Below are 143,087 nucleotides of genomic sequence, written 5' to 3'. Positions count from 1 at the left end.
TATATAGAATGCTTTCTCCTCCCTCCCACCCCTCTGGATCTTTTAATACAACTGAGGATAAGGCTGTTGCTATAGGAAGCACAAAGTCTGAAAGTGGGCCACTAGGAGTAATGATGGGAAGACTCAATCCTACTTCTAACTCTTGGTCCCTGGCCCATGTCAAACAGCGACTGAAGAAACAACACTATCTATTGCGCACTGGCCAGTGCCTATACCTCGTCTTAGAGGATGCACTTCAACCCCACAGGGGTTGTCCTCAAGCTCATGCCTTGGATGAGACTTTAACAGGCCATTCCTATGTTCTCTTAGACTATTTGTTTCTGGGGTGCTGAAGAACACAGTAAGATCAGTAGATCCTATGATCATATGTCCATTTCACACTTCCTTCGCCATAAGAAGGGTTCCTTGCTCTGAAGTTATGATGTTCTGAAGTGTGATACATCATGCTAGTAGGTAAGGAATTTTGTAAGCCTGAAAATGGTGGTGCTGGTGGAAGAACGATGGGCAGGGAGGGAAATCAGAGAAGGTGTTCTGCTGCCCTTTATGTGGCAAAGGACAGTAAGATAGAAATCAGTATGATTGTCCTGTTGCTGCTGGAGGCTTGGCCCAAGTTCTGTGTGTCATACATTTGCTTGGAGGTCCTTCTCTTGAGGACCTTGGAGAAGATGACCCACAGGGGATGTACAGCAAGGGCTTCAGGATCACTCAACTGGGCAGGGCTACTGCCTATGGCTTCACAGGCTGAACACTGCACAACACCAGGGAGTGCCATTTGCAAAACTATGACGTGCATGGCACCACCTAGAGCTGCACTGTGCAGAGATCCTGTGTGAGGGCATCACATTTCACCAGTCGTCACATGTGTGCTGGGAACAGTCCCACAATGTGATGTTAAGGAATTCCTGACTATTAGCTTAATCTGAGGGTGTAGACAGAGTGTGATATTAAAATCTGGCCTTGCCTTGAACCTCCCAGAGATCCAGCTACCCTTGCTCACCTCTAAAAGCCTCTAGGCCTCCTTGTATTCCTCCACCCATGTCCTCCCTCCCTGCAGTGGGAGGCATGGTGATTCATGCAGAGGTCTTGGTTTACAGGACAGTCAGTTTTATGAGCCAGTGATACTGGGCTTTTGAGCGTTTAAACTAAAGCTGTCATTATGGTTCTAGTGACAACAAAGAGCTGCAGGAATGTTAGCAGCACCTTTCTTCTGAGGAACTCACAGTGCTTTCACTTTCTCCTCAGTATCTCTGTGAAGTTAGAAGAGAATACGGGGACACAGTCCTCATTTTGCCCCAGGAGAAACTGAGGCCAGAGAGAAAAAGGGACTTTCCCAATGTGTGGGTTGAAAGCTTGTTTCCCTTCTAAAACTCACCTGTTGACATCCTAATCCCCAATGTCATGGTACTTGGGGTAGGGCCTGGGAGAGGTGACTAGGTCATGAGGGTGGCACTCTCAGGATGGGATTAGTGCCCTTATAAAAGAGATCCCAGAGAGCTCTCCTGCTCGCTTTCTGCCAAATGAGGACACAATGAGAAGACATTTGTCCGAAAACCAGGAAGAGGGCTTTCCCAAGAACCTGACCATGCTGGCATCCTGATCTCAGACCTCCAGCCTCCAGAACTGGGAGAAAGAAATGTTTGCTGTTAAGTCACCCAGTCTATGGTATTTTGTTATAGCAGCCCAGACAGACTAAGACACCCGGGGTCACAGCAACTTGGTAGCAGAGACTCTACCTCAGTGCATCACTCCTCAGACAGTTGCCACTTCTATTTGCAAACCTCAGACACCTAAACCCTATGAAGGGGATGCATCAGTCAGGGTCCAATCAGGAGACAGAAACCACACAGTGACTTGAACAGGGAAAGTTTAATATAAAGAACTAGAGCCCCAGTGCATGAAATTCCTGCACAGGTTGGGAGGGGGGGTGGTCCTCAGCCTGGCCTGCACCCTCTCCAATCTGGGATCCCTTGGGGAATGTCTGACTGCTTCTCGCAATCTGGGACCGCTGGCTCCTAACTGCTTGCCTGCCTGCCTGATCACCCCTAACCCCTCTGCCTGCCTGCCTGATCGCCCCTAACCACCTCTGCCTGCCTGATCATTCCTAACTGCTCCCCTGCTGGCCTGATTGCCCCTAAACACCTCTGCCTTGCCCCGCACCTGGGACCCAGGATTCTGGTCGCAGGCACCCAGGACCCGGGCTTCCCTCCCTCTGGCTGGCTGCAGGCACCCAGGACCCGGGCTAGCTTCACCTGGGCTGGCCACAGCCACAGGGGACCTTGGGCGGGCGGCTTTGCCTGGGCTGCAGCCGCTGGCACCTGGGACTTTGGGGTGGGCGGCTTATCCCTCTCCCAGGCCATAGCCTGGCTAGACCCCATTCCTCTCTCGTGAGCTCATTTGTGCCTGGCTGGTTCCCATACCTCTCTCCCCAGTGTTGAGTGTCTGAGCTGTTCAGGTGTGACGGCATGAGAGCGTGATGACCATTTACATATTAGCTCTTTATTATGTAAGATTATGAACTACAACAGGGGATTGGGATATAGCAAAGTTGGTTAGTAATTGGTGGAGAAAACTTGAATAAATATTGGAGCAATCACTCCCCCAGAGCTGGGGTAGAACACCCGAAGAAGGTCTTCCTCTGCAGGCCTGAGATCCAGACCTCATTGAAGAGGATGCAGACAGGGCCCACTGGATGCTGAGGTCTGCCCAGGTGCTGTGCCAGCAGGACTCACTGAGAAACAGTTCTCTGGGGTGCAGGGGTGGGGTGGGGAGCTGCCCATGGAGAGGCCCTGGTGCTGCTGGCTGCTGGGTCTATCAAATCCCTGTATGCTCTGGGTCAGGTGCTGCAGAAGTCTCACGCTGCAGGAGGCTGCCCAAGGGAACACACTGGGACTTGGAAGGCTAGCCCCTTCCTCCTCCAGCTTTCTTTCAGTTGCCACTCCTGAGAGGCTTAATGTTCGGCCAGCCAGCAAAGGGGAAATATTTTAGGGTCCAGCTCCATTCTCACAGAGCAATAGCCTTGGAGCTGAGAGGCAATAACTTGATCACTGGCACATGGAGCACAGAACCCAGAGTTCTTCAACTAAGAGTTTTGAATTCCATTTGGTAGCTTTCAGCTCCAAACCAAGCTTCCAGAATGGAAAGTGTCTAGGCACAGGAAGGAGGAAAAGGGACCCAGGAATTCAGGGAAACAGATCAGCAAGGTGAAAAAATCCCTACCCACCCCCAGTACTCTTGGGGAAGAGAAAAATCCATAATGAATTTTTTGGTTCTTTTTAATTGAGGTATAACTTACAAGCAATTAAGTATAGTAATCTTAACGGTACTACTTGAGAAATTTTTGCATATGTATAAACCTATGTGATCACCCCCCAGATCAAGAGAGAACATTTCCAGCACCCCACAAAACTCCCTCATTCCCCTCCCAGTGAACACAGAAATTCCCTTGGGCAGCCTCCTGCAGCGGAACACTATTCTGACTCCTATCATCATAGATACAACCCAAAGGAAAATCAGCCATGATGCTTATTGCACTGTTTCCTATGAAGATGTCTGGCTACAAGCCTAGATCAGCAGGCTACCGTCCCTTTACTGGCTGGGTGATGCTCCATTGTGTGGGCCCAGCTAAGGTAAATAGTAGATAAATCTCTGAACTGAGAGGTACCACCCAGTGGGTGGGGCAGGACAGGCTTTGAATCATTTGAGTCACTGCTGAGTCTTCAGAGTCTGGAATTGGCAAAGTGAAGGTAGAAAAGACCTCAGGGAGCCACTCAGACAGGGCTGAGCTATAGCACAGTGGGCCAGAGGCCATAGGAGGGCTAGACTTGGGGCATACTGGAGGGGCTGTGAGCCAGTGCCCCAGGTAAGGTCCTGGGGTAAGTGGTTGTGATTCAGAATGAACAGGTGACAGGCCCTCACTTTAGTGCCATGACTTGCCAGATCAGGGGTGGGGATGGGGCTGGATTAATGAGCTGAGTGGTCCTTTTGGCTCTGTCCAGGGGCTCAGCACCTAGAGCTGCAGTGGGGCTCAGAAGGTGATGGAGGAAACGTTGGTTTCAAGAAAGGAATTTATTGGAAGAAGACTGGCAGCTTTCACAGAGCCTAAGGATAGGAAGGGTAGGAGACCTCAGGAGGATTTGGGGACTGCGAAGGCAGGGATCAAGTTTCTTTTTTTGTTTGTTTTGTGCTCATGCATGCCCCCTTTCTCTGGCTCTGCAAGGTCTCCCTTGTTTTCTTCTCTGTGCCTGTGTCTTCACTCTCTTCCCTCAGCTTCCTCTATCACAAGCCCAATCAAATTAGGCTGTTTCAGCCTCATTCTCTGAGACCTCCAGGTGAAGGGCCCGTTTAGTCTGTCTCAGTGTCAAGAGAGAGTGACCAGTTGAAAACGTCTGCCTCCCCATCCCACCCCATGCTTTGGGTCCTCCTGGGTCCAGGCAACAAGGATAATGGGCAACCAGGTGCAGTCATGGCCTCCAGGGTGGTGCGGGAGGGGTCTCTATGAAGAGAGCATGGTCAGTAGAAGTGATGGTGACTTTACTGCCCAGGCGAAGCAGAACAGGAAGGTCTGGCACTGAGAAAGTCGTCCTCTGGAGTTCCCCATCCAGAACAGCCTCTGCTGTTGGCTGTGTTATGGTGAGAGTCTGAGGGCTTCATCCCGCTCGGGAATGGGATGATGGTGGCTGTAGGGAAAGAACCAGTAGCTGCGATCTCTTGCTGATGGGAACTGGGTGGTAGTACAGTTGGAAACCTGCCAAAGTTCTGGGAAGGAACGTTAGGAAAGAGACAGGAAAGTCCCAAGGTGCCCAAACTGAATCCATGTAGGCAGGGGAGGGGCAGAGGCTCTGAAGACAAAAGGATTGAATTAGCTGTCATAGGCTATGTGTAACATTGGGTAAGTCACTTAATCACCCTGACACCAGTTTCCTCATCTGTAAATTGAGATAATAACACATCCTACAGGATGGATGCTATTAGAGATGATGATTGCATGGGTCACAGTTCTCTAGAAGCTAATTATTGCCATTGTTTACACACACACACACACACACGCACGCACACACACACGCACACATGCATGCACACATGCACGCACACACTGGCAAACAGAAGGAGAAAGAAGGTGAGTGCCTGCGTGGGTCTCCCTGATTGCATGTAGGCTTCAACAGTGCAGGCTTGGTGCCAGGGACCTGGAGCCTTTTGAGTACCTCACAATAATGTTTGAGACCTCAAGTTAAACAATTGGCTCAAAATATAAAACAGAAACTCACAACGGAAATGGACAAAGGTTAAGTCCCCTGCAATTCAACTAACTCATAAATGATATCTTAAATTATTCCTCAATAGAAACTCTACACGAGTTATACAGGCCATAGTATGTCAGCATAAGAGGGCCTACCTTTGTATTTTGGCTTCAGCAGGTACCAGCTGTGTGGTTTGGGGCAAGTCACTGAGCCTCTCTGTGCCTGTTCCTCATCTGTAAAATAGGAATAATAATAGCGCCTACTTTAGAGGCTGTTGTGAAATACTTAGAACGGGCCTGACACATAGCTGGTTTGACAATTAGTATATTTACTATAGGGTGAAGGTGCATTCTCACATGCTTGATATAATTAGGGTAGGGCCTCCAAGTAAGGGCCTGAGCCTCAGAAAGGTTTTTAAATGGCCCTGATTATGTTTGTGTGACTATATTCTTATTTAATCAGGTGTAACTTAGATTGTTATCCACAGATGTGTGATGTTAGCTTCATAAAAATTAATGGTTCTCTGCAGGGTTATACTGCTGCCAGGGGAATTTTGGGAATTTTTTGTTGGTGGTGGTTTTTCCCCCCATAATAAGCAGGCATTACTGCTGTCATTTAGTGGGGCGAGACTAGCAGAATAAAGGATTTCTCTTCTGTCCCTCAGGACTTATAATGATCCAATTCTAGAATATAACTGAACCTAGAATTATGCAGGTGAAAAATCTGCTTATAATTATTTGAGCCCAGAACTACAGTAGTTGCTTTATCTGCAGGGGATATGTTCCAAGACCCCCAGTGGATGCCTGAAACCACAGATAGCACTGAACCCTATATATACTCTGTTTTTTCCTATATGTACATGCCTATGATAAAGTTTAATTTATAAATTAGGCACAGTAAGAGATTAGCAACAATAACTAATAATAAAATAGAGCAATTACAACAATAGACTGTAATGTGGAGGTGGTCTCTCTCTCTCTCTCTCTCTCTCTCTCTCTCGCTCTCTCTCTGATAATCAAGACGAATGGGAAGGTCTGGGGCCTTTCAAGGGCCTTCCAATAATGTGGGAGACTTCAAATATAACTTCAGGTCAACGATTTTCAACTTTTTCATCTCATGGTACATATAAACTAATTATTAAAAATATGTGACCCACCAAAAATATATATTTTTTGCTGATCAAAAATAAATTTTTGAATGAATCAAAATAAGTATAATTTTGATTCATCCACACCAGATGGCTATTTTGTTGTGTTGGCTCTTGTCATTATTTTATTTGACAATCTAAGGGAAAAGGGGACAGTGCCCCTGACTAAATAGGTATTTCACGTTTTAAAAATTCTTGTGGCACAGAGTGTGCCTGCCAAGACACACTGGTTGAAGATCGCTGCTCCAGATAACTAAGTGATTAGCGGGCAGGGAGCATGCATAACATGGATGGGCTGGACAAAGGGATGATTCATATCCAGGGTGGGTCAGAGCGGGATGGCTCAAGATTTCATCTTGCTACTCAGAACGACATGCAATTGAAAACTTATAAATTGTATATTTCTGGAATTTTCCATTTAATATTTTTGGACAAAGGTTGACTGTAGGTAACTGTAATTCCATTTACAAATGAACACATAGTTATGTGTTTTTTTGGGGGGAAAGGTTTAGTAAGTACCAAATTTCCTAGGAACATATGTCAAGGAAAGATTGTACTGTTTTATTTAAAACTTTACCATTTTGAGAGTTCTCCATTTTGAAAAGTCACTGATAAGAATTGTCTTGTATGGTAGGATGAACAAAATTTCTCTGCATTTTAACTGTCATTTTCATGGTGATTCTACATTTACATAGAAATACTCTGATTCAGCCTGTATGACAGTGTCAAATGCAAAGGAAAAGAGTCAACAATATTCTGTTGAACATTGAAAATTTGGCTTTATAACTGCCCATATGTGAACAGTTGCCAGCACACCAACTCCACAGTTCTTTTTTTAAATAAAGTCACCCCATCAAATAAAGTAAAGATTTTTACAAAAAAAAAAAAAACCACACACACACACTTACAAAGTTGACAGCATATCATATTTCTGAGATTTAAAGAAAAAGTTTAAAAGTTAAAATTCACACTGAATGTTAAAAAACATCCTTGAGTAGAAGGTAAAGTTGTTGCTGTTTTCTTCTGTTATAGTATAAATGCTTGCAAAATAGAGTAAGCAACATATTGTAGAAAAATTCCAACTACCAGTGAATGATGGATTATTAGAATGATGACAGGAAAAAAATCCACTGAATTCTGATGATACTGTTCTAAGAAAAATTGATGAGACTGTGAAAGCTGTTGAGTATCAGCTGTGTAATGAGATCAGACAAGCGCATTGTCACTATTAAAGTCCCCTGTGGGATAAGAATGCTCTCTGCTCACATGGATAAGGTTACGGAATGAAAAAAGCCACAGTGGACGTTTATTTTCAAAATCACTGACAATGGATACAAAGGTGTTGACAGTATTTGAAGCCCTTAAAAATGATTTCAGAGAAAATACAATTCCCTTTTCCAGTGTCATTGTATGCACCACAGATTGAGAGCCTAAGCTACAATTTGTTGGCCATTTAAAAGGTTTGTAGGCCATTAAAAAAATTAGTACCAGATGTTTAGCACAATGCAAACAAAACATTTTGTGATAATTGTGTTATTATTTTTTTAAAATTCCTTGCTGTTTTTCAGGATTTTCACTGTTACTGTGCTATAGTCCCATGTGGTCCACCTTGAAGGCCTACCTTCTCTAAGATTTCTTGTATTCTCTTTCAATCCAGTCTCTATTCTGCATTACCTGATGAAACAAAATAACTCCAGGTCACAGTAAAATAAACTCAATCATGTAAAATGTAGGGTTGCATTTTTGTGATGTTATTTAAAAACTTTTCTAGAGTCAGTCCAGTGGGGCAGAGGCAGGAGGGTAGACTGAGCAGTCTGTGCCATGGGCAATGGAGCGGTGGTGCTGGGGTTGGGGGACACTGCACACTAGGAGGGGGAGGTAGTCATCAATTACTATCCATCTTCTATCAGTTACTATCCAAGGTGCAGGCCTGCTGAGCAGCAGGAAGGTGGGCTCCTTCGTGGGTTTCAAAGTCCAAATAGTTATGCACTGCCTGCTGCATACCAGGTCCTGCTCTAGGTGCTATATTCATGAAATCTCATCTAGTCCTCACAACAATCTTGGAGGATATTATTCCCCCTACTTTATAGAGAGGAAGCTGAGGTTCACGAAGGATTTATCCCAGTGAGTAGAATCAGGAGAACACAGTGAATTGTAAATATTTTTAAGTAAATAAATGAATGAAAACAAACTCCCCCCACCCCAAAAAAAGGCACAAAGGTAAATTTTTTGAAGCATGTTGTACACACTATTCATATATCCAACTGAGCAAGTTCCAGTTCAGTTACATCCAACCTGTCCTCTCCATCCCTGACTATCCCCCCAATACTGGCCCGCACTGGGGTCTCTACACACACATTCAATCAAGCACCCTCCACACAATTGCAATTACAGAGATCCAAGCAACATACATCCTCTCTCTCCATCTGTTGAGTGTGTGTGTGTGTGTGTAGACCAAAATGATGACAATGGCTGTCTTTAAAAGCACCATGAACTATGCACATACCAAACATTATCTCTAATTACAGCACCCACTCTGTAGGGTAAGTGTTATAATCCTTTTAGTCTGCCTCAATGACTCAGCTTTGGGAACCAGGGCTCGTCAGGGACCTGAAGTGAATCTCATGGAATTAAAATATGCCTTTTCTTCTGGTTTATCATATATGGTCCTCAGGGTCTTTGTAAATATTAGAAAGCCTGCCTTGAATGATTATTGAAATGTCAAGTCAGGAGATGTGAGCTCTGAGATACTTCATCACTACCTTGTTCTATGTCATACAGAAAGAATTCATTCATCACTACTCTTAGAAACAAGGCCAATGCTGTTCTGATAATATTGTTCTTTCTTATATTTTCTTTTTTGACAGCCTATAATTTGCTTAACATGTTATTTCTGTTTCTTTTAGGGTTATCCCTTCTTTTTTTAACATATACAAATGAGCATGGTGTATTATTTACGTATATATTCACACAAATTTTTAACTGTTTTTTTTTTTTATTTTAAATTGTTTTTTAGAGAGAGAGGAGGGGAGAGGGAGAGAGAAAAACACCAATTGGCTGCCTCCTGCATACCCCCTACCAGGGATGGAGCCCAAAACCTGGGTATGTGCCCTGACCAGTGCTTAACACAAATTTTAATTCTATTTCATTCTTCTGTATTTATTGTAAGGAAACACTTTCAATATTCTTATTTTTAAATCCAAATGACTCACATAAGGCGGTGGAACCATCTGATCCTATTATGTATTCTAGTTTAGTTATGCTGGAACATTTACTCATGGAAATGTCTGTCATTTTATTATCAACCATTTTTATCTCTCCTTTTTATTTCAGCTAGGATATAAAAAAGAGAAACGCAGTTCCTGACACCCGAGAGCCGGCCTGGCACTCAACGCTTGGCACAGTGTTCTCCTGTTGCACATAAACAATTTCCCTGAATGCCACTAAGAGGCAAGGCTACTCTGTGATCCTGATGAATCTAGATAAAGACAAGAACACTCTGTGATCATGTCTGAACACAGACAAAATGGACTAAAGCACAGAAATGACTAAACATTGCCCCTTCTTGGCCAATACAAGTGACTGCTGCTCCTTTAAAACACTAGCTTTGGCCTTGCTCTAGTCTGCCCTTCTGGGTGACATTTATTAAATACCCATTTATAGAACAACTAGAGGCCCAGTGCATGAAATTCGTGCACTGAGGGGGGGTCCCCCTCAGCCTAGCCTGCACCCTCTCCAATCTGGGACCCCTCGGGGGATGTCTGACTGCCCGTTTAGGCCCAATTCTACAGGGATCGGGCCTAAACTGGCAGTCGGACATCCCTCTCACAATCCAGGACTGCTGGCTCCCAGCCGCTCGCCTGCCTGCCTGCCTGAATGCCCCTAACTGCTTCTGCCTGCCAGCCTGATCACCCCCTAACCACTCCCCTGCCAGCCTAATCAATGCCTAATTGCTTTCCTGCTGGCCCAATTGCTCCCAACTGCCCTCCCCTGCCAGCCCGGTTGCCCCCAACTGCCCTCTCCTACAGGCCTGGTCCCCCCCAACTGCCCTCCCCTGCTGGTCTGGTCTCCCCCCACTGCCCTGCCCTGCTGGCCTGGTCACCCCCAACTGCCCTCCCCTGCTGGCCTGATTGCCCACAACTGCCCTCCCCTGCTGGCCATCTTGTGACCACATGGGGGCGGCCATCTTGTGACCATATTGGGGCAGCCATCTTGTGCAAGGGTGTGACGGTCAATTTGCATATTATCTCTTTATTGTATAGGATTCCCACCTCTTGACAGCATCTATTCGAAAGCTAAGCACTGCTTCCATAAACCCTCCCAAAAGTCACCTAACACAAACTTAAATCCCAAAGTCCTTCCTACCACCTTCCCCTCCCCCCTCCCCAGTGCATGTTCTCCCTCCTTGCAATGAATAATGCATTTAACTTGTTCAACCACAAGTGTTCCTGAGGGTCTTTGGCTGGGAGGCATCAACAACTGTTATAGTGATATCTATTTCTGTATCTATATATGGTTTGTGCAATTGTGTATATGAGTAGATTATGTTATCTATAAATTTTATTTCAAGATAGTAAAGGGGCTTTGCAAAGTATTTGTTATAGAAAGTGGGTATTGAATTTGGTAGGACTTGGTAGTTTTAGTTTTGATAGAAATTTTCTGAACTTGACCCTGTGCACAGATAAATCATGGTGTGTTGTTTTGCCTGCATGTAACCCTGTGTGTGAATGCAGGCCTTGCATGGGGTACCACATAAATGAGCAGGTAATGTCAAATGACACACAAAAAAATTGTCCTCAAACTAAGCACAGAGAAAATTATTCTGCTTTGCAAATAATGACTAGCCTGGGCGTGCTAGGCGTCAGTCTTGTCCTTCGGTGCTCTGGGTTTGATCCCTTTTGTCGTTGTTTTACATGTCCCCGTTAATTGGGCATTTTGGACATATTGTCTGGGCATTAAACCTTGCTATTCCCATGTAGGACCTTCATGTATCCCTACCTTTTGCTGTTCAGATGTGAGCTTTTCCTTCTGACTGCTGGTCGCCACATCAGGCATCTCACCGTCCTGCCAGGCACTGAGTGTTAAACAAAGGGCAAAAGCGTTGTTATGACCTCGTGAAATGAAACTGCCCTTCTTTCTAACTTTTCAAAAATTAGCTGCTAAAAAAGGAGAGGGGCACTTAGAAAATTCTGAGAAGCTCCAGTGATTAAGATGAATGATGTTTTATGAATGAAAAAAAAAATACTGCTTAGTAAGTGAGCACCTGCTGGCTCCTTCCGTGCATGCTGGAGAGCAATTCGTCAAAGAAATCTTGCTTTTAATAGTGTGTGGGAGGAGGTGGTTTAGATTACTTATTGCTAAACATCAATATATGATCTTACAAGTTCATTATTTTGTCTCCAACTACCTCCCCACCCCAGGTCTGTGAGGGCCAGGATCAATGCCTTGTTCACGGATTTCTCCCAAGTGCTTAGAAGGCGCTAGAGACAGAGTTATTGCATGAATGACTGATTCATCCATCTCCTCCTCATCTCAGTTGTGTGAACTTCTGAATACCCAGGGTGCCGCCCTCACCCCAGCGGTGGTGGGACAAGGACACACAGAGGCTCAGGGGCCTCACCCTGAGCACCCACGCGGGACACTTATTTTCAGGCTCAAGTTCAGCCTCCCGAATCTGCTGTTGTGCATGCGAGACGCTGAGGACAGAGGCGACTTACGAAGGGAAGGGCGGGTCCACCACTTCCTCTGGGCCCTCTTCCAGGCCGCCAGGGAGGGCCTCCCAGGGCGTGGGTGCAAACAGAAGGTGCTGTGAAATCAAAGGCCTGGGAAGTCGAGCCCTGGCCGCGCCCCTGCAGCCCCTTGAGCTGTGCAGAGGTGGGCTCTCCGCTGATTTCACGACCTCCGCCCCAGCCCCTGCAAAAGGAGAGAAAAGCCTGCAGGGGTTTGGGGCCCCGGCATCCCTGCCATTCTCAGGCCAGAGACCCTGAAACAAGAGGATGGCGTGGAGTGAGGCGGCCACAGCCAGGCACAGCCTGATAGTGCTGGACTCCGCATATTCTCACGGCTTTGTAGCTAGTTTTGTACCCTGGGCACACTTTCTATTTAGATTTGTTGTTGTTAATCCTCACCTGAGGATATTTTTCCATTGGTTTTTAGGGAAAGTGGAAGAGAGGGGGAGAGACACGGAGAGAAACACGATGTGAGAGAATTGGTTGCCTCCCGCACGTGTCCCAACCAGGGCCGGGGATTGAGCCTGCAACCGAGGTCCGAGCCCTTGACTGGAATCCAACTCGAGATCCTTCAGTCCGTGGGCCACGCCCTACCCACTGAGCCAAACCGACTAGGGCTAAATTTCACTTTAAAAATATCAAGCATATTACCCACATTCTTTCTTTACATGGTAACACAATCAGAAGTACACACACACAAAAAAGTCGGGTTTCTGCCCACCCTACGCTCCTAGAGTCTGTCCTGGGTCACAGGATGGATGGGTTAATTCGCAGGACAGGAGGATGCTACCGAAGGAGAGCGTGTGGCGCACTCAGCCTCTCACCGACTGGTTCATGGGAACTGCGTCCCTGGAGACGGTAGGCTGCCGAGGTGTGTGAGTGGAGGGTGGAGTGGGGGTGGGAGTCGGGGGGTGTGCACAGGTCAGGGAGAAGGACGTTCTCCAGGTTGAACCTGGCTCTGCTCAGTATCTTCCAAGAATTGCGAAGTGGAGAAGAAAGCAGCCTCATTACCAAAGACACCATAGGCAAGGAGATGGGTGATCTCTGGATTCAGCGGGATGACAGAAAGCGGCCCAGAGCTGTAGGTGGTTGCGGGGGAGAGGTGAGAAAGAGAGAGGAGGAAGAGGAGCAGGAGGAGGGAGAGGGAGGAGGTGTCCTAAGAGGGAAGGAGGGAGGAGGGCGGATGGGGGAGGGGAGGGGAGAGAGAGAGATTGTGAGAGGGAAACTTGTGTGTGGGGACTTGGAGGGATACTTGGGGGAGGCTTTAAGAGTGGGAGGACCTTGAAATATGGATCACTGTCCTTTCTGTAGTCCCTTTTGTACTCACAGGCCAGTGAAGGTAGAGGAAGTTTGATTTGTTTCCACCTGCAGTATGGTAGGCACCCAATAACCGGGACTGTTGAACTGGACAGCTACCTATCTAATGTACACACATCAAACTAGAACAATGCTCATGGTAGTCCTCAAATTAACTTCCCTGTTCCACTCTACTGAGATAGTGGAAAACCCTTAGCTGATTCAGGGGGGAGCCTTAGTCCTGAGCACGTTCATTTCTTCCTATTCTTTCACCATCCAGTTTTACATCATGACTGGTACCAACACAGGAACTTCCTTCATGCAGCAACATGATGGAGCAATGCAGGACCAGTTCCACTCGTCTTGGGAAAATAAGTTCCCTCCCAGTGTCCTGGGGGCCATCCTTCACTGGGAGGGGAAGGAAAAGAAGGAGGAATCGTGAATTAGAAACAAGGCTTTGTTTCTTGACTACTCCCTTTCTTGGTACATCAGCAATATTTGGCTTCTGTGTTACTATGACTTCCTGGTTTTCCACCTACCTCCCTGGCTGCTCTTTCATGGTCTGCTTGACACATGCCTCTCTCCCTTTTCTCAGTTAAATGTGGTACCTCCCAGAGTTCCCTCTTCCCTATACCCTCTCCCTGGGTGAGCTTATCCATCCCTGAGGGACCAGAAATGGATTTGATGACCATTTGTGACTCCTAGATTTCCCTCTCTACCCATCCCTTTCTCTTGAGCCCCAGTCTTGTACAGCCACCTACTTCCAGAACAACACCTCAAACTTTCTATCTCCACCCAGAATTCATCTCTTCTTCTCCAGCTTGTGTCCTGGTTTTCATTTTCTCAGTGATTGCATTTACTTTTCTCCTCAGCTGCCCAAGCTCCTTGGCCCCTTTCTCAGTCTACCAACCTTCAGCTCTGCCATTTTGGTTAGGAACCACTAAATCAGCTCTCTAATCCATGCACTTTTCTTCTCATCCAGCCACCATCACCTGCTAGTTTCCTAACTTGTCTCCCTGCTTCCAGGTTTGTCCTCCTCCAGGCCTGAGTGATGTTTCCAAAATGGGCATTCGATCATTATGGTTGGCTTCGGTATAAACACAAAATTCCTTCCTGTGGCTTAGAAGGAATCTGACCTTTGTCTGCTTTTCCACCTTCATGTGTCAGCATTCCAGGCTCAAACACTGAGGTCTAACTATCCTATTTTGTTCACTTCCTTCAGTGGTTATGCTGTGACTGAGGGATGTTCCTTTGGTCCTTTCTTCTCTCCCCAATATTTCTTCCACCCTTCTTTCTATGGCTATACTGATCCTTTAGATCCCCATGGAGAGGATAAATAAGATAAGGGTTTCAAGGTCTGGGTGGTTCTTCTTAAATAATATTCTTGCTAAATATTAGAATGTAGCCCAATATTTTGCACACATAGCTATAACTTGATGAGCTTGAAAGGAATCCAACAGGATAAGATTAGCCAACTGCAAAGAGGAAATCAACATGTAATTAACCAAATAGTGTATATAAGTAATGGCTAAGCCTCCCTTGGAGAGACAGAGCTTTTGGATGTGAATCTCCTGTTTCCTTTACTTGCTGCAAGTAAATAAATCTACCTAATGACAACCATCTCTGGCCCTTGAATAGAACAACCCAAGCAGGGAATCCCTTGAATTTGGTAACAGAAACATCTCTATTCTAGGAAGTGTTTCCAGATTCCAAGTCTAGCTTAGCTGCCCCTTCTTATAGCTCTTTTCAGACTGTAGTTCGCTTGCTGTTTATTTATCTTTCTTCTCCCCTTGAACCATAATCAGCTTGAAGACAGGGACCCTGGCATCTGGGTCACTTCATTGCTCTCAGGGACTAGCATGGAGTCTGGCGCATAGTAGATAATAAATATTGAGTAACAGCCTGCTTAAAAAAAATTGAACATGTGGAAATAAAGACCAATCAAAGGACACAAGCAAGGGCTATCTATTCAGAGTATAACAAGGGAGTCAACCACCATCATTTGCTTTTTGGCAAAGATTCAAGGCAGGCAGAGGAGTGGAAAAGCTGCATAGTGGAAAGAAGAGAAGGCATCAAGTATGCCCTGATTGAAGCCATTAACATGGGGAAGCTGTAGGCTGGCTAACTAGAAGTCAAGTAGCCCATGGGATTGATTGGTTAGGGGTGCATAATTAGCTTTCTTTGATTGGTCCTAAGTTGGAAGCATGGACAAAAATTAGGGAAGCTGTTAATTATTAACTGAGTCCTGCACATTTGGAGCCAACTGTTACAGGGGCTACTGTTTGGCTTCCTAGACTGGTTGCCTGAAACAGCTATCTAACTTTCTATAAGTCTGACTTTTAGATAGTAGGCTGGCTTCCTGGGCTGGTTGCTACAGATTTTGGGTCAGAGTTTTATTTTTATATATGGTCTGGTCATTGCCCATTTGTATATTCAGTCTCTTAAACTAATATTTTTAGCATCTACTGTACACCGTACTTTGTATTGTGTTGTATATGTAGTGCCTCATTTACTTTTAACCATATCTCTGTAGGGTAGGTATTACTGTTTCTGCTTAACCCTTGACCATTTCCTCCTTCAAAAATCATGCTATTTACATTTTCTGTCTTCTAGCTCTCCTTGATGCCTTAGGTTGTCTCCTGACCTCACTCCTCACCCAAATTCACTAAGGATAGGGTTTCTGAAGTTCTCTTCCAGCCCAAGGTTGCCATCTTCTCAGATATGCCATTATCCTTACTCAGTTCCTCCCACAATGCTAGATTCCTAGTTCTGGATTTCTTCATCTTCAGTGACCTTCACTCCAAACCTCTTTAGTCATCCACACCTTAACCATCAAGCATATCAGTCATCATTACCAGGAAATGTCTCATCTCTGATAGATAAATACTATCATCTATTCTGTGATTAAATAAATATCCTATGCTTTTAGTTCTTCTGGGAAGTAATTAATTTTGGGTAAGGGCATTATGGTAGATTTCAAAATATTTTTTAGAATTTTCTAAGATATTTAAAATGTATAACATGAATAATACCCCCAAATCCTCTAAATATTATTTTTTAATCTTTAAAAATTAGTGTCATCTACCTGCCTACCCATCACTCTATCTCTCTCCTAGAAGGAACAGGAAAGAAAAGAAGTCCATGTAACATTATATAGTCACTGTTACAATGCAATCAGAATCTATAATGATGAAGCTTCTTTAAAATGAAATTACTATAATTATTTTGAAAGATCTCCAAAAATCATGACAAACACAATTGACATAAATCATGTTTGAATGGCTATGTTCCAATATGCTGAGTATGATGGTTAATTTTATGTCTTAACTTGGCTAGGCCATGGTACCCAGTTGCTTGGTCAAACATCAGGTTAGATGTTGCCGTGAAGGTATTTTTAATGATGTGATTAACATTTAAATCAGTAGACGTTGATTAAGTAGATTACCCTTCATAATGGAGGTAGGCCTCATTCAATCAGTTGAAGGCCTTAAAAGAAAAGACTGAGGTGCCTTGAAGAAGGAATTCTGCTTCCAGGCTGCCTTTAGACTCAAGGTGGCAGCCTCAACTCTTCCCTGGGTCTCTGGCCTATTGGCCTGCCCTACAGATTCATATTTTGAACTTGTTATCCCTCACAATCTCATGAACCAATTCCTTAACATTTCTACCTATTCACATCCTATTGGTTCTGTTTCTCTGGAGAACCTTGACTAATACACTAGGTAAGGACCATCTGTGCAGGACGAAATTCCCACACACAGCACAAATGATCAACAGGATCCACCTCTGTAAATTACTTCCTCTGGCCTCCAGCTATTAGTCTTCTACACTTCTAACTCCTCCTCATTAAATCTGTCCTAACATCTGATAACACTCATTTACAGTTGTTGACTAAGAGATTATACTTAATTTAGCAGGTGGTTTCAGCCAGTACATGGTGTCATTATTAGCACTTTAAGTTTCTTGTTTCCAAGTTGAAGAAGGAAGAGTCTTAACATTATCCTTGAATAAAGAATGTTCCACTAATAGGCTAAGACTGCAGCTCTGTTGACTAATGAGTTTGCCGACCACTGGGCTAAGAGATTTATTTGTCCTAAGACATTCTTTTTTTGTAATATAATTTTATTGGTTTCAAAGAGGAGGGGAGACAGAGATAGAAATAGAAATATCAAAATGATGAGAGAGAATCATTGATTGGCTGCCTCCTGCATGCCCCCAACTGGGGATGGAGCCCGAAATCCCAGCATGTGCCCTGACCTGAATCCAACTGTGACTTCCTGGTTCATAGGTCGATGCTCAATGATTGAGCCACACTAGCTGGGCATCCTGAAAGTAAATCTGCTTTAATCCTTCAGGGTGGGGCATGGCAGGTTTTACGGAATCTTAAATTTATACAATTTGAGGTCCCTAATTAGAAAAAGGAATAAAGAAATATCTCACTTTTGCAATTTTCAGTAATATGTGATCATATGAATGCCTGTGATGGCTCCTCCCAGGGCTTTGAACAGAAGATGTAAAGTGAGGGGCTCTGAAGCTCAAGTTTTATTAGCTTCAGGGTAAATCTGGCTTTGCTTCTGGGCTTTTAAGGGCAGGGACCAGGAGGGTGCTGGCCTCTCCTTGGCGTGGTTTCTGCTTTGCTGGGGAGGGAAGCTGAGGCTGGCTGGGTTCCAACTGCTGGAGGAAGATACATTTATCTTCCTTTAGATCCAGAGTGTCCCTCTCCTCTAATCCCTGCCACTGGGAGTTGCCAGATCGTTGCCCCATTTCCATCCCTTCTCTTTCTCTGCCCCAACCCCTTGTCCCAGAGTTTCCAGGCTCTTGCACACTGTTTCTTTAGGGAGTGTCCAGTGATATTGTAGATGACAGCATGCAGCCCTGCAAACGCCTCTCTATATTGCCTGAAGCTGCTCAGTCTCTGAGGACAGCATTTCAGACTGCAGGGGAGGTGGTGGATGCAGCTGCTTCCTGAGTGGGCACTTTTCTCTAGGTCTTTTCTCCGCAGCTATGGACAGCATCTCCTCCCTTCCTCCTGCCCCTTCAGACTTCCAAGTGCTGGTTTATCCGTCTAACAGAAGCACACTCATGCTATTTGAAGCACTGGCTTTCTAATTGTAGCCAGAGATAAGTATTTTTATATAGTTTGCTTTCCTGTATTTCACTGAGTGTATGATTTACCAGCACCCCCTGTCCTCATTCTGGGAGAAGTTCCACTGAATGAAAATTTCTGCAAATTCCAGGGCGCTGACATTCTCAGAGTCTCTCTCAGCTCAGAGTTCCTGCATCTTCAGAACCACTGCGCTTATCGGCACCCACATTTCATGGCAATTCCTTCCCTTCTGCTCCCACCAACTGAAATCTGGGCGTTTTCTTTGATCTTACCCTAGAATCACTCACGCAAGACACATATGTATCATAGACTTTACTGAACAAGTTGGAACAATGGAGTTTTTTATATTAGAGCAAAAACCAAACAAGTTAAAATTATGTAAATATCATTCTCATTTCTCACAACCACTTTTGGGAATTTCTCTCTTGCCTCCTTTCTCCCCAGACATGAGCCTCTGCTAAATTGGTTACTCCCCTTTCTCCCTCATCCCTTAGTCCCTTAGAAGGTAGAAGTAGCCTCATTTAGTTTAGATTAAACAAAACAACAACACAAGTTATTCATCCTGCTATACATAGTGTGAATAAAAAACAGAGAAAAATGAAGAACACAGAAGCCCTCACCATTATGCAAAAATGGACCCCTCTCTTTCACACATTGCAGCCCTTCAGCTACACACACACACACACACACACACACACACACACACACACACAGCCAGTCAGCCTTGCCTCAGATATCTGGAGAGAACTCTCTCTGAGCCCCCAGCAACACCCCACCTCCTTCTATTTCCTCATTTCATTTTCTCTTCTTGGATCCCAAAAGCTGTCAGAGAAAAGCACTGCTCCTTGTTCTCACTTCATGTAAGTCCACAGCCAGGAACCATCCTGAATAGTGAGACAGGGAGGAGGCAGGCCTGGAGAGGACAGTGAAGCACTCCTAGGAGCTGGAAGGTTCATTTAGGAACAAGGAGGATGATTCCTGTGATGGAAAGCCACATTGTAGACCCCGGGGCATTTCCATGCTATGCACACAATGGGCATCTCCAACACTTTCATTACAAAAGGCCAGCACAAAGATGGGCTCTAATCCTAGACACTGCCATCTTGCTGCTCGGCCCCTGCCCTGAGTTTCTCCAGCTCGTCACTGCTGTAGCCTGTGGGGCATGGCTGGTATTTGGCACCTGAGGCCTCTGTCCAGGAGGAGTAGTGATGATGCCAGAGGGTGCAGATGCCATACACAGTGGCCAGTATGGCTACCCCTAAGCCCAGGTGCCAGCAGAAGAAGATGGTGAGAAAAGCGAGGTCCTCGTGGTTTTCTGATCGCCAGGACTGCCCCGAGGGAGGGACGTACATCACCAGGCAGAGCTGCAGCATCCAGGTGCTCAACACCAGCCCCAACCAGGTCTTGAGTACCCAGAGTTGGGGCTGGTCCGGGACCCAGACCTCGATGGCGAGCACCAGGCTGACCAGGAAGGTGGGCACAATGAACAGGATGTGCACACGGATCTCCAGGGCGCTCTTGTTCTCAATGTGTGCCATCATCAGCAGTGCCAGGACGCAGAAGGCCAGGGCTTCGGCCGCTCGCTCCAGCTTCATACTCTGCCGTGCCTGGCATGACTGGCTCACAATATCTACCACACCGCTGAGCATGAAGAACCCATACATGGTGATATGATGCCAGTTGTTCGAGAACAGGAACGGCCGCCGAGGGTCCTCCCAGTTCACTATCTTCATCCGGTTGACTCCTGGAGGGTAGAAGAACTCGGCCAAGATGCCAGTCAGGCTGATGACGACCTTCACCACTCCTTCCACAGGGACTGGCTTCCACCTGTGTCCTCGCTTCTCCTTCGGGGGCAGAGGGAGCTTGAGAAACCTCTGTCCCCGTAGCAGGGCCAAGGACACCAGCACTGAGTAGTAGAGTGAGAAGAAGAGGAAGCATATCCCTGGCAACAGGTGTCCCGCGAGGGTACCCATGGTTTCTGTGTCGGGACCAACAGGGTGAGAGCTGGCAGATGAGCAGCGACCTCAAGGGCTCTCCTCACAAGCAAGAGTGGCTGCTTCTGAGCAGTGGAGAGATCTCTCTGATCAGCCCCACCCCAGCCGCCCACAACTGGAAAAGCATGCCTCACCTCCTGTGTTGGAAACACCTGAGTTCCTCCCAGGGTGGGTCTCTTTTAGAGACGTGGCACTTCACCTCACTCTGTTCCTCACTTAGATGGGCAAGGCCTAGAATCGCCAGCTCTGCACCTCACTGCAGGCACTGGTTTACCCTTTCTCTTCCACCCTCCACCTCACCCCTCAACAGAGAGCTGGGAGGGAAAGGGTTAAGTTACTCCAGCAAAGAAGAAAGGTGGCCAACTCTCTTCTATGACTGTCTCTAGGTGCTGGGCACATTGGATTTTTTTTTTTTTTTTTCATTTAAATCCCTCAACAACTCTGTGAGGGAGTTATTGTTAAGCAAAACTTACAGATGACATCAAGGCTCAGAGGGGTGAAGAGTACCACAAGGTAAGACACCTAGCAGCTAGCACAGCAGAGCCAGGAAGAGGTCCCAAGTCTATTTATCTGTTTACAAAGTTCAGAGTTTGTGCACAGCAAAATGACTGAATCTCAGCTCCGACACTGCAAGTCTCATGATTATGGGCACGTTACTTTGTCTTCCTGAGCCTCAGTTTCCTGATCTGTAGAATGAGAACAATAATTACTTCAAAGGTTTGTTGTGAAGATTAAATAGAATAATGTATGCAGAGATACATATTAAATACTCAATAAATGGTAGTGATTATTAGTAATTATATTGTTGCTATTATTAACATTCCTTGCTAAATTCCTATAATGCTGAAGTTGTGCAAGTATTTATATGAATGATACTGAGGCAGAATTATTAAGGGAAAAAAAGTCAAAAGTTAATTATATTTAAAAATGAAAAAAGTTTTTTAAAAATATATTTTTATTGATTTTAGAGAGGAAGGGAGAGGGAGAGAGAGATAGAAACATCAATGATGAGAGAGAATCATTGATCAGCTGCCTCCTGCACGCCTCCCACTGGAGATGGAGCCTACAACCCGGGCATGTGCCCTTGACTGGAATGGAACCTGGGACCCTTGAGTCCGCAGGTCGACGCTCCATCCACTGAGCCAAACCAGCTAGGGCTAAAAATGATAAAATTAAATTTTTCTTTTTTTTTTAAATTTCAGAGAGGAAGGGAGAGGAAGGGAGAGATAGAAACATCAATGACGAGAATCATTGATTGGCTGCCTCCTGCACGCCCCCTGCTGGGGATCAAGCCCACAACCCAGGCACATGCTCTAACCAGAAATTGAACCATCACTTCCCGGTTCATAGGTTGATGTTCAACCATTGAGCCAGGCAAATTATAAAGTTTTTTAATGAATAGAAATTAAACATCCCAATTAATAATGTATTTATTTGTATATTAAATTATTGTCAACAAATTTCAAAAGAAAAATAAACTGTAAAATTTTACCCCAGTGGGTTGTGAAGGCAGGATCACCACCCCAATGGGCCAGAGAGCAGAGCATTAAACCAAAGAGAATTATTCTCTATCCTTAAGATCTAATGACATTTGTCTTGCTAAGTTTTGAACTTGCTTTGGGACCATCACTCCTTTCTTCCAATTTCTCCCTTCAGAATAGGAATATTTACCTATGCCTGTCCCATGACTGTATTTTGAAGTGCATAACTTTTCTGGTTCCACAGGTTCACAACTGGAGAGTTTTGACTCAGGATGAATCATACTTTGTGTCTCACCCATACCTGATTTAGATATTTATTTTATTTAAAAAATTATCTTTATTGTTGAAAGTATTACAGATGTCCCCTTTTTGTGTGTATGTGTGGTTATGTGTGTGTGTGTGTTGTTGTTGTTGTTTTCCCAATGACCCCCTCCACCCTACACCCACCCCTCCCAAGCCTACACCACACTATTGTCTGTGTCAATGGGCTATGTATACATGCATATAAGTTCCCCAGTTAATCTCTCCCCCAACACTGCCCTCTACCCCTGTGATTTAGATTTTTAGATGAAACTAGATTTTAGAGTTGATGCTGCAATTGGTTGAGATTTTGGGATGGAATAGATATATTTTGCATATATTTATGATTTTCAGGGGATCCAGGAGCAGAATGTTATGGATTGAATATGTCACCCCCATATTCATATGTTGAAGCCATACCGCCCCATTGTGGTAGTAGATGGAGATGGGGCCTTTGGGAGGCAATTAAGTTTAGATGAGGTCATGAGGGTGGGGCTCCATGATGGGATTAATGCTATAAAAAGAGAAAGAGGAACCTGAACTCTCTCTGCCATGTGAGGAATAAGCAAGAAGGTGGTTGGTTGCCTGCAAGTCAGGAAGTAGGTCTTCACCAGGAACTAAATTGACTAGCCTCTGGATTGTGGACTTCCAGGACTCCAGAACTAGAGAAATAAATATCTGCTGCTTAAACCAGTCTGTGGTATTTTGTTATGGTAGCCTAAGCTGACTGATACATCGACCTATTGGTGGTGTGGTATTATTTCCACACATTTGTGAATTTCCAGCTTTCTTTCTGTTATTGATTACTAACTTCACTCCATTTAGTTGAAGATACTTTGTATGATATATTTCTTTTAAAATTATTGAGAATTGACTTGTGGCCTAACAGGGTCTATCCTGGAGAATGTCCCATGTGCATTTAAAAAATGTGTATTCTATTGTTGTTGGGTAGAGTGTCCATTTATGTGTGTTAGATTTAGTTGGTTTATTGTGTTGTTCAGTACTTTATTTCCTTATCTTCTGTCTGGTTGTTCTATCCATTGCCGAGAATGGGGTATTGAAGTCTCCACCTATTATTGTAGAACTTTCTTTCTTCAATTCTGTTCATTTTTGCTTCATATATTTTGAGGGTTTGTTATTAGGTGCATAAATGTTTATAATTGTTATATTTTATTGCTGTATTGAACCTTTTATTAATATACTAGAGGCCCGGTGCACGAAATTCATGCATGGGGAGTGGGGGGTGGAGGAGGAAGGGTGTTCCTCAGCCCAGCCTGCACCCTCTCCAATCTGGGACATCCCTCTCACAATCCAGGACTGCTGGCTCCCAACTGCTTGCCTGTCTGCCTGCCTGATTGCCCCTAACCACTTCTGCCTGCCAGCCTGATCACCCCCTAACCACTCCCCTGCCAGACCGATTGCCCCTATCTGCCCTCCCCTGTTGGCCTGGTCACTAACTGCCCTCTGCTGCTGGCCTGGTTGCCCCTAACCGTCCTTTCCTGCCAGCCTGGTCACCGCTAACTGCCCTCCTCTGCCGGCCTGGTCGCCCCCAACTGCTCTCCCCTGCAGGCCTGGTCTCCTCTAACTGCCCTCCCCTGCAGGCCTGGTCTCCCCACCCAACTTCCCTCCCCTACAGGCCTGTGTCCCCCCCCCCAACTGCCCTCCCCTGCTTGCCTGGTCACCCCTAACTGCCCTCCCCTGCAGGCCTGATCGCCCCCAACTGCCCTCCCTTGAAGGCCTGGTCCCTCCCAACTGCCCTCCCCTGCTGGCCATCTTGTGGTGGCCATCTTGTGTCCACATGGGGGCAGGATCTTTGACCACATGGGGGCGGCCATCTTGTGTGTTGGAGTGGTGGTCAATTTGCATATTACCTCTTTATTATATAGGATAATGTTCTTCTTTGCAGCTTGTAAACTTTTTGATTTAGTCTATTTTGTTTGATATTACTAGAGTCACTCGTGTTCTCCTTCAGTTAGAATTTGCATGGAATATTTTTTCATCTTTTACTTTTAATCAATTTGTATCTTTGGATATAAAGTTAGTCTCTTGTAGGTAGTGTCTGGTTGGGTTATGTTTTTTTATCTATTCTGTCAATCTCTCTATTTTGACTGGAGAGTTTAAACCTTTGACATTTAAAGTAATTACTGATAAAAAGGGACTGGCATTTTTCTATTTGCTATGTGCCTTACAGGTTTTTTGGTCCATTATCTCTAGAATTACTATTTTTTTTTTTTTTTGCATTGAGTTGATTTGCTGTAGTGAAATGTTTAAATTCTTTCTCATATTCCTTTTGCATATATTCTATAGCTATTTTCTTTGTGGTTACTATGGAGATTACACTTAAAATCCTAAAGTTATATCAATATAATTGAATTTATACCAGTTTAACCTCAACAACATAAAACAATTCTGCTGCTATACAATTCTGTCCCTGTCCTCTTTCAATTATTGATGTCACAAAAATTAAATCTTTATGCATTATACATCCCAAACTATACACTATTAATTGGCTTTAATGAACTTGTCTCTTAAAGTATGTAGAAAACAAAATGTGGAATTACCAACCAATCCAATTTTTTTTAATATAATAAAAGCCCAGCAACTGAATGGTGGAAGGACCAAAACGACCGCTCAACCAGTTGCTATGATGTGCACTGACCACCAGGGGGCAGACGTTCAATGCAGGAGCTGCCCCCTGGTGGTCAGTGCGCTCCCACAGCCAACCTCCCGCTGTCCCTCCCCATAGGCCCCCATTGCGGGGCGGGGGGGGGGGGACCAGCCGGCCAACCTCCCTTGGTCCCTCCTCTGTGCTGGCTGGCCCCCCTGATATGCCCCAATTGGGGCCAGGCCAAAGGACCCCACCCCTGCACGAATTCATGCACCAGGCCTCTAGTGTTACAATAATACTATCTTTTAGATTAATAATTGTTTTTAGAAATGTATCAGTGTCTTAAATCATGTAGAAAACAAAAAGTGAAGTTATAAACCAGAGTTACAATAGTACTAGCTTTAATAAATGCCCAGGTGTTTACTTTTACTGAGATCTTTATTTCTTCAAATAGTTCAAGTTACTGCCTAGTGTCCTTTCATTTCAACATGCAACTCCTGTAGCATTTCTGGAGGGCCGGGTCTAATAATAATGAACATCTTCAGCTTTTGTTTATCTGGGAATGTCTTAGATTCTCCCTATGTTTGAATGACAGTTTTGCCAAATATAGGATTATTGATTGACAGCTTTTTTAAAATCTTTATTGTTCAGATTATTACAGTTGCTCCTCTTCCCCCCCCCCATAGCTCCCCTCCACCCAGTTCCCACCCCACCCTATGCCCTTACCACCCCTCTCCCCGACTGTCCTCATCCATAGGTATATGATATTTGTCCAGTCTCTTTCTGCACCCCCCCCACCCCTTTCCCCTCAAGGATTGTCAGTCCACTCCATTTCTATACCTCTGATTCTATTATATTCACCAGATTATTCTGTTCATCAGATTTTTTTTATTCACTTGATTTTTAGATTCACTTGTTGATAGATATGTATTTGTTGTTCATAATTTTTATCTTTACCTTTTTCTTCTGCTTCCTCTTCTTAAAGAATACCTTTCAGCATTTCATATAATACTGGTTTGGTGGTGATGAACTCCTTTAGCTTTTTCTTATCTGTGAAGCTCTTTATCTGACCTTCAATTCTGAATGATAGCTTTGCTGAGTAGAGTAATCTTGGTTATAGGTTCTTGCTATTCATCACTTTGAATATTTCTTGCCACTCCCGTCTGGCCTGCATAGTTTCTGTTGAGAAATCAGCTGACAATCATATGGGTGCTCCCTTGTAGGTAATTAACTGTTTTTCTCTTGCTGCTTTTAATATTCTCTCTTTGTCTTTTGCTCTTGGCATTTTAATTATGATGTGTCTTGGTGTGGTCCTCTTTGGATTCCTTTTGTTTGGGGTTCTGTGGGCTTCCTGGACTTGTAAGTCTATTTCTTTCACCAGGTGGGGGAAGTTTTCTGTCATTATTTCTTCCAATAGGTTTTCAGTATCTTGCTCTCTCTCTTCTTCTGGCACCCCCATAATTCTGATGTTGGTACATTTGAAGTTGTCCCAGAGGCTCCTTACACTATCTGCATATTTTTGGATTCTTTTTTCTTTTTGCTTTTCCAGTTGGGTGTTTTTTGCTTCTTTTTATTTCAAATCTTTGACTTGATTCTTGTGATCCTCTAGTCTGCTGTTGGATCTCTGTATATTATTTTTTATTTCAGTCAGTGTATGCTTAATTTCTAGTTGGTCCTTTTTCATATCCTCAAGGGTCTCGCTAAATTTATCAGCCTTTTCTAGAAAATTCTTGAAAAACCTTATAACCGTGGTTTTGAACTCTATATCCAATCGTTTGCTTTCCTCCATTTCTTTCATTTGTGACATGTTTCTTTGTCTCTGCATTTTGGCTGCTTCCCTGAGTTGATAGAGTGGCTTTGTGTGCTAGGTTTCCAATATGGCCCAGTGGCTCAGCCTCCCCAGTTACCTGAGGTGGACACTCTTGGTGCACCCCTTTGTGGGCTGTGTGTACAGTCTTGTTGTAGTTAAGCCTTGATTGTTGTTGGTATCACTGGGAGGAATTGACCTCCAGGCCAATTGGTTGTGAGGATCAACTGTGTCCACGATGGGAGAACTTCTGTGCTGGAGACACCCTTATGGGGCAAGACTTGATTGGTGCTCACTGAGTCTGCCCCCTGAGTGCGTCCCTTATGGATCTGAGGAGTTGTAATCTGGATGGTCCTACTCTGACCCCTGTGTACACTGGCTCTTGGATCTCCAAGGAGGTACTAATTTAGCCTCTGCCTGAGGCCACCCAGTAGGAGCTACGGAGAGGTCTGCAGATTCCTCTTCTTTGTTTGGGTTTTGGATACCCAGATGAGGCCCAGCTGTGAAGCAATGCAAGCTGCTGTGGGGCCTTGGGCCTTCTTTTGGATGTTCTCGGTCTTTCTGACTCAGCTGCAGTTTGTTAGGTAAATTTAGATTTCAAAGGACCAGGCCATTCATATGCAAAAGCCTCTGCACACAGCTTGGATGGGGCAGGGTCTCAGGGCAGAGCAAACAGCAATGGCTTCCCATCAGCCCTGCCCTAAGAGGCCCCTGGGTCTCAGTGTCCCTTGGTAATCACTGCAAGCACCTCTGAGAGAAAGCCGCCCTTGAGTTCCGCCCACTTCCAGACAGTCCAGTTTCTCCCCGAATGAGTCTGGGTCCCCAGAGTCTCACTGGAACTGGAGTTCAGAGCAGTCAGGAGCTTGTATCTCCCTGCGGATTGAAAAAGCCAGCCTCGTACTCAGTCGCCAGTCCCTTTCCGCGTGTGCGTGCGTGCTTTTGTACCTCTGGACTTTACTTCCGCAGCTCCTCTGAGTCTCAGTGTGCTTTTCTCTTCCCTTCTAGTTGTAGAATTTCCACTTAGCCAGCCTTCCTGTGGTTCTGGATGATGTCTGTTTTGTCTTTTAGTTGTAGTTTTGAAGTGGTTGTGTGCGGCAGCAAGTTCAGGTGTTTACCAATGCCGCCATCTTGGTTTCTCCCCAGAGGTCTCATTGATTGACAGGTGTGTGTTTTTTTTTTCATCACTTTGAATATATATTATCCTGTTGTCTTTTGACTTCTAAAGTTTCTAATGAGAAATCTGCTCATAATCTTATTGTGAATTCTTGTATGTGATAACTTGCTTCTTTCTTGGTCTATCATTAGGTTGATTATAATGAGTCTTGATGTGGGTCTCTTTGAGTTCATCCTACTTAGACTTCATTGGACTGCTTGGATATTTGTATTCATGTCTTTCATGAAATTTGGAAAGTTTTCAGTCCTTATTTCCTCAAATATTCTCTCTGGCCCTTTCTCTCTCTCTTCTCCTGGGACCCTCACAATGCATATGTTTGTCTGTTTGATTGTTTCCCACATGCCCTGTTCACTTTTCTGTTCCTCAGATTTGATAATTTTGATGATCTTATCTTCAAGTTCATGAATTCTTTCTCCTACCTGATGTAGTCTTTCTTTGAATCCCATTAGTAAATTTTTCTGTTATTGATTACTATTATACTTTCCAGTTCCAAAAAATTTTTTTATGTTAAAAAAATCTCTTTGTTGATATTTTCATTTTGTTTTTACATAATGTTCTTGACATTCTTCATATCTTTCTTCAATTCTTTGAGCATCTTCAGGACAGTTATTTTAAAATCTTTTTCTGGTAGATCTGCCATCTAGTCTTCCTAAGGAATGTGGTTTTTTTTTTAATTTACTTTTTTCTTTGAATAGACCATACTTTTCTGTTTCTTTGTATGCCGTGTGTGTGTGTGTGTGTGTGTGTGTGTGTGTTTGAAAAAGGAAAATTTGAGTCTAGTAATGTGATATCTCTGAAATTTAGATTGTTCCTTTCATAGAGTTGCTGTTTTGTTTTTCATTTTTATAGGCAATTTCTGTGATGGGGATCAACCTGAGGTATAAAGGTATAAACTTAATGTCTTTTCAGAGCTCTCCTGTTTGATCCTTTTCCTGGGCATGTGCAGTGACTTTCTAAATCCCCTTGCACATGCAATTGCTTTTGAGTGTCCTAGTCCTTAAATGTCTGGTTCCCAAAAAGTGAAAAAGAGAAAAATGAAAGGGAAAAAGAAGGTAGCTCTTTAAATGTCCTGAAAGTTGCTTCACCTGGGGTGGGGTGGGGATTCGCAACAATGGAGAGACAAGAATGACGGCCCACCCCTGTGTCTGTACCTCTGCAAACTGAAGCAGCAATTAGTGGTTAGAGCACAGATCCCTGATATTTGGAGAACAGGGTCCTTTTCTTCACCCTTGCTTCTGCCACCTGTGTGCCAGCTGCTCCTAGAATGTGTGTATGTATGTATGCCTGCCATGGGGTTGGGAGAAGGGGGATAGGTATCTATTGCTGAGTGAAGGGCTGAAATGAACTGGAATCAATAATTTATCATCAAAGCTTTCCTCTGAAAATTGCATGCCTTCCATAGACCCCACAGTTCTAAAATAGTTACATCAGACAAAACTGCCAGTACAATTGTTGTCTAGGTGGAGAGATGAATTCCGGATGCTTCCTACTCTACCTCCTTCCCACAATCTTTTTTGGTTCCTTTTTATATCTTCTATCTATTTATTAACATTTCCATTTTGTTTATACATTGTTTTCTTGACTTTATCCACATATGCTCATTAGGTCTTTGAGCATCTTTAAGAGAGTTGATCTTAAGTCTCTGTTCACCATCTGGTCATTCTCATGGCCAGTTTCTGTTGATTAATTTTTTTCCTTTGTAGGACCATACTTTCTTGGTTCTTTGTATGCCTTGTGGTTTTTGTTTATGCTGTGACAACTCTGGAAATCAGATGTCCCCCTTCCCCCAGAGTTTGCTTTTTTTGTTTTTTGTTTTGTTTTTTACTGTTGTAGGGCAAGCATGTCAAACTCGCAGCCTGTAGGCCGCATGCCTCGTTCATTTGGCCTGTGTTAACCTTTGAGTTTGACATGCATGTTATAGGGTGTCTCTGTGCCAGGGATCAGCCTGAGGTGTCAAGGCTTGCCTTGCGTATGTGCTCCAACCGGGAATCCCACCCACAACCCAGGTATGTGCCCTGACTGGGAAAAGAACCAGCAACCTTTCGGTGCAAAGGACAACACTCAACCAACTGAGCCACTCTGGTCAGGCAGGTTCTGCTTTTTAAAATCTCCTTGAAGCTGCTTCAGCTAGTGGGTGTTGCAACAATGTTGGCCCACCTCATTGTTGGCACCTTTGTTATCAGAAGCAGCAGTCAGTGATTAGAGCACAGATCTCCAATATTTGGAGGAGGAAAAAGTATTTCTTGTTTACTCTGGCTCCTTCAAGCCTCTCCAGGAATGCTGGTACATCAGACTGCCACGAAGTTGGGGTGGTGGGGAGAGTCACTACTGTGCTAAGCTGAAGTTGGTACAAAGTAATTGGGACATATTGTCCAAGCTTTCCTCTAGAAGCTGAAAGCCTTCAGATAGATTCCAAAGTTCCAAGAGAGTCACACCAGACAGATTCTGCCAATATAATTGTTGTCTAGATGGGGCGACAGAGTTCGGACACTTCCTGCTCTGCCATATTTCCTGATGTCCCTCATCATTTTTCACATGCACTCATTTGTGTGTGTTTCTCTGTAATTCTATCTCATGTATAGATTCACGTAACCACCATCACATTCACTATCATTTCTTAAAGTTCTTTCAATTCTCTGCCTTTGGGTCACAACTTAGTTGTCAAAGACATGCATGGCTTATCTATTCCATTTTGATCCATGACATTGGTGAAATCATGCTGGTAAGACCTAGAGAGTAAGAAGTAGTAGATAACCAGATGACTTGGTAAATCCCATGTCTTGTGGAGGGTAGGAGGTAAAATAAAAGTTCAGGAGTATGCCACTACAGTGAAAGCTTTAGTGGTCCAGTAGCATGTCAGGATATTCGCTCAAAGGAAAGACAAGTTGCTGAGCCTTATACCCCCACCATAAGAAGAAGAACACATCTGGGGGCTCTTGGGTTTGTGGAGGCAACTTGCACAACATCTGAGTGTGCTGTGCTGATCCTGTTACAGTGTTTCCCGGAGAGCTTTTAGGTGGAGGTCAGTGTAAGGAAAGAATTTCCAACGGGCACAGGTCGCAGTGCAAGCAGCTTTATCATACCTCGTGGGTCCAGTAGTGGCACATTTCATGGAGGCTGTGCCAAGTCCAGATAGAATCACAGTTAGGGCTCCAACATTTTGGAACAAAGCCATGACATGTTGGCAAGTGACTATCCATCCAAGTTTTGAGAAATTGCTCTTAGCTTGCTATTGGGCCCTTCTGGAGACTGAGCACTTATCACCAGGTAACCATGTGATCTGTTTTCTGTTTCTAAAGTCAGGTATGCATAACAGAGCTCCATCATTAAATAGATAGGATACAATGAGGTGAGGCTTGAGCATATCCTGGAAGCATAAATAAGTGGCATGAATGTGTTGCTCACATCTTCAGCATGATTCTTCTTTCCTCTTCTCCCTCAGCCAACCCTTCAGCAAGGGGTCACGGAGAACTGTACACTGTGACCATGTGGACAGTTCTCTGTGACCCCCTTGATGGGCGGAAAACATTCAAGCTTGGTTCCAGATGGCTCTATCAGGAATGCACTGAGCAGCACTATAGCCCCACTCCAGGATGGTCCTGTGGAGCAGTAGAGAGAAAACAACAACACCACTTCCAGGGGGCAGAACTTTGAACAGAGTATTTTAGTTTGTTCCCCCCCACACACACTTTTTCTAAAAGGCTCAAGGACCACTAAATCATGGGTTGTGTTTAAAATCTGGTCATATGCCCTAACCGGTTTGGCTCGGTGGATAGAGCGTCGGCCTGTGGACTGAAGGGTCCCAGGTTCAATTCTGGTCAAGGGCATGTACCTTGGTTGTGGGCACATCCCCAGTAAGGAGTGTGCAAGAGGCAGCTGAATCAATGTTTCGCTCTCATCGATGTTTCTAACTCTCTATCCCTCTCCCTTCCTCTCTGTAAAAAAATCAATAAAATATATTTAAAAAAAATAAAATAAAATCTGGTCACATGATCAGTGACTTAAAAGAACTAAGATTAGAGAATTTATGACCGAGGTTTTGCGAAGACCTAATGGCTAGAACTTTCAGAATGGGCCCAGGATATTTGTGTTTCATGTGAATGCTCAGCAAAATATTCCCACAGAGGTTTTCAGTAACTAGGGTCCAGAACAGCCCACTCTGTGGACGCCATCCTGCTCTCCCCCCACTCCAGTGCATGCTCAATGGGCTCATGAACAGTGTAGCCAGGGTGGCTGGAGTGGAGCGTACGTGTAGCCTTACAACACAGGTTTCCCTTCAGAGGATGACATAGTCCCTCCACTCCTCAAGGTCAAACAAGAATAGTGGTAAAGAATGATAAACATTTCGCCAAAAAAAGAAAGAAAGAAAGAAAGTCTAGTGGCTACTACTATTTGTGTTTCATGTGAGTGCTATATAAAATATTTTTTCCATCCTAACAACACTGGACCCCGAGAGTGCAGAGTTTTAGTGCCAAAGGGAATAATGTCCCCACCAAAGTACACTATAATTTCATTAAACTGGAAGCTGAGGCAGTCACTCGGATATTTCAGGCTTCCTAAGGCACAAGGTAAACAGGCAAAAAGAGGCATATAGTATTGGTTGTGGCAAGTGGTTCTAAGTAGCACAGGGACATAGGACTGCTGCTACACAAAGAGGTGGGGAAGAGGTGTGGATGAAACACAGGTGCTTCACCAGGTTGCTTTCTTAGGCTACGCGTCCAGTGGCAGTTAAAGAAAGATGCTTCCACAATCTTAGGTAGGCAAGACCACCAAAGACTCTGTGATTCATTTATTCATTTGCAATAAATAGTGCTAATGCCAGACACTGAGGATACAACAATGAAGAAGAGAGACAAGAAACAAGTAAATATACAAGTAAAGAAAATAATGGTAGGGAATGATAAATGATAAGTTCCCTGTCCAAATAAGGCTATTTCAATAGTGAGTGAAGCCATCAAAGAAGACTTCCAAAAAAAGTAACATTTAAACCAAGATCAAATTGGCATCAGGTTCCTATGTGATTGAGTTTATCTCTATCACATAAAGAACGGAGGAGGAGATTTAGAAAAGCAGAGACCGTGGTAAACCCCTCTTCCAGTGATGATGTATGCTATTTTCAATCTTTCCACTAATGTCCTTCTCTTCCTAACCAGAACCAGATTTTGTTTTTCACCATAAGCACCTAGGTAGTAAGGCCATGAGTAATTTGTCTTTCCTTTTCTATTTTTCCCTGCATTTTACAATGAGCAAGCATTATTCTTGTATAATTAGAAAATATCTGAAAACTTGAAATCAACAATGCCATTTTTAATGAATAGATAAAAAGCTTGGGCATGAAAAAACAAAAATGTAGCAATTTCTGGATATTCATTTTATGGAAAATATTAATTTATGTCTCCATTTTATATTTTTCAAATGTTCAAAAAGGCTTTATTAATTTAATTTTATGGTAAAAATGTTAACATGAAAAACTTTGTAAGCACTCTTCTCAGGCATTAAAATATTTCTTTATACATGTATATTTATGTGTATAATCCTATCTAATAAAGAGGGAATATGCTAATTGACCATCACTCCGTCACAAAGATGACTGCACCCACAGCTGAAGCCAAGTTCCCATAAGGAGCCTTAACGAGCAATCAGCAGGGACCTGAGGCTAAGCCCTCCCCTGCCTCCATAGGGCTTCACAGGGGACCTCAGGCCGCATCCCCCACCCAGCAGTGCTTGACAGGGGATCTCAGGCCTCGCCGCCTGCCCTGGTGTCAGGCCAGGGGACCTGAGGCCATGCCCCCCGTCTGGCAGAGCTTGACAGGGGACCTCAAAGTGTGCTTCCTGTCCTGGTGCTGGGCTAGGGGACCTCAGGCTGTTCCCTCAAGGTTGGGGGAACTCAGGCTGCGCCCCCCACCCCAGCACCAGGCCGGGGGACCTCAGACTGCACCCCCTGCCCCAGCACCGGGCCAGGGGACCTGAGGCTGTGCCCCCCTGCCTGGCTGGGCTTGACAGGGGACCTCAGACCACACCCTCCACCCGGCGGGGCTTGACAGGGGACCTCAGGCCGTGCCTCCCACCTTGGCACCAGGCCAGGGGACCTCAGGCTGCGCCCCCCACCAAGTGGGGCTTGACAAGGGACTTCAGGCCATGCCCCCCACCTCAGCACCAGGCTGGGGGACCTGAGGCTGCACCCCCCTGCCTGGTGGGGCATGACAGGGGACCTCAGGCCATGCTCCCCACCCAGCTGGGCTTGATGGGGCACCTCAAGGTGCACCCCCAGTGCTGGGTCAGGGGAACTCAGGCTGCGCGCCCCCCCCCCCCCACCTGGCGGGGCTTGATGGGGGACCTCAGGCCATGGCCTCAACCCAGCAGGGCTTGATGGGGGACCTCAAAGCACGCCCCCCACCCTGGTCTGGGCGGGGGACCTCAGGCCATGCCCCCCGTCCTGGTACCGGGCCAGGGGACCTGAGGCTACATCCCCTGCCCAGCAGGGCTTGACAAGGGTGGGACTGGCCAGGTCTGAATCTAGCCCAGCCGTGGGCAAACTATGGCCCACGGGCCGGATCCGGCCCCTTCGGCTGTTCTATCCGGCCCGCGGAGCCGAAAGAGTGGAGGGTTCTCTTGCTCTCCCCATCCGCTCCTTTACTTTGAATTTATATTAGTTCACACAAACACTCCATCCATGCTTTTGTTCCGGCCCTCCGGTCCAGTTTAAGAACCCATTGTGGCCCTCGAGTCAAAAAGTTTGCCCACCCCTGATCTAGCCCAATGGGGGTGGGGGCCGGCTGGGTCTCACATGATTTTGAGACGCATGTGGGTGGGCAGGGACTTGACTCTGAGTCCCGTGGTTCGCCCCAGACTCTGACAGGAGGAAGGTTTTCATATACATTTTACTAATTTTCTTTCATCTCTGACACTTCTATTCTAGAGAAAGGGCAAATAGTAATATTAAATTATTTCCTCTAATTAATCCCCTTTTAATGTGCACGAATTTCCTGCACCAGGCCACTAGTTATTTATAAAGATATAAATATAATGCTGAAATGTTTAAAGATACCAAAAAGCACAAAGAAAAATAAAGAGTAATATAAAATACAAAATCCCAACACAGAATGAACAAGTGTTAAGATTTGTCATGTTTGCTTTCAGGATTTAAGCGAGCAAACAAACAAACAAACAAACATTCAAAGCCTTCCAATCCCCTTTCCATGCCTCCCTCCCTTCAATATTATAACTTTGGCCTGGATTTTCCCTGTCATTCTGTCATTTTATATATGTTTGCTTCTCTTTCTTTCTTTCTTTCTTTCTTTCTTTCTTTCTTTCTTCCTTCCTTCCTTCCTTCCTTCCTTCCTTTCTTTCTTTCTTTCTTTCTTTCTTTCTTTCTTTCTTTCTTTCTTTCTTTCTTTCTTTCTTTCTTCTCTCTCCACCCCCTTCTATCTTTCTAATCTATCTGATAGTTTTCTATGTATTTCTAGTCCTGTAGAAACAAGCAAGGAGCTCTTCCTTGAACAAGGCCCTGGTCATGCCTAAATTAGGACCCATGTAAGTGAAGTTCCTTTGTAGTGAAGTCAGTGCAGTTAAATAAGAAAGGGGGGATTCAAGAATCATACAAAAATACAGTTGATGGGAACCATATGTCTGAGTGGCCACCTTCCAATAAACTGAATGAGTGCACAGATGTGTTGGTCCTAAATTCCTCTACTCCCAACTCCTATTTTATCCACCAGGTAACTAGGTAAACAGGGCTAACCTTAATCTCCCCTGCCCCTAACACACACACACACAACACACACACACACACACCAAAGTGACCATGAGTCCCTGCTGTGTCTGTCTCTCTGATCTCCCAAGCCAGCAGTTACTCATCATCTGCTACTCTCCGAGTCTTCCAGGTTGTCAAAGAGACAATGTTTGATAATAATCACTTGCTGACTGGTAGACTATCTTTGGCAGGTGGGTTTCCATCACTGTGATGTCTCAATCAGTCATTTTAAGCCCCTCATCACCAGTGGAAGAAGGAAAATCTTTAGCTTTACCCATGCCTAAAGGGATTTTAAGCATCAGCCAGCAGGTGCTGAGATGTGTTGCTATGGAGAGGGGGTCCTGAAAGCTAATTTGACCTAGGCCTTGTAACCCAGTAGTTTTCAAGGCTGCCTATTAGAATCACTGAGGAACTTTATAAATGTTTGCCTCTTGCCACATCTGATGTTCTGATGTAATTGGTCAGGGGTTGGGTTTGAGCATTCATATTTTGAAAATCTCCCATGCAGACACAGAAGGACAAATACTATATGATTCCATTTATATAAGACATCTAGAATAGTCATAGAGAAAGAAAATAGAGTGGTGGTTGCCAGGGGCTGGGGGGAAGGAGGGAAGGGGACTTGTTTAATGGGCATAGAGTCTCCTTAAGGAAGATGAAAGTTCTGGAGAGGGATAGTGGTGATGGTTACATAACAGTGTAAATGTACTTAATGCCACTGAACTATAAACTAAAAACTGATTAAAATGGTAAATTTTATGTTTTGTGTATTTTGCCAAAAAAAGTGAAAAATAAACTCTTCCCCTGGTGACTGAGAACCACCTTTTGTTGTCTGATGTTACTGTTGTAAGGGTGGGTCCTGCCCTCTCCTTACTCCCCTGGGAGGTTCACTTAGGACCTCAGTGGTTCTCAACCTTTCTGATGCCGCGACCCTTTAATACAGTTCCTCATGTTGTGGTGACCCCCAACCATAAAATTCTTTTCTTTTCTTTTCTTTTTTTAAAATATATTTTATTGATTTTTTACAGAGAGGAAGGAAGAGGGATAGAGAGCTAGAAACATCGATGAGAGAGAAACATCGATCAGCTGCCTCTTGCACACCTCCCACCGGGGATGTGCCCGCAACCAAGTTACGTGCCCTTGACCGGAATCGAACCTGGGACCTTTCAGTCCGCAGGCTGACGCTCTATCCACTGAGCCAAACCGGTTAGGGCCATAAAATTATTTTCGTTGCTACTTCATAACTGTAATTTTGCTACTGTTATGAATCGTAATGTAAATATCTGTGTTTTCCGATGGTCTTAGGCTCTACAGCAGCGGTTGAGAACCGCTAGCAGGGTCGCCTAAGACCATCGGAAAACACAGATATTTACATTACGATTCATAACAGTAGCAAAATTACAGTTATGAAGTAGCAACGAAAATAATTTTATGGTTGGGGGTCACCACAACATGAGGAACTGTATTAAAGGGTCACGGCATTAGAAAGGTTGAGAACCACTGACTTAGGTGTTGTTCTGGTTTCAACTACTGCTGCTCCTGGGGGCAAAGAAGTTTCACTTGTCACGTTTCCTTTAAGATTTGGTCCGTCCCTTGCCAAAGACGTCTCAGAAATCCTCTCCGTGGCTCCTGTAGCACTTCTGCATCTAGTAGCAGCATTTTTGGTAGGGGCTGAATGGCAACCTCTCTACCAGCAGGGGTTTTGTTTTCTGGTCCCTTCCAATATCTGAGGCTGGAGCCTCCTCCCTTCCCTCTCTTTTTCCAGACTTAGATGTTCTTGGTTTGATTCAACCCCATAATCTGACTCACGCTGTATAAATCACACCATGGGGATGGTGAGTTCTTTGTACGTTCTCTAATGAAATGTCATGCTGACCTAGTGTGTAACCAAGATGTTAGCTGAGGTCATCTTATCTTTTGAAATGTATATGAAGTTGACTCAGCACCTGCCCCACACCCTGGAGGAATCTAATGCTCTGTCCAAGGTTTCTGAACTCTCTGGGGCTGGGATTTTCCTCCCACCCGACTGTGAGTGCCTAAATCTGCTCTAAAAATGTTCTACAGCAGCATCTTTTGCTCTGTTATTTTTGCCATCTGACCCAGAGGGATGACTTGGCCCTTTTTCATGGATTCCCACCTCTTCCCTTTGGAAAACAAAACGAAAACACTCACACAGGCATCTATTTGTGCATTGGGCTTTATTATATGTGTGAGGATGATGATCAGGTATTATATCATCCGAAAGCAGAACTCCCAATGTTGGCTGTTAGATATTTCTGTTCTTAAAAATCCTTCAGTAATATCATAGGATTCCATCCCTATAAAATTCCCAAACTAGTAAAATGAACCTAGGTGGCCCTAGCTGGTTTGGATCAGTGGATAGAGCATCAGCCTTGGGACTGAAGGGTACTGGGTTTGATTCCAGTTATAAGGTACATGCCCGACTTGTGGGCTCGATCCCCAGCAGGGGGCGTGCAGGAGGCAGCCGATCAATGATTCTCTCTCATCATTGATGTTTCTATCTCTTCCTCCTTCTCCCTTCCTGTCTGAAATCAATAAAAATATATTTAAAAAACAAAAAACGAACCTAAGTGTTAGAAGCCAGGTTGGCATGAGCGGGTGACTGGGATGAATCATGAGGGGGCTTTTGGGATTCAGTTACAACTGTGTTTCTTGATCACATGCTGACTACACAGGTGATTTGGAGGAAAGCTATGGAGCTGTACATTTGTGATTCACACACTTTTCTGGATTTATGCCATGCTTCAATAAAAATTTTACATTAAAATTAAAGAACACAGAAGAAGCTTGCCAGCAACCTTGTGTCCAGGCATGTAGCTTGGCTCTCTGTCCCCATCCAGAGTCTCTCCCCAAATCAGCAGAGAGAATTCTCCCATCTGCCCAGCATTTGCATCCAGAAGTCAGTTTTGAGTTTTGACCTGTTGATGTTTTCAGAAAGGACTGTTGTCAATGAGGAGTCTGGGCAGAGATGGCCCCTCACACACCCTTCTTCCTAAACATCCTGGTCACAATCGCACCAGTGAGAAGTGGGCAGACTCATCCAGATGCCCACTTCCCACTCCTTCCATTCTTCTTTATCAGCCCGTCCTCTGGAACATCCAAACCTGTCAGAAGAGAGACTTTGTCTCTGCTTCTTACCTTCCAGAGAGGCCAGGAAACCAGCTCTGCATAGTGAGACAGCCAGACTGACAGATCCTGAAGCCATCCCTAGAGCTAAACAGCTCCCAGAAAGCAGGAGCATTGCTCATGGGATAGGAAGTCAAACCGTGGCTCTCAGAACACTTTGTTCTGTCTACCTGTGGGCATCCTCAAAGGACAGCACTGAGTCTGGACACCTCCATCCTGCAGCATGTCCTCTGCCCTAAGCTTCTCCAGCTCCACCATGGGGCCCAGCAGGCATGGTGGGACCTGGCACCCATTCTCCAATAGTAGGAGCAACCATGGTGCCAGAGGCTGCAGATGGTGGCAGCACAGTAGTGCTTAAGGCCAGGCTCCAGCAGAAGGTGCTAAGGAAGCTCCGATTCCAGTGGGTAAGGGGCATATCATCACATATAGCTGCAGCGGCCCGGTCAACAGGCCATCTGTGCCTTGAACACCTACATCAAAAGCCAAGGTGTTGGTTGCCCACCCCAGCTTCATGTGCTGCTGTGCTAGCCACGTCTGGTTCATTACAGCCCTACACACTCACAGGGAAGAACACCAAACCCAGTGACCTGCTGCCCTGGTGTGTGGAGTAGGACCAGCTGATCAGGCTCTTCCCAGTCCATTATCACCATCTGCAATATCCTCAAAGGACAAAAGGCCTTAGCAAGGGTGATACTAAGGAGGCAGCTGCTTTCCCTAGCTCTTCTTGCTGCTGCCACCTCTGCTCTCACATTCCTTGGTAGGGCATGGTTCCAACAGGACAGGGACACCAGCCCTAGGGAGGGGAACCCAGGACTCTTCACAGGTAACAGCTGCCCTTTCTCCACTCCCTCACCCCTTGCCCAGGGAAGGTGCAGCCAGTCAGACCTCACCTTCCTGCCCTGTCTTGGCCTGTGGTGCTGACACCACCGTGGGGTTCATACTTATTGTTGGCTGAGCTGGGTCTCTGGGGCTGGGGCTCCACAGGCAGGGGTCTCAACACTTGGAGGAGCCCTGATCTTGCTATTTAAATCTCTGGCAGTCTCCATCCGGCCCCCCTCCCTGAAATGATGCTTGTGTTAAGTGAGATGAAAACAGGTTGTTTTTTTTTCCCACTGGAGAGGGGGTCTGCAGGAAAATTCTTTGAGCTTTGTGGGTTCTACTGTTCTGTGAAACTATACTTGCAGGCCCTCCACCTAAACTGTCATCTTCTCAAAGTATATATCTGGGGATGTGATGAGTTGGGGTCACGTTAAGAACCAGTCTCCCAGCTTTTACCATCCAAGAGTCTGGTAATGTGCCAGGATTCTTGTCCCAGCATTAAGAAGGGTTTAGCATTTGGAGAAAGGCTGTGCATAGATTAAGAAGGAGTCCAAAGATGAAAGATAGTTTTGAAAGGCATTGGGGGTCAGAGGAGCTTCAGCTAAAGCAGCTAAAGATTCTTCTTGTCTCAGGACCCCTTGCTTTTTATTAACACAATTTGTCCTAAGGCAAGGTGGAGATAATACACTTCAAAGGGTAGGATACAGAAACATTGTCAGATTGGGGAATAGCCTACAGTTGTTCAAGTGTTTGGCCAACAGGAGGTAATAACATGTAGATTGAGATGCCTTGAGCTGTCTGGCAGCAGACAATCATCCTATTCAGGTTTGGGGGAAGTGCCCTCTAGCCACTCCAACAGGTAATTACATATGTGACTCAGCCCTTGTTGAGCCCCCAAGTTTCATCAACCTTTTGATAAAACTCTTGTAATTATGACATGCTGGAATTGGCTCCCGGCAGTAATGCTAAGTTGAAGGGGATTTGGTGACATAGAAGTCAATTATGTATTCCTGATGGAAGTATAGACAGGTGATCCAGGAAAGGAGTCTGGTTCTACTTGGTCAAATTGAGTCCTACATATGCATGCCCTATGACCTAGCAATCTTGCTCCTGCATGTATATCACAGGAAAGTCCTTATACAGATCCATTAGGGATTACTTATAAAGATGTTCATCACTACATGTTTCTATAGGGAGTTGAAGGCAACCTGAGTGTCCATTACTGGGATAGTGGGGTACATACACATAATAGGGTTAGACAGCTTGAGTTACATGTCACACAGCAACATGTTCACGTGTTAAAAGCAGAGAGGAGAAAACAGAATGAGATATAACACATGATGCCATTCACATAAACTTTAAAAATATATGTGTACAAATCAACAATGCACATTTTGCAAGAAAACCTTCAAATAAAGATGCCCATTAACACAGTAAAATAATGACCTGTGGGGAGAGGGGAATGAAAGTAGGGAATAGGGATAAAAGAGAATACGTTAATCTCTAAAATAAGTAACGGGCTCTATATAGAACAAGGACAGTAATATGGCATGGACTGAGCAAAATACAAGTAATCCAAACCTCTTCAACCAAGGCAAACGAAAACAACCATGGGCACAAAAGGGAAGACACGATGTGTATATAAAATCTTGATTATACACGGTAGAGTGTGATGTGGGCCATGGGAGACAAGGCAGGGAGAGACCCTGTCCATGTTAGGGAAGTCAGAGGAGGCTTCATGGAGAAGGTGTCAAGTCTGAATGAATGTTACCCACTTAAGAACAGGCCTCTTTCCCAAGAAACCCATTCCAGTCTAGCCACCTTCCCACACCTGCTTCCACTGCCTGAAAGCCAGACACCAAATCTTTAAATGTAGGCTCATGTAAGAGAGGTCGGCTCACATCAAAGAAAACCTGTCCATCCACTTATACAGAGTTTGGAATCAAACCTTATCAGATTATCACACCAGAAGCCCAGCATTCACACCAATGACACTGGTATATCTTGATGGATGGTTGGGGGGACCAGAAGATGGCCTCTTGGCTGGACCCAGAGCCCTCTCATGGACCCAGGGACATGGGTGAGGCCATCTCCAGTGGCTAGTTGTAATTTGCTCTCTGTGTTGTAATGCCCTCCTGTTATCCCCATGTAAAGCTCAATTGTGGTTGAATAAAAGTTGAGCCAGAAAAAAAGTGGTAACAGGGGCATTAGAGATGTCATGGCATCTGCTTCCAGTAATGGCAGATGAAGGGATAATCCACCCTTGCTCTAAAGAAATTACAGAAGTTAGAGGAGACATCAAACCATCATCGAAAGCCAGAGAGAGAGAGAGAGAGAGAGAGAGAGAGAGAGAGAGAGAGAGAATTAATTGAGTGGAATAGGGAGGAGAAAAGAGCCTAAATGAGTGAGCCTTTGCTCCTTAAATGAAATGTGTTCAGCCATTGGGAGAAGGCAGCTAACAGGCCAAGCTTCTTAGGTGAGTGGGTGGAGTGATATTACATTCCATACTGTCCTGAACACACACAGGAGTCACTTGGTACCTCACCTCACTGACATTTTTACCCTGGTGCTATCTGCCAATCCTCAGAATCTAGAACATGGAGCTGGAGGAACAGTGTTGATGTTCACTGTCCTCCAAAGAGCTATAACTGGAAGGGGCTGACTCTGTGGTCATCTACAATGTTCTCAAGCCCTGTTCCCAGACTGAGTACCCTCAGGTATTGGCAGAAGGAAAGGAGGATCCTCTCTGGAAGAAGATCCTGGGTCTCAAATTAATGTACAAAACAGTCATTTCCAATAAAATGTCCAAAAAGTGCATAGGCCACATGAGGCATGTGAGACAAAGCAACATGTGTCAGAATCAACAGAAGCCACAAGCAATAGAAACAGACCCACTGGATCTGTTTATTACAGATACAACCTGTAGTAAAGCAATGATTACCATGTCTATGGAAGTGATAGCAGAATTTGAAGTTTTATGCAAAGGCTATGGAAATCTTGAAAGCAACATTGCAGATTAAAAAAAAAACCAATTAGATATTCTATAACTGAAAAGTATAATAATCCAATTAAGAACTCAAAGGAAGGGTTGATAACAGTCAGTAGAAAGAAAGATAAGTCAGAAGAAACTATCCAGACTAAAGCCCAGAGAAATTATAAAGATGGAAAATATAGAAGAGAAGATAAATGAGATAGAAGACACAGTGAGAAAATCCAATATATGTTTAGTTGAAGTTTCAGAAGGAAGGGGAGAGAGAATGGAGCAGAAGCAACATTTGAAGAGATAATGGTTGAGAATTTTCCAGAATTGATGAAACAAACCAATCCTCTGATTCAAAAGCCAAACAGAGAGATTCCCACAGGAAATAAGATTCTCAAAGAACCAGGCACTGGGTAAGCCAAGGATTCTCGTATGGAAGTTCTCCTTCCAGGACAAGGTGTGAAAGTACCCCGAAGGAGCTGGTGAATTCCTTTTGAGAAGAGTTTTTATTGTTTGTTTAAGGAGATGGAAGAAACTTGAGCTTATTTATAAGCTGAGGCAAGAAACCAGTTGAGAGTGAGAGGTTGAAAACAAAGGAGGAGAAGTAATGCATGAAGAGGGAGCAGGGACCCAGGCTATGAATAATTATAATAGCTACCATTTATTCAGCATTACAGGTTGGCGTCTGTTTCAGGAACTTGCCAGACATTGATATTAATTCTTAAGGTCCTTAACAATTAGTATTTCTGTTCGAATACCACGGAGATGTTAACAGATGCTCAGAGAGTTTAAAGAAAAAACAAACGAACGAAACAAACCTTGATAGTACAGCTAGTAAGTGGCGGCACTAAGATCCAAATCAGGTCGGACTTACTCCAGAGCCCGCGTTCTCCCTACTCTACCAGGCTGCTTTCAGAGCTGCCGCTGGCCTCAAAAAGGCCTTTCCTCTGTCTGAGATTAGAGGGGAGGAGAAGATGATGGTGGATGGAGATTTCTGCAGAATATAGCATGTAAGAAACGTCCAAACCTACGGAGAATTTTTATGAGTTTATTTGAGCCCAACTAATGACAGCTGCCGAGAAGCAAAATCTCAACGGATTGAGAATGCTCCTGAAATTGGCGGTTTTGCAGTTTATTTAATACATTAGAATCAAGGGAGGAAGTGTAAGGAGTGTTACATAAAATCCATTGATGGTAATTGTGGGGGTGGAGAAAGCAAAGTGGAGAAATCTCTAGGATTGGATAAAGTAAAACAGAGCAACACGCACTTCTTTTACATAGTGCACACAGGACAGTTAATAATGAACACTTACAGCATACAGAGATGTTATACAGGGAGCAAGGTAACAAAGGGAGGTTCTGTGGTCTCACCATTACTCTATTTCCAAGGTACTATGTTATCTGAAATGCAAAAAGACAATAGACAGACTCACATAGGTGAAGACTAACTTTTGTCAGTAAAGCTACCGCCATGCCTCACTCAGGTCCCCAGGCGTGAGTGCTGGGGGCTGTGCCCAGGCTCCACGTCCTCCCCCACACTGACGGGGCTGTGAGCTCCTTACCCCTGCATCTGCCGCACTTGGCACACTCCTGAGACACTGGAGCGCTGATAGAAGGTCCAAACGCTGGAGGGACCGTGCGTTCTGAGAAGCGCGCCAGTGCCCTCTAGTGTGTGATCTTGGAATTTCCTGAGGACATAGGAATCCCCTAGAGCCCCACTTGGGTGTTCCACCACTGGGCCCAGCAGACAGCGTTGAGCAGTGTAGCCCCGCGACGGTGCGGACAAGGGCTGGGGCAGCGGGAGTGAGGATGGTGTGGTCCTCCAAGGAGCCTGGCCTGAGTCAGCTCCAATCCAGGCCTGCGGGGAGACCTCCTCGTCCCTTTCACTGGCCTCCACTCCTTTCAGGTCTTCCTTCTCCTTGGGAGAAAAGAGGGGGGAAATGAGTATATTTGTGCCAGACAGCTTCGTGTCACGTGGAAACTCACTGCTAAAAAGAATTTGAAGTGATCCCAAGGATTTTTGAGTATATCAAAGAAAGGGAAAAGGCAGGACAGGGGGAATCAACAGACGGGTAAGGTTAATACTTAAAATGAGTCTTGAGATCTTGATCTGCTTGTTCCTAGACCAGAAGACTAGAAATAGGATGTTAAACTTTAAATCATTAGAACTTTATAAAAGAAGAAACCAAAAAATTTAAGTTCCTCAAGAACCAGGAATAAAATACCAAGGGAAAGGGAAATCCTGGAACTAAAAAATAGGAAAGAAACAAATAGAAAACATATCAGAGATGATAATTATTGCAGATGGATTGAATTCCTCTATTTAAAAAAATCTCCTACTAAAAAGCCTAGGACAATCTACTGTTTTCTGTTCATAAGACGGATGCTAAAACAAAATGACAGCCCTATCCGGTTTGGCTCAGTGCATAGAGTGTCGGCCTGCAGACTCAAGGGTCCCAGGTTCTATTCCGGTCAAGGCCATGTACCTTGGTTGTGGGCACATCCCCAGTAGGGGGTGTGCAGGAGGCAGCTGATTGATGTTTCTCTCTCATCAATGTTTCTAACCTTCTATCCCTCTCCCTTTGTCTCTGTGAAAAATCAATAAAATATATTAAAAAAAAACACCAAAACAAAACAACAACAAAAAAACAAAATGACAGAGTTTGAAAACAAAGAGGCCAGTAAAGATGTACCAGGTGTGGACAAAAGGGGCCACATGCTGACCTGACAAGCTCAGGGGAGGCCTGCATGGCAGTCTTGCAAACTCAGAGACCTAAAGTAACCACAAAGGATGGTCTGAAATTAAACTTTAACTAAAAGCCGTTATGGTGGGCAGTAACATCCTAGGCCGGTATCTACACTGACAAGGTCAGCCTTTACCTTAACTGAGCCTGTCTGTCTTTTTGCATCTATAATAACATACCCTTGAAATGTCTGGGTAACTTGTAACTTCCCTTGAGCCAGGACAGCTAACACAAATTCCTTCATTATTATCATGTTAATTTTTCCTGCACCCACCTAAGTGTGTGTCTATCATTTTGCTTTTTATCCAATCCCAGGGGTTTCCCCTGCTTTCTCCCGCCTCTCTAGTCCATCACCAATGGATTTCGTGTAACCCACCTACGTCCCTTCCTTTGATTGCAATGCATAAATATAGATGTAACCGCCATTCTCCAGAGCCTTAGCTCAACTTGTTGAGGTCCTGCTTCCTGGCAATTGTCGACAGATTGGCTCAAATAAACTCACAACATTTTTTTTACAGGTTTGAAAGTTTTTATGTTAACACAGAAAAAGCTAACACCCCAACATCTATCCATTTTGAGTTCTAGCTCCAAAATACATCTCACATCTACCTATTTTTCTTCACCGACTATTCCCTAAGCCAGGGGTGGGCAAACTTTTTGACTCGAGGGCCACAATGGGTTCTTAAACTGGACCAGAGGGCTGGAACAAAAGCATGGATGGAGTGTTTGTGTGAACTAATATAAATTCAAAGTAAAGGAGCGGAGGGGAGAGCAAGAGTAGTTTGCCCACGGCTGCAAACCGTGGACAGTAGCAATAGCTTTCAAACTAGTCTTTCTATGCTCCTCTTGCCTCCTTTCCTACAAAGCAGACAAAATGTTCTTTTAAAAACATAAATCTGATTCTCAAAATTTAACTCTCCTCCCTGCCTGAAGTCCTTCAATGTCTTCTTCTGGCACCAAGAATAAAATTCAAACTCCTGCCCTGGCCGGGGTGGCTCAGTTATCCCATGCACCCAGAGGTCGCTGGTTCAATTCCTGATCAGGGTTGCAGGCACGATCCCTAGTAGGGAGAGTGCAGGAGGCAGCCAATCAATGCTTCTGTCTCCTTGACATTTCTCTCTCTCTCCCTCTCCCTTCTTCTCTCAGAAAAAATCAATAAAAATACCTTTTAAAAAAATCAAACGCCTTACTCTGACCTATAATCCTCACTCTCACCCCAACCTAGCTCACACCACCTCTCTCTCAGAGCTGCTGCCACAATGTCCTTCTTGCTGTTCATCAAATGTGCCCAGGCACACGCTGCCCCGCTGGCTGGAATGCCACCTCTTAGCCCAGTGGTCGGCAAATTGTGGCTCTGTTGACTAATGAGTTTGCTGACCACTGACCTAGGCTCTCGATTCCAATAATTACAGGCTGTTGTTGTTCCTTGTGATTAAGCCGCCCCCGCCCTTCCTTTTCATTGCTCAGGTCCAGCTTCTGGATCTCCCCTGCAGAAAGGCCTTCCCTGGCCAGCCTAACTAGAGTTGGGCTCCTTGCCTATTGACTCCTCATCAGTATGCCGTATATTTCCTGCAGAGTACTTATTACAATCTGTAAACATCTTGGTTTTTTATTTACTTATTCATTACTTTTCCAATATAATTTTTACTAGAGTCTTTTCGGTTCTTCTCAGTATATAATAACATCTGCAGGAAAAGATTAATTTTTTCTGCTGTAAGAATTTGTTCTTGTAATTTCATTTTAACAATACAATAGAGCCTTTAACATAATATTGAATACTAGTGATCATGTTAAGCATCCTTTCCTTGTGCTTAATTTTAATGGAATAGCTTGAGGGTTTTACTGTTTAATAAGTTATTTGCTATTGCTTTTTGGTAAATATTCTTCATCATATTCCCATATTACTTTTACAGTTTCTTCTGTGATAACCTATCTATTTAAAATGTCTCTTTCTTTTGGTGTCAATTGGTATTTTCCTAGGAATTAAAAAAAATCTTCTCTAGATATTTTAGTTGGTTGCCATAGAGTTGTATGTAATATTGTCTTATAATCATTTTTCTCTCTTTTGTATCTGGCATTATATGGCCTTTCAATAGGAAGACTCAATATCATAAAGATACCAACTTCCCAAAATTAATTTATGAATTTATTGTTTTAATAAAAATCCCAACTAAGATTTTTGTAGAATTGACAAGCTAATTTAATATAGATATATTTTACTATAAAATGCATGTAAAGTACTAGAATAAAAGATGACAGAATTAAAAATAATAACTTTGGAGCAGGGAAAGTCTAAGTAAGGGACAAAACTCAGAAGCTAAAAATTGGACATATGTGAACACATTAAAACAAAATTCTGCATGAAGAAATACCAAATAAAAAACAAGTGAACTTAGAAAAATCATTGCAACTCATTCAGATAAATGGCTAATTTCCTTAATATATACTGAACTCTTACAAATAAAAAATTTTTAAAAGCCCGGCCCAACAGAAATATGGATACAGGGCAGAAAAAGATATACAAATGGTCGAAAGACCAAAAACATTACGGAAATACACTTGGGAGAGCAAGTTGGCAGTAACAAGCAACCTTGAAGCTAGGCATTTTTGTGACACTGCAACCCCAATCTTGGGCGTGTACCCTACAGAAACTCTCACACTCATGCTGAAGGAGACATGGACTAGTACACTGTCCTCAGCGTTGTTGGTAATCAGGACACAATGCAAACAGTCTAAATTTTCATCATTAGGAAAAATATATTTAAGATAATATTAGCACAATAGTATACTATACTGCAGTGAAAATAAAATTTTGTTTATCAAAAGCACACACCTGCCCTAGCTGGTTTGGCTCAGTGGATAGAGCGTCAGCCTGCGGACTGAAGGATCCCAGGTTGGATTCCGGTCAAGGGCACATGCCTGGGGTTGCCAGCTCGATCCCCAGTAGGGGGCGTGCAGAGGCAGCCATCAATGATTCTCTTTCATCATTGATGTTTCTAACTCTCCCCTCTTCCTTCCTCTCTGAAATCAATAAAAATATATTTTTTAAAAAAGCACACACCCCAGAGCTTATGTAGCGACATATGCCTGGTCCTGTTCTAAGTTTTAAATAAATATGAACTCATTTACTGAATGAACCAGAGTAGATTTATCAACATGAGTCAACTAGGATAAATCCCAAGAGGATCGACTGAAAAAGCAAGTCACAGAAGTATAGATGTAGTATTTTAAGATGTATGTAAAGTTTGTAATATTTTAAATAGTACATATTACTCAGAAATTCACGCATAAATAATAAAAATATAGAGAGATGTTACGTCAGGGGTGAGGGTGAGGGTGAGGGTGAGGAGTAAGGACGGTCCCTGCGGGACTTTATCAGGAAGGATGCTGCATTTCAAATGCTTAGTCCTGGTTAAATTGTTATCTATACCTCGATGTATCTTTGCGATAGCTCATAAAACAGGAAAAAGTAAAGAGAAAAATCACCTACTTCCATTTAATTGATTTTCTTCCAGTCTTTTTTCTATGCTTATTTTATATCCTTATGATGATCCCATATACACTTGTATCGGTTTCTTTCACTTAATAAGATCATTTATCATGTTATTAAAAACTGTTGATAGAACAAATTGATGGTCACCAGATAGGAGGGAAGTTAGATGGGTGGGTGGAAAAGGTGAAAGGGATTAAGAAGTACAAGTTGCCAGCTTTAAAAATAGTTACAGGGAAGTACAGTACAGCATAGGAAGTACAGTCATTAACGCAATAACTATGTATGGTGTCAGATGGGTACTAGACGTATGGGTGCGAGTGTACCCCCCACGTCCTGCGTGGTTCAGGGTTCAGGTTCAGGGTTCGGATTCTGGAGGAGGCCGCACACAAATGAAAGAGATAAGAGAAGAAAATACTAATTTGGGAATTGGGGGCCAGGCGGAAGCCCAAGAGAGGACTCCGCTTTGCTCTGGCCTTGCGATCCCTTTTTTTTTTCTTCACTTTTATTCAGGTTTGGGATCCACCTATAGCCCTTAGGCAGGCAATTCCAGTAATAGCTCAGTGATAGCGTATCAGCAAGGATTTACATAAGACTAGAAGGTGGAAGTTGCTTCAGCTACCTTTGTCTCAACTGGACAGTGGGTGTATGACTCTGACCCTTGCCAGACCCTCAAGGTTGACCAGCCTTCCGGGTTCCTTGTCCACCCCTTTCTGCTAGTGAAGGCAATGGGCAGCTTCCAACATGTGGGAGGATCACTTCATAAGTCATTTAAATGTCTAATCACTATTTTGTACACTTAAAACTTATATGATATTGTGTGTCAACTGTAATTGGGAAAGTTAATTAATTTTTAAAAGAAACCTCTCTTGATACATCAGAGTTCATGGTAATGAGGTCATTAGCAGCCTCCATATGGGGCTGTTCTCAGAAAGACCATGCGATCCGAGAGTTGGAACAGCCCCATCCACTGACCGCTGAGAGGTGGGGATGGCCGTGTGAAAACTCCTTACCAGTGAGATTTGATGAACTTCCGAATTGGCAAGCACAGGCATATGCTGGGAGGTGGCTCACCCCAGCTCCAGGCGACAGGGGCTCCTGTGCTTGGGACTCTTGCAGACGTCACCCTTTGTACTTCCTTATCGGATGTTCATTGGTGTCCTTTATGATAAACCAGAAAACATTTAAAAAACTCTTCATAAATGTTATTAATGACAGAATGAATTCCAACCTGTGGATGTACCATAACATACTTAGCCAATTCCCAACCTGTTGATTCCAGTTTTAATAAACTCTTTCTCATTTTTCAGTCCAAACAATATCTGTGCTTTGGGGAGTGTTTGGGATTATACCTTCGGATGCTTTCCCAGAAGTAGAATTTTGGGAGCAAATAGTATAAGCCTTCACAGACTCGCTCTGTTACTACTTTCTGCCAAGAGTGGGACCAATTCACTCTCCCACCCCCAGCAGTCCTTGGGTGACTCCATTTCTTGTGCAGCTTTGTCAGCACTAAATATTCTTGTTTTTTAAAATCCTAACTATTTTGATATGTAAAAATAGAAGTGTATTTGTATTATTTTGAGAATATATTCCCCCAACTGAATACCACACGTTGATACAGGGAGAAAAGCTTCACTGTCGAGGGCACCGTCAGACCCAGGTGTCGTCCCTGCGGAGCTGGGCGGGGTGTCCTGGGCGCCTGGGCAGGTGCAGCTCCGAGTGTCGCCCCTGGTTCTCCGGGACTGAGCGACCCCCAGCCCTTCCCACACTCAGCCTTCCCAGCTCAGCGCTGTGAGGACGGCGGCTCTGCTGGAGGAGCCCAGCCCCCGCGGGCGCACAGCGAGGTGCTGGGGTCCTAGTTTACTTTTCACCATCATTCTTTCGTCCCCGACGAGTTGTATTGGGCTCACCTCCGCCCATTTGCTCCCCCCCGGCCCCCGCCCGTGGGCTGGGGCTGATTTTTAGCGCTGCCTCACAGCCGTCCTTGGGCCTCTTTCACCCAGTGACACACTGGCCATTGACATCCCGCCCACAGAGTGCGGGCACACAGGGCTCCATTCAGCCTCCCTAGGCCGGGTGAGCGGGGTGGGCGGGCCGGGCATCCTCCCCCGGGAGCGCACCCCCACCTCCATCTCGGGCCACACACAGGCGGGGTGGGACCGTCAGAGATTTTCCTTTCCCATGGACAGGACTGGAATTTGGGTGGGAGGTGGGAATTGAGGAAGTTGGGGAGGGAGGAGTGAAGGGGTGGGTGAGAAGTGGGAGGCTGTTGCTAGGGACGGGGGAGTGGAGGAACGCGGGGGTGGGGAGGGAGGGGTTGAGAGGAGTTTCACGTCCGGGGAGTTAGGGATGAAATGAGGGGACCGGAGGAAGGGAGAGGCTGGGGGGTGGGATAGGGAGATGGGGTGGTGGTGCAAAGAGGAGACCAGGGAGCAATTAGGAGGGACATTCAGATCAGCTGGGGGTTACAGAAGAGGGAAGGGGATGTGGGAGTAGCAGGATGAAAGGAATTTCAGGAGGCACTGCCAAGCCTCTGCTGCCCCCTGGAGGGATCTGGGCATGGCTTTCCTCAAGGGCTCTGCTTGGAGCGGGGACAGGCCCTGGGGAAGACTGCAGCTCCAGGCCACGGTCCAGGTGGGGAAGGTGAGGACACAGGTAGGCAGTGTTTAGCGTGGAGAACAGGCAAGGACAGTGCTTCCCCAGCTGTCAGGAGCCTCCTGGGAGTGGACCAAGAGGTCATCTGGGAAGTGGAGCCCACGTGGAGGGAGGAGCACCTGCTGGAGGTAGGATCTGAAGCACAAGGACCACGGTGGGAAGCCCAAGATCCTCCAGGGACCAGCTTCTCCTCACAGGGTAAAATCCCCACTGGGGAGAGATAAATGATGGTGTCGACATTACGGGAGGCTATAGAAATGGTGCTGTAAGGTGATGCTCCTCACACAAGTGGGACACACAAATCCCCTGGGAGAGCTTCTGAAAATGCAGATTCTGATCCAGTAGGTCTGAGGTGGCCCGAGACTGCGTTTCTCACGAGCTCCCAGGTGAGGCCTGTGCTGCTGCTTCAGGACCACACTGTGAGCAGCAGGACTGTAAGCAGTTGTGTATTGATGCGGAGAAATGTCTATGTCGTGAGGTAAAGTGAAAGGATCGTCTACGTGGGATGAACCCCATTTTTTAAACATTGTGTCTTATACAAACACACAAATGCATACACATACATAGAAAAAAAGATGCAAAATTTACACTAGCTCCATTTTTCTATAGGAAATGGGATTACAAGTGATTTTTAATTTTCTACTTTCAGCTTGTCTCGATTTTCTGAGTTTTCTTCAATAAACATGCACTGTTAATGTATGAAAAAAGGTGATTGTGTAACCTCAGAAATTATATATTTGAAAAGGAGGGCTCAGGCAGAAGTTCACAGATTTCCCTCCACTGGATTGGTTGCTCCTCTTCCCACACTCTCCAGAGCATCTATTTACACATTGCATGGAAAGGGGACCCTCAGACCCCGAGGCGTGGTGCCTGGGCTCACCTTTGTTCTGCTAAAGGTTAGCTCAGATGCTCAACAACTGTGTGCTCACCGGAATGAGGTAAATTTGGTTATGCAAACTCTAGGAGTATGCTTAAACTGCTGCATGCTGTAAAATTTTCTTAGTGGCTATTACTTATTTACATCGTGTGTATTGATTATGTGCTCTCTCCAAGCTTGAAGATCTTAGTATTATGTTTTCTAAATTATTGTTGTTTTTTTAATCCTCACCCGAGGATATTTTTTCCATTGATTTTTAGAGAGGGTGGAAGGGAGAGGGAGATAGAGAGAAACACTGATGTGAGAGAGACACATTGATTGGTTGCCTCGGGCATGCCCCTAACTACCGTAGGTCCAGAGCCTGCAACTGAGGTATGTGCCCTTGACCAGAATTAAACCTGGGACCCTTCAGTATGCAGGCTGATGCTCTATCCACTGAGCTAAACCAGCTAGGGCAATATTATGAGTGGATAACTCTTTTCACTTATATGTGATCTGGTAACTTATACTCTCTTATTGATCATCTCATTTTATTTTCTGAGGTAAGTGCTCTCATTTCCCTTTTATATAAAGAGGGAGAAACTGAACCTCAGAGAGTTAAATAAACTTGCCCAAGGCCAACAGCTAGTAGGAGGCAGAGTACTGAACTTGGTAACTGAGAATGTCTGACTCTAGAATCTAATTTCTTACTGACATGTATCTCACAAGACACTGGCCTCAGGTTCAGAAATCTACCCTGGCAGTTCCTGTGCATCCACATCTCTGGAGCATTGTCTTCTCGTGTATGAGTATGGGGTGATGAAGCCTCTATAGCACAGCTCAGGCTGCAGTGAGGGGAGGGGCATGGGCTCACTTAGAGCCACGCTGGGCACGTGGAAGGGGCAATGTGATGATGATGATGGGAGGGATGGTGATAATGAGTTTATTCATTTCAAAGAAGGATAACATGAAAATGAAATCTGGGAACTGATTACGAGGAGCTATCTAGATATCTTTGAGAAGATCGTTTTTCTTCTTTATAAAATAAGACACTTTTATTATGTCCCCCCCTCTCTTTGAAAAGATTCAGTCAATCAAACAAATTGCGTTTGTTAACTAATAATTGGTTCTCTCTCTTTTTTAAATTAATCAGTCATTTGTAACTACCATAGTTTCTAATCAACATGAAATATAAATACATATAACCACATGGAACAGCTGCAGTTCTATACAAAAGAAAAGAAATTTTAATAAGCTTGTGTAGCTTTATAAGAAATCAATGTTTAATTATTGTTAAGACTTTTAAAATAGTGAAAAAGACCCATGAACTTCCTAAGAATCTATTCTAAAGAAACGATTTAAGTTGCAGAAGAAAAAAAATGTATTGCATTATTTATGATAACCTAAACAGTGAAAAAACACTAACTATTCATCTGTAAATGAATTAGGGCACATTTGCATGTTTGCACAATGGCATATTTTGCAGCCATTAAAAGTTCTGTTCAGCCTGGAGAGTGGAGAAAGATTTCCAATGCAGGGCACCAAACCCAGAAGCTATTAAGGAAAAGCTGACAGATTTGACACCATAAATATTAAAAAGGCTTGTCCTTGAAAGACATCATAAACAGAGTGAAAATACAAGTGACAAATTGAGATAAAATATGCAGAAACAATCTTAAAACCATGTGTTTTTGTTTTCCTCATAAATCCTGCTCCTTCGAACTTCTCTCCTCCAAGGATGAGCCTTGAAGCTCAGCGCCCAGAGAAAAAGGGGCAGAAACTGCCTGGGACAGAGAGGCCCTGGAAAGACTATGAGTCTCAGCCCTGACTTCCTTCACCTCCTTAGAAAGACAAGGGTCTCCAATGCCAGCCTTTGTAGAGAAAAGAAATGATTTTTTCCTGAAGTTTGCCCTTTAATAAATCAAAGACGAACCTTGGTTGACTTGATCATAAATGTCTACACAGGGAGAACTACTATCAAGAGGAAGTGGGAAAAATAGCCATCCCTTCCTCGGGAAGCATCGTGGGAGGAAGAGAAAGACAGGGATAGGAGTGTGGATGGTGAGAGATGTGTGACCTGACTGTTGCAAACTTCTAGACAGGGAGATTGCAGGAAGCATCCAAAGTAGGAGACAGGCTTCAGACCCCACTTTTGTTTGGAGTTCTGGGATGAGAAGCCTCACAAGACACCTGCCCTGGACAACCTTTTTGTCTATTTAGGCAAAAAGAAAGCCAGCAGTTAGCTACCCAGAATCTTTCCTGGCATTCACTGGCAAGAAAGATATCCAGGATTTCCTGAATACCCTTGTGCAGGAAGAGCTGACCCTGTAGGTGAGGACGGGGTGGTCACTCAGGATGGAGCCAAATAGGAGTTGCAGCCAGGCCTCAAGGGGGTTCAGAGCACCAGTGGGACTGCAGTGGAGAAGAGTTCATTGAAAGGACCCCTGACTCCAAAGAAGCTAAGAAAGACCTCAAGTTTCTTAACCCTCAATGTCAACAACAAAAGACAGCAAGATGCATGTCCAGTGTCCAGGCCAATAAGAAACATGGTTACAAGTCAGAGATAAGTATCACATGATCTCATTCACATGTGTAATCTAATGAACAAAATAAACTGATGAACAAAATAGATCCAGAGACATAGAACCATGAACAGACTGAAGAATTTTAGAGGGAAAGTGAGGGTAGGGGATGGGGTGGGGGAGGAGAGATTAACCAGGGAATTTATATGCATACTAGAGGCCTGAGTAGCACTTCTGCTTGCCTCAGCTGGCTGCCCCACCCATCGCCGCTAGTAGCTCTCCGAGCCCCCCGCCCCACCACCACCTTGAGAGCCTCTGCTCGTTTGGTCGTGATGCCCTTATGGTGTCACGACCACAAGCCTTTTATGATATAGATATGCATAGTGCCTGGACACAGACAATAGGGTGGTGAAGGCTTGGGAGGGGCAGTGTGGGGAGGAGGGGGTCAATGGTAAAAAAACAAAACAAAAAAAAACACAATAAACAAAGTGGATATCTGTAATACTTTAAACAATAAAGACAAATTTAAAAAAAAAAAGAAAGAAACATGGCTACAGACATCCGGGGAGCCATGGAGCAGTACAAGGACCTGGGCTCAGGACCTTAGACCCCTTCTTCTCTTCACCATTAGACCATAACAGCCTCATCTCCCATACACCCAAATGCCATCTCAGAGAATTAGCAAAAGGAGAAGCATAAGAGTTAAAATACCCAGGCCTATCATAGTCTAACTGCTGAAAACCAAGTGTGAAGAGAAAATATTGAAAGTAGCCAGATAAAAGACACCATATATACAGGAGAGTAATGAAATGAATGATGAAAAATAAGGAAGGCCAGAAGATAACGGAACAACATCTTTAAAAGGTTAGAAGTAAAAGCTGACAATCCATAATTTTATATTCTGCGAATACACCCTCAGAAATGAGGGTAAGCAAAAATCATTTAAAAATAAATGATAGTTGAGAGAATTCATTGCCTGCAAAACTGCAGTATAAAAAAAGTTAAACTAGATAGAAACCCATTTAGAGGACATTACACCCAACAACTGCACATTCTTTTCAAGTGCACACAGAATGTTCAACAAGATAGACCAGATGCTGGGCCATAATGTAAGTGTCTCAATGCATTTCAGAAGACCAAAATCTTAGAGTATGTTCTCTGACTCCAATAAAAGTAAATTGGAGAACAATAACAATAAGATAGGTAGAAAAAAATCCCTAAATATTTGGAAATTAAATAAGGTAATTTTAAATCTATTATGGGTCAAAGAAGAAATCACAAGAGAAATTATAAAATATTTAAATTAAATTATAAATGAAATAGCAAAATTTGTGAGCTGTACCTAAGCAGCTCAGATGGAAGTTTATCGGTTTAAATGCTTACAGCGGAAAAGCAACAAGGGTTTAAAATCAATGATTTGAGTTTCTAGCTTCAGAAACAAGAAATCTATGACTAAATTGAACTCAAAGTAAGTAGGGGAAGGAAACAATAAAGATAAGGGCAAAGATCAATAAAAGGGACAATGGTCCAACTATAAAGAAAATGAACAAAGCTGAAAGTTGGTTTTGTGTAAAGATGAATAAATTTGATAAACCTTTTATAAGATTAGCTAAGAAAAAGAGAGAGATAACACCATCAGAAACAAAAGATGGAATTCAATAGGGATTCTCAGACCTTGAAAAAATTAAAAAGTTACGAACAATCTTATGCTAATAAATTTAACAATTTAAGTAAAATGAACAAAGTCCTTGAAAAACACTACTCACCTACACACTACTTGCCTAATCTAAATATCCCTGTACTCATTAAATAAATTGAATTTCTAATAATAATTTTTTAAAAACTTCCCTCAAAGGAAACTTTAGGCCAAAATAGTCTCATCAGTGAATTCCATCAAACATTTATGGAAAATGGAAGGAGTGGCAAAATCATATTGTAGAAGAGCACATAGGTAAGAAATAATGTTGCAGTTATATTTGAAAATTAAAAGCTGCCACAGTGATGTTGAGATAGGCAAATATTTCTTACATGGCACACAAAAAGCACAAACTATAAAGATATTGGACTTACCAAAATAAAATTTCTATTCATCAAAACACTTAATAAAAAAAATGAAAATATCCAGACTGGAGAAAATATGTGCAATACACATATATGACAAAGAACTTGTGTCAAAAATAGATAAAGAACTCTTGTTAATCTTAATATATAAAAAGCCAGGGGCCGTCACAACCGAAACAACCGGATGGACAACTGAACAGCAGGCTGCGTGGGGCAACCAGGCCGGCAGGGGGGTTAGTGAGGGACGACCAAAAGACTGAACAGCAGGCTGCGTGGGGCAACCAGGTTGGCAGAGGGGGGCAGTTGGGGGCAACCAGGCCAGTGGCAGGGGCAGTTGAGGGCAACCAGACTGGCAGAGGGGACAGTAAGGGGCAACCAGGCTGGTGGGGGGGCAGTTAGGGGTGACCAGGCCTGCACAGGGGGTAAGTTGGGGACAATCAGGCTGGCAGGCAGGTGAACAGTTAGGAGTCAGTGGTCCCGGATTGTGAGAGGGATGTCCGACTGCTGGGACCTAAACCGACAGTCGGACATCCCCCAAGGGGTCCTGGATTGGAGAGGGTGCAGGCTGGGCTGAGGGGACCCCCCCCTCTTGTGCATGAATTTTGTGCACTGGGTCTCTAGTCAATAATAAAAAGATGACTCAATGAAAACAGACAAAAGACCTGAAGAGAAACTTGAGAAAACAGGATTCTTTGGTCAATAAGCACAGGAGAAGATGGCCAACATTTTTAGTCATCAAGGAAATGCTAATTAAAACCACAATAAGATATTGCTTCATACCCATTAGAATGGCTAAAATTAAAAAGATGAAAAATTCTAAATATTGGTAGGGATGTGGAGTAACTGGACTTTCATATATTGTTGATGACTATGTAAAATAGTACCTCCATTTTGAAAAATTGTTTTGCAGTTTCTTATCTATATATATAAAAGGCTAATATGCAAAGTGTCCCCTTGGGAGTTCGACTGGGAGAACAGGAGTTCAATCACTCGCTATGACATTCACTGACCACCAAGGGGTGGTGTGGAACATGGTGGGCAACCAGTGGTGCTGAGGTAATGAGGGAAGGAGGAGGCCAGGAGGCAGGGAGGTGAGGAACCTCGTTGGCCCTGATTGCTGGCTAGGCCTAGGGACCCTACCCATGCATGAATTTTGTGCACCGGGCCTCTAGTATAAAGATAAACATATATCTATCTTATGACCCAGAGTAATGTAGGCAGAACAATATCCCCCCTAAAGATGTCCACACCCTAATCCCTGGAATTTGTGACTATATTACATTATGTGGCGAAAAGGACTTTGCAGATAGATGTAACTCAATTAAGGATTTTTCAATTAAGAAATTTTTCCAGATTACTTAGGTGAGCCCATATAATTGTAAAGGTCCTTAAAAGTGGGAGGGGAGGCAGAGGAGGTCAGAGTGACACAATGTGACAAGGATTGATCCACTGTTGTAGGCTTTGAAGATGGAGGGAGGGGACCATGAGCTGAGAAACATGGGCAGATTCTAGAAGCTATAAAAAGTATGGAAATGAATGCATCCTGCTACGGGTTGAACTGTGTCTCCCACAATATGAAGTTCTAACCCCCAGTGTGACGGTATTTGGAGACGGGGCCTTTGGGAGGTAGTTAGGGTTAGATGAGGCTGTAAGAGTAGGGCCCTCATGATGGGATTAATGTTTTTGAAAAAAGATACACAAGAGTGCTCTCCCCCACCCCCACATACTCCCATTATGAGCACACAGCCAGAAGGCAGCTATCTGCAAGACTGGAAAAAAACCTTCACCAGAGCCAGACTGTGCTGACATGCCGACCTCAGACTTCCAGTCTCCAAAACTGTGAGAAAATAATTTTTGTTGTTTAAGCCACCCAGTCTCTGGTATTTTGTTATGGGACCCAAGCTGACTAAGACACCCTAGAGCCTCCAGAAAGGAAGGCAGTTCCGAGATTTTAGCCCCTGTGAGACCTGTCAAACTTCTGACCTACAGATCTATAAAATAATATTACATTTGCCACTAAGCCCTTAGTAACTTGTTACAGCAGCAACAGAAAACTAACACACCCAGTAATTCCTTTTCTAGATATTTACCCAAGAAAAATAAAAACAAATCTACAAGAATCATTGTATATATTTTTAAAAAATATTTTTATTGAGTTCAGAGAGGAAGAAGAGGGAGACAAAGATAGAAACATCAACGATAAGAGAGAATCATGGGTTAGGATCAACCCGGGTATGTGCCCTGGCCAGGAATCCAACCACTACCTCCTGGTTCATAGGTCAACACTCAACCACTGAGCCATGCCCGCTGGGCTTGTTGTGTGTTTGTAGCAGCTTTATTCACAATAGTAAAAACCAGAAAGAACTCAAATGTCCATCACTGGGAATGAATAAATAAATTGTGGTATGTTTGTACAATAGAACACTATTAAACATTTAAGAAAGAATATCAAAACGACAATGAGGTACCATCTCACACCTGTCAGAATGGCTATCATCAACAAATGACAAGTGCTGGTGAGGATGAGGAGAAAAAGGAACACTTGTGCACTGCTGGTGGGAATGCAGACTGGTGCAGCCACTGTGGAGAACAGTATGATGTTTCCTAAAAAAACTAAAAGTGGAACTCCCATTTGACCCAGTAATCCCACTTCTAGAAATATATCCCAAGAAACTAGAAACACCAATCAGAAAGGATATATGCACCCCTATGTTCATAGCAGCACAATTTACAATAGCTAAGATTTAGAAACAGCCTATGTGCCCATCAGCAGATGAGTGGATTAAAAAAGTGTGATACATCTACACAATGGAATACTATGCTGCTGTAAAAAAGAAGGAACAGCATGGAAGGACCTGGAGAGCATTATGCTAAGTGAAATAAGCCAGTCAGAGAAAGACAAATATCACATGATCTCACTCATTTGTAGAATATAATGAACAACATAAACTGATGAACTAAAATAGATCCACAGACTTAGAAGCATCAAACAGACCGTGGGGGGAAGGTGGGGTAGGGGGGAGGGGGGAGGGGAGGGACGGGTAAGAGATCAACCAAAGGACTTGTATGCATGCATATAAGCATAGACAGTATGGGGGTGAGGGCCTGTGCTGGGTGGTGGGAGCAGGTGGGGAGAAGTCAATGGGGGAAAAAGGAGACATATGTAATACTTTAAACAATAAAGAATTTAAATAAATAAAAAAAGAAAGAATGAACTATTGATATATGCAGCAACATGCATGAATCTCAAAAACATTATGTTGAGTGAAAGAAACCAGACACAAATGAATACATAATGTATGATTCCATTGGTGTTCAGGAAGGGGCAGAGTAATTTATGTTGATAGAAATCAAAATGGTCATTGCCCATAGGGGTTGGGCACAGGGGAATTTTCTGGGATGATGGATATAGTCTACATTTAAATTAGTGTGTTGGTTACATAGGAGTAAAAATTCATCAAAACCTTTTGTTATATACTTGAGATCTTTGCATTTCACTGTACATAAGTTTTCCTCAATTAAAAAAAAAAAAGGAAAAACAAATAGTGTGTGTGGGGAATATCTCAGTCTCTGGCATACCTTTTATGTATCCCTTTTTTTTTTTTTCGCATAACATAAAAAACTCCTTTGTTCAATAATGTTTGCTGCTGTGATTGATGAATCTAAAAATCCCCCTGTCTTAATACAAAAATATTTCTTATTCACCTGAAGTCCAAAATGGATGCTCATGATCTTAGGCAGTCATCCAAGTGGTGATATAAGAATCTGTCTTGGCCTCCACATCTCCATAGCATGCTTCCAAAGATGCGTGCATCTGTCTGCATCAAGCCAGCCGGCAAGCAGGGTGAAAGCTTGGAGACTGCATGAGAGGTTTCAATGGGCCACGCCTGGCAGGGGCATGACTTCTGCTCTCACTCTGCTAGCTTGAATTTAGTCACATAGACACACATGACTGAAAGGCAGGCTGGTAATTGTAGTCTAGACAAGAGCCATCGGAGAAGATGAAAAAGATTTGTAAGTTAGCAGTTTCTGTCACACCGTATTAAAATCTCATACTAGCTAACATGTGTTAAATATATAATATTCATGAGCAACTGTTTAAGAGCTTTACAATCTTCAAAAATGCTTTGAGATACATACTAGTTTAATCCCTATTTTACAAGTGAGGAAACAGAGGCATAAAGAAATTGAGTTATCCAAGTCATTCAGCTCATAAGAGGAGGAGCTTGGATTTGAACTCAGGCAGCCTAAGGCCAGAGCAGGTGACCATAACCATTACTTTATGATGCATCCATTTAAAGATTGCATAAAAATTTAGATGAGTCAAATTTTACTTAACCATCTTTATATTGTTAGAGATTTAGGTTATATATTGACTAGGGCTACGAATAATGCATTGCTTGAACATCTTCAAGTTCCCTTCTCCCCATATTATGGACTGACTCTTTAGAATTCTTTTTTATTTTTTAAAGTTTGCTAAATTAGGCAGACAAGACTCTGCTTCCTCTCTGAATTATGTACTGCATACAAATGACCTCATTATTGACAAGACATTCATCATGGGATGTTAAATGTTTTGGTTCAGCTCTCTCAATTTGCAAATTGTTCTCTACAGAATATTAATCTGCTTTTGGTTGATATTTGGCCCTGAAGACAGTTGAGTAGACAGATAGTTTCCCACTTTACACAACAGAGTTATGAATTTTTCATTGGGAAAGATCTCATAGCCTAGCTGGTCCAATTCTTTAGCTGATGAAGAAAGATAGTTCTAAAAATGTCAGGACAAAAATAGAAATTTTAGAAATTGAATCACATTATTTTACTTGCTAGAGGAGCTTGCTTTCAAAGAGAGTCCATGAAAAATGCTGCAGCAAGTGAAAATTTAGCTTGTGAACAATTAACAGCTGTTACAGTCAAGATGCAGAAAGGGACCAAACTTTGAACTGACAAACTGGACCTCAGCTGTGGAAGTGACTTGGCTATTACAAGATAGTTAACATATTCCCAGTCCTAGTGTGCACAAACACCTTGCTCAGCACTTTACATTCTTTGTCTCGTGTAGTCCTTGCAGTAAACCTATGGGGCATATATTGTTAATATCCGTGTTGTACAAATGAGGAAATGGGAGCCTGCAGAGGTTAGAGACTGATGCATTACTTTTAAAAGCAGAAAACCACCCCCACCAAAATAGCTCATGGAACCTCATTAAAACAATATCTTTTATTATTATTATTTTTAAAATATATTTTTATTAATTTCAGAGAGGAAGGGAGAGGGGGAGAGAGATAGAAACATCAATGATGAGAGAGAATCATTGATCAGTTGCCTCCTGCATGCCCCTACTGGGGATCGAGCCCACAACCCAGGCATGTGCCCTTGAATGGAATCAAACCCAGGACCATTCAGTCCACAGGCCGATGCTCTATCCACTGAGCCAAACCAGCTAGGGCAAAACTATATCTTTTTAAATTCTTTGTTTGTCAGTCAGGGTGGGCTAGGAAATTCCACTCAGAAGATTATTCCCAAACCCTAAAATTCTCTTAGTTTCTCAGGAAAAAAAAAGAAAAAAGGAATAGGATAAAAAGTTAACTAGAATGGTAAAAATCTAAGCTTTCTTGAACTCAGAGCGGGAGGAACAGGCTACTAGTACTGATTGATTGGTTGATGACCTTTCAGGAAAGGCTGACCCACCAGGAAGTCTATTGTAGTTTCCATTCTCTGTCACTTGCTCTTTCTGTGTCAAAGCCCTCCTACCAGGTGTCTGGGGGGTCCCTCCCTCCTTTCTTTTCTCCTTCACCTTCTCCCACAGCCTCTTCCCAGCTTCTTTCAGGCCCAGCCTCCCCTGCCAGTCTCAATCCTTCCCTGTCGTTCAAGCCACAACCCTGGGGAATCTTCTTGAACTTTTCAGAAGGTAGAGGCTGGCTTCCATTAGACTCCATCTGTTAAAATGCGAAATTCCTTCCCAGACGCCAACCCTTATCCCAAAGCTCCTTTTCCTTGGAACACAGGTGTGTCACAGGGGTTGTCTATTCCCCTGATGACTGTCCTACAGTCTGAGGTACTACTGGAGACTGAGCTGTCCTCACAGGGGGCCGATGGAGTAGGCAGGTTGCAGGGATAAGGAGCAATGGGTGCCTTCTGGTGCCCCTGTGGGCACTGTGTGGAGCTGAGGACAGCCAGGCACTGGATGAGAGCTTGGCTTGGCTTGAGGATAACCTCCTGTATCCCAGGCCCCATGGCCTCTGGTGTCCTCACCTGGAGTGTGGCAGCCTCCTCTGGGACAGAGGAGATTCCAGGGAGAACAGGCTCAGGGGGATTGTACAGTGGGGTGGGGACTGTGTGGAAGGAGCCTCGGTGCCAGCCACCTGAGTCCAAGCCCGTGCAGCCCAGACAAGGCCGTTGGGACATGAGGTCTTGGACTGGCACTAGCTGGGCCCTGCGAGGCCCCCAGGAGGAGTCACACAGGCTGACTTCCTCGGGAAGCTCACGGTCTCCTTAGGAAGGAAAGGCATACACCTGCAGGCTTGCTCACGCACACGGTGCTCACACACACGAAACGCAAATGATGTGAAGACACTCGAGCACAGTGAAGAGCGGACCAGCTCAAATGCGGCAGTGACTTGACTCCGCTACAGTGGACGTCTGCCGGCCCTAACAGCCTTGTAGTCTCACCAGACCCAGCTCACAAGGGGCAGTGTGGCGGCATGGGCACTTGGCCCCTGTGGGAGTCTGTGTTGTTTGGTTGGTGTGGCATAGATCTCTGATGCGTGTGGCATGGCCTTGGTGGAGAATCCCAGGGGTCTCCTTGTGAGTCTCCCATGGGAACGTGTCACCAATCCCACAAGACAACTTTCCCATCACTGACATCTTCAGCACCATGGCAGCGGGTTATGAGGCTCAGGTGACAGAGCTGCTTGCATCTCAGGGAACACGGAGCCACTTGGAGACATTGGGGTGGGGCAGCCTGAGTGGGGGTTTCCCCTACCTTCTCAGCTGAAGCTCTGCAGACTAAACATGTTCTTAGAAAGAAAAGAAGTTACTCTTTGCTGTATTATCTTGTTGGATCCCCACCTATCTCCCAACTAACTGTGAGTTCCTTTAAGGCAAGATTAGTTCCCAGCCACTATATGTGATCCTGGGCAAGTCACCTCACTTCTCTGAGCCTCAGCATCCCCTCTAAAAACGGGGGTAATGTCGGAGCCCAGGGCCCAGAGGTGCTGTGAGCATTGAGAGAGAGAAAGCTCACAGGACCTGGCACCGTGTCTGCACAAAGTCTGTTCTCCTTAAAGGCTGGCTATCATTCTCCTTCCCCGTGGCCCTCTGAGAAAGATTCCCCATGCCAGGCCCAGTACTCAGTAAATCTGTGCTAATGTGTTAGTGGGTGTTGATGAGTTCATGTAACCCTTGGGTCACATGTGGTTAGCATGTGTGCATTTTAATAGGCTCTTTTACAGTGATTCTAATGATGTGTGGATTGTCTGGGGGCTCTGGGGTTGTTCTCTCAAGTTGTAAACTCACCACCACTCTATTCCACTCTCCTGGGAGTCTAGCCACCTCATCTGCAGCCCAGCATCTCGGCAACCCCCTCCTCACATGCATTCGACGCCAAGGACTGCAGGGTGTATGTGGTTTGTGTACATGGGTATGTGTGCTGTTTGTATACATGTGTGTCGCCTGTGTGTTGTATGAATGTGTGTTAAGTTCCCAGAAGCGGTAAAAAGCCATGGACTGACTCTGCCTGGGTACAACTTCCTCACTTACCTCGAAGGGCTCTGCGCCCGTCCCAGCTCCCCTGGAACTGGAGTGTGTGCAGCATCTGTGATCCTTGGTCTTTGTATCTCAGAATTTCAACCAGGACTTTAGCTAAACGGTGCTCAAAACAATGGTACTTCTTAGCTAACTGAATGGAAAAAAGCAGTGCTGAGATAGTGTTTTCTGGGGCCGGGCAATACTGCAGTGCCCTCTAGTGGATATTTCCAGAACTTTTCAATGTTTGCAGTTATGTTTGTCTTTGCGCCCAAGAGCTCAGAAGTTTTTTTCCTGGGAATCCAGCCAGGCTTGGCCTCTGTTGCTGTTGGTCATTCCTCTGCCTCGCAGAGAGCACAGCTCAGTAGGAAGTGGGGGTGAGGCTAGGGTCAGGAAGGAGTTGATTTGAGGAGACCAGATCTGAGCCTGCACAGCCCAGGAGACAAGGTAGCAGGGGACAGTCAGACCTCTCATTTTCTCTGCATCCCTCTCTTCTTTTTTTCTCAGGAAATGATTTGACACGGCTTGATTCTCTTAATGAAAACAAGGATACCTAAAACAAGATGACACATAAAAGTCAAGATTCTCAGACCAGGCACATGCACGCACACCCACACCTAATCCATCAGCAAGTTTGTACCCAAAACATATCTCAAATCCATCCTCACTGCCACATCATTGCCTAAGCCACCATCATCTCCTGGATGAATTATCCCAATAGCCTCCCAGTCCACCTTCTGGATTCTACTCTCACTTTCCTATAATCCAGACTACACACACAGTAGTAAAATGTTCTTTCAAAATAATAAAGAGATCTCATTGCCCCCCATTTAATAATGCTTTATTTGTCCCCCATTTCACTTGAAATAAAGTCCAAACTCCTTCCTGCATCCTACAAGGCCCTGTGTGTGGAATGAAGGAAGGCCACCACTCCAAAGGGTGGAACCAGGACCAAATGATAGAGTTGTAGAGCATGAGAAAGATTCCCCTCTCGAGGAAGAGAAAATTTTCTAGTCATCAAAGCTGCCCAGGTGGCCTGCTCAGTGCGAGGTACGGTCCTGCCATGGAGAGTGCAGAGCTGCCGCTGAGAGGTTGGCTGGAGACTGGAGGAGGTGACCCCCCTCTTGCCTTCCTGCACCAGAATTCTGTATCTGTCGGAATGAGAAATGTGGGAGGAAGTCCCCACTTTATTCGTGGTGGAGCGACACACAGATAGAATCTGAGTGGATGCAGTAGCTCTTTCGGAAGTGCCCGCCGCTGCTTCTTCGGGAGCTCTTCTTCCAGGGAGGAGCACAGTACCTGGGGGGCAGCCCTTTCTGTCGACACCTCCACTGTGGGGAATGCCAAGTCTGCCTCCTCCCTGAAACATTCTCCTCTCTGGCTCAGTTCTTCCGTCTTGCAGGGTACCCGCTTCTGAAAGCATGCCAGAGACTGTGCTGCAGATTGGAGTCATTGAGAAGGAAGGTGCAAACTCTGCTGTTAGGAAGGTCTTGGGTGAGGGGGAGCTGGGCTGGCTGGCAGTTCTAGCACCACAAGGACACTTGGACCGGGAGTGGGGGGGTGGTGAGTGTGAGGGGCAGAGCTCACAGGAACTGGACCCAGGGAGCCCTGTGGTCATGGTGTCCCGAGAGTCCCAGGGCGGGCCAAGGCTTTGCTGGTTTTGAAAGATCCCCAGGTGGTTCTAAGGTGACTACGGTTGTGGAACCCTGACTTAGTTGGGAAAAGCGTTGCCTTTGAGACACCTGGATTTGAATCCCAGCTTTGTCATTTGACACTGGTGTGACTGTGGCATCTACCTTTCTAGTCCTGTGAATGAGCAGGAGAAGGAACAGGGAGGAGGGAGGGAGACAAGGAGAGATTTGTTCAGCAGTGTACCTGGCCAGGGTGTCTTTGCAAATGGCCACATTACACAGGCCCAACTGTACCCTAGGCCGTGGGTACAGGCAAGGGTACCCACTCAGTCCAGTTCCCATTTCTGAAGCACTTGCTGCCAGGAAGAACCAAGATGGCGTCTTTATGTAGGGAACACAGAAATCCTTAAAAAAATATTATGAAAGGATTTTCCCAGCCGCCCTATGTGGTGGGTACTTCAGGATCCCATCACAGAAAAGGAAATGCGTACATTGAGAGGTTGGGAGTTGTGTCTAAGGAAACTGAAGTTAGGTACTGGACTGGCACTGGAATGCAGCCCTGTCTCAGTCAAAAGCCTAGAATGAGTCTTGCTTACCCACCATCCAGCTTAAGAAATGAAATATTACACAGATGAAGTCTCTGAATTCCCCTCCTGATCCTCTCGATCCCCTCACCTCTCTCCCCGCCAGCCACTGTCCTGAATTTGGTGCTTATCATGTTCATGCATGTTTATATACCTTTACCACATATGCAAAGATTTATAAACAGTGCATAGTATCTGACTCCACATTTAGAGCCTCTTATAGACAGTGTCAGGGAAAAGAAATCCTTCTGCAACTTTGCCTCTCAAAATTGTTTTTGACATTTATCCATGTTGACACAGATCTCCAATTTATGCATGATCACTTTTTATTTTTTATTTATTTTTATTGGGATATAATTGACATGCAACACGGTATTAGTTTTATGAGTACAACATAATGCTTTGATACATATACACATTGTGAAATGATTACAGTTTACTTAACACACATTACCACACATAGTTACAAATCTTGTGATGAGAACTTTTAAGATATACTCTCTTAGCAACTTTAAAATATACTATATAGTATTGCTAGCTGTAGTCATCATACTGTACATTATACCTCCAGGATTATTTATCTTATAATTAGAAGTTTGTATCTTTTGATTGCTTCACCCATTTCACTCACCCTTCTCCCCCCTCCCCCACCCACCCACCCGCCGTCTTCTGATACCAACCAATTTGTTCTCTGAATCTATGAATTCAGGTGTGTTTTTTCCCCCTTAGAGTCCACATGCGAGTTAGATTATATGGTATTTGTCTTTGTCTGTCTGACTTATTTCGCTTAGCATCAGGCCTTTAAGATCCATCCATGTTGTTGCAAATGGCTGAAATCTGTGGTGGGAGAAGAAGGCCTCCCGCTCAGCAGCATGCTCCTGTAACAACAAATGTACCCAGTTAACAGCTTGTGGATAGCCTTAGCAGTAAGTCCACAAAGAATTTCCATCTCAGCCGCCTAGCCTTTTACTTTAAAGAGTAGACCCACTGAGGATCACTCCTACCAGTGGCGTTTCAAGACCCTCTGGGGGTCACCACCTCCACGCAGCCTTTTTTATGGCTGAATAATATTCAGTTGTATATATGTGCCATATTTTCTTTATTCGTTCATTTGTTGATGGACATTTAGGTTATTCCCATGTCTTGGCTATTGTAAAAAAAATGCTGCCATGAACATGAGGGTGTAGACACCATTTTGAGATAGTGATTAAGTTTCCTTCAGAGACATACCCAGCAGTGGAATTGCTGGGTCATATGGCAGTTCTATTTTTTATTTTTATTTTTAAGTATATTTTTATTGATTTCAGAGAGGAAGGGAGAGGAAGAGAGAGATAGAAACATCAGTGATGAGAGAGAATCATTGATCGGCTGCCTCCTGCATGCCCCACACTGGGGATTAAGCCTGCAATCTGGGCATGTGCCTTGACAGGGAATTGAACCATGACCTCCTGGTTTAGAGGTCAATGCTCAACCACTGAGCCACGATGACCAGGCTGGCAGGTCTATTTTTAATTATTTCAGGAACCTCCACGCTGTTTTCCATATGGCTGCACCAATTTACATTCCCACCAACAGTGCACAAGGGTTCCCTTTCTCCACATCCTCGCCAACACCTGCTATCGCTTGTCTTTTTGACGATGGCCATTCTAACAGGTGTGAAGTGATAACTCATTGCGGTTTGATTTGCATTTCCCTGATGATTTGTGATGTTAAGTGTTTTTTCCATGTACCTGTTGGCCATCTGTGTGTCTTCTTTGGAAAAATGTCTATTCTGATTCTCTGCCTATTTTTTAATGGGATTGTTTGATTTTATCATCACTTTTTAAAACCCATGACTCTGTTAATGAACCTGTAGGTTGTTATCATGTACTTTTTTAGACAACGTTGCTACACACACTTTTGTTCAGGTAACTTTTTGCACACACATAAGCGTTTCACAAGGGTGTACACCCAGGAGTGGAATTCCTGGGCTGAGGGCATTGGGCTCTTTACATTTATTTTGCATTTCTCCTTGTGTCAGCAGCATGCCAGAGTTTCTGTTGCTTTATGTCCTCACCCACACTAGGATTGCCAGATCTCACACGTACAAGCCTACCTTCTTATTCTGTGCTTAATAGCCTTTTGAGGTAAAAAAAAAAAAAAATCAATGGAAGAATAGTTACACAAGGAATGCATCCAGATTGCGTTCTTAGCTATGTAATCCTCAGAGAAGTCTGGATGGAGGTCGCTAGGGCAAGCTGTGCCATTGTTAATTCAGAACACTCTGCTATGAAACATGGAGTGAGAGACGTGAAGCTCACTAGGAACTGGACCAGCTTGTTGGTGATCTCCTCCAACAATCTGTTTCAAGGCATCGTCCTTTTGTGGTGACCTTTTGTTTGGGGGAGTACATAGGGAGCCCAAACTACTATGTTTTCCTGCGGTGGTCGCAGTCCATGCCAGTTGTCCCAGAAAAACTTCTAATCGTACCTCCTTGGACTCTTCAAAGTGTTCAGGTTTGAAAGATACATTCTAGGGTCATGCGAAAGATAAAAGTGGCAATTCAGGTCCATTTCCTATCCAGAGTATTTAGACTTCTAATATTCTGCTGTGGTCAGTGTGGATATGATTTAAGGCCAGAGATCAAATCATAGGGGAAGAGCTACAACTATTGCTACAACAAGGAGATATAGGATGGAAGCAGGAGAGCCTCAGATCTTTTCAGAGAGGGAGCTGACCACAGCTCAGAAGCTCTGTTCCCTGTGCTCTCACTGTGGAGTTCTGGCCATGCTCCTTGCTCACTGCCCCTGGGAGAGCCAGCTCCAGGGGCAGGTGGTGCCGGGAAGCCTGGCAGGTGTTCCCCCTCCCAGTCTCCTCAAGATCAGAGGCCACCAGACAGTGCTCCCTGCCAGCCCTTTCACGAAAACAGTTCCTGGATGTGCTTGTGAGTTGTGGCCAAGCTCTTGTGACAACACCTCCTGGAACAACAAAGGGATCCTTTGTGGGCAGCCGGCTCCAGTTAACAGCTTGTGGATGGCTGGACTCTCTGGCACTTTCTCCTTTAGACAGCACCCCATCCCCCGACTCCCATCTATTCAGTTCAAGACAATCTGGGATCCCACATAGATAATTGGGCCATTTGATCAACCTGAAGAGGTAGGTCAGGGCGGCCTTCCAACATGAAAACTTCCGGAGGAAATGGCAGGACACAATGGGAGACCTGTGGTGGGAGGCCCCTCAGCGATTCCCTTCCAGCATTGTGCCACCTCCTGAGTGAAGGCCTCCAGCTCAGCAGCGTGCTCATGTAACAAAGGCGTAGCCTTAGAAGTAAGTCCACAAAGGATTTCCAACTCACAGCCTAGCCTTTTACTTTAAAGAGTAGACCCATTGAGGATCACTCCCACCAGTGGCGTTTCAAGACCCCTCTGGGGGTCACCACCTCCGTGCAGTCTTTGTTGAGCTGCAACACACCCCGCCCAAATATCAGTGACCTCTTGCTTTTGTGCTTCCTTCATTATCCACTGTGTGTGTGTATACACACACGTACATATGCCTGTCACAGCACAATGACTCCCTCAAAGACAATGACAGAATTTTACCTTATTTCATGCACTAGGAGCTCAACAAAAGTGTGTTAAATTAAGAAATGAATCTGCTCATCACCTAGAGGGAGTTAGTCCCAGAAGCAAACTGGATAGAGGAACCCAAATGAGATCTCAAGTCTCTTGTTGCCTTCTGCCTTTCTTCTCGGTCTCATTTTCTGTCATGCAGATGGACTGTCCTGATATTCGAGGAGGCTGGCCACCAGGAAGCCCCAAGTCACAGCATTACAACTTTGGGAAATGAAGGAGGCTGCATGGTCTCCCCCTAGGCCAGGGGTGGGCAAACTTTTTGACTCGAGGGCCACAATGGGTTCTTAAACTGGACCGGAGGGCCGGAACAAAAGCATGGATGGAGTGTTTGTGTGAACTAATATAAATTCAAAGTAAAGGAGCGGAGGGGAGAGCGAGAGGACCGGATAGAACAGCCGGATCCGGCCCGCGGGCCGTAGTTTACCCAAGGCTGCCCTAGGCTCATGGTCATCCCAGGGGCCATAGTGTGGGGTCCACTGACTGAAGGATTCACTGGAATCATATGACTGGACTGGGAAAATGGGGGGATTGAGGCGATCCTGAAGAGACAAGACTAAAAGACATTTAGAGCAATAGCTTGGAGCTTGGGGAATTCCTGGGACGACAGATTCAGAACTGGAGCCCAGGACTGATCCTGTCGGAGGGATGACTCTGGCACCTGTAATAACCATAGGCCAAGGGGGTGGGGTTTTAGTGCCAAACCTCTGTAAGAACAGCAAGTGGTTATATCTGCAGACTCTGAACATCATCAACAGTAAGCAGACGTTTAAGAACCTACTAAGTGCCAGACACTGTGCAGGCCTACGGGGAGAGGTGATCACCAGTCAGCAATCCTTGCCTTCATGTGATTTGCCGTCCACTGGATGCCCATGCTCCACCGAATGACCCCCACTGAGCCTCACTTCCCGGCAGACTTGGCTTCCAGGATGACTGGGGTGGGCAGTCATCATTCTGAGAGCTAACATTCTTGGAACTGAAGGCCCCAGTTCATCATGGCAACAGGGCTATGATGTGGATTTTTAGGATTTAGAATCAAAAACAGGCCCTAACTTGAGAGTGAGAGAGAGAGAAAGGATGAAAGAGAGAGAGAGGATGAAAGAGAGATAAAAGGAAGAAGAAGAGGAAGAAGAAGAAGAAGAAGAACAAGAAGAAGAAGAAGAACAAGAACAAGAAGAAGAACAAGAACAAGAAGAACAAGAAGAAGAACAAGAAGAAGAAAAAGAAGAACAAGAAGAAGAAAAAGAAGAAGTTGTTGTTGAAGAAAAAGATGGACAGCCAGGCATTGGGGTGGGTTGGGACAGGACCAGGACTTGCTGTGGTCTGGACCCTGTCTAGAGGGTGCTGCTCCTCTGGCTCAGCACGAGCTGCCTTCAGTCCTTGGGCTGTCTCTTTAGACCAGCTCCCAGGGGAAGGCTCTGACTGGCCTGACTTGGGCCAATGCCCACCCCTGTGATCGGGAGCAGGTTCTGTGATTGGCAACCCCACCATGTGGAGCTGAGGAGAGGCGGGTCACCCATAGGAAAGATGAAAGGGAAGGAAGTATGTTGAGTGTGACAGAAACAGCAGCGTGTTGTTTTATCTCCATTTTCTATTACCCAGGTGTTGTTTATCTCGGTTCTTCAGGCGAGGAAATTGAAGCTTAGAGAGGTTATATGGCTTGCTCAAGGTCACACTGATGTTGTATGACAGGACTTGAACCCAACCTGCTTGATGCAGAGTCCACACTCTTCATCTCTATACCAAGGGCAGGTGGCTGGCAGGGGCACCTCACTCAATCACAAATGGTAATTTAACAGAATAACATAGTGATTAAGAGTTCAGGGACCAGTTAAAAGGTAATTGCAATCCATCAGGCAGGACAGGGAGGATTAACTTATACTGAGGCAGCAGCTAAGATGTACAGGAGGATGTGAATGACTAGAGAGCATGAAAAGAAAGGTTCGGTAACTGAAATCTGTCATGAGTAATAGCCAATAGGATGCATGAAGGAGGGACAGGATGCAGACACTCAGGTTTCTGGTGTGGTCACCTGGTGGATGGAAGTCCTTCAATGAGATACAGAATTAGAAGGAGGAAGTGGTGGGGTTGGGGGTGGTAGGGAGATGGCTATAATTTTGGACATCTTGGATTTGGAGATGCCTGAAGGACACCCAAACAGAAACATCCAGGAGCCAGTGGATAGATGGGGTCAGGAGCATGGGAAAGAGTCATGGGTGTAGCTGATCCCCCCGCCCCCAGGGGGCACTGACAAAAGCCTGAGAGTTCAGCCTGGGGAGTACAACATTTCAGGGCAGTTCAGAGTACTTTCTGGGTTCTGCAATTTTGTGAGAAAATATCAGGAAGGGTATCTCATTCATTACTGTGCCTCTTCCTGCTCTGCCCCTTCCCTGCCTGCCTTACCTGGGTAGGTCAGTCTCCCAGGCTGCCTTACCTGGGTAGGTCAGTCTCCCAGGCTGCCTTACCTGGGTAGGTCAGTCTCCCAGGCTGCCTTACCTGGGTAGGTAAGTCTTAACATTTCAGCGTACATGGCATATCCTGAGTAGAGCCTTGCCAGGTCTCCTGAACCTGCTTTATAACATTGCACACTTTTGCACAGCACCCATGCCGTTTGAATAATTTAATCTCATCAGTAATGCTTTCCCCTACTAGACCAAAAGCTCCATGAAGGCACAGACCATACCTATCTTGCTCTTGTATCCCAGTGGGATGTGGAGAACATCCCTCTCCAGGCCTTTTCCTTGATCCCCCAAACCCCCCAACTTCCAAGGATGCTGATTTACTTGGCCATTTTCCAAGGCACGATAGGGACAGGATCACAGCATGTTACAACCCACCTACATTCCTGTGGCCCTTCACCTGTGCCTCTGGGTCAGTGACACAACCTTGGTTTTCTTGGGGGCCAGCATCTTCTCCTCTCCTGTTTTCTCCCAGTACCAGAGCACTTGGAAGGGCTCCTCCTTTGGTCCAGTAGCTCTTGGGAAGGCGCTGTCTGGGGTTGAGGCTGTAGGAGGTACTGCTCACAGAGAGGCCTGCCTTGCGAAAGCGTGTCCTCTCCCAGCTAATAATAAGCTGGCCCTTCGGTTTCTCACTTGTTTTTATCCTTACAGCCTTGGAAACTTTATGGAAAGAGGGATGACTGAAGGGTAAGATTTGGCCATTTCTGGGTACTCTGGTCAAATTCCATCTACTACGTATATACTACCCTTTACCTCTTTGCACACAATATGCCACAATTGCCTAATCCTCACAGCTTCCAACTACATGGTAACATTTAGTCTAGTCCAGTGGTCGGCAAACTCATTAGTCAACAGAGTGGCAAACCGCTGCTCGCGAGCCGCATATGGCTCGCGAGCTGTGGTTTGCTGACCACTGTACTGGACCTTTCACCTCATTTAATTTCTGCTCAGCGAAGGAAGGAAGGAAGGAAGGAAGGAAGGAAGGAAGGAAGGAAGGGAGGGAGGGAGGGAGGGAGGGAGGGAGGGAGGGAGGGAGGGAGGGAGGGAGGAAGGAAGGAAGGAAGGAAGGAAGGAAGGAAGGAAGGAAGGAGAAAATGCATAAACCAGAGCTGGCTTCTACCCTATAGTCACAATCATTGATGATTTGTCTCTGGGAGGATCAGTCTTAGAACTTTTGAATATGATGCAAACCCTGGGCTTTTGCTCTTGTGTATGTAAACTGTGTGCCAGACGATGGTGATGCTACTGCAACTTTGGGCTTCATCCTGATGCAATTTGAAAGGCCCCTGTCAATCTACCAGCCAGTAGTGGTGGGAAACGTCCATAATGAGCCAAAGTCAGAAGGTCTGAAGGGCCTGTTAGGTATTCAGCATTTTCTCAGCCCATGAGTAGCCTTCAGATCTAATAAAAAGCTGCCTGCACGCGGAATTCACAGCATCTCTACAAGCTGGGCATCACATCTTCTCCTTATTCTACAGAAGAGGACACTAAAGCTCAAAGAAATTCTGTAATTTAGCAGTGCACCCAGCACTAGTAATAATAATTAACATTAAGTTATAATAGTAAATGGTAGTACTATTTATTGAAGACTTACTATGTGCTGGGTACTCTGTTCAGACTTTTACATATTTCCCTCATTTTATCCTAACAACTGTTTACTGAGACTGGTGTAGTTATTTTACAAATGAGGGAATGGAGACTCAGATGAAATGACTTGCTGATGGTCACAAAACTAATGAGAGGTGGGGTCAGGTTTCTAACCCAGGTCAGCCTGGCTCTGAAGCCCTTATTTCTTTCACTCCTTCCAGCTGGGAGCAGGGGGTGCAGCGAGGACTCTGAGTAGCAGTAGGGACCCAAACGGGTCTGCCAAAATGCATTCTAAAAAGGAAAAAGCAGTTAGGCCTGCCCCCAGAGGTAGCTTCAGAAATCAGGGAGAAGAAAATGCCTCTCTTGTACTATGCCTGCTGGAACACTGGGGCAGATCAGGTGCTGTGTCTGGCTGGGCTGGGAAAGAAGCCCAGGAAGAAATTGGCCAGAGCCAGTACCTGGGCAGATGCTGGGAACAGGGACAGCGAGGAGGAGGGGTGGGGCATCCCAATGAACCTTTCCCACCTGAGACCTGCAGCAAGGCCTGGCAAAGGCCTCTAGGTCTGCGGAGGAAAGAAGAGCAGGTCCCATTGACCCTGGTGGTCCGGAGTAGGGAAACTTCCACATCAGGTGGGGTTGGGGAAGGGAGGAGGGGAAGTGTGAGACTAAAAGGCATTTTAAGTATATATATATTTCAGAGAGGAAGGGAGAGGGAGAGAGAGACAGAAACATCAATGATGAAAGAGAATCACCAATGGGCCATCTCCCACACACCCCCTATTGCAGATAAAGCCTGCAACCTGACCAGGAATCGACCCTGACCTCCTGGTTCATATGTTGATGCTCAACCACTGACCCACACCAGCCCAGCTAAAAGGCATTGTTTTAAAAAGCAAATGTGACTGACTTTTCCTCTGCTTGAAACCTTAAAACCCAAAAGAGGCTTCCTATCTCTGTAGGGCTGGATTCCAAACTCCTTAACTGAGCTGGTGGAGCCCTCTGCAATATGGCCCTGTTAATCTTGCCAACGACCCCTAAATTGTCCCCCCAGTGCAGACTTTATGATCTGGTGGTTCTCCCTACTGACCCCCAACTTTAGACCCACTTGGGGAGCTTTTAAAATACATCAGTGCGCCCTAACCGGTTTGGCTCAGTGGATAGAGCGTCGGCCTGCAGACTGAAGGGTCCCAGGTTCGATTCCGGTCAAGGGCATGTACCTGGGTTGTGGGCACATCCCCAGTGGGGGGCGTGCAGGAGGCAGCTGATCGATGTCTCTCTCTCATCGATGTTTCTAACTTTCTATCCCTCTCTCTTCCTTTCTGTAAAAAATCAATAAAATATATTTAAAAAAAAATACATCAGTGCCCAGATTCCTAAAACTGGACAACCAATGGGGTCCTGGCTGCCTGTCACTATTTGATCCAAATAAGCAGAGACAGGGTTGAATCATATATGAGTGCTTATTCCAATAATGCTGGCAGTACAGGAGAGCAGCAGGTCATCCACAAAAATCTGCTCTGCCCCTCCCCACTGGCCAGCTGTTTATGTTGGGTAGAGGGGCAAAGAGTACAATGAAAAGTAAGAATTATAGGCATGGGAAAGTAGGCAACGTATAATGGTTATAGGTTATAGGCAATGTGGGTTGGGGGTGGGGGTGGGGGTGCAGGGGGCGGGTGCCTTGAGGCACCTCCAGGACTAGATTGTTTAATCTTGCCATAATGAAAAGGAGGATGGACTGCATTCTGATATTGGCTCCTATGTCCTGAGGCGTACAACTCTCAGCCAGGTTAGAAAGTGCTTTCTCTAATCAGAATAGAACCATCACAGTTAACAGAGCATGGTTCATATTTCTTAATAATAATAGCTAGTTCCTCCTATTCCATTTCTGCCCCTAACACTCCATCTCAGACCAGGATCTCTGGGGTGGGGGGCGGTAGGGGGGTGTGGGGAGGTGGGCACCCTTCATTTTAAAAAACTCTTCAGGTGATTCTATTGTGTGTCTAGGGCTGAGGACCCCGTGGCTCGGCCTTTGCCTTCTGCCATCAATCCTGGCCAATTCCTCTTCATCTCCAGCCCTCAGCCTGGTTGCAGCTCCGAGTCTGCCTTTCATGACCTCTGTCCTGGAGTCCTCCTCAGCGGGTCTGTGCCTGTCTATGCCTGTGGCCCACAGCACAGAGTAACTGTTCAATAAATGGGCTGAAATGTTGAGTATCGAGTTAAAAATGTGTCTCCCTAAAAATTTCCTAGTCCTTGATATTTCCTCCTTTCTAATTAAACATGAAAGCCCCAGTCTTTTCCATTTTTTAACTTTCCCCAAATGTCTACGGACATTGGTCTTTAATTAGCACTTCTGCACCCCTCTGGGTCCTCGCTGTCCTCCTGAGCAGGGAGCTGGCTCTCTGTTCCTGCAAACATTAGTGTTTCCCCAAATAGCTCCTAGAAAAGGAAGTGCGGCTTCTCCACCAGAAAAGACAGTTTGCAAACAAGAGCTTTGCACAGGCAGGCTCCTCTCTGGGAGGTGTTTAAAGCACCTCCACTTAAGATCACAGAGAGGTTTAGTCAATACTCATCCATTTCCTCCTCCACCCTTCCCTAGGGGAAGCCAGAACTGAGCCCTTGTCAGAGAGGGAACTGGCTGCAGAACAGCATCAAGAGAATGAAGGGGATGAACCAAGAAGGTTCAGAAGATGATGAGGGGAGCAGTGGCCAACAGGGCACTCATTGTCTTTGGAAAAGCTAAGAGCGGCAAGCTGGCCCAAACAACCCGAGGCAATTTCCAAAAGCAACTGTGGAAAAAGAAGCCTGCACCTTTCTCACCTGCTTTCAATGGGTGGCTCGGAAGTGGGGGAAGAAGCCAGGAATCCACAGGGCATCCTTCTCCTGCCAACTGCCCAGGGCCTGGAGGGAAGCCAGGCTGCCATCCCCCTGGAGCTCGGGAATGTGTCTGAGTAGAGGAAGCTGTAGCAACCCCCACCCCCTCCCCATCCTGGAGAGGAGGTGCTGATGCGAGTGCCCAGGCCCCAGGGAGAGAAATGGCTGCTGCCAAAGCACTAGGTGTGGACAACTAATCATTGTTGGATTTCTGGCTCCATTGACTTTCCTTCTCCAAGCTCAGTTTCCTCACCTGAAAATGAGGATTTTGTTGGACCAGGTGCCAAAGGTGCTTCCAGCCTTGCCTTCTGGGGCTGGTGAGAAAGCAGGGGAAGGAGAGAGAGAGAGAAGTGCAGAAGAGGTTGTGATTCAAGAGAAAGAAAGGATCTGAGCCCCTGTCTTAGGCGACCCTGCTAGTGGTTCTCAACCTGTGGGTTGCGACCCACAGGTTGAGAACCGCTACTGTAGAGCCTAAGACCATCGGAAAACACAGATATTTACATTACGATTCATAACAGTAGCAAAATTACAGTTATGAAGTAGCAATGAAAATAATTTTATAGTTGGGGGTCACTGCAACATGAGGAACTGTATTAAAGGGTCGCAGCATTAGAAAGACTGAGAACCACTGATTTAGAGAACTGTTGTTGAGATGCTACTTCATACAGGGCACTGGCATTACACTGGGGATTCAGTGGTACATGAGACAAGCCCTGCCCTCAGGAAGCTTACATTCTAGAAAGAGAGAGACATGACACATGTAACCAAATGACTAAATAGCATAATCTCATCCAGTGCTGAAGCGTATAAGGAAAATAAAATAGTGCAATGGGCTAGAGTGACAGCGATGGTGTGGGGAAGAGGGAGAAGACCAAAACGGTCAGGGAGGTAGCCTTTAAGCAGAGACCTACATTCTCAAAGGAGGCAACTCTCTAAGAGCTGGAAGAAGAGCATCCAGACAGATGGAACAACAAGTGTAAAGGCCCTGAGGAGAGACCAGCCACTGAGGCTGCTTAGATGGCAAGGAGGGGTTCAGTGGAGGAGATGGGAGTGGTGAAGCCAGCTGTCTGCTCAAGGAACTCATTCAGATGTATGGCAGGGCTCCCAAACAGCCGGTCCAAAGTAAAAGCCTCAGTCCCCAGCACCCTCCCCCCACCAACCAAATTGTTCCTCCCTAAGTCTTTCCTTCTCTTCTTGTAAATGACCACCCATGCCATTGCTCAAACCACTGTGCTACATACACCCCAAACCCTGTTACCATCAACTCTGGCTGTGGCCTCTTCACTGGTCTCCTTGCCTTTACCCTGGTCCTCAACCAAAGCCCCTAAAACTCTCACCAAACCATTTCCACTATCACTTTATTGCTCCAAAGCTCTCTTCTCTCACTTTTGTATTTCTTGCAACAATCCCAACCCACAAACTCAGGGACACATATTTATTATCTTTTTAAAGGAGAATCTGAAGTTGATCACAGCCATAGGGGCATTGAGCCCCAATTCAATTCACACACATTCCTTTAGTGGTCCCCAAACTGACAGTGTTTCCAGCATGGTTCTGGGGACTGGGCATTAATTATCATAGGACCATTTATCAGGCACCTGCAGTACTCCTGGCCGTGTGGCCAGAGCTTTACAATAACCCTGCAAGGGAGGTATGTTTATCATCCCACTTGGACTCAGAAAGGTTTGGCTTCTTATCATAAGTCCCCCAGCTGGCCCTAGCCAGATTGGCATAGTGGATAGAGCGTCAGCCTGTGGACTGAAGTTCCCCGGTTGGATTCTGGTTAAGGGCACATGCCTGGATTGCAGGCTCAATCTCTCTCATAATTGATGTTTCTATCTCTCTTTCCCTCTCCCTTCCTCTCTGAAAGGCCCTGCCCACTACAGGCGCCATCCCCCAGCAAGGATTTGGAGTTAGGTCTCTCTGATGCCAAAGCCCAAACTCTTGCTTCTACATAAACTTCCTCCAAGACTCAAATGGGCTCAGAGAGAGGTGCCTTGACCTCAGTCTGGATGATTTCCTTTCATTCCAAATCCAAGCCTGCTCCCTGGGTTCCTTGGCACCTCCTCAGCCTGGAAAGATAAGAAGTTTAACACCTTTTGTCTACCTAGCTCTGAACAGATGAAGGTGTTCCAGTCCTTATCTGGTCTGGCTTTCAGTCCCCATCCCTCCACCTGCCCCCTCTCATGTCCCCTATGTTGCCAGGTGGTCACCTTCCTGACATAGGCTGTTGTCGCCAATACCCAGATGCCCTTCAGCCTGTCGGCCTCTTGATCAGGAAGCATTCCCGTGGGAACCATGGTGCCAACATCCGGTCAGAAGGGGCCTTCTGATACCTGCTGGCCCTGCTGCCTCTGTTTTCAGGCCCAAGAACAAAGGAGCTTGGTGCCTGCCGCCCGGCAGGCTGTGTTTGTCCAGGGCGAGGCCTAGCCTGGCACAGATGCTGCGCAAACAGGAGTGTCGGCTTCACAGATCCGCCTCACGACCAGCGGGGCTTCAGCTTAGAGGTGTTGCTGCTAGGCCACCTGCTGAAATGTTACCCTGTTCCAACCAGCACCCCAGGGCAGAGGGGACTGTAGGGTAAGCAGTCCACTCTCTAGGCCTCAGGCTTTCCAGCTCTGCAATGGGAGAGTTGTACAAATGATCTGTAAGACTCCTTCTGTGGCCTAGGACTTGAGAACAAATCTGGGAGGCAGAAGTACTGGGGTTGGGTATGGAATCTGGGCTTCTGTCTCAATGGCATCTCATCTCCACCCTTGATTGAGCCCCCATTCACCCCACATGCCTCTGTCTGGCCAGGAGGACTGACCTCCCTCAGAGCAATGTCCTTGAGTACTGGATACATGACCCCATTTACCCCAATGGAGCTTTTAGGACGAGAACTAGGTTACTTCACAGTAAAATGATTAAGTGTTACTATCTTGCTTCTGAAGTCTAGATCTGATCTCTCACTCTGCCTCCAGAAATCTTAGGGTCACTGGGAAAGGCTCAGAGGGACCATGGAAGGATGTTTCTCCAGTTAGGACAGTGAGAAGCTGCATGGTGAGAGTGATTCCCAGATTTTAGTGAGCATCAGAGTCACCTAGAACCCTTGTTTAAAATACAGAATGCTGGGTTCATGTCTCAGAGACTCTGAGTTCCAAGATCCGAGGTGGGGTGGGTGGCTCAGGATTCTGAGTTTTTAACAAGCACCTAGGTGATACTTAGATCTCTGATGAAGTAGAATGAGCATGTCTAAAAGCTATGCAGCCCTGGGTTCAAATCCCATCCCTGACCCTTATTAGCACTATGACTTGGGACAAGTCACTAAGTCTTTCTAGATGTCTGTTTTGTTTGTGAAATGAAGCTAAAATAACATCTATATCCCAATAAATGAAACCTATTGTTTCAGAGTGTTTATTGCACTTCGTAAATGTTTGTTGAGCAAACGGGGTAGAAGTCCATTTGTTTAAACCAGAAACTTGCGGTTCTCCTTGATGTCTCCATCCACCACCTATCTCTCAACTACTCAATCACAAATCCCATTAACTCTACCTCTGAAAACATATTAGACCTGCCCACTTCTCTCTAACCCTAGCCACCACTCTAGCCCAAGCCACCACCTTCTGCCTAACCACTGTACAGCATCCTTTCTGATCGGATTTCCCCCAGGGCCTTCTCCTACTCATCCTTTCCAGAGCAGCCATGCTAATCTGATTGGGTAATGTCTCTGCCTCAAGCCCTGGCCCTCAGAAAAGCCTTATGATTCTGGAAAAAATTCCTCTGGTTCCTCCACACCTACTGCTAAGCCTTTTTCAGCCCTTCTCAGACTCTGCACTCAAGATCTGAACTTCTTTCAGGTTCCTTCCATGAACAGCAGTTTCTCTTACCTTGGGACTTCACACAAAGTATGTTTGCTCTGCCTGAAACAGCCACCGCCCCCACTCCCAGAATACACACACTTCACCTATTCATCATTCATATTTCAGCTTGAATGTAATTTCCTCAGGGCCAGACATAGCCATCCCACTCACATGTGCTCTAGTAACTCTGTCCTTCCTTCATAATACCTGTTACTCTCGGCTGTGATGACTTCATGCCTGCCTCCACCACTAAACTAGCTCCAAGAAAAAGAACACAAACCTCTGTCTTATCCATTGCTGTAGCGCCAGTTACTGGAGTGTTTGGTTCAAAGAATGATGAAATATACGGCTGAATAAATGAATGAATGAATGAATGAATGAATGAATGAGCGAGAAGGCTTTGGTCGCAGGATTTTTCGAGGTGAGCGCCTCCTGATAGTACCTAAGCTGAATTTAGGGTCTGGATGTGCCTGGAGAAAAGACAGCCACGTGGGGACGTCTCTAGACATGTACCAGCCACAGGAGGGCGCCCCCGGTTCATCGTACCTGGATAGCAGCTCCACGATTACTAACCACCAACAGGCGACAGGAGGCGGGTTTTCCCTCTGATGGACTGTGTTGCTCCGCCCAATCTAATTCATCTTTTCCTTGGCCCCGCCCACTCCAGGTCTTGTAGACCCTGAGGATGGGCTTGTTGGAGGTGCCGCCAACTGAGCTCCAGCAGAGCGCTGTCGGGGCAGAGCCAGCCCTCCTGGCGGCCTGTGAGTGGGCGGCCGGTGGCTAGAGGCGGGCCTCGGGGTTGACGGGCAGGCGGCCGTTTCCGCCCCCCTCGCCCAGAGCGGCAGCGCCAGCGCCGGGCACAGCAGAAGTGAGTACGTGAGCGGCGCAGCAAAGACCCGTCCTCGGACCCCTGACGGCCCGCGCACCCCGAGCCCCGGATCCGAGTCGAGCCCGCGGCGTACCCCGGATTACCGTGCACCCCGAACTACGACCACCTGCGCCCTCTCGCTCTGGCTGGCCTCCCCGAGCCCTCTGGCTCCGAGCTCTCCAGCGCCCAATCCTCCTGGACCGGTCTGTCCGGATTCCCGCGGGACCGACCTGCCAGCATCGCCGGCTCCAGGCGCTGCCTTGGTCCCGGAGCCGCTCGCCTGAATTGCACCCCCTCCTGGCCCGATCTCCTGGGACTGTGCGCGAGCCTGCCGCGGAGCCCGAAGAGCGGACCCTCCCCCGGGCGTCCGCAGCCCCGCCGGCGCGGCTAGGCGCGGCCCGGCTCGGCTCTCGGAGAGCCCCCGGCCATGGCCCGAGCCCGCCCGCCGCCGCCGCCGCCGCCGCTCCTGCCGCTGCTCCCTCCGCTGCTGCTGCTGCCGCTGCTGCTGCCCGCCGGCTGCCACGCGCTCGAAGGTGAGCGGCGTCGGGGGGGCGCGTCCGAGGGTTAAGGTGCTCCGATCGCCCGGGCTTGGGCCGGAGAGAGCCCGCAGTATGGTTCCGATATGGACTGAGCGCACGCCCGAGGAGGGTCCCCCACCTGAGCCCGCTCCCGTGGCAGGAGGAGAGGTGGCGAGACGCCCACCGAGACGCCTAGGAGGCTCCGGCTGGTTCCGAGGCCAGCGGTTGCAAAGGCTGTACGATCGCGGGCCATTGGACTCGGGTCGAACGTCTCCGCGAGTCCTGGCCGCGCTGTGCACTTTTGTACGAATACCCCGCGAGAAGCGGGGCCCTCGATACCTCGGGGAGGCGAGGAAGTGTGGGCGACCCCAGCAAGGCGGAGGCTCCGAGGCTGCGGCAGAGTTGTGGGAAGCGGGACTCCGCAGGTTGGGGGACGGCGTTGGTTAGGAACCCGTTGGAGTTAATTGTGAGAGTGTGAATGAGTGCACCCCGCTTTGTCAGGGGATGGCTGCGGGGGTGAAGAGGCGGGGGCCTGTTATTGTTTATGGTTTACGGAGTGCCAGTTGCACACAAGGTGCACCGGCGTTGCACACTGCTCTGCGGATCCCCCTCCACCTTCCAGCAGGACATCCCCCAGTGCTCCGGTCTCCATTGAACCCCTGAGGTGGTGGGGTTTGCCCCAGGTAGCTCTGGAGCCCTGTGCCTTACCCATTAGCCAGTGGGGAAGGCCGGGCTTCTCAACAGCTTCTGTGAACCCTGCCAAGACTGCTGCTGAGAGGGTAGCTCCAACTCCCCAATGATTGTACTTGGATGAACAGCCCAAGTGTTGTCGGCCCTGGTGAGAGAGCTCACACACATGCCACTTGACACCAGCCTGCCAGGGACAGGGACACTGACATTGGCCACAAACGACACATACACACACAATTTCAAAAATGTCCAAGCCATTAAAGGAGGGAAGAAAACCTTCTGTAAGGTGGAGGGAAGGGCACCCCTGAAATTTGGGGGAAATTAGAATATAGGCAGTACTTATTTTTGATATCTTTAACAGACCTAGTCACTTCCTTAGTTGAAGAACAAAAACGGCTTCTGTGTAACTTGATTTGTTCATATGCTCACAATGGGTAAAGTTAAAGGTTGGAAGGAAAAAAAACAGTTCCGAGAGAAAGGTATCTTCTGGGGCTTCCTGATTTTCTCCAGGGAACAACGTTCCTATGGACCCCCACCCCTTTTATCTCTGAGCCCACTGGTGCTGACAGACGAGTCCCACCGATGGACACATGCAAATTCAGACAGACACACCAAGGTCACGCCCACACTTGTGCACACTCATCCACATGTGTGTGATAGGATCGCTGGCGTGAGAAACCAGAGTGGGGCTTTGTTGTTGATTGCCTCAAGGGTGTGAGCCAGGGAGCCTGATGGAGTTCCCAGGTCTGTGTCTTAGCCCAGGAGAGGCGACACAGGCACACACGCTTATGGGGCTATGTGTGCCAGGCCCCAGGGCCCTTGTTGTGGGTGTGGTGGGTGCTGGTGCTCAGATTAGGGTGGGGGTGTGGTTAGGGTCAGGTGAGGTACTACTACTACTACCTGAGGAGACTCCCCCCCCCCCCCCGCTCTGTCTTTTCTTCTCTGTCCCCATCCTTTTCACCCCTCACAATTTGCAGTAGGCCCTAGCAGGAGCTGGCATCTGGAGACCAAGGACCTGAGGGGCTGGCTAGGAGGCAGAGACCTGATGAGCTGTAGCCTCTCCCCCATCCCTCTCCTGCCCCCTCAGCTGTGAGCGGCCAGGCCAGTGTGCCCCTAGGAAGCAGCAGTGCCTCCCGAGGGTGGCTTTCAACAGTTCCTTTTGCCAATCTCAGACCCTAGTGTCTTCGGTTTGTGTGTGTGAAAATGAAAGGAAAAGGAGAGATGCCTCAAGGCATTGATCCTAGCCCTGCTGGTACCCTTATTCACCCTCCAAGTTCTCCCTCACAGGGAGATGGAATAGGATAGTACCCACCTCCGATGGCTATTGAATCCTTAATGTGTGTAAAGTTCTTAGCACATAGCTATGGCTATTCAAGGATTTGCTGTTATTGTTATTATTACCCTAGGGTTTGCTCCTTGGGGAACCTCAGAAGTGAAAATTTATGTTGTGCCCTTACCGTGTTGGAGGGCAATCACAGGAAAGAATAATGGGGGAGGGAAGGTTGGTCTGAGAAGGGAGAAGTTGTCACCTCACCTCCCTCTCCCTTCAGCTCCCGGCAGGCAGGCGGGAAGGGGAAGGATGGGAAGAGAGCTGTCTCTGACTCCAGCCTGTCCCCCACCCCTATTCTGGAGCTGGAAGGTGGGATGGGTAGACTTGGAGGTCCTGGGCTGTGACCAGAGAGCAAGCACTGAAGATTTCTTCAGCGCCCCAAGCTTTACGGGCGGGGTGATCCAGTCTCCTTGCTCCAGCCTTCCATTTGGCTTTGCCAGTATCTAGTTTGCTCTGGGCCTACGGGAGACTTTGGCTCTCTGCATGGGGGGCTGAGGGAGGAGGGCATTATATTTAGGCTCAGGGTCCTTGAGCTAAGGGTGCTGCCCCTCATGGACCCACTCATTACTGTCTAGTACCGGTTGCTCTTCCCTCCCTGCACACTTGGGGTTCAGTGAAACTCTGTATCGAAGGATTGCATTAGTTTTCTATGAGGATGGAGCCAACTAGCTTGTCCTCCGTGGTTGAAGAAATACCCCTCCTCTTGCCCTTTGATTGATTACCCCACCCCCCAACACGCTCGAGGTCACACACACACACACACACACACACACACACACACACGCACACACACAATTGTCCTCGGATTTACCCACTGACACAGGGAAACAAGGCCACCTCGTTGCTCACTTTCCTTTCGAGTAATGCTCTCTAGTCTCCTAAGCCAAGATCATTCTCTGTTTCAGAACCAAGAACGGGTATGGGAGTGGGATCCTGTAGGCGAGCAGAACAGGAACGGGGTGTGGGATGAGGAAGGCTGTTTGAACCATAGGTCCCTTATACCTGTGATAGGATGGGAAATGTCAGACCCTTTGGAGAAAAGAGAAACAGTGGTGAGATGGAAAGCCAGCGCAGCCCCCTCCCGGCCGAGCCACGGTGGCTGAGCTGCGGCTGCAGGGGAATCAGTCCCTGAGGGAAAGAGGCAGGGTGTGAGTCCCCCTCTTTCTCAGGGGGCAGCAGTGGCCACTGTGGAGGTGCTGGCTGAGGGGGGACAACGGCCTGGGATTTTTGTGGCTGGCTCACTTGTTTGAGTTGCCTCTGGTGGCCCCCACTCTCCGTCCCTGTTTGTTATGAGCTGGCACTAAAGCGCTGCTGCTGAGGGACAGTGGCAGGCATTTGGGGGAACCAGTTTGTTTGTCACTGCCTCCCCTTTAGCCAGAACTGCTGCTGCCACCGCTGCTGTGGCTTCAGTGGCAGTGAGCTAAAGCTGAAGCTGCCGTGGGCAAGGCCTCTGCCACCCTCCGCCACCGGCCTTATACTAATTAAACAGCATGAAGAGGCTGAATCACCAGGCCTGCATAGTTTTAAAATTGTAGCCCTGCCTGTTGTGCTGAGTCAAACTGGTTTGTCGGGATTGGGCAGCTGGGGGAGGGGATAGTGAGGGGAGGGAGCCTGGGTACAGCTGGGCACCTGATGGGGTGGGAGAGGCCCCTTGCCCTGGGGGCTGGCCCTGGCGCCAGGTCTCCTATTGCCTTCTGTCCCCAGACTCCTGGCCAGACCCACTGTGACCTGGATCCCTGGGAAGGCTCAAAGGCCTCACCTAAGGGCTAGCTCTCCATCTATCCTCCTGACTGGGTGGCAGGGTCAGGACTGGGGTGGGGGGCATGGATGAGCACTGAGGCATCTGGGCTCCCTGCCCTGTGCCTCTTCCTCTCTTCTCCCTCTCAGGTTTATTTAATTATAAATCCCCATGATCTGAGGGGAAGAATGAAAAACAAAATGTGTTCTCTGTTCTGAGATGCTCCCCACTCCTCCTTCCCAAACTTGAGGGCTGCAGCAGGGGCATGTGGATGGGGGGGTGGCCTTGGGTGAGGCAGGCTCCTCCAGGTCCCATGGCAGGGTTCCCCCAAGACCCCTTGCTCCTCAGCCTAACCGCCCTGAGTGTGCAGGTTGGTGCGTGCATATGTACCAGGGGAGAAGGCTGGGGACAGATTTCTGGAGTTGGTTGGCTGAGATATGGACCCTGTGTTGTGTGGGGAGGAGGGTGCGCGGGGTGCAACTCAGGGATGGCATGAAGTTCATTCTCTCTTTGCAGGCAGGATTCTGGGATGCACCTCCTCTCCCAGACCACAGCCCCTCTGTCCACCTGCCCCTGCACACTCAGCTGCTCCAGCCCTGGAGAAAGACCTTTTCCCCACCTCAAAGTCCCTGGGCTGGAATTTGGCTTGGAGGCATCTTGCTTGTCTCTAGAATTTTTTGGTTCTTTGAGTTTCACTGACACCCCTATTCCCCGGGTAGGGTGCTGTGGGGCCTGGCAGGTGCGACCAGGGCAGGTGGCAGGCTCCTAGTTGGTGCCCTCGTACCAGGGCGGCCCAGTGAGGCTCTCAGACACAGGCCGGCTGCCCCGTTTTCCTCATGCTGGGCCCCCAACTTATGTGTGGAAGTGTTGCCTGAAGTTCCCGGGGCTAGATCTCTTCATGATGCCATCCCCTCCCCAACGGCTCAGGGGCCCTGCAGACAGTGCCATTGTGCTGGCAGGGAAGTGGCCTACTGCTTGGCCAGGGGCTCTACCTGGGGAGGCTGCACCCAGCCACACCCAGAACCATCTTCATGCCCCTGCGCCACCCCAGCCTTGTGACCTGTGACAGCTCCAGCATGTGCCAGGGTGACAGGAAGCAGGTCTGGTCCAGGCTGCCCAGTACCACTGCTTTCTTAGCATACACTTTCCCGCCCAACTCTTCCCATAGAAAGACTGTACTTGCAGTGTGTGTGTGTGCGTGTGCGTGCGCGCGTGTTGCATGTGCATGAAGGATGCACCTCTGAGGCTTTTCACAAACTCACAGTGTGTCTGTATGCTCCTGTGGCATGTTTCAGTGCAAATGGGCCTCTGTGTGTGTGCAGCTGATGCTAGTGTGTGTGACTATGTAAGAGCATGTAAGAGTCTGTACAGGAAAACTGGTGTTTTTGTTTGCACTTGACTACACTCAAAACTGCCTTGTGGCTGGCAGTGTGTGCGGCTGGGTGTGTAAGGAGAATGTACAGTTGGGTGTGTGTCCCTCGGTGTATGCATATGTCTCAGGAAATCTGCACATATGAAGACTGTAAGAGTGACTCTTGGTGTAAGGCAAGCCAAATCTGTGTGTAGGAAAGTTTCACTCTATGTGAACATCTAGAGAAGACTAATCTGTTTGTGCCATGTGCACCCGAGTGTCTGAGAGAGACAGACCATGGCTATGTGTGAAGCTGTGTGTGTCTTCTGGCAGCTGTGGCTTTGTGTGTTTTTGGCCCCCATATGTGTTGACTTGTCACTCTTTGGCCCCAGTGGTGGGGAATGAACCTAGCCACCGAGAACTGGATGAAACGTGTGGTATCTGTATGTTTGTGCACAGGCGCGGGCCACACAGCTGCTGCCACGTGGCTTTTCTCTGTCGCTCTGAAAGTGCAATTGCTTCATTTCTGAGCATTGAAGGCCCAGTTCCAGAAAGTCCCCAGGCCTGGGGTCCACTTCCCTGCTTGCTTTTGGGGGGCCGTTGGGGTTCCCTGCTTGACCAAATCCTCTATCTGGGAGTGGCCAGCTACTCTCTGGTCTTCCTGCAGCAGCCACATGGTGGAACAGAGGAGGGCAGGGGTGCAGGCAACAGCTGGAGAGTTTAGAAACTGCTCACTCACTTTTCTTTTGTCCTCATCCCCACACCTCATATCCTTTACCCCAACCCAGCACACACGTGCGCATGCGCACACACAAGCACACACACACACACACACACACACACACACACACACACACACCTCCTGAGGCTGGGACACAGGCACCTCAGGTCTCTGTCTTGCTGAAGGAAGCCGACCCCTCCCCTCCCCCAAAGAGTAAGCCCCCTCCTCATCAGTGTGACCGGAGCCCTTCCTCAGGCACACATGACTCGAAATCCAAGTCCTCTCCTCATTAATGGGAAAAATGTGCGGAGATTGAGCGATGGCCAAGGCTGAGCGATGGCCAAGGGCCGATCCCCTCCCTCCCTCCCTTGCTCTCTCCCCAGAAATTAAACAGAAATGAAGAGCCTCCCCTTTCTCCTACCCACCCCCCTCTTCCCACCTCCCCACGTCTCCTCCCTCCACTCCCTCCCTCGGAGCCAGCGCAGGGCTTGTTTTAAACTGTGGAGGAATCTGGCTGAAGGGGGGAGGGGGCTGAATATTTGGGTTTAAACAGTTCCAGATGGGTTTGGCACAGGCTGAGCAGAAGGAAGTGCGAGAGAGGGAGGAGGGAGGCAGTCAAGGGAGCGGTGGGAGCCTTGCCTGCTCCGGCGGCGGGCGGGTGGCGGGCAGCGGGCAGACTAGCAGGCGGACTGGCTGGCGGGCTGGGGGAGGGGTGCATTTGGCTGGGCTGGCTCCCAGGGACAGGACACTACTTCGGACTGCTGGCTGGGGAAGAGGCCACTTGGCAACCTCCCTCTCTCTCTGCCTCTGTCTCCTTGGGCCTCCTTGTCTCTCCATCTTACTGTCTTTTGTAGTGCGCCGCCGGCCATCCCAGCTGTCTGGTCCCAACCAGCCGTCTCTCACATCTCTCCTGCTCGGGTGCCGCCCACCATCCGCCTCTAGGAGGCCCCTGCTCTGCCCGCCAGCCTCTTTCCCTGCTTGTCTCTGGGCCCCTGCTTCTGCCCATCTCCTTTTCCCTCCCGCCCCCACCTAATGTTGGTGTCTGTCTGCCAGAGGGACCTGTCTGGCCAAAAGGCTGGGAGGACTCACCTGCAGCCTGCCCTCCAGGGACCAGCGCTGCTGCAGGGAGAGACGGGCCTCACTCAAAGTGAATGGCTGCTGCCTGGCTGCCCCCATGGCATCCGTTGGGCCCCAGGGCCACAACTGCGTCCTCCACCACCCTCGGCTCAGACCCAGCTGCAGGAAACAAGCAAGGCTGCGAGCCTGGAGCCTGTGGGGTTCGGGTCTTTTCCCTCTGGGTGCTCTCAGCCTGCCCCACTGCTGATGTAGAGGCCTCCAGAAGTTCTGGGGTGACTGTGCCCATTCCAGCTCAGACTCAAGGGGAGGATGGCTGGTTGCCCTGCCTTCTAGGCTGTAAGAAAGGAGTTGACACTTCTTTCCCCTCTTTCCTGCTCCTAGATCTGATCTTGGGGTCACGCTGTCAGAGAGCAGAGTTGTCCAGCCAGAACCCAGAACCAGGTTCTGAGGGGAGCAAGTTTATGTCAGAAACATTCATGGGTTCCTCCTGTGGCGGAGCAAGGGGAAATAGATAAAGAACCACAAGTCAGAAAAGGATTGGTGCTGTGACAAAGCCCCTAGCCCTGGATGCCCAAGGAAGGCACCTAACCCTGACTTAGGGATTCAGGGAGGGCTTCCTGGAGGCGGTGACAGCTTGGTTGGGATTTAAAGGATACATAGCAGCTTTCCCTGTTCCTCTTTTACAGAGGAGCACATTGCAGTGAGAGTGCCCTGGTTAAGGGGTTAGTTGTGAAGTCAGACCTGAATTTGAGCCACCTTTCAGCCCTTCACCCCAACTCCTAGCAGTTGCACTTGAGGCCATATATTTATCTGAGCTTTGGTTTTCTCGTCTGTGAAAGGTGTACACCAACAGTACCTTCATCTAAAGATTGTGGGGAGAACTGCACTAGCTCTCAAGGAGCTGGTCTGGGTCATGGTGGCCTTCTTCCCACCCTCAAAGAGCATTACTGCCCCATCCCCCCGGTGGCTGAGTGGGAGGGAGGCTGAGGTGGAGTGGATTCTGGCCTGTAACTGCCCTCCCCTTCCCCGGGGCTTGTGTGGGGCTGGGCCTTTGTGTTGGGAATGGAGTCAGGGGAGGCCTGGGCAGCAGGGTCTGAAGCACACAGCCCTTTGTTCCAGCATAAAGGCCCTGCTGGCCCTTTGTGTGGAGATTAGCCGAGACTGTAGGTGTGTGAACTGGCCCTGGCTCTTGCCTCATTAACCCAGGCCTGGGGTCAGCAGCAAACACCCACTCTCAGCTGGCCTGACCTGACATCTCAGGGGGTGTGACATCTCTGGCGATGGCTGTAGGGTCTTCTCCAGGGCAGGGGAGCTGAGGGGTTTGGGGACTTAGGGGAGGGGTGGGGTGGTGCCTGGGGGGAGTTGGTCCCGTGTTTGGCTTTTACTAGGTGACCTCTTCCTTCCCATCCTGAGCTTGGCCCCTGACCTTTTTTCTTCTGTTGACCCCCAGAGACCCTCATGGACACAAAATGGGTGACATCTGAGTTGGCATGGACATCTCATCCAGAAAGTGGGGTAAGACTTCCTTCCTCACCATCTCTCCTGAGTGTTGGTTGCCCCTTGCATCTCCAGCATCCGTCCTCCTGGCCATACCAGGGCTGGAGAACAGGGCTCTCTCTCTCTCTGCCTGTCAGTTTCACTTCCCGCAGCATCCGCATCCTTTTCACCTGTCACCTGCCTTCTTTGCCTGATGGCCCATCTCTCATCCTCCAGCCTGCCTGTGTCCCCCTCTCACATACATGATCTCTGTCCCATTCTCTCCCCACCCCTCAGCCTGTCTTCAGCCTATTCCCGTCCCTCTCCAGCCTGACAGCCCTTTGCTTGTTGGCCCTGACTCTCTTCCTCCTTCCTGGGTCCCTGGGAAGAGCACTGGCTTGGGAACCAGGAAACCTTGGTTCCAGATCTTGAACTTGCTCTGTGACCTTGAGCAAGGCAGTTTACCTTTCTGGGCCTCCATTTCTTGTTTACTAAATTCCTGTAGTCCTGACATCTCTAAAATATTCTTATTAACCTCCCTACTTGGCCTCCACAACCACACTAAGCCCCGGAACACTAGGGTTTGGTGGCACTACAGGCCTTCAGTCCCCAGGCCTGACTGTGTGACCTTGGGCAAATCCCTGCCTCTGTGAGCCCTGACTTCTTTTTCTCTAGAGTGGGGACAGCAGATACACCTTCTCATGGGGTTGTTGTAAAGGATAAATGTGATAGCCAATTTTATTGAATGCTTGCTCTATATCAGGCACTGTTACAAGGACGTTACATGTTATACTTCCTCATAGCCTCATTTACTTCCAGGCAGCCCCTTTTTACAGCCAATGACACTAAGGCACAAAGATAATAAACATTATGGCTAATACTCACATAGTATTTATCAAGTGCCCTAAGTGCTCTATTCACTTAAAGTCATTTATTCCTTGTACGTCTTTATTCTTGCCACGTTACAGACGGGGAAATGGAGGCACAGGGAAGTTAAGTGACTTGCCCAGAGTTACACAGCATGCAGAGACCTGGGATTTGAACCCAGGTAGTCTGTGTGTTCAGCTACTACATTGCAGAAGCATCTCTGTGAAGTAAATATAGCAGACTTGGGCATGTGGTAAGCACCTGGCAAATGTTGGTGCTCACTCCCTGTCTTTTTCACTTGGCCCATGTACAGTGGGAAGAGGTGAGTGGCTACGACGAGGCCATGAACCCCATCCGCACGTACCAGGTGTGTAATGTGCATGAGTCAAGCCAGAACAACTGGCTTCGTACGGGGTTCATCTGGCGGCGAGATGTGCAGCGGGTCTACATAGAGCTCAAGTTCACTGTGCGTGACTGCAATAGCATCCCCAACATCCCTGGCTCCTGCAAGGAAACCTTCAACCTCTTCTACTATGAGGCTGACAGCGATGTGGCCTCGGCCTCCTCCCCCTTCTGGATGGAGAATCCCTACGTAAAGGTGGACACCATCGCGCCCGATGAGAGCTTCTCGAGGCTCGATGCTGGCCGTGTCAACACCAAGGTGCGCAGCTTCGGGCCGCTGTCCAAGGCCGGCTTCTACTTGGCCTTCCAGGACCAGGGTGCCTGCATGTCACTCATCTCCGTGCGTGCCTTCTATAAGAAGTGTGCATCCACCACTGCAGGCTTCGCCCTCTTCCCAGAGACCCTCACTGGGGCCGAGCCCACCTCACTGGTCATTGCCCCTGGCACCTGTATCGCTAACGCTGTAGAGGTGTCAGTGCCACTCAAGCTCTACTGCAACGGTGATGGGGAGTGGATGGTGCCTGTGGGCGCCTGCACCTGTGCCACCGGCCATGAGCCAGCTGCCAAGGAGTCCCAGTGCCGTCGTGAGTGGGGACTGGCCTGGGGGGCAGAGGGAGGGAAGAGCTTGGGCCACAGCCGCCTATTGCCCCCTGTCCACTGCTTCCTACCTGCCAGGCAAGGTAGTCTGGTGTCAGGTCTGGGGTGGGGGAGGAAAGGGAAGAAGGTATCAGGTGCAGAGAATGTGCTGCAAGGAGGGAGCTGAGAGAAGATGAGGAGAGGTACCAGGATAAAAAGAAGAAAAAAATGAAACTAAATAGAGAGGAAGGGAGACAGGAGAATTCTTGACAAGGAGGCCCCTGGAGAACCTGGTCAGAGACTCGGGAGGCCAGTAAAAATGCCTGTTTGTCCCACCCCAAGGGTGCTGAAATACAGCTGTGGGGACAGGGTCTGTGGCACCGCGTGCTTGGCCCTTTCACCTTGGGGGTCTTATCTGCTCCTTGAAAGGCAGTACTTAGGCACAGTGGACAGGGACCCAGCCTCTGAAGCCTGAGTCCTGCCTCTGCCCTGTGAGGCCTTAGGCAAATTGCTTAACTCTTGATCCTCGGTTTCCGCACGTGCAGAACAGGGACAATAATGATTTCTCTATGGAGGTGGAGTGGGGCTTACCTGAGTAGATGCCTGTGAAGCCTTGAAGCCGTGCCTGGCACGTGGCGAGCACAAATGCTGTGGGAGTTCAGTTGACTCTCAGGAGCCCTGGGATGCACGGGGATCAGGGATTGTTTTGTCTGTATTTCTTCTGTGAGGAGACTAGGAGGCTTGTCTCTGGTGGCTTGCAGAGTACTCCTAAGACCTTACAGTGTACTAGACTTCTCTTATTTGAGTCTCACCACAACCTTTTGAGGCCGATTCCAGTTATGTTCCCTATTTTGCCAATAAGGAAACTGAGTCTCAGAGAGGTTCTGCACTCAAGGCCTCATAGATGGGATTGTGGGAGCTGGGCCTAAAGTCTTGTCCAGTGCTTTACCACGCAGGACAAGGTGCCCGGGCCTGTCTTCTGTCCCCTTTGCCCGATTCTGTTGAGGGATGGGAGCTGGCCCTATGCATAGCCCTAGCTGAGGGGCTGGCTGCCCCAACCTGTCTATGAGGCAAGTGTTGGGTGTTGTCCTGAGAAGGTGAATAGTGCCTTGCCAGGCCCCTCTCACTTTTCTAAGGGAACCTGCCCCCAGACTTCCTCTCTCTAAGTGGAGAAAGGTGGTGGGGGTGATGAGCCTGACAGCCTGAAGAGGGGCTAACACTCTGCAGGTCCCTGGCAGGAAATGCATACTGGTTCCCATAGCAACCAGGCTGGCCTGGCCTCTGCCCCCTCCCCCACTGGCTCAAAAGAGCTTGGATGGAATATCACCTTAGTGAGGGGAGATTAAACCCCAGGGAAAGGCATAGCCCCAACCCTGGGCATTCCACACTCTGGATGACCTCCCCAGAGGCAGTATTGGTGGAGAGGGTGGCCACCTGCTTTAGTGCGTCCAGGGCATTCCTAGTTTATGCCCATTGTCCTAACATGATTATTACTAACGATCCCTTTAACTCTGGAAATATTCCAGTTTGAATAATAAATTATATGGCCATCATAGGTCAGACAGAGCCCAGGTCCCGGGGCCCAAGTGCAGGTGGTAGATAGCAGGAGAGGCAGCAGAGAAGGGGTGTTCAGGCATCCAGCTCTGGGCTCTCTGAAGCCTGGGGTTCCCCTTGTGGATGCTTTCAGGCCTCTGAACTCCAGGTGACCCCAGCTTTCCTGCCTGCTTTTTTTCTCTCCTTTCCTCACCCCTCTTCTGCCCTCAGCCTTGCCCAAGGGCAGAAAGAAGCTGCTGCCCTGCTCCTGGTGGGTGGGGAGAGAAGTTGGTTGTGAAGCTCAGAGGCCCCCATCTCCAGTCTGTCCTGGAGTGCCTTGAGGGTCCCAGGGTTTCCCTCGGGCTTCAGAAAGGGGAGGGGCATCCCAGTGGAGCAGAGGGTGCTGCCAGTTTGCTAGTGGGCTCTTCCCATCTTCCACCTCTTCCTCTTCTCACTTCCCTGTCTCTACAAGCCCAAGCTGTCCAGGCTGAGGTCTTCATCATTTGGGCACCAGGTTGGGGGCAGGGTCAGGGAGGAATTCGCTGACGTGGGGTTTCCACAAGGAAAAAGGGCCTTTTGTAGCTGCAGTTGGAGTTGGGCAATACCAGCGTGGCCCCCACAGTCTAGAAGGTGGAGGGGCCAAGACCTGTGCTGGGGAAGGGCCAGGTTCTCACGGTGGTGTGGAGGATTGGTGTCTGCAGAGAAGGGAGCTGAGCACACCCTTCCTCTTCTCCCTCACAGCCTGTCCCCCTGGGAGCTACAAGGCGAAGCAGGGAGAGGGGCCCTGTCTGCCCTGCCCCCCCAACAGCCGCACCACCTCGCCAGCCGCCAGCATCTGTACCTGCCACAATAACTTCTACCGTGCAGATTCGGACTCTGCAGACAGTGCCTGTACCAGTGAGTGAACGCGCCTCCTCACAGGCTCTGGCTCCAGGCCTTGCCTCTGCCGGCCAGCCTGGGAGGGCCTAAAATTTGTGGTCCATTGAATATGTCCATTTTCCATGTGGGGAAACTGAGGCTCAGCTAGGAAGTGACTGGTCCTTCCACCAATGTTTAATGAGCACCTACTAGCTGTTGAACATCAGGAACTGGCTGGGGCCTTCTAGTCCATCTTCCTCTGTGCAGAACTGTGGCTCTCTTGGCCCAGCTCTAACCATAGAGCGGTCCTCACATCCATGGAGTCGCCTGGCGTCCCGCTTTCTCCCTGCTCTGGCCTTTGGTGTGCCAGGCATTGTGCCAGGCACCAGGGATGTGGAAGAGAATAAGATACAGTCACTGCCCAAAAGGCAACCTGGTGGGAGAAACAGATATGAAGACAGATAATGACCATATAATGTGCTAAGTGCTAGGCTGGAGGGATGCCCAGGAATTGTGTTGTGGGAGTGCAGAGGACAGGGAGAGGATGAATTAGGAAGGCTTCCAAGAGGAGGTGACATCTCAAGTTGAGCCTTGAAGGCTAACCAGGAGTCTGTCTAATGAAGAAGTGTATGTAAGAAAGGTACTCTGCTTATTAAAACAGAGGCAAAGGCAAGGAGGGAAAAGCAGGTTGGAGGGTGCAGGAACTCTGCGCAGAAGGATGGTCCTAGGTCCCTTAGCTCACTGCCTTCTCCCTCCTCCTTCTCTGCAGCCGTGCCATCTCCACCTCGGGGTGTGATCTCCAATGTGAATGAGACCTCGCTGATCCTCGAGTGGAGTGAGCCCCGGGACCTGGGTGGCCGGGACGACCTCCTATACAATGTCATCTGCAAGAAGTGCCATGGGGGCCCTGGGGCCGGGGGTGCCTTTGCCTGCTCACGCTGTGATGACAACGTAGAGTTTGTGCCTCGGCAGCTGGGCCTGACAGAGCGCCGGGTCCACATCAGCCACCTGTTGGCCCACACACGCTATACCTTTGAGGTGCAGGCAGTCAACGGTGTCTCGGGCAAGAGCCCTCTGCCGCCCCGCTACGCAGCTGTGAATATCACCACCAACCAGGCTGGTGAGGAGGGGACTCAGGAGGGTCGGGCCTGGGTAATCTTCCCCAGACAGAGTTGAGGTTTGTTAGAGCCTGTCAACGGACCACCAGGGGGCCCATGGGAACTGAGTCCTTGGAGGAACCTGTGGTGAGCCCCCCACTCTTCCCCTAGCCCCGTCTGAAGTGCCTACACTCCACCTGCACAGCAGCTCAGGCAGCAGCCTGACACTGTCCTGGGCACCCCCCGAGCGGCCCAACGGCGTCATCCTGGACTATGAGATGAAGTACTTTGAGAAGGTCAGAGCCTCAAGGGGCAGGAGGAGGCCTTGGGACAAGAAGATTACACCCAGATAGTGTTAGGGACCCTTGGGAGCAAGGCCTTGGGTCCTGGGGTCGGGTGGGGGGGTCATGGGATGGGCCTGGGGTGGGCAGGGGCTAACTGGCTTCAGAACCCACTGAGATCCTCCTTCCTCCTGGTGGTGTAGAGTGAGGGCATCGCCTCCACGGTGACCAGCCAGAAGAACTCTGTGCAGCTGGACGGGCTGCGGCCCGAGGCTCGCTATGTGGTCCAGGTCCGCGCCCGCACCGTCGCTGGCTATGGGCAGTACAGCCGCCCAGCTGAGTTTGAGACCACAAGTGAGAGAGGTACATCCCCTCTGTGCCTATTTGTGCCCCAGCCCACACTTTCCATCCCTCCCCTCACCAGTGCCCTCCTGTCTCCAGGCTCCAGTGCCCTGCAGCTCCAGGAGCAGCTGCCCCTCATTGTGGGCTCGGCCACAGCTGGGCTTGTCTTCGTGGTGGCTGTGGTGGTCATTGCTGTTGTCTGCCTCAGGTACTCCCAGGCCCACGCTTGCTCCCACGGCTGACTAGGGCTTTTCTTAGTACCCTAATGCCCAGGTGAATCACTATCCACATCAAACCCAGAGCCACAGCCTTCCTGGGCCCAGGCTCTCATTGCTGGAAAGGTCCTCTCCAGTCCACATCCACATCCTCACCTATTCCCTCCACATCCCCTGAAGCCACTGGCAGAGTGGACGAAGTCCACTGCGCCCCTTGCCCAGAGACCCAGTGGCTGCTGCATCCACCGACCTTACAACCAGGCACTGGGCCATCCCCCGGGCACGCTACCCCTCCTATGTGCCCTAGGGTCCCCTGAAGCAGGGTTGCTGTGGGACTTGTCTCAGGCCTCCTCTCCCTCTCCGCCCTCCAGGAAACAGCGCCATGGCTCTGATTCAGAATACACGGAGAAGCTGCAGCAATATAGTGAGTTTGTCTCCTTAAGTTGCCTTGGTCCCTGCAGGGCTTGGAGATGCCTCCTCCTGCTTCCAATCAGTGCCATTTCCTGAGCCCCTACCTCACTCCCACCAGCCGCAGAGATGAATGAGATGTGACCCCTGTCCTCAAAGGCAGTTAGTCCTGTGAAAAAGACAAGATGTGTACACATAGGAAACAATGAGAGAATAATTCAGTGTTAAGCTGGGTGTTCCTGTTTCAAGGGCAGTAAGGGTTCAGAGAAGAGGAAGGCTTCCTGGAGGAGGTGGCCTTGGGCTGAGCTGAGCCAGGCGGGATGAGTAGGGTTTAGAGAGATGGGGGAGAGCATTCCTGGCTAGAGGAGCCTCTGGAAGGCAGTGGGTGGGATAGGGAGAGTGCCCAACTGTGGGGGCAGTGAGAAGACTGGCTTGACAGCTGCTGGGAAGCAAGGCGAGGTACTTGCGGCCAGTCCTTGGAGGGTCGTGAAAGGCAGGCAGAGGAGTTGGGACTTGACTCCACCATAGGTAATGGGAAAGGCTCTCAAGCTGGGGAGTGATACAATGAAAGTATTGTTTTGGGGAGACAGGTATGCAGGTAGATTGGTGGGAAAAGTCCAGAGGCAGAGAGCCCGGCTGGGAGGCTATTGCAATAGTTGGAGTGTTGAAGGCCTGGACAAGGACAGGAGCAGTGTAAATGAGGGGAGGGGCAAATGTGAGAGAGGTTTTGACATGATGAGAGATGAGGGTGAAAGAAGAAGAATCCTAGGTGCCTTTTATGGTCACTAGTTCTCACAGAGGGGATGGTGGGGAGGGAGGAGAAAGTTGTGGCTTCAACAGAGAGGGATATGGAGCTGGCTTAGCAGGGAGGTCACAACCTGTGCTCCCACCAGGGGTGACAGCCTGAGGGTGCAGACTGACTCAGTCCCCTCACTGAAGAGCCGCCCCCTTTCACACCCACCTTTTCTTCCTCTAGTCGCTCCTGGAATGAAAGTTTATATTGACCCTTTTACCTACGAGGACCCTAATGAGGCCGTGCGGGAGTTTGCCAAGGAGATCGATGTGTCCTGCGTCAAGATTGAGGAGGTGATTGGAGCTGGTGAGTCCCCAGGGGCACAGTGGGGATTGGGGCGGGGGGGTTACCCCAGGGGAGGGCTGAGGCAGGCTGGGTAGGAGCATTCCCAGAAATAGCTTATTACCTGTGCCCTGTGCCCTGCAGGGGAGTTCGGGGAAGTGTGCCGTGGTCGACTGAAACAGCCCGGCCGCCGGGAGGTGTTCGTGGCCATCAAGACGCTGAAGGTGGGCTACACTGAGAGGCAGCGACGGGACTTCCTAAGTGAGGCCTCCATCATGGGTCAGTTTGACCACCCCAACATAATCCGGCTGGAGGGCGTGGTTACCAAAAGTCGGCCAGTCATGATCCTCACCGAGTTCATGGAGAACTGTGCCCTGGACTCTTTCCTCCGGGTAAGAGCCAGCCTCCAGCCCCTTGCCTTTCTCCTGCCCCAAAAAGATGGGTTGGGCAAACCACTTCCTCCCACAAGTCACACCGACCCTGTTCAAGTCCATGAATATTTATTAAGGGAACCAGCAGGGACTTCAGAGCCAGAGAAACCCCAGTTCTCACCCTGACTCTGTCCCCTACTGCCTGTGTGACCTCAGGCTTTTGCTTGCCTTCTGAGTGTAGCTGCCTTGGCTGTAAAATGGGAGTGCTGGATCTATTTGGGTCCTCACAGGGATTGAGATGTTGTATAAAGATGCCTGCCACACAGTAGGGCAGCTTCCTTACTCTCAGTGCCCTCTGGACATAGTCGCAAGGATAAGCAAAGCATAGTCTTGGAGGACTTGGAGAGGGTGGGCAGGCAGTCATTGGGCAGGCCCTGGGCCAGAAGGGAGGTGATGGGCCTGATTCAGCTTGCTTGTTGCCTCCAGCTCAACGATGGACAATTCACAGTCATCCAGCTGGTGGGCATGTTGCGGGGCATTGCTGCCGGCATGAAATACCTGTCCGAGATGAACTATGTGCACCGCGACCTGGCTGCCCGCAATATCCTTGTTAACAGCAACCTGGTCTGCAAAGTCTCAGACTTTGGCCTCTCCCGCTTCCTGGAGGATGACCCCTCTGATCCTACCTACACCAGCTCCCTGGTACAGGAAGCAGCTGGGAGGGAGCCTGGGGGCGGGGCCAACCAGGCAGGGGCTCAGGGCTGGGGATCAGCCCGGAGTCATAGGGTGAAGGGCATGTGCCCCCCTCACCAGGGTGGAAAGATCCCCATCCGCTGGACTGCCCCAGAGGCCATAGCCTATCGGAAGTTCACCTCTGCTAGTGACGTCTGGAGCTACGGAATCGTGATGTGGGAGGTCATGAGCTATGGAGAGCGACCCTACTGGGACATGAGCAACCAGGATGTGAGTGGGACCAGAGTGGTCCAGTGGATGGGGGCTGGCTGGGGAGTGGAATGGTTGCTCACTCCAGGTTTCCCTGTTCTCGGCTCAGGTCATCAACGCCGTGGAGCAGGATTACCGGCTACCCCCACCCATGGACTGCCCCACAGCACTGCACCAGCTCATGCTGGATTGCTGGGTGCGGGACCGGAACCTCAGACCCAAATTCTCCCAGATTGTCAATACCCTGGACAAACTCATCCGCAATGCTGCCAGTCTGAAGGTCATTGCTAGCGCCCAGTCTGGGTCAGTACCTCTGCTTCTGCTCCGACCCTGCTCTTAAGCCAGCAGCCCTACCCCAGCTTCCCCGGTCGTTAGGACTTACCAGGTCCCTTCCTTCTCACATAGCATGTCACAGCCCCTCCTGGACCGCACAGTCCCGGATTACACAACCTTCACGACAGTTGGTGATTGGCTGGATGCCATTAAGATGGGGCGGTACAAAGAGAGCTTCGTCAGCGCAGGGTTTGCATCCTTTGACCTGGTGGCTCAGATGACCGCAGAGTAAGTGTGCCTCAGATTTGGAGGGGAAGGGCAGGGGGTCTGAGCTGGGCTCAGGGTAGTGAGCAGAAGGAGAGGGACTGACCCTGCCCTTGGTCCATCTGCAGAGACCTGCTCCGGATCGGAGTCACCTTGGCTGGCCACCAGAAGAAGATCCTTAGCAGTATCCAGGACATGCGGCTGCAGATGAACCAGACGCTGCCTGTGCAGGTCTGACACCCAACTCCCACCGGGTGTGTGTGCCCCTCAAGGACTACACAGGGACTCTGACCGGTCGGCTGGACTGTTAGACTTTTGGGTGCCTGGCCTTAGGCTGTGGCCCAGAAGATGAAAGTTTGGGGAGGCCCAAGCTGGGACTTCTCCTCCAGGCCTGTGCTCCCTCCCCAGAAGGTGTGCCCAAAACCTCTTCATATTGAAGATGGAATAGGAGAGGGGTGATGACCCCTCCTCAAGCCCCTCCGGGGCCCAGGCCTTCCTGTTCTCCAGTGGGGGATCCCCACCACTTCAAACTTGGCTGTTCTTCAGTGGAGGTCCTGGCAAGGGCAGGTTGGGGATAAGCCTGGGTTCCATAGGGCCCAGCCCTGGCAGGGGTCTGGCCCCCCAGGTAGGAAGAGAGCAGTCCCTCCCTCAGGAACTGGAGGAGGGGACTCCAGGAATGGGGAAATGTGACACCCCCATTCCAAAGCCAACTGGCACCTCCAGTTTGCACAGGGACTTGTTCTGGGGGCTGAGGGCCCTGCCCCACCCCCGCCCTTGGTGCTGTCATAAAAGGGCAGGCAGGGGCAGGCTGAGGAGCAGCCCTTGCCCCCCCAGAGACTGACTCTCAGAGCCAGAGATGGGTTATGTGTGTGTGTGTGTGTGTGTGTGTGTGTGTGTGTGTGCAGAGAGCGTGGGTGAGCGTGTAAAAGCTTGGCCCTGTGCCCTGCAGTGGGGCCAGCTGGGCCTTCAGCAGAATAAAGACAGTAAGACGATTCTCTTGCCCCTTCTTATTCCACTCCCAAGGCAGGATTCCCTGGTGCCCTCAAGTTCACAGTCCCTGAGTGCCAGCTCTTCAGAATTTCCTGGAGTCATTGGGAGACCAGATCCAGGCTCAACTTCCCTGTTTTGCTTTATTATCAGTGCATCCAACTTCTTGGCAGTGGGTGATGACAGTAGAGGGCAAAGTACCCCGGAGCTCCCTCTAAGGCCCAGAGTTCCTGGGTGGAGGTGGGGGGTGGGGAGGTCTGATTGGTGTTTTACAGACAACATCCTTTCATACCCATTGTCTCAAGTTGCTGAGGGTAGAGCGGGTTGGTCAGCTCCCAGGGTCACGTGGCTAAGGACAATGGTGTTTAGCTGGAGAGGCCAGCTCCTTTCAGCAAACATCAGCCCAGAAGTGTGGCTACTCTTTTCTGAGCATTTACTACGCTCCAGGCACTGGGCTAAAATGCTTCGTTTATACACAGATCATATTTAATCTCATAACAACCCAGCCAGGGAAGGAAGTATTTTTATCTCTTTTTACAGAGGAGGAAAGGGAGAGGTTAAGAAACTTGCCCAAAGTCGCTGCGCCAAATAAATGAGGTCTGGGGCTGGGGTTCCCACCCAAAGACTGCCTGCACACTCGAAAGGTTCAGAGGATAAATAATAAGAACCAGGGAGAGAGTTAGGAAAACAGCTTCTGGAAATGTCAAAGGAGAAAATGCGGGGATGGGGGGTGGGGGTGGGGGCGCAGGTGCAGTCGTTTTCCCAGCGTCAAGAAGGACTCTTGGACAGTAAACCCCTTGCGCGGCATGGAATAGGTTTCCGAGGTACCTGCATAGCCGAGATTAGAGCTTCGTTGGCTGGACCCGGTGGGGGGAGGGGCGTGGACAAAGCCTTCTAGATCTGATGAGGCTCCTCACACTGGATGCTTCCAGGCGGGCCGAGCCCGCAGGGGAATTCTAATTGGGGTTATAGCTAGGGGTTGGCGGGGCTGCAGGCCTGGAGGCCCGGGGACCAGGCCCGGGAACACAGAGGCAGCCTGAGTCCGAGATTGAGGGTTTTGTTCGGTGCCCCACCGCCGGCTGCCTGAGAGGGAGAAAGGAACCCGAGAGGCGGGGCGCAGGGAGCGCGCGGCGCAGGCTCCCCGACCGCTCCCGCCCCTGCGCTGCGTGCTCTGGCCGCTCCCGCTCCTTAGTATTCCCCCCACGGAGCCCAGCGCCGCGCTTCAGTGGCTGGCCCGGGCAGGGGCGCCCCACGGCACCCCCGAGGCGCGGAGAGGGTGGGGATGGAGCTCCTTTGCGAGGCCTCCTGTCTTTCCTGAACTCTGCAGAAGGCGGGGGTAGGAGGAAGATGCGGGGACGAGGTCACCGTGGGCTTAGGCGCCGGAGCTGTCAACGGCGCTAGGTGTCGCAGGCCGCGGGGGGAGGGGACGCGATGCCGGGTGGTGTCCCGCACACCTCGTGCCGCATTCCCGGGATGAAGGCTCAGATAAAGGGTGTGTGTGTGGGGGGGGGCGCTCCCAGCTCCCGCGCAAGTATCCACTTGAGAGGGTCGGTGGCCCAGGTCTCCTGGAGCGACCCCCTCACCGCCCTATCCCGCCACTCTAACCATTTTAGCGGGAGTATGGAATAGGGGCTCTGCCAAAAAAGGTAAGACGTCGCCCCCTACTGGGTCTTCTGGGAGGGCGGGATCGTGGACTTGGAGCACCAGAGAAGTGTGGGGGCCGGGAGCCACACAGTGACCAGGGTCACTTGGTGTGTGCCCCCCAGGCTGGAGATTTCGAGGGACGTCTTGGACCCAGAAATCCAGGGTGCATAAGGTACTCTGTTGGATGTGCTTGGTGCTCATACCTCCCTCCACGTGTGTCCAGATGGCCTGGAAGCCCCACCCCCTTGCACACCTCGCTCACACACACGGAAACTGCAGGCTGGGGCACGCCGCACTTACCAAAGCCACACCCACACCATGTCCCCAAGTCACCTCCCTAACTCAGGTTCACAAGTCTTCAGTTACAAGACCTTCCCTGGCCCCACCTTCCAACCCTCACACCCTAAGAGGTGGGGGAAGGGATGTAAAGAAGGAAGGACAAAAGCCATCCCCTTTCCTACCTGGGCTGCTTACCAATCCAGCAACCTGTATGAGTCCTCACACCCTGAGCAGGGGTGCAAGGAGGGGAGGGGTGGGCCGTGGCTACGGCAAAGGAAGAATGAGGGTATTCAGGAGGGGCCTGTCTTTCCTGGAGGCAGATAAGGAGTGAGGGGGAGTGAGGTCTTAATCTGCCCAGTCTTGGCTAATTACACACACTCCTGGGGATAAATGATTAGATCTCCAAGTTAGTGCTTAAAAAGGGAAGCCAGTGTGTGTGTGTGTGTGTTGGTGGGGGGGTGGAGTTGGGGGGAGAGGTGTTGAGGCTTGGGGGTAGGCAGCTATCTCTTACCCCCCTTACCCTATCTGCCCCAGAGAGGCAGTCGCAGGCCCAAATGACCCATTTTGTGCCCCTCCCTATGCCTGAACTCTGTAGGGACAGGTAAGGAGAGCAGGCTGCTCTAGGCTGCTCTAGTCTCTGACTGCCTCCCTCTCCTCCAGGGTGGCCCCAGGAAGCAGGAACCTGGAGAGCAGCCCTTAGATCTAAGCCTGGATGGCCAGATCCTGGATTAAAACCTGAAAAATCTGGAGCAACTGGGGTAGTGCAGTGGGACAGGCATAAATTTAGAGCAGCGGTCGCCACCCTTTCGGACCTCGGTGGTCCGCGGGCCACCGGTTGGCGACAGCTGATTTAGAGTACAGGCAGAACTAGGGTCAAAGCCCAGCTTCCTAGTCTGTGACCTTGGGCAGGTTGACCTCTCTGTGCCTCATATACTCATCTAGAAAAAGATACAGTGGTCATTCCTACCTCAGGAGACTGTTACAAACACCAATCAGTTGGTATATGTGAAGTATGGGCCAGGATCATAGTAAGTACTCAAAAATGTCAGCGACTATTTTTATTAATATGAAGTTTAAATAAAATATAGGAACAGATAGGAAAATGCTGAATAGAGCTTGGCACTCGCAGGGTTCAAAGACACCAAAGCACTTGGGGAAATCCACCAACACCATTCCACCCATGGGGATGCTGAACATTTTGATGCTGGCTTAGCCCGGGCCTTGGCCCACTTCCTGAGAAAAGGCTGCTGGGGCCTGGGTGGTTTGAAGGCAATGAGAGTGCAGAAGCTCATTATGGGGTAAAGAATGCAGCAAGTTGCTGAGGAAGCCTGGTTTCTTCATTTCTCCCTTTGGCCCAATGATCCTGCTCTCCCTCCTGGAGAGGACTCTTCCCATTCATTGATTCTCCAAATATTTACTGGATATTTACTATATGCCAGGCACTGTGCTGGACACTAGTGACACTGGGATGAGCAAGAACAGAGAGAGCTGCTGCTTCAAAGACCTCAGTCTAATAGGGACATGGAGGCTGTTCAAACAATCATACAAAGAAATGTATATAATCACAAGTCGGGGTAAATGTTACCCTTTTGGGACTAAATCATACCTCTAGGGACCTGAGCTAGTTTTGGGCAAGGCTGGGGGCCCTCTAACCAGTTATCTGATGCCCAGGAGAGGGAGCTGGGGCCCCCATTACCATCCAGGTACCTTTAACCTTTTGGCATCGGGGGTAAGAGATAGCTGCCTACCCCCTGAGTATATCTTTATTTCACTTCCTCCCTTACTCGTTCATTTATTCAACAGACTGTCATTGAGCCTGTCCATATACCAGTCCCAGAGTGTGGAGTTAGGGAAGCGGAGATAAACCGGCTATAGCACCACTCCCTGGAGGTACACATAGCTCAGAGGGGGACACTAATACTAGTATATAAATCAACTAATATGATATGATGAGGTAAATGCTACAGCTAGTTAAGCACCAGGTACTATAAGGAAGGGACCCAGGCTAGGAATTCTGTCAAAGAAGACTGCCCAAGAAGGTGACTTGAAGTAAGCCTTGGAGGCTGTTAGTAGTTAGCAGGAGGGGAGGAGAGAGGAGTATATGCAAAGGTCCTGGGACAGGTAAGAGCAGGGTAGTCTATTGATCAATGTCATATGTCCACGACCCTCTTCCTTCCTCTTCCAATTCAGAGGATGGGGAAGGAACAGGGTCATGGATATGTGACCTTGACCAAGCCTTTCATTCCCCATAATTCATCCCCAGTTGGGGCCATCTGCTTCCTATAACCCAGAGAGCCAGTCTTGGGCACCTGGTCCCAGCAGTTCTACAATTCCACAGTGTTCTTTGGGCACCCCGTAGGTTGCTACTTCTGTAGTCCCCTGCTCTACCGCTTCTCTACTGCAAGGTGCATTTGCCCTCAAGCATGTCTGAGAACATGATTCATTCTATCCCTATTTCCACAGAAGAGCTCAGAGAGATTACATGGCTTGTCTGAGGTCACAGAGTCAGTCAATGACAAAACAAGATCTGAATCTGACTTAACCCATCCATGCTTCTGTTTTCTTTCCTCTACATCAGGATAACTTGGAAAAGGGCTGAGGGGGCATCTAAAAATGCTGCACCTGGATGGCACATCCAGGCCCTTTCTGGGCCACTTCCGAGTGATGCTCTCCCCGCTAAGAGGGGGCTCTGCACACATGAGCAAAGGCTGCCTGGACTTTCCTTTCTCAGAGAGAGGAGGGGAGAGAGAAGAGGAGAGCCAGGATGGGGGAAGGTAGAAGGGTGGGGGCCCAGGTGCTGAAGGCATTGTCAGTCCAGTCCAGGAATGGTATAGGGTTCCAGCTTGGGGGTGGGGGCACAGGTCTGACAGGCAAGCAGCTCTGTCCCTCCACCTCTCCTCCCTGTCCCTCTCTGTTTCTCATTAATTATTCCCATCTCATGGAGTAGGAATGAAAACAGACTCAGGATCTGGCTGGAGGCCTGCTGTGACATCAGCCAGAGGTGGCTGCCCTGGCCCTGCCTGTTGGGGGCCAGGAAAGACCCCTTTCCCCACTTTGTCTTGTCCTGACAGGGAGAGGCAGGAGACATGCTCCCTTCCCTGGGCACTGAACTTAGAGTAGGTGAGAAAGGTGGCACTTGCCTGAGGGGACCAGGAACGGGTGTGTCTGAAGGAATGTGGGGGGTATAGGAGCTGGCTTTCTCCAGACACCACTGACTCCCACACACCCTGCCACTCCTTCCCCCACAGCCACCCCCTGTACCACTCCCAGGCATTGTTCTCCCATCATCCTCTCCACTTATTTTTGAAGCTACCTACTCAATTATTGAAATCTTACCTTATACTGCCTGTTTCCCATCCTGACCTCTGTCATCCTTTCTGAGTCAGGCTTCTTCTGGGGCTTGGTACCTGATCAAGTCCAGCTTCTTGATTTTTATACCCAGATATTGACCTCTCACCTCTAGTAACCCCCTCTTTTATTCCCAATTGGCCTCCAACAGCCCAGTGGGCTACACTGATCCTGGTTACTAGTATCACTAAGCCATTTCCTCCAAGATTGCAATGATTTCCAGGCTCCCATCACTTCCTCCTGTCTGCCTAGTTTTGAAATCTCTGGTCCCCCTTTCTCTCTTACCTGGGGGCCTTCTGGGATATACTTCTCTTCCTGCCCAATCTGGACTATTCCTACTCCCAAACAGTCCCACCATGATCTCTCTGAGCAATTATTGTGCTGTTGACTTCCTGTAAAATTCCGCCATAGCAGCTGGTACAGACTTTTCTCTATTGCACCTTCTTCCAGGCACTGAGCCTCAGGCAATGGAGATAAGTGAGCCACCCTCTAGAAGCCTACAGTTCAGTGGAGGAGGAAGATAAATAACATGCTGACACAGGAATAGTCCAGGTGTCACTGGTGGATTTTGAAGAGGAGAGTGACATCAGTGTTTGGGAAGTGGAGTGAGGCAGGTGTCAAGGGTGGATTGGAAGTAGAGATGGTGACAGGAAGGCAGGGGAGAAGGTCACAGTCTAGGTGAAGAGTAATGAGATCCTGGGTGGAAATGGGGTGAGGAACAGGTGCAGTAGAGATGACAAAGAGGGGGCAGGTAGGAGGGATCTTACATTGCAGAGGTAAGTAGCAACATGCTTAGTGATTGATTGGATGTGAGAGGGGAGAGACAGCAAATATCTAAGTGTGGTGATTCTGAGGACTGGGCAGTTGGGTGTACTTTGGCACCATTTATGGATTCAGAAGGTACAAGAAGAAGAGCAATACTGATATGTGTGGAGAACAATGGGTTCAGTTTGAAGCTTTCAAGGGGAGATGCCTATAAAGCCATTGAATTTGTGGATCTGGAGCTCAGGACCCAGGTCTGAGCCAGAGTGTCAGGCACAGAGTGGAGGCCAGAGATGACATGCAGAGAGTGGGCAGGACTGCCCAGGAGAGTTGTAGAGAGAAGAGAAGAGGCTGGGGTGGGTATTTGGGGGATGTCCCCTCACGGCTCCTACGGACATCCTCCATGCCTCTCTGAGAGTTCTTATCACACTGCATTGTAAATGTTCCTGTTTGTCTTCTCTGCTCCTTAAAAGAGGCACCATATCTTTATAATGCATATTTCCCAGGGAGATGTGCCAGGATCTGGCACAAGATAGGGGCTCAGTAATGCCTGTGGGATGGATGGATAATAATAATAATGTGTTGAGGGCTTACTATGTGCTAGGCACTATTCTAAGTGTTTTACATTTAGTAATTTATTTAATCTTCAGAACAACCCTACATTTCTGCCTCTCAATGGAAATGTACTCTTTACCATTTCCATTTTACAGATGGGGAGGCTTGACTAAGAGAAGTTAAATAACAAGTAATTTGTCCAAGGTCACAGAACTAGTATGTGGCACAGCCAAGATCTGAATCCAGGTAGTCTACTTCAGAGCTGATGTTTTTTACTCCCACACTGTTCTGGTTCTCAAATAAAATCTTAGGATAAGAACAACTACTATGATTACCATTATTGAGTGCTTACTGTGTCAGGCACTGTGTTTAGAACTTTATTAGATTAAGCAATTCTATATAAATGAGTTAATAGATGAATACACTGATAAACGGAATTAAGTATGTATGTATGTATGTACAAGTACATGAATGGATGGGTGAATGAATGAATGGGTAGATGAGAAAGTAAATGGGTGGATAGATAGAGGGATAGGTGGATAGATAAGTGAGTGTATGTATGAATGAAGAATAGTTGAATGAATGGATGATGAGTAGGTGCATAGATATGTAGATGGATGTATGAATGGTAAGATGAATAAAAGAATAGGCAAGCAGGTGTTTGGATGAGAGAATACGTGGATGGATGGATGAATATGTGAATATCTGGAAGAATAGATGAATGGATGAGTGGCTAGAAGGATGGAGGGAGGGATGGAAGCTAAGTAAGTAAATAGATTAATGGCTGGGTGAGTGGATAAATGGATGGGTGGATGGAAAGATGAACAAATAGTAGGGTGGATGAGTGGATAGACAATGGATATATGGATGAATGAATGGATAATTAGATGATTAGGTAGCTGGATGATTGGATGAATGGATGGTTGGATGGATGAGTGAATGTTTAGATGGTTGGATGGATAAAGAGGATTGAATTCCTATATTTAGGGCTGTGAAAGAGAGTAAGAAAACCCACAAATTATAGTCTCCGCTCTTTCTCTTAGTTATATCTATGCCTTCTCTTGGTCATTTCTTCCACATTAGTATATAGAATTTGTTCTGTCCTCTCCCCTCCACCCCCACAAAATTACAACAACTGGGCACCAAAACTTGGTCCTCACCCACTTACTCTCACCCCTAAGTACAGAGACATCCTAAAATGAATCCCAGTCATCCTGATTCCTTTCCTGCTCTTCTGCCTTGATGTCCAGGGAAAACACCTTCCAAATAACCAGCCTAGGAAGAAGGCAAGTGGTTATTGTGGGGGCTCCTCCCTCTGCTCCTGTTGTGGTATCTTTAATAAGCCTAACCCTGGAGCAACAGTACCAAGCAGATGCCAGGTTGGAGGGTTGTGATTAGAGTAGGAAACTAATGGGCATCCCAGAAAGTGTTAGGGTAACAGTGTCAGGGTGAGGGGTGTTCTGTGGGTCTGGCAGGACAACCATATCTATTCTCAGAGAAGGGGTGTTAGGAAGTAGCTGTGAGGCAGACTGAGCAGAATGAGGCCTTGCTGAGTTAAAAGGCAGGGTCCACCTCTGAAGGCATCTGATTGTAAGTTCTTGGCTCTACTACACGGGAGCTGTGTGGCCTTGAACAACTCAGTCTTTTTGAGTTTCCTTATCTGTAAAACGAGTTCATAACATCTACCTCATGTGGTCACTGAGAGAATGAAACAAGATGATGCAAAGGAAGTGTGGCACATGGAAAACCTTTAACAAATGCTTTCAAGAAGTAATAAAGTATGCACATTTCATGTTTTCTGGGGGAAAGTAATCTATGGAACCTATACTCTGTGTCTGTTTGGGAAGAAGTGTGGGTTTGGGGGGACAGTGACATTATAGGTCTAGGGTCCCCATGACCTCTGAGTACTAGCACAGCCATGGAACCTCCTTGAAAAGCCTTCTCCTGCTTCCTGTCCCTATAAGCTCTTCCCACGGCCTGAGCAGAACAAAGTGGCATCAGGGTGGAGGTGGGAGTGAGAGTTAGCTATGGAACCCCTGAGGAGTCCAGAGCCTCCCTCTGTGGGCCAGGGGCCAGCAGGCAGGGCATCCAGCGCAGTGTTTCACAAAAAAGAGCTTCTTGTTGTGGAAGATGAGTCATGGAGACCCTAGCCCTAGCACGGCCCTGGGAGGAAAGAGGGGGGGAGGGCTCCTCCCCTGCTCAGGAATGGGCCTTCTCCCACAGCCAGAGCTCAGTGTGGAGCATGTGGGTTCACAAGCCAGGAACTGGGATTTTTCCCTTTCCCTTTCCTGTGACTTTCTGTCACTTCTCGTGTCTTATTTCATCTGCACCATGTTTACATGTTTTCAGATGGAAGAACAGAGGCAGAGGATCTTGTGTTACATTTCACAGGCATCTATAATATTAGATCTCTGGGTTTTTGACTCTGCTGGGGGCACTTTCTCCTTCTAAACTGGGCTTGTCCTGGACTTGAGCACAGGATATATGAAGCGGGGAGAAGGGAGTGACTATGTCTTGTACTAAACATTTTACATAGTTTCATCCCCATAACAACCCTATGAGGTTGTGAGGAAGATGCTATTACCCCGTTTTACAGATAGGGAAACCGAGGCCGAGGGAAGTAATGAACCCAAGGTCATGTGCCTAAGAGCTTGTATTTGAACCAGGGTCTCTGTCACTTGACCAGAGAGGGGGCCTTGAGGACAAGGACCACAGGGGCCTGGAAGAGGAGATGAGGGGCTCCAGCGGCACGGGGAAGAGTGGGGGTGCTGTGCAGTTTGACTGAGCACCAGGGCTCCTAGTTCCACACACAGCTCTGCACTGGGAGCCCAGCTCCGCGTGTGTGAAATGAAGATGCTGAACTGGTGCCAGCAGGGCCATACCCAACCCCAGCCCCACCCCCACCCCTCTCCGCGCGCGCCCCCTCCCCCCCCCCCCCCCCCCCGCCCCAGGGCTCAGGAAATGACACACCTGAACTGCAGAACAGATTGTTGGACCCGTCTCCAGGATCACCTCCCAGGGGAGGGGTTTGCAGATGGCTGTTCAGCAGCTCCTGGGAGGGAGGAGGTCAGGCCTCCTGGGTTGAGGAGTGCCCTCCAGGATGATCCAGACCCACAGTGTGGTGTGCTGGACACATCAGCCTGTAGGGCAGTTGGTTGGGGCTCACGGTCTGCTGTGTGATCTCTGACAATTTAGTTAAACATCTCTGGGCCTCATACTTGGTTTTGTAAACAAAGGGAGAAATATTTCCATATTTCCTGCCTACCTGCTGAGCATAGGGCCTGGAGGAAGAGACCTCCTACCCCGCCCCCCCCCCCCCCCCCCGGGGGTCTGACTCTGGGTCAGAACAGTCTCTGGAAAGAGATGGGGGAACGGGATCTTTGCCTGCTTTTTCTAGGGGCTGCCTGTAACTTATTTCACAAACCTGGCTGTGCAGAAAGGACAGCTTCTTCTTGATACCCTTGCTATGATGTCTGAAACATGGAGCTTTTCCTGCTCCTGGGGCTAGAGAATGTGCTGAGAGGGGGGCGGGCGAGGATGGCGAGTTGGGATGGGGATTTGCTCTAATTTGGCAGCTAAACTCTATTGTGAGCAGGGCTGGGCTCTGGGCTCAGCTCTAGAACATCATTTGCTCCTAGCACAGGTGACTGAGGCCCCAGTGGGGACGGCCAGCAGAGCCCAGGCTCCCACATTCTCAGGCCTGAAACAGAACTCTGGAGTGTCAGCCTCCAGGGCCTCCCTTTTGGGGTTGCAAGCTGTGTGGAGGCCAGGAGTGCCCAGAGACTGAGGGGAAATGGCCACTGTCATTTCAAGTGTGTGCAGGGGTCCATCCCTTCTCCTTCCACACCAGCCTTGGCCCAGGCAGCAGCTCAGGCAGAAGGGAGGCTGGGGGAAGGGAGGGCAGAACTTGCAAAGGAGGAGGCAGGAATTCTGGTTGGAAATAATTCAAATGAGGCTATGAAACCAGAACCCTGTCTCAGAACAAATTGGCCAGATTTGGCCTGGGGGGAGGAGGGTTACAAGGGGAGTGGAGGAGGTTATCCCTGGCTGAGGGGGGAAGGGTTGACTGGACTTCGAAGTGTGTTCCCAAGAGGAGCCCAGGCCTGAGCTGCCATGGGTAGAAGGGGGCAGCCGCCCCCCTGCCACCCACCCTCCCCCCACCGTTGCCTGCCATGATGTTGGAGGGAGAAGCCAGGTGCCCCAGCCACCCATCTGGCCTGTCCTGGAGGAAACGGGTCTAGTCCATCACTGATGCTCTTTAGAACGGCCAGGCTGTGACCCTGTCCCTGCCCCCAGTCCTGCTCTACCTCTGAAGCAGAGGAGCCCCTGTGACTCCATCCTACCGAGTATTCTTCAAAAGTTCTGTTTCCCTACTAAGTCCCCTGCTCTGTACAAAGCCCGGGGTAAAGGATGAACTCCGCTAAGGCTAGGTGAGGAGGTGTGGCTTAAAAAATGGATTCTCATTTCTTGTTCTAACTGAGGAGGTATCTGGGGGCCTCTCACAGAGCAGGACTGCCCAGGCAGCCTGGGGAATGCCTCTCCTCCCCAGTCATGGGTCGGAAACAGAGGAGGGGTAGGCAGTGGGGATTCACACGGGGTCAGGCAGGGGCCTGTCGTCGAGGAAAACCAAGGCCTTCAGAGACTCATCAAAGGCGTGCTGTGTGAAAGAGGCAATCTTGGAGAGGTCACTGGGTTCACACTGCCTGGAGAGGGATGAAGGCCAGTCTGGTTGGGAGTGGAGGGAGGTGGCTGGGGGACAGGCTGAGAGAGGCCCAGCATAGCAGGCTCCTGGTCCACCTCTAGCTTCCCCTCCAGCGTCCAGTGGGCTGGCCAGCTATAGGCGGAGCTCCAGAGAGCTCTTTTCCAGGGAGAAGCTCTGTCTGTCTGCCTGTCCTGGTCTGGGTGTCTTGGCCCCTACTGAGAGAGGAAACAGAGTTCCTGGCCATCCCACCCCCATGCCTCCATGTCTCCTCAAGGGCCAAAATCAAGTGTTCCCGCCAGATGGAAGCAGGACTCAGCCAATGGCCATGACCCTCCTCCGGCCCTCAGCCCCACCCCTTTTTGCCCTGACCCTTCCCTACTCTGATCCTAGCCCTGGGGTCTGTCTGGCTTGCTGCTCCTTCAACACTTCCTACATCATGCAGGATTCTGCCTTTGTCTTTCTTCCTTGTGACTCAAATCCCACCCAGTGGAGAGGGGACGAGAGACTGATTGGGACCCCCTTTCCCGCTCCTCCCGGAGCCCACTAACCACCTGAAGAGCTAACTCCCCTCCCATCTCCAGTGTGGGGGGCTCAGAGGCCTCTCTGCCCTTTCCCCTCCTAGAGCCATTAGAGGTCCCAGAATCCTCTCTGCTTTATCCTCAATGTGGATTCCCAGGTCTCCACTGACCTGCCTGCCCCCTCAGAGTGTGGGTCTCATTCACTATTGTTGACACCCCTCACCCCACTTCAGTGAGGTCTCAGAATTCTCTCTGTCCTCCCCCAGCCCCAGTGTGGACTTCTAAAGTCCTCCTCTGTGCACTCCCCAATGAGAACCCCAGAAGAAAGTCACTTCTGAGGGAATGAAGGGGGCAGCCATGGCTCATGATGAGAAGGATGTGGGCTTCTGGCCCCTCCTTGGGGATCAGGCTGGGCCTGGACTTCTACTCTCAACCCCTCCTCTCAACTGAGGGGGCCACTGTGGCGGGTGGAGTGAGCTAGAGGGAGAGGGGAGGGGCAGGGGAGGTGGGGGAACCGGTCTTCTGTTGTTCTTGGCTTGGAGCCCCCAGCCCCAGGGAAATCCTGACTCTGTGGAAAACTGAGCAGGCAGTCAGGCAGGGGAGGAGGAGTTGGAAGAGGAAGAGGAGGAGAAGGGGGAGGAGGACCATGGGCTCAGGGTGAGGTGGGGGTAGGGCTCCTCTCATAAATCAATCTCACCAGCTCTCAGGCCTGACAAAAACCAGAGACCCTGTGTCCCTTGGGGGCTGGGGTAGGGGAGGGGGTGCAGATCATCCAATGGCTTCGGGGAGAAAAGGATGAAATGAGGGACAGCATCCTGCTCAGAGGGACCTGACTCAAGCCCCCCAAAACAACAGGTGTGTGCATAGCAAACTTCACAACTACGGAAGCTGAACCAGAGTGTGTGTGACAGATTGATGGGGAGGAGGAAGGGGGGTGACCCACAGGTCAGCAATTCAGAACATTTTTATTGCCTTGAAATCTGCCCTGGTTCAACTCCTGAAGAGCTGTGTGACTTCAGACAAGTTGTTTCACCTCTCCAGGCCTCAGTCTCCCCAGATGTATGAGGGTGCAGGGTGGATAGAGCCCCACTCTGGCATCTTCCGACACTCCACTACTGCCCTTTCAGTGCTTGCAAGAGGAAAGAATATTGCTCTGGAGCTGACAGGACAGCAGTTATGAGTCTAGGCCAGGGGTGGGCAAACTTTTTGACTCGAGGGCCACAATGGGTTCTTAAACTGGACCGGAGGGCCGGAACAAAAGCATGGATGGAGTGTTTGTGTGAACTAATATAAATTCAAAGTAAAGGAGCGGAGGGGAGAGCAAGAGAACCGGATAGAACAGCCAGATCCGGCCCATGGGCCGTAGTTTGCCCAAGGCTGGTCTAGGCTGATTCATAACGGTGACCTTGGGTGGGTCACATAACCTCTCAGAGCCTCAGTTTCTGCCTCTGTCCACAGTTTCTGCCTCTGTCCAATGGGTCTAATAATGCCTCCCTGGCATTGCTGTGATGCCAGTGAGTGAGACATTGTATGTGTGAGTGAGACAATGTATGTAAAGGGCCGGGTGTGGCAGAATATCAGTCAAAGGTCATGGTTATTTTGTGTCCACCTCTTGGGTGTTTGCAAGTTTCTCAGCCTTCCAAGGATCACCTCTTTCCTTTAACATGCAAGTATCTATACTAATAAAAGGGTAATATGCTAATTATACCAGGAGACCTTCCGGACATCCTTCCAGACAAGCCATGGTGGTGGGGCCAAGGCAGAGGCGGTTAGGGGTGATCAGGCCAGGAGGGGAGGGCAGTTGGGGGCAAGCAGGCTGGTGAGGGGGCAGTTGGGGGTGATCAGGCTGGTGGGGGGCAGTTGAGGGTGAGCAGGTCGGTGGGGGGGGGGCAGTTGGGGGTGATCAGGCTGGTGGGGGGGCAGTTGAGGGTGAGCAGGCCGGTGGGGGGCGCAATTGGGGGTGATCAGGCCGGCAAGGGGGGACAGTTGGGGGCGAGAAGGCCAGCAGGCAGAGTGGTTAGGGGCGATCAGGCAGGCAGGCAGGTGAGCCGTTAGGAGCCAGCGGTCCTGGATTGCGAGAGGGATCGGGCCTAAACTGGCAGTGAGACATCCCCTGAGGGGTCCCAGATTGGAGAGGGTGCAGGCCGGGCTGAGGGACACCCCCCCTGCCGTGCACGAATTTCATGCACCAGGCCACTAGTTAATAATAATCAAGTAGCTCCAGCTCTCAAACTGGCAACATAGAAACCCTTACAAATCACCCCCTCAGTATTTGCAAGGACTCTTGAGATGTCTGTGCTTCTCCTCCTCCCACTCACCTCTCCTGCCATGGCCCAGGTATTTCAACCAGCAGGAGGGGCCAACTTTTGAGGCATATTCTGTGCCTCTGAGAGAATGCTGAAAGGCAGTCCTGAAGGAAAGCAAGACCTGCCAGGAAAGGGAACCCCAGCTAGAGGTTTCAAGAGGGATCACACCCACCCCCTCCTATTCCCTCCAAGCTGTGTTCTCAGTGTGGCCCGGCCCAGTGGGTCTGTTCAGACTCAAGAATAAGGATCTGGAGTGGTCTAAGCCAAAGCTGCCCCACTCCCTCACCACCCACATACACACTCTAGGGGTTTCCTGAGACCCAAAGAAAGAGATGAGCCTGTGAGTGGGGAGGCGAGCTTAGGCAGAAGATGGGTTGGCCCAAGCTATTTTTCTGAGAAATAGGAAAGATTATTAGGAAAGTTGCAAAGGAAAGATTATTTTTTAAGAAAATAAACACAACTTGGTACCTTGAGGCAGATATAAGAGTCTGAGCCCCAAGATGCAAGGGGCAAGGGAATACGAGACCTAAGAGGGGCTGGACTCTTCTGGGTGGCTCTTGTGGGGACCAGATCCACTGTTGTCAGAGGCATGGGCTTCCCAGGGTGAAGGAAGCATGAGGACCCCGGAGGAGAGGGATGGCTGACAGATTCCCAAGTAGTGCCTTTATAAATGTGTCTCCTCCACTACTAGCCCCTCAAGGGTGTGGCCAGTACAGGCATCTGTGGTGGCCCTTGGCCCCCTGGGCCCCCTGCTCTTGTGAGGCTTATCTTCACTTGGGTTGCCCTGGGGCTGAGAGGAGTCCAGCCAGGTCAGCTGGGAATGCCTAGAGAGACCATTTCTCACAGATGTTCCCAAGCTGGAGCCTCCAAGACAAGTGGGCATCTAGCCTTTGTTTGACCACTCCCAGGGACGGGGCGCTCATCACCTCACAAGGCAGCCCCCTCTCCTCTTGGTTGGGTAGCTGAGATGATTGAAGAATTAGAAATGGATAATCCTACAAGCATTTATAGCTGGTCTCTCTGTGAGAGTGAAGGGGGGTCAGGGAGCAGCTATAGGTGGCTATTTAGGGTGAGGCCCAAGATCCCAGCGAATAGGCTCAGGCCTGGAAAGCAAGGGACGGGGTTTGAGTCTTTGCTCTACCATTAACTCCTTGAGGGAGTCCCTCCGTCCCTTGAGCCTCAGTTTCCATAACTGTAAACTTTACGGGCTGGGTTTGGGGGACTTGGAAAGGCCCTGCCCCTGGCAACAGATGCTCTTCCATGAGTCTATGAATAGCTGGCACAGAGGGATCAGGTCTTGGTCCGTGGGGGCTGGGCTGGCAGGAGAGTGCTCAGAGAATGGGCCCTGTGTGGGATGGGACAAGGTTCCCTTTCATTTCATGAGGCCTTGGCAGCAGCCCAGGGCCCACAGACTCTCCCTTCCGCCAAGGTCAACCTGACCCTGACCCGGGGGGCACAACTGCCTGGGGCAATTGAGGTCAGGAGCTGGCAACTTGGGAGAAGGAGCCAAGTGCAGAGGTTCAGACTCCTGTCCCCTGGTTGGGGTGAGGGTCTGAGCAACTGCAGCTGTGTGCCTCATGTTCGAGACAGTGGCCCATCGCCCCACCCCCTGCAGTCTTGGTGGTCCCAGGAAAGACCTCCACTTGGCCTAAGTGTCAGACAAACCTGGTATGGAATCCAGACCTGCTACTTACTAGCCCAGTGACCTTGGGCAAGTCACTGCCCTTCCTCACCTGGAAGTCAGGGACTCTAATTTTTACCTTGCATGGTGACTGGGACTGTAAAGGCACGTGTGAGCATCATGCCCACAGCATGGGCTCCATGAAGACTGGACTCTTCCTGCTGCCTCAACCCTCTGCTCTTGGTCTTTTTGCTCATTTGGGTATTGGGGGCTTCCAATTTTCAGGTCCTAAAATCTGCACAATTTAAAACAGTCAAAACAAACCCTCCACTCTACTTAGACTGAGAGGGAACAAGCTCCGGGCCCAGCCTAATGGGTTCCAGGTGTGCTCTGTGCCCTGCAATGGCTGAACCTGCCTTGGTGGCTGCCCAGCTGGCTGGGAAGGCTCAACTAGCCAGACCTTTCCAACTGCACTCTCCAGCCTGTGAAGAGTGTAGAGCTGGGCCAGGCCCTACCCAGTATGGTGGGACAACCAGCTTTGTGCTCAGAGAGCCTGGGGTTCAAAGCCAGGAGGCACTGTGCATATCCCCAGCAGTATGTGGGGGTCTCCCAGACCCTCCCTCCCCACCGCTCCCCAACTTCCCAAATCCATGTTGAGCACCTACTGTGTGTCCTGCCTTGATCTCAAGAGGTTCTGGCATTGCTGAGACAATTTTCAGACCAATAAATCTCCTTCTCACAAGAGGTCGACCGTGGGAGTGAACTTCCAGAGAGGCTCAGGGAACCAGGTGGGAGCCCAGAGGGCATAGGTAAGGTTTCTTTTATTACAATTATATAGTAATTATTGTGTTATATAATCAGAGTGACGGCCATCATTTATGAATGGTGAACCATGGGCCAGGTACTATATTTGGTGCTTTCCACACATGAGCTCATCAAATCCTCTCAGCCATACATGGGGACAGCTTCTGTTCTCTCAGGGAACAGAGAGGGGGCAGGAGGCTCAGGGAAACCAGGGGCCCTGCCTGAGTTTGCATAGTTAGGAAGGGACTGCAGTGGGATGTGAGCCCAATGCTGTCTGACCTCAAGGCAGGGCCTGTCCAGCTCTGCTATACTTTTCACAGGCTGGTCCATCCCTTCCCTAAAGTCAGTGAGAATGCATGTGTGTAGGCGCGAGGATCTGATCAGAAGGCAGAACAGGGAGGGATTTCTCCCTGGAGCAATGCCAGAGGCTCAACACCCATAGCTAGGCCCATTGCCCCTCCACCAGCCCCAGCCCACCCACCTCCCAATGCTCTGTCTCAATCATGTGCCCTTACCCTACCTGGGCTACCCTCTCTCTCAGCCTTCTCACCACCTCTGGATTGCCATCCCCCTCACCCCCAATCTTGAACTGGGTAGTGGAGGGCACTGTTTGCATTGGGGCCACCATCTAATCACCTGGCTCCCAACCATGTCAGTTGGGCCCTCCAGGACAGACTGGGCAGTCATGGTTGGGGGAGGACTGGAGACCCACTCTAGAACTGCAGGTGGTGTGTGAGCATGATTGCAAATGAGAGGTTGCTCTCAGCCCTCCTGTTTGGGTAATTATTAGTAACTAGAGGCCCAGTGCACGAATTTGTGCATGGGTGGGGTCCAGTCGGCCCTCCCTGATCCGGCTGATGGGACCAGCTGGGGGTAGGGGACACGGGAGGTTGGCCAGCTGGCTCCACCCCCTGGTCAAACTCCTGGTCGAGGGCACAATTTGCATATTAGTCTTTTATTATATAGGATAACAATTTATAGCCTCTATTGCTTCAATAATCATCCCATACATATAAACTTATTGTCATAACTTCTCAATCACTTGGTACTTTTCTTCATAACACCAATTTGTAATTATAAATGTATTTACATTATTTTTTGCAAATTTAATTTATTTACATTATTTATTTATAATTTTAATCTTTTTACAATTAATGATAACTTATTTACTATATGGTTAATGCTGCCTTCCTCCTGATGCGTAGTAGGTACTTGACAAATTTTTGTGGCATGTATTTATGGATGAATGAATGAATGAAATGGAGTCAATGGGGGGCTAAGAAGAGGTAGGGCAGGACCAGAAGGCTGGGGAGCAGGAGAGGTATGAGGATGAGCTTTTGGAGCCTGTCTATGGAGCTGGGGTGGGACAGCATGAGCAGCTCTGGGATGGGGCAACGAAGCTGTAGGGCCCCTTCACTGGTCTGGAGCGGAACGGCAGCCTTCCCCAGGTAGGAAATCAGAGGGATCTTGTGGCTCAAGGCCTCTCTTGTATCTCTATAGCCTTACAACCTAGAAGGGCCAGCAGCCAACTTTTTCCCCCTCCTCCCGCTGACACTCTCAGAAGGGACTTTAGGAAGAACATCCATATTTGGGCCACTTCAGAGAAGCCATGGAAGACCTATCTACAGTTGCAGGATGGGTTTTTTTTCCAGCCTGTGTCCCCTTCCCCTGTGTCTCTAGATCTGTTGAATGCATGACACTCTCTCTCCATCCCTCAATCTTCACTTAGTTAATATTCTGGAGATGTAGAGAGGGAAGTTGTGAGAAAGATCTGGGTTCAAAACCAGCTCTACCACTTTCTAGCTGGGAGATCTGGGTACACTTAGCTTCTCCAAGCCTCAGTTTCCTCATCTCTAGAATGGAGGTGCTAATCCACTTGAAGTGTTTGCTGAAGGGTTAAATAAAATCACGTGGACAGAGCTTTTCTAGTGCAGGGCACCTAGTAGGCACTCAGTGAAGGCCTGGGCCCTCATTCCTGCTCTTGGTGCCACCTAGCTGTGTGATCTTGGGTAGGACCCATCACCTCTCTAGCACTCAGCTGCGCTGCATCTGTCAAACAAGAGGGTTGAATCAGATCATCTTGAAGGCCCCTTCCAGCTCTGACTTGCTTGGTTCTATTCTGAGCAGCGAGCCCCACCTCTGGGGCAGGGGCAACATGAACATTCTTTCAGCTCAGATTCAACCCAGGCACATGCTTGCCCAGCCCCATCCTTCACATTTAGCCCGTAGCTGTTGCCACATTGGCCGCACCCTTGGCACCATGTTTTCCCCCACCCCCACCCCACTTGCCAGGGCCACAGGCGGGTGGCTCATTCTTGTGGGGCTGAAGGAGCCCAGGAGGAATAGAGGAAGAGGATAGCAGAGAAGAGGGAACGGTAGAGGGGCTGGCAGAGAGCAGTGAGTGGAAAGGATGGGCTGTGACCTTGAGCCCTGTGGAAGTCTAGCCCTGCCACTTTCTAGTGGTGGGTGTCCTGGGGAAAGTCTGTTTCCTCATTTATGAACTAATAATAATAACAATTAAAAAACCATTAGACTGCTGTGAAGATTAAATGAAAAAATATATGTCAAGTGCCTGGCTTTCTAGTTTTGTTCTCTGGGGGGCTGGGGGGTGGGGTGGGGACAAACACCCTTCCCTCAATCACCAGGGCGGGGGCAGTTCCAGGAAGGCCCTGTGGGGGCGCTTGGCCGACTTTCCCGCGGGCTTGCGGTCCTCACCCGCAGCCCAGTCGGAGCCCCCTTCCCCGGGGCTGGCAGCCTGGGGTCCTTGGCCAGGGAGCCCAGCCCGCAGAGCAGGGGAAAGCTGAGGCCCGAGCCAGCCCCCGCCCCCGCCTCACCCGCACCGCCTCGGCCTCCGAACGAGCGTCTTTGATCTGTAACCTTCAGGGGGATTAAGAGCCCGAGAGCCCCTCTCCCCGGGGTCCCCCATTCCTCGCCGCCTCCCTCCGGGCTGACCTCCCAGTCGGCGGCCCGGGCTGGGGGCTGGCTCCGCCGCCGGTGGTCCCCGCCGCTCCTGGCCGCCGCGCCTCCGGGCAGGCCACTTGGATTACAGGGGCAACGGCTGCGGCTGGCGGCTTCGGGGAGCCCCTAGGGCTGGGGCCCTGGGGCGGGGGCCGAGAGGGGCGGGCCGGGATCCGGGGTGGGTGCCGGGCCCGGTGCCTCCCGGCCATTTTGGCCGGGGAATCTGTGTAAAGTGTTTAAAAAGAAAAACTCTCCGGAGGAGGACGTAACCTTTTCTTAACATCTGGGGCTCAATTAGCTAATGACAGCAAAGCCTTCTCCGGTGTCGCTGACCCCGAGGCAGCAGCCCCGCTCCCCAGCCCCGGTATTTATACAGCTGCGGCCCCTCGCTGGGACGCGGAGCAGGGGGCTTGGCTGGGTTATCTCGGCGGAGATCCGCCGCCCACCCCAAAGGAGAGAAAGAAAGGGCTCAGCACACGGTCCCTCCCGCGGCCCTCCGCGTCGCGCACACTCTCTCCCTTTCCCAGCTCGCTGCCGCCCCCGGTCCTCTGGGCTCTCCCACTCCTCCCCTCCCTTCTCCTCTTCTTCCTTTCTCCTCTCCCTGCACTTTTTTTGTTGCCTCTCCCTCTCCCCCCTTTCTTTTCTCCCATGTCTCTCCATTCTCTCCTTCGTCTCTCCTGCTCATCTATCTCACTCCACTCTCTTTCCTCCTCCGCTCTTTCTCTTGCTCACCATCCCCTTCCTGTCTGTCTGTCTTTTCTACCCTCTTTCTCTGCCTTTTTTCTCTCTCCCCATCGGCCTCCCCTCTCTTTCTCACTCTGAATAGCTCCCTTGTTCGTGCTCCGGGTTCCTGTCTCTCCCTCTCATTCTAGCGCTTCCTCCCCACCTTTGTCTCTCCCTGTCTCAACCTTTGAATGCCTCTCTGTCTGTCCTCCCAAGGTGAGCCCTGCCCTGGCTGCCAGGCAGATACCCCCAAGGGGAGCAGGCCTAGAGTCCCAAGGCAGAACTGGGCAGGGTGGGGGCTGAGCGCTTGCTGACTGTGCCCATCCACAGTATGAAAAGTGTGGGAGAGCCCTGTTTAAGGCACCGACTGTTCCTGGTTAGAGCCAGAAGGGAACCCCAGGGCTTCCCTGGATGCCCTGACATCCCAGCCCCTGGAATCTCACCTTCCCTGCCACTCTGCCCACCCCAACACCGGGCTAGGTATTTTGAACCCAGATGTGCGGACACACACTTTCTTCTTTGACTTCCTTCAGCACAGTTTAAGACAGGCTGGAATCTTTTTAAAAAAATCACCAATACTAAGAATAAAAAGTGATAAGTGCAGAAACTATAAATAGCATAACATAGTCATGTCCAAAGGCAGTGTAGAAAAGCAAAGAAGAGCACAGGATTTGGAATGAGAAGAGGTGGTTTCAACTTAGAACTCTCTTTTTAAAAAAACAATTCTGTAATCCTGGGGGAGACATTTGAGCCTCTGTTTCCTCATCTATAAAATGGGAATAATAATAGCTATTGCCTACTAGGATAAGACCACAGTCAGTGGAAGGTGAAGTTCTTTCATTAGGGCATTTGCTTTTTGTTTTCCTGGAGAAAATCTTGGAGTCTATTTTTTTTCTAGGATAGAACCGTGTTCCAAAATTCTATCTGTTCCTCTCACTAAAAAATTCTTTCACTGACTTTCACAGAAAAACTCAGGTAGATAACCTTGGCAAGCAGTGGGGGTTGGGAGGTCAGAGAGTTCCTGAAGCCCTTCGGTTGACGCTGGGTAGGACCCTCGGCTCACCGTGCACTGGGCACTGCTGGCGAGTGCTTCAGACACATGATCGTGAATCCTCCTGAGAACCACACGAAAAGGGTACTATTGCCCCTATTTTACACCCGGGGAAACGGAGAGGCAATGGTCCAAGTAGCACAGCTATCTCAGGGCAGAACTGGGGCTGGAACCCAGGGGTCTCGCCTCTGGGGTCTAGGAGGTTGTCTCCCCGAAGATAAAGGGTACAAAAGGGAGGCGCTGTCGGATCCCCTTCCGCAGTCCGAGTGGGGCGGAGGAGGGGCACAGCTGGCCCTCTTCATGGGAGCCAGCGGTGGGTGGGCACCATCCTTGGATCCCGAGCCGGCCGACTCTCGGTGCAGGCGGGAGGGGGCGGGGATGAAGGGTGGGGTGCCGAGCCCTGGCTGCAGCTGCGCCCGCACCCTTCGCCGCCCCCCAGGACTGTGCGCGCCCGGCTAGCTGCCGGCACCGGATGGGGAGCCCAGCGAAGGCTTAATTTGCAGGAAGACATTCTCATCAGATCGCGTCTCCCGCAGCCGAGCGCTGCAGCCGGGGGTCGGACTGGGCTCCTCCCAGCACCCCTCCCCCGGGCCCTGGCGGGGCGAGAAACCGAGATGGTGGCAGCAGAAACTGGAGCCCGGCGCCGGGCGGCCGCGAGGGGCCGAGCCCTTTGAGGGCTCTGCTGCCTCTTGCCAAGGTCAATCAAACCCTCCCACGCCCGGGAGGCGCGCGCCGCGTGCGCTGGGCAGCCGCTGGCGAAGGGCCGGAGGTGGGCGTCCGGGCGGGGCCGCCCCAGGGTGGGGTAGAGCCCAGCCTCCGCGGAGGCTTCCGGCCCCCTCCGGGGCAGGTGCTCGGAGACCCCAGGCAGGAGGAGGAGGGGTGCGGGAATGATGGGGTGGGGGTGCTGGGGCCTGAGCCTGGGACCCAGGCTGCGGGGTCAGACCCACCCAGGCGGAAACGCGGACTAATTAGGGACGTTTTTATGCTAATATGCACCTGGCTGGGCTTTTTTTTTTTTTTTTTTTTTTTTTTTAGGGTGTCGAATAGAAGGGAAGAAGTTCCGGAGAGCCGGAAACTTCCGGAAGTACTTGATTCCCTGATAAAAGACAGCCGGGCTCCACGGCTCACCCCCTGTGTGGTCTCGGGGGGAAGTTACCTGGGGACTTTATTGGGCTTGAGTTTCCTCCTCCGAAAGAGAGAACATGGGTCAAGTTTCTTTCCAAGCTCAGTCACTATGTCAGCAAAGAGATGGAAGTCAGCCCTGAAGATGAATTGGAGACCGATTGCAGGAAGTGTCAGGAGGTGTGTGTCCCGGCAGAAGCATTAGAGGTGGCTTCGGCCATTCGAGGAGCTGTTTCCATGGGCCTGTGGCTGACTGTCTCCACTGGTGACCAGAGGTGACCGTGAGGGGGCCAGGGAAGGAGGCTGAACCAAGGTTCCTGGATTGATGGATGGTAGGAGCAGCGGCAGGAGGAGGCAGCTGGGTGGCAAATGAAGATGGGAGATGGGGTGGGGAGCAGGGTAGGGAAGTGGGTGTTTTAGGGGGTACTCACCTGAGTTTAATCATAGGTTGGGTCTCGGGGGAGGGATGAGTTGAAGATTCTATGGAGAGAAAGGGGAGATAACTGATGGGGTCATGTCCTGAAGAAGGCTGAGGCTCAGGGTGGGAATTGGGCACAGGTGGGAAGGGATGGGAGACACTTTGGTGTGGTGGGTAAGGAGGGAGCGAGGATATTTTGATGGAGGAGGCACTCTTCATTGGCCTTCCAGAACTTAACTCGGTGTTGGAGGAGGCCTCAGTGTAGCCACTGAGGGAGGAATAAGAGTGGACCTGGGGAGAACCCACCATGGAGACCACAGCAGGATTAGAGTAGGGAGGAAGGAGGGGCTGATGAGCAGAGATGCCGTTGAGGTTGATTATAGGAATTTGAAAGCAAAGTAAAAGAAACCTTTGAGGCCTGGCTTAGTGGCTCAGTGGTTGAGCATGGACATACGAACCAGGAAGTCACGATTCGATTCTAATCAGGGCACATGCCCAGGTTGTGGGCTTAATATCCAATGGGGGTCATGAAGGAGGCGGCCAATCAATGAATCTCTCTCTTCATTGATGTTTCTTTCTCTCTCTCCCTCTTCTCTAAAATCAATAAAACAAATAAACAAACAAAAAACAATCAGGAGATAGCTGGCACTTACTGAAGTGTTCTATACATTGTCTCATTTAATTCCCACCACACAGTTTGATAGGTGTTATTAATCCCATTTTATAGATGGGGAAATGGAGGCTCAGAGTGACGAGGAACCTGGCCCAAGGCTGGTAGCAGATGAAGGCACAATTTGAAGCCAGGCCTATCTGCCTCAGAATGGAGGCCACTTCCATTGTGCTCTGCTGGGTATGAGTCTTGACCCTAGGGCCTCAGCAGTGCTTCCTTCCCCAGGTGTGGCACTGACCCATTTGGCTGGAAGGAAGGGGCTGGGCTTTCAACCCAATGCAGCCTGCCCTGAGCCAGCCTGAACTTAGCAGGAAGCCTCCGCCCAGCTGAGAGGAGAGAGAAAGGATGGCTTTTTTTTTGTTTTGTTTTCTTCTCCAAAATGAGATCAAACTATATATATTGTTCTGCAACATGCCATTTTCTCCTATTTCCATGCATATGTATATATTTAAGAGAGGAAGAGAGAGAGAGAAAAAAAAACATCAATGATGAGAGAGAATCATTGATCAACTGGAGCTGAGTTTCCAGCCTCAAGAATGTTTTCAGGGAGTCCAGCCCAAGTTGGTAAGCTCCTTTTCCACCACACATTCCATGAAGCCAACCACAGACCCCAGCAACCCATCTCTTCATCCATCCACAGGGCTCCTAAGGTGCACTGGCCCATGGACCTGGGGGCATTTAAATTTTACTTCCATTCAACAAAACAGCCATATTCTGGTGAAAACCAAGGTGGATGGAGGTCGGTAGTCCACCCTCCCAGCCCCTTGTCCTTGAGCTGCAATAATAGAACTCAGGCTGGCAAGAGGTAGGAAGGCAAGAATCACAAGAGGCCTCTTCACAGCCAACCTGCACAATATCCATCAGCTAACAGGGGCTGTACTCATCAGCTAACAGGGGCTGTAGATTCCAGTCTTGGGCACAGACAGCCTGTCTCCACTTGAAACTTCTTCTTCTCAGGCTATGCCCACCCCTTTGGGCTGGAGGAACTCCTCCATCACACAGGCCTCTTGAGGTCGGCAGCTGATGCATCCTTTCTGGGCAGACAGGGGCTCAACAGGATACTGGAAAGGAAGTCAGAATGAGGCTGGGTCCCAAATGCCTGGAGTCTTGGGCCTCCTTCTCTCAGCAAAGATGTGGAAAGAACAGGTTAGTGTGTCTATCATTGATGCCCCAGAACAAAGACTGTGAAGCCAGATTTACCATGTCTAGTCTAGGTTTGGTTGTTGCTACCATGACCACAATCACTGTCACCATTTTCATTTCTATTACTGTCATTGTTTGCATTTCCACCACTATTGTTACCACCATCTCTCTCACAACCACCACATTAAGCTCTACCATTATCACTGTTTCCTTCTCCACCAATATCTACCTCCATCTCTACCACAACCACTACTTCCATCTCCATTACCATAACCACCCCCATCTCAACACCCACCACTGTCAATATCTCCATCATGCTCATCACTATCATCTCCACTTTAACGACCACTATTAGCATTTCCATCTCCATTTCAACCATGATGTCCATCTTAACAGCCATCACTACATCTTTTACCATTAACACTTCTACCACACCATTGCGTCCATCTCTATCACCATCATTGCTACCTCCACTAATATCACTACCTTTATTACCAGTACCATCTCCACCACCACCACTGCCATCTCCATCATTATCACCAACACCACTACTACCCTCTCATCTTCCCTAACCCTCTGTCTCCTGCCATCATCAGCACAGTTACCCCACTCACCCCTACTCTATCCATTTTCATCCATCCACATGACATAGAACATAAAGAACTGCTATTTGGGTTAGCCCTTCAACATCTTTTCATTTGCTCAATCCCAGAAAGGCCAAATAAAGACCCTGTTTCTCCCATTTTTCTTTCAAGACTTCTCATGGAAGATGAAGTTAAATGCCTTGCTCTTCAAGTTAAGGAAGATTATGTGTCTCTTGCCATTCCTGATTTACCAGGCCCATCATTCTGTCCTGGAAGGAAATTGGATTACTCTGACAGAATGTGTTCTTTGGAAAGCAGTGATGGTTATTACCTAATTCCTTATGACCCAGTGTTTGTAGATTGATTTTTTGACGACGTGTCCCAATAGTTTTCTATTAGAGCAGCTCTCCTGATGGGTCTGGCATTTCCAGAGGCATCTGCTTTTCCCCGGGTTTAAAGAGAGGCATGGACAAGCTGCCTGAGTCTCCTTCTGGTCTCCAGGCCCCTCACCAGTTCTCCATTAATCCCCTTGGAGTGAGAGCTAGTGATCTGACTGCACCTTGGGCCAATTCCTTAAGTACCTAAGCATGTAAGTCATCAGGGTCTGTGGATGTGAATACACAAGTTCTTTCCTCATTCCCTCTTGGCTTCCCGCCTTCTCATGATCCCATATGGTGCCTCTTTCAGTTTCAGATCACAGATGACCCTTTTAGACTAAGAAAAAAATTAAAAGCCTCTGTGTTTTTAGTGTCATTGCTTTATAGGCTTTCTCTCCCCAACTCAAAATGAGCCAGCAATCTCCTGATCCCCTTTCTTTGGCCTGTTAGAGTTACAAAATGTTTTTCTCATTCTTTGCCGCCTTGTGCAAGTTATATCTCATTTCTTTTTCTAAACGACTCTCCTGATTTGATCTCCACGGCCTTTTGTTATTTTTTTGTACGTACCCCTCCTTCGTATCCTGGCCTGATTTCCACTTTCTTTGGCACAGCCATTATCATTGTAGTTCCCTGGGAAGCTTTCTGCATAACTAACAAGTAATCTCCAGGTCCCTTTGAGCTGCTTTATGCATCAGGATAGCTTCATTCTCTTCTCCTGATTTTGTTGCCTTGTGTGGACATGTCCAATTCTCCTTAGAGAGGGCCTCGGTTCTTAAACTCAGTATTTGTGTTTCCCATTTTGGTTCCCAACGCTTTGTGTGGAAAACTTTTAGAAAGGGCCAATTTTTGAATCTTGTTTGAGTTCCTGCTTTTTTTCCTTTTTCTCGGGTGCTGGGCACCTTTCTCAATATGCTCTTCCCTTCTCCAACACCTGTAGTATATGGGCATCAAACTTAGTCAGCACCCTTCCCAGAGTACACACCGGGTACCACACAGGGAGGGTTCTAGTACCTGGATCTGGTCACTGGTGCCCACATTGGAGTGTGGAAGGGAACACTTACCAGGAGTGCTTGGTTACCATAGAGGGGGTCTCTCATTCACAGACCCATTTGTTTATTCCTGGACTTCCTTCTTCCCTTTTGAACCTCTATGTTTGTCTTGGGCCCTCTTAGCTGCAGCCTCCTGAGAGTCAGGCTAGTAATGGCCTGAAGGAGCGCCCCGGCTAGTAAGGTATACAGACCTGAAATCAGGTCAGTTATCTAGAAGGTGGTGCTCGCAAGGTGTGAAGACAGTGCAGTGTGTGTGATGTGCGCTGCCTCTGGGCTGAGAGAGGTTTCTCCAAGAAAGCCATGTTTGAGCAGGGCCTTTAGAGTTAGGAAGGTGTTTGCCAGGAAGACGGGTGTAGAAGGGTATTCCAAGCAGAACAGGATATGCAGAGGCAGAAAGGGACATCTGGGACTGGCCATGTAGGGCCAGCTAAGTTGCCTTGCTCCATGCAGGCCCATGATCTTCCCAACCCTCCACTGGTCTGGATAGATCACATCCAGATGGCCCTGCCAAGGCCTCTTTCTGTGCTTCCCCTGGGGATCCCAATGCTCCCAGGGTCATTTGTTGTCATCTGTAAAATTGCCTCTTCCGTGAAGACTCTCTCTATCCAACCTGGCCAACCTGTGCCCTTGTGTCCCTGAGAGGAGGCTTGGGAACTCGTCCCTTCCCTTTCTCATGGCTATGACAGTAGGGACTCCCTGAGCCCTTCCTGTACAAACATAGCTTTTCGTGCGCTGAGCCTGCTCATTTCCAACCCAGTTTGCCTGGTGAACTCCTCCTCATCTGGCAGCACTCTGTTTAGACATAGATTTTGTGAGGGTTTCACTGACCTGTTCCCTCCTCCAGGACAAAGAGTCTGTCAGCTCCACTGTAATGGACTGTGTCCACTATTCTAGTCACCCCTGAAACCCTGCCCTTCATTGATTGAATGAATTCCTTTCTTAGTCTGACCTCTGTGTCTTGTATATTATTTTTCATTGTTCCCATTTTATATTGTATGTGTTTATGTACTTGTGTAACCTCTTAGCGATGCTCAGAAGATAAAAAGATTCACTCTGTTTTCAGAATTTTATCCTATGGAAGACATTCTTGTTGCTTACTCAAGAGTCATTCCCTGCGGTCTTCTTTGCTAGTAGGCGTTGACCTTGTTTAAGCAGCCATGTGCCCAGAGATACCTTTGCCACTGATTGGTGGAAGAGCAGTCTAATTCCTGCCAATGAGACACAAGGGATTAGGCTTCAGGAGGCTTCTGGGGAAGGCTTTTCCCCCAGAAAAGAAGAAATGAGAGGTAAATGCCCCCTTTTCTACATTCCCCTTGTCTCTTGTTTGGGACAGTATTGTGTGAAGGTGTGATGTTTGGAGCTGAGGCATCCCATCTTGTGACAGTGAGCAAAGACCGAGAGAAGTACAGAGACATGGATCTAGCACCCTGGCATTACTAAGAAACTAAACAAACCCCAGAGCCCCCTACCTTTTAACTTCTGGTTATGTGAGGCAATTCAATGACATTACTGCTTAAAACACAAGTAGTTGGATTTTCTGATATTTGCAGCTGAAGGCATTCTTAAATGCAAAATTTTGTGAATAAACTTTTTACTTTGAAGTAATTATAGAACTTATATATATTTTATGAAATTGTGAAGCATTTACTATCCAGATGGTACAGGAGAATCTGTATTTTTCTTTTCAAGTAAGCATGCCACATCTACCAGGAGTGGGCCTCAGGCAGTCTCTCCTTTCTATCCTTGTTTTTCAGTCTTCAACCTCTCAAACCTCCCCTAGGAAGAAGGAAAGCACCCCTTCCTTTGGCCTCTGACCCAGACGTCAGTCAGTCAATTCCATCTAGTTTCTTCCATTAGAGCTGAAGAGATTATCTTCGTAGCAACCCACAAAAAAGGTGTATTGTTACTGCATGTTGTAGAAAAATGGCAAGTTAGATTAGTAAAAAGCCCGGGCCTGATTACATAGTTGGTAAGCTGAGGAGCCCCACAGTGAGGTTTGGCCAAATGCATCATCTTCACACCTCAACACCTAGACTCCCTTGGGCTTAAATAATGTCAGGATCAAGCAGGTGGTAGTGCCACATTGCTTTGAGTGGCAGCCATGACAAGGTGCCACTCAGCTCTCCTACGTAGGTGTGAGATTGACCAAGGGCCCCAGCTTCTGTGCTTTGGTGCCAAGGCCACATTTCCCATGGGATGCTCCCCAATGAACACTCCTCTGGGGACAACTTTAGCTCAAGGCCTTCCCATTGGCTTGGTCAAAACCTCCTTAGGACTATGCTGCAGTCTGAGACTCTGCCCATCTAACCCTCCTACCTCCCCTTACTCCCTCACAGGGGTCAGAGCCACATCATGGTCTGCCAGTTGCACACCTCCTCTGGCTCACTTCCGTTTTTCCTTTAGAGATTGTTCTTCAAATAAATATCTTGCATATCTAATCCCATCATGGGGAGTGGCTTCTTGGAGGACCTGAACTAATGTGCTTTGGTTTTTATTTTATTTTATTTTTTATTAAATATATTTTTATGAGAGGAAGGGAGAGGGAGAGAGAGAGAAACATCAGTGATGAGAGAGAATCACTGATTGGCTGCCTCCTGCACATCCCACATTGGAGATCGAGCCCGCAACCCGGGCAAGTGCTCCGACCAGGAATCAAACCGTGACCTCCTGGTTCATAGGTCGATGCTCAACCACTGAGCCATGCTGGCTAGGCTGTGCTTTGGTTTTTAAACCCCCAAACTCAACCTCCTAATCTGTATATAAAGCACCTGGCATAAACTGTGTTGTTCCTTTTCTCTTTTTCTCTTAGGATGTATGAAGGTGTTAACAGTGGCCATGCTGTGAAGCTGTTCCTATCTCTGATGGGAGCCAGAGGTACCTATGACCAGAACATGTGCCTACTTGGAAACTATATATCTTGAGTTCAGAGAGGCTGAGGCACTCACCCAAGGGCACACAGCTCATGCCCAGGTGCCCACACATATACACAATAATGCATGTGTGTATATGGAGTGGGGAGACAAAGTCAGAGTGAAGAGATAAGTCAGGATGCAGTGTGGGAAGGCAAAGGGCATGAGGAAAGCAGCCCCTTCCTGCCCCTCCTGGCTGACTTCCCATGCTGGTTTGTGTGTTTTGATGCTATGACAACTGGTTGTGAGATCTGTATATGGAAAGTGAGGCTTAACTTTAAGATACTGTGTGTAGCCATGGCCAGTGAGGCTCAGTCGTTGGAGAGTTGGCTGTGCACGGAAAGGTCTCGGGTTCGAGTCCTGGTCAAGGGCATGTACCTAGGTTTGCAGGTTGATCCCTGGCTCCAGTCAGGGCTCCTGCAAGAGGCAGCCAATCGATGTGTCTCTCTCACATCAATGTTTTCTTCTCCCTTCCTCCCTCCTTCCCTTCTACTTTCTCTAGAGAGCAATGGAGAAAATGTCCTCGGATGAGGAATAAAAAAAAAAAAAGAAAGAAAGAAAGAAAGAAAGAAAGACACTGTGGGTAGCTTGATGGGCCTAGAAGATAACAACTTCATGACCCACCAGCCTTTCAGTCTTGCTTCAGCCTGGAGATGCTGCCCAGCCAAGCCCTCGGTCATTGAGAAATGCCTTTCTCTGTTCACACTCACTGCCTGTCCAGCCAGTTGGGCTCACCTGCTTGGCAATACCAACTCTGATTCTGGAATGCTCTGCTCTCTTATGTTTGTCTAAAACCTCTCCATCTCTTGGGGCTGAGTTCCAATCTCACCTCCATCTGGAAGCCTTCCCTGATTTCCCTAGTCCACAGAGCCTTTTTCTTCCTCTGAACTTGTCTAGCAGTTACTGTACTCTGTAGCATTCACATTATATTTGGACTTTGTCCTGATCTAATTCAACAAGCTCCTAATATGTGCTCAACACTGTGCTAAGTACTGAATGCTCATGTGGGTATCTTGGGGGTAAGTCTACTCTAGGCTCATTTGCCTTAAATGAGAGCATCGGATCATCTAGCAGCTCTGACTTTGTGACCAGGAGAGGCCCCCATCGGCTCCCAGACTAGGCAGGACAGAGGGTGCAGGGTGCAGTTTATTAGAGCCTTCCATCTGCGTCCAGACAGGTCACTGTCTGAGTCTCATTTTTCTCAGCTAGAAAGAGGATGCTGGTATCTGCCTCACAGGCTTGTTCTGAGGACGAATGAGGCAATATATGCAAAGTACCTAACACAGTGGTAGACATGTTAGTTCTTTGCCTCTCTCTCCCTGCCAACCCCACATCCTACACCTCCTGAATGTACCTAAATGAAAACATTGTGTTCTCCTCTTCTGCCTCAGGACTTCAAAGAACTCACTGACCTGGGTCACAGAGCTAAAGGAGGCAGAGGCCTGCCCTCTGGGAGCTCACCATCTAGTGCGTTCACACACTGAGGTCATTTGTCCCCCCCATCAGCCCTGGGACAGGAAATAGTATTCCTGTGTCAAAGATGACAGAGCCAGGGCTCAGAGGCTGAGGCCCCCCTGCCTCCCCCCGCCATCTCCAGATCACAGAGCTTGTAAGCAGTGGAGTTGGCCTCAGCATCAGAGCTGAGACTTAAGAGAAGCCCAACATAAACAGAGAGAGCACTTGTGAAGACATCAGTTCTGTCCAAAGAATTCTATAAATTCAACACAATGGCTGTCAAATTGCAACAGGATTTGTATGTGTGTGTGTTTGTGAAATTTAACAAACCAGTTCTAAAACCAATCTGGGAGAATAACTGTGTTGGAATAGTCAAGAAATATTTGAAAAAGAAGTGCAATGTGGGAGGACTTGCCCCATCAGATAACTAAACATCACCAAGCTGTGCTAATTGAAATGGTGGTGTGCTGGCATGGGATAAGACATAGGCATCGATGTTACAAGACAGAGAGTTTAAAAGGGTTCTTATGAAGAGGAGTTCAGTATAGGATAAAGTAGCATTTAAAAGCAGTAGGGAAAGAATGAACTTATCGATAAATATTGTGGAGATAATTGGCTATTCGTGTGAAAAAAAAACATAAATCTGATTCGTGCTTTACACCATTCACTAAATAAATTCTAGATGGACTAGAGAGCTAAGTGTAAAACAACAAAACTATAAAACTATTAAAAGAAAATATAGGAGAATTTGTATATAACCCTGGGGTAGGAAAGGCTTTCTTTAGCAAGACATAAAACACAAAAACCATAAAGAGAAAAATTGCTAAATTGGATTATGTCCAAATCTAAAACTGCTGCATGACAAAAAACACCATAAATAATGTTAAAAGACAAGTGACAGATTGAAAGAACATATTTGCAACATACACAATTGAACAGGATTAATATTCAGGATTATATAATGAATTTCTACAAATAGTAAGTAAAAGACAAACCACCCAAAAGAAAAAACGAGTGACAGTTCAGAACAGACAGTTCACCCTAGAGGAACTACAGATGGCCAATAAATGTATGACAACAGGCTCAGTCTCACTCATCACCAAAGAAATGCAAGTCAGACAACACTAAGGCCACCAATACCTTTTTCACTGTTGGTAAGTATGGAATTCGTCATGGTGTTTGTAGAGCGTGATCTGGCAGCGCCTGTGAACATGTAAAATGCCCAAACCCTTCACAGCAGTTCCACGGCTCTGTCTGGAGAAGTGCTCCAAGTGCACAAATAGGCCTGGTCCCAGGGGCCGTGGTGGAAGTGGCAGAACCCTGAGCAATTAGAAACAACCCAAATGCTCATTGATAGAGAAAGGGTTAAATATATTTTTAAATATCCACATTAGAAATGGTTTTCTGAGGTCCAAACAAATGAGGGAGACCTTTGCATCCTGAAGCAAAAAGGTCTTGTTATGAGAGAGAAGCAAGTCACAGAACAATCTGGCTCTATTTACATAAACACGGGCGCACACTTTGAAACTATTGCATGAGGAAGAATATTCTGGAAGGGTACATACTAAAATGACCATCCCTGGGGAGAGGAGTGGGATTGTGTAGGAGTCAAAGTGGTCTTTATTTGAACTATTTAATTTTTTTTGCATGAGTAATACATGTATACATGCATTACTTATAATAATAATAAATAAATAAAATAATAAATTTAAAATAACTAGAAAAACCAGCTCTAACTCAATGCTCAGCAATTTATGCCCTTAGTTTTTAAGCCCTGCACCTGATGGTGCCCTTGATTTATTGCTTAGATCCCATACCTGTGGGGTTTTTGTTTTTGTTTTTTTTTCTAATCTTCACCCAAGGATCTTTTTCCATTGATTTTTATACAAGGCAGGGGGAGAGACAGAGAAAAACATGGATGTGAGAGAGACACATTGATTGGTTCTCTCACACATACGTCCCAACCAGGGCCAGGGATCGAGCCTGCAACCGAGGTACATGCCCTTGACCTGAATTGAACCCATGACCCTTCAGTCCAGGAGGCTGACCTGCTATCCACTGAGCCAAACTGGCTGGGGGCCATACCTGTTTTTTGACTGCACACGCACCCCACTCTTTACTACCTCACCCCACTAGAATCCTAGCTTGGCTTCTTGACTTGGGTTCTTGTGCCCTTGGTCTATCATAGGTTAGGAACAAAGGAGAATTGTTCATGGCTTTGGTCCCAGAAGAACACATGGTCCAGTAAAATAAGAACTTCAGAAAAGGTGTGATTGGAAAAATTGAGGAAGATTTCCTAGAGAGGGTGGCATTAGAGCTGAGGCTTGAAAGATGGATCATTTTTATTCTAAACCCTCTCCAACCCCCAATTATGTTGAAAACTACATAACATCATTATAGAAATGTTGAATAACACAGAGGAAAAAAAGTCACCCCTAATCCCATCAACCTATGCCAGTGACTTTTATGAATTCCCTTTAAGGCTTTGTCCACAAGGACATTTAAGTATTGCTATGGACTGAATTGTGTTCCACCAAAATTCATGTTGAAGCCCAAACCCGAATGGGATGGTATTTGGGGAATGGAGCCTTTGGGAGATAATTAGGTGTAGATAAAGTCATGAGGGTGGAGTGCTCTTGGTGGGATTAATGCTCTTATAAGAAGAGGAAGAGCCCTAATCGGTTTGGCTCAGTGGATAGAGCATCGGCCTGTGGACTCAAGGGTCCCAGGTTCGATTCCGGTCAAGGGCATATACCTTGGTTTCAGGCACATCCCCGGTAGAGGGTGTGCAGGAGGCAGCTGCTTGATGTTTCTCTCTCATCGATGTTTCTAACTCTCTCTTCCTCTCTGTAAAAAATCAATAAAATATATTTTTAAAAAAATTAATAAAATATATTTTTAAAAAAATAAGAAGAGGAAGAGACAGCAGAGCTTCCACTCCTTTCTGGATGCACACACCTCAGAAAGGCCTTGTGAGAACATAGTGGGGAGTTGGCTGTCTGCAACCCAAGGAGAGACACAGGCACAGACCCTGTTGGCACCTTGTCTTAGACTTTCAGTCTCCAGAATTGTGAGAAATATTTTTGTTGTTTCAGCCACCTAGTCTACGGTATGTTGTTATGGCAGCCCGAACAGAGTAAGACAAGTATGCAGTCCAACTAATGCATTTAATCATATGACTTGATTTTTAATATAACATTATATCACAGCCCCTTTTTACATCAAAGAGTGAAATTTATAATGATCACTTTTAATGGCTATGCAATATGCCATCCAGTGAGTATACTATGATTTAATTCCCCATTCCCTGTATTGTTAGATTGTTTTGGTTGTGTCTTATTTCTAAAGCTGTAATGACCATCTTTGAACATGTAGTGCGTTTTTTCCCCCCTTTTTGGTTATTTCTTTGAAACAAATAAATTCTCTGAAGTGGAAATACTGGGTCAAAATTTATGAACACTTTTATGGCCCTTGAAATATGTTGCCAAATTGCTTTTAAAAGTATAGTTCCAGAATACACTGAAGGCTTTGTTAGGCAAATATGAGAGGGATAGGAATGGGATGGGGGGGGGTCCCAATTCCAGGAAACAGCATGTGTAAAAGTGCATTGACCAGGACAGACTTCTGTGATTTATCCCTGGAATGCCATCACATGGCCAAGATGTAAAATTCTATGGCAGATTCTGTTGGCAAACTCAGTAGCTATCCTTTTTTTTTTTTTTTTTAAGTTTAAATGCATTTATTTTTAGACAACCTACATGACATGTTTTTTTTTTTTTCTTAAAAAACAATGCCTCTGCTTCAATAAATCAAAGTCAAAATAAATGAAGAGCTCAAGATAACATCAGTCCCTTTTGTCCTAGTTCTGGTGTGTGGATGAAAAGCAGCAGCCAGTTATGATAACAGATGATAGATCCAAATTGCCAAATTTGTTAACATTTTTCCATTTCTAAACCATCCTTAAAGAGAACGCTATATGGGGTCACACCATCCACATGGAAGTCCAGCAGAGCAACCATGCCATCTGGATTCATGTTTTCACCAATACAGACGGGGCAGTTTTTAAAATTAGCAAGGATGTGCTTGATTTGTCCTGCAGCCCCTGTCATAAAAGGTTTTACTCTTTCTTGTCTCTGTTTTTCAAGTTTCCCTTTGATTGATTTCATGTCATCTTTGATGTACTTCTTCTAGGCTTTTTTTGTGTGAAGCTCATTTCCTGCAAGTGACAATATCAACACCAGAGATGACTGTGCTTTCGGTACCTTCACCTTCCACCTTCAGCGGAGGCCTTTCTACTAATAAGTCATTGATGTTACCCTCTGTCCTACTGATCTTCCCCTCTACCTCCAAGCACAGCCTAACTATCATCTCCTGGATCTTGTAGATGGCTGAGAACATCTTATTATGGCTTATAATGTGCCAGTAGATGATCCTGATGGCGGCTAGAAGGAGAGGGCAGCGGAGCTGGCTTAGTAGGAGCCCAAAGCTTGGAGATAATCAGGTGCAGCTGGAGTAGTGCTGCGGGGAGGGGGTGGGGGGGAAGGAGGAGCAGGCAGAAAAGTCAGTAGCCATTTTTTAAAATTTGATATTTAGAGAGAGGAATGGAGAGAAAGAGAGAAAAACATCAATATGAGAGCAAAACATCCATTGGCAGCCTCTTCACGCCTCCCTGGTTGCGGGCATGTGCCTTGATGTGGAATCGAACTGGCAACTCTGGTGCATGGGACATGCCCAACCAACTGAGCCTCACTGGCCAGGGCTCAGGAGCCATTCTTAATCTTTTTCTCTCTTGTTATTCTCTCACCATAGAAGTTAAAAGCCAGATAATCTGCTTCCCAGCTTTTTTTTTTGGCAACTAAAAGTGACCATGTGACTCCATTCTCTTCAAAAACATGTTAGGGAAAGCTCTGAGAAGAATTTCTTCCTTCTTTCCTACCCCTCTCTTATCCTCCCACCCCCTCTCCCTCTTCCTTCATTCTTTCCTTCTTTCCTTCCTCTCCCCTTTCCTCCCTCTTTTCCTTCCTCCCTCCCTCCCTCCTTCCCTCCCTCCCTCCCTTCCTTCCTTCCTCTTTTCTTCCTCTCTTTCCTCCGCATTTTCAACCTGTTTATTAAATCTTTCAACTGGCAAATTAAAGGCTTTGTTTTCTTTCTTTTTATTTTTTTCACTTCTCACATAAAGGATTTTATTTACAATCCTGAAAGAAAGATAGCACCCTACAAGATAGGCTCTAATCGTCCCATTTTTTTGGAATATTTTTTTTAATTTAATAAATCTTTATTGTTAAGATTATTACAATTGTTCCTCTTCCCCTCCCCGCCCCCCCCCCCCCCGATAGCTCCCCTCCACCCGGTTCCCACCCCACCCTCTGCCCTTACCTCTCCACCACTGTCCTCATCCATAGGTGTACGCTTTTTGTCCAGTCTCTTCCCACACCTCCCACACCCCTTTCCACCTGAGAACTGTCAGTCCACTCCCTTTCTATGCCCCTGATTCTATTATATTCACCAGTTCATTCTGTTCATCAGATTTTTTATTCACTTGATTTTTAGATTCACTTGTTGATAGACATGTATTTGTTGTTCATAATTTTTATCTTTACCTTTTTCTTCTTCTTCCTCTTCTTAAAGAATACCTTTCAGCATTTCATATAATACTGGTTTGGTGGTGATGAACTCCTTTAGCTTTTTCTTATCTGTGAAGCTCTTTATCTGCCCTTCAATTCTGAATGATAGCTTTGCTGGGTAGAGTAATCTTGGTTGTAGGTTCTTGCTATTCATCACTTTGAATATTTCTTGCCACTCCCGTCTGGCCTGCATAGTTTCTGTTGAGAAATCAGCTGACAATCATATGGGTGCTCCCTTGTAGGTAATTAACTGTTTTTCTCTTGCTGCTTTTAATATTCTCTCTTTGTCTTTTGCTCTTGGCATTTTAATTATGATGTGTCTTGGTGTGGTCCTCTTTGGATTCCTTTTGTTTGGGGTTCTGTGTGCTTCCTGGACTTGTAAGTCTATTTCTTTCACCAGGTGGGGGAAGTTTTCGGTCATTATTTCTTCAAATAGGTTTTCAGTATCTTGCTCTCTCTCTTCTTCTGGCACCCCCATAATTTGGATGTTGGTACGCTTGAGGTTGTCCCAGAGGCTCCTTACACTATCTTCAAATTTTTGGGTTCTTTTTTCTTTTTGCTTTTCCGGCTGAGTGTTTTTTGCTTCTTTGTATTTCAACTCTTTGACTTGATTCTTGCGGTCCTTTAGTCTGCTATTAGGTCTCTGTATAATATTTTTTATTTCAGTCAGTGTATGTTTAATTTCTAGTTGGTCCTTTTTTATATCCTTGAGTGTCTCGCTAAATTTATCGGCCTTTTCTAGGAAATTCTTGAAAAACCTTATAACCGTGGTTTTGAACTCTACATCCAGTTGTTCGTTTTCCTCCATTTCTTTCATTTGTGATCTGTTGCTTTGTCTCCACATTTTCGCTGCTTCCCTGAGTTGGTAGAGTAGCTTTGTGTGCTAGGTGTCCTCTAGGGCCCAGTGGCTCAGCCTCCCCAGTTACCTGAGGTGGATACTCTTGGTGCACCCCTTTGTGGGCTGTGTGCACAGTCTTGTTGTAGTTAAGCCTTGATTGTTGTTGGTATCACTGGGAGGAATTGACCTCCAGGCCAATTGGCTATGAGGATCAGCTGTGTCTACACTGGGAGAACTTCTGTGCTGGAGACACTCTTATGAGACAAGACTTGCAAAATTGCAAAAGCCTCTGTGCTCAGCTTGGATGGGGCGGAGTTTCAGGGTGGAGCAGACAGCCTTGGCTTCCCGTCAGCCCTGCCCTATGAGGCTCCTGGGTCTCAGTGTCCCTTGGTAATCATTGCAAGCACCTCTGAGAGAAAGCCACCCTCAAGTTTCGCCCGCTGCCAGACAGTCCAGTTTCTCCCTGAATGAATCGGGGTTCCCAGAAACTTGGCCGGAACTGGAGTTCAGTGCAGTCGGGAGCTTCCCTCTCCCTCCCACTTTAGAAAGTCAGCTGTGCACTCAACCTCCCGTGCATTCAGCAGTCAGTCCTCTCTGCGCACGCGCACCTCCAGACCTCTGCCTTCCGCAGCTCCCGAGTCTCAGTGTGCTTTCTCTTCTCCTGACAGTCCAGATTCCCCCCGAATGAGTCTGGTTTCCCAGCGTCTCGCCTGGGACTGGAGTTCAGTGCAGTCTGGAGCTTCCTTCTCCCTCCCACTTTAGAAAGCCAGCCGTGCACTCAGCCGCCCGTGCACACAGCCACCCGTCCTCTCCGTGTGAGAGCCTCTGTACTTCAGCCTTTTGCAGCTCCTCTGAGTCTCAATGTGCTTTCCTCTTTTCTTCTAGTTGTAGAATTTCCCCTCAGCCAGCTTTCCTGTGGTTCTGGATGGTGTCTGTTTTGTCTTTTAGTTGTAGTTTTGATATTGTTGTGTGAGGCAGCAGTTTAGGTGTTTACCTATGCCACCATCTTGGTTTCTCCTCGGCTTTTGATTTCTTGATTAAAGGGGACAATGTCTTCAGCACCAGCTCTTCTTGCCTTGATGTAATACCTGGAGCTGCAGCAGCCACACTAAGATCGTACGGTTGGACAAGCATGAGGACAAAAAGCCAACATAGTGTGGGAAAAAGGCAAGACAGAAAATCCTTGATAGCACCATTTGAGCAGCTGAGTCAATACCACCAATCACCTACCTCTAACTTCTTGTTTTGTGCGAGAGGCAACCCTTATTTGATTAAACCATTGTAAGTCAGATTTTCTGTTGCTTGTAGTCTAATGCTTCCTAACAGATATTAGACTTCACCACCATGCCCTGTCTCCCTCAGACAGCACCTGGGATTTAGATTCCAGCCTCATCATATTATAATTTAATCCTGTCTCTTGGAACTGGTGACATGGACCACTGCATCCCAGTACATGTACTGCTTGCCCATTCACAGTCTGGGTGGTATCCCCTTCCTAGCTCTGGATACTCCCAGCAGACCTCAAAGTCTGAAGCTTGCTCCTATAGTCTCTGAGTCTTATTTGGTTTTTCAGGAGCAACAACCAGGCCAAGACCTTGTATTCAGGGTTCACTAATCATTGGCTCCCTTTGAGGTCTCAAGAAAATCCTGAGCCAAGAGGCTTTTTTTTTAAACTTTATTTTTATTATTGACACTCTTACAGATGTTCCTCATTTCCCCCTCGTTGCCCACCTCCACCCAGCCTCCATCCCCCTTCTCTCTGGCCGTCACCACTCTATTGTCTGTGTCCAAGGGCTATGCATATATGTTATTATTATTATTTTTTGGTAAAGAATTATAAATTTATTAGATCATCTGGAAACCAGATGGGCTGAGCCCCAAAATGGCACCAGCGGGCCAGAGGAGGGGGAGCGGGGTATATATGTCTCCTGTGAAGGTCAGAGTAACCAGTGGGTGGGAGGCCGGGTGTAGGTGGTCCACTGAAAACTGGGTGAGGCGGTTTACTGGAAACTAAAAATGGTTTTTCATGTCTTGAGAAATCTGTAATGAGAATAATAGGAGAACCTCTGGGAGGACGAGAGCCCCAGGTGGGGCATATTGGAGCGCAGGGAAAAGGTAGAGAATGTGCCTAACATTCCAGTCTCTTTTTCTTTTTTTCTGGAAAGCTGGGGGTCTGTCTAACATTTACCTCCTCAAGTAATCTTGGCACTGAATTCTTTCAGAGAAAAATTGGCATAGGGTCTCTTCTATAGCTGCTTCCTGTTGAAAGGAGGCAACATTTTTCTTCAAAGCCAAAAACCCTTGCTCTTTGTCAGAGGGACGATGAAGCCTGGGCACAAAAGGAAGTTGTGATGGTGTCTAGGGTGGTATTTCCCGAGCACAAGTAGGGCTTGTAACCTGGTGGAGACAAACTGTTTTATAAATTTTAGTATTAATGGGGCACATAAATGTTCTTTGGCTAATCTCTTCACCTTCTTTCATGCAGTCCCCCTACACTCCTCCCCTCTGACATTGGTCAGTTTGTTCCATGTATGCATGCCTCTGGTTCTATTTTGTTCATTAGATTCCACATGTAACTGAAATCATATGGTATTTGTCTTTCTCTGACTGGCTTATTTCACTTAGCATAGTAATCTCCAGGTTCATCCATGCTGTTGCAAAAGGTAAGAGTTCCTTCCTTTTACAGCCACATAGTGTAAATATACCACAGCTTTTTTTAATCCATTCATCTATTGATGGGCACTTGGGCTGTTTCCAGATCCTGGCTATTGTAAATAATTCTGCTATGAACATAGGGGTGCATATGTTCTTTCTGATTGGTTTTTCAGGATTCTTAGGATATATTCCCAGAAGTGAGATTGCTGGGTCAAAGGGGAGTTCCATTTTTTATTTTTTGAGAAAACTCCATACTGTTTTCCACAGTGGCTGTACCAGTTTGCATTCCCACCAACAGTGCACTAGGGTTCCCTTTTCTCCACATCCTCACCAGCACTTGTCATTTGTTGATTTATTGATGATAGCCATTCTGGCAGGTGTGAGGTGATTGTAATTTTAATTTTGAGCCAAGCATTTTGGATTCATTTCTGGATTATTCCCTTACCAGTCGTATGGTCTAGGTCAAGTCAATCTCTCTGAACAACAATTTCCTTATCTGTAAAATAGGGGTGATTAGGGTTGCTGGCAAGGTTTAGAACTGCAAATCTGATAACCTGGTAGGAGCCAAAGAAATACCTTCCATTTGAAGACAAGTGAGGCTCAGAGAGGAGCAGGAAGGTGCCCCAAATCCTCATGGAACAGAACCAGGGGTAGACTCAGCATGCCAAGTTACATCAAGGTGGGTTCCAGTAGCTGTGTAGTCTCCTCTGTGGAAACCTGGTGCTGGGAGTGATGCCTGTTCTTCCCTAGTCACTCAGAATGGGAACTACAGCTGGCAACACGGCAACAGGCCCACATTCTGCAACATGCCCACATTCCAAAACAGGCCCCCAAAGGAAAGAAGGAGCCTCTGTTTCTGGACCATGGGGCCTTCAATGCCTGCTGAGACCTCAGAAATTGGCGTGTTGTCCTCAGGCCCTTCGGGTAGAGCGGGGGCCTCCAGTACCCCTCCAAGTGGCCAGAGTCAGCTCAGCCTACTTACCTCCCCTGCACAAAGTTGCACGTTCCCAGCTGACAACTTGAAGGCTACGTGCCCCAAGCTAAAATTAGGACATGTGCTCTGTCAAAGGATTCTTTCCATGGCTGAACATATTTATTTGAAAGTTCTTATCGAGGAATAAAAATGAGCTCCTCCAGAGGTTTAATGAATCAACATAATTGGAAGGAACACAAATATGTGCAAACAGAGCTGTCTGAACCCACTAATGGTATCAGGACAGGTTTCCTTGTTGATAGCTGAGACTGGAAGTCTTAGGCCCAGGGGCAGAAGGGAAGAGGTGGAAGGGATGGCCATGGGCAGAAGTTACTTGACTTGAACAAACTCTCCCAACAATTTTTAAAGGGAATATAGAGGCATGATGATTAGTGAGACCAGAATGAAAAGATGTAAATGGATGTAGCATGAAAGCAAATCCAGGGGTCACAGAGAGCAGCTGATGTAAGGATGGGCATTGACATTTTATTCACTAACTCCCTCGTG

The 143,087-nt window shown here is 48.0% G+C and overlaps 2 protein-coding genes, 1 long non-coding RNA gene and 1 pseudogene across 7 annotated transcripts; 2 read left to right on the top strand and 2 right to left on the bottom strand.

Moving 5' to 3' along the window:
* Nucleotides 1-19,601: 19,601 nt before the first annotated feature.
* LOC308242132 (transmembrane epididymal protein 1A-like) lies at nt 19,602-20,486 on the bottom strand (the record flags this gene model as incomplete). The annotated part of the gene is made up of 1 exon (XM_080655996.1): nt 19,602-20,486. The coding sequence occupies one exon, from the start codon at nt 20,484-20,486 to the stop codon at nt 19,602-19,604; it is 885 nt and encodes a 294-aa protein (XP_080512122.1).
* Nucleotides 20,487-82,066: 61,580 nt separating this feature from the next.
* EPHB3 (EPH receptor B3) lies at nt 82,067-101,498 on the top strand. 4 transcript variants are annotated; one of them, XM_080658098.1, is made up of 16 exons: nt 82,067-82,633; nt 90,976-91,040; nt 92,182-92,854; nt 95,121-95,276; nt 96,007-96,357; nt 96,506-96,630; nt 96,819-96,978; nt 97,057-97,165; nt 97,544-97,596; nt 98,557-98,679; nt 98,800-99,047; nt 99,513-99,728; nt 99,840-99,989; nt 100,078-100,271; nt 100,374-100,529; nt 100,634-101,498. In XM_080658098.1, the coding sequence occupies exons 1-16, from the start codon at nt 82,528-82,530 to the stop codon at nt 100,740-100,742; spliced, it is 2,994 nt and encodes a 997-aa protein (XP_080514224.1). In that variant the 5' UTR covers nt 82,067-82,527; the 3' UTR covers nt 100,743-101,498. The 4 variants fall into 4 exon arrangements, with proteins under 4 accessions (XP_080514224.1, XP_080514223.1, XP_080514222.1 ...); XM_080658097.1 differs by having other exon boundaries at nt 82,380-82,633; nt 96,819-97,165; XM_080658096.1 differs by having other exon boundaries at nt 82,380-82,633; nt 99,513-99,989; nt 100,634-101,492.
* Nucleotides 101,499-123,815: 22,317 nt separating this feature from the next.
* On the top strand, nt 123,816-131,876 carry LOC308243039. Its single transcript, XR_013960041.1, has 3 exons — nt 123,816-124,065; nt 130,936-131,000; nt 131,538-131,876. It is a non-coding gene; the product is annotated as an uncharacterized lncRNA (long non-coding RNA).
* Nucleotides 131,877-136,422: 4,546 nt separating this feature from the next.
* Nucleotides 136,423-136,897, bottom strand: LOC308241398 (translationally-controlled tumor protein-like; annotated as a pseudogene). Its single transcript has one exon. The product of its transcript is annotated as a translationally-controlled tumor protein-like (transcript).
* Nucleotides 136,898-143,087: the final 6,190 nt, after the last annotated feature.

This window comes from Plecotus auritus, assembly GCF_963455305.1.
Source record: "Plecotus auritus genome assembly, chromosome: 2".
Classification (NCBI taxonomy): domain Eukaryota; kingdom Metazoa; phylum Chordata; class Mammalia; order Chiroptera; family Vespertilionidae; genus Plecotus; species Plecotus auritus.
Note: the sequence above shows the minus strand (reverse complement) of the source record. Positions and strands in the feature narration are given on the sequence as shown.

Excerpts from the sequence above, each read along its gene's own strand:
- EPHB3 (XM_080658095.1), top strand. The coding sequence starts at position 82,528 with ATGGCCCGAGCCCGCCCGCCGCCGCCGCCGCCGCCGCTCCTGCCGCTG. Across the intron at positions 92,855-95,120 it reads CAAGGAGTCCCAGTGCCGTC|CCTGTCCCCCTGGGAGCTAC; the intron begins GTGAGTGGGGAC and ends TCTCCCTCACAG. Across the intron at positions 99,990-100,077 it reads GGGACATGAGCAACCAGGAT|GTCATCAACGCCGTGGAGCA; the intron begins GTGAGTGGGACC and ends TTCTCGGCTCAG.